Source organism: Gigantopelta aegis, chromosome 8, assembly GCF_016097555.1.
Source record: "Gigantopelta aegis isolate Gae_Host chromosome 8, Gae_host_genome, whole genome shotgun sequence".
NCBI classification, from domain to species: domain Eukaryota; kingdom Metazoa; phylum Mollusca; class Gastropoda; order Neomphalida; family Peltospiridae; genus Gigantopelta; species Gigantopelta aegis.
The window spans coordinates 54,210,009-54,345,432 of record NC_054706.1 but is presented as its reverse complement, the minus strand read 5'-3'; the positions used below and the strand labels follow the sequence as shown (position 1 = coordinate 54,345,432).

The 135,424-nt window shown below is 36.2% G+C and overlaps 4 protein-coding genes across 5 annotated transcripts; 2 read left to right on the top strand and 2 right to left on the bottom strand.

Moving 5' to 3' along the window:
- Positions 1–5,401: 5,401 nt before the first annotated feature.
- On the top strand, positions 5,402–53,485 carry LOC121378785 (protein transport protein Sec31A-like). Of its 2 annotated transcripts, XM_041507101.1 has the most exons (27): positions 5,402–5,558; positions 13,371–13,504; positions 14,511–14,600; positions 15,515–15,713; positions 16,390–16,623; positions 17,129–17,271; positions 18,202–18,313; positions 19,411–19,563; positions 20,218–20,352; positions 20,946–21,170; positions 23,575–23,649; positions 26,012–26,107; positions 26,424–26,486; positions 27,107–27,215; positions 27,945–28,123; positions 29,416–29,542; positions 30,798–30,946; positions 31,418–31,588; positions 33,209–33,542; positions 34,765–34,882; positions 36,354–36,430; positions 37,716–37,840; positions 38,407–38,535; positions 41,493–41,546; positions 43,022–43,147; positions 43,987–44,058; positions 50,635–53,485. In XM_041507101.1, exons 2-27 carry the CDS (start codon positions 13,392–13,394, stop codon positions 50,821–50,823), a joined length of 3,597 nt encoding a protein of 1,198 aa, XP_041363035.1. In that variant the 5' UTR covers positions 5,402–5,558; positions 13,371–13,391; the 3' UTR covers positions 50,824–53,485. The 2 variants fall into 2 exon arrangements, with proteins under 2 accessions (XP_041363035.1, XP_041363036.1); XM_041507102.1 differs by lacking the exon at positions 41,493–41,546.
- Positions 53,486–68,421: 14,936 nt separating this feature from the next.
- On the bottom strand, positions 68,422–82,147 carry LOC121380083 (caspase-3-like). Its single transcript, XM_041508834.1, has 6 exons — positions 82,031–82,147; positions 80,063–80,147; positions 76,495–76,763; positions 75,193–75,368; positions 72,685–72,826; positions 68,422–69,381 (listed from the first exon to the last, which is right to left on the bottom strand). Exons 1-6 carry the CDS (start codon positions 82,044–82,046, stop codon positions 69,146–69,148), a joined length of 924 nt encoding a protein of 307 aa, XP_041364768.1. The 5' UTR covers positions 82,047–82,147; the 3' UTR covers positions 68,422–69,145.
- A 5,077-nt stretch (positions 82,148–87,224) lies between these two features.
- On the top strand, positions 87,225–92,226 carry LOC121379721 (caspase-3-like). Its single transcript, XM_041508373.1, has 4 exons — positions 87,225–87,249; positions 89,386–89,437; positions 90,764–91,005; positions 91,994–92,226. Exons 1-4 carry the CDS (start codon positions 87,225–87,227, stop codon positions 92,224–92,226), a joined length of 552 nt encoding a protein of 183 aa, XP_041364307.1.
- Positions 92,227–105,968: 13,742 nt separating this feature from the next.
- On the bottom strand, positions 105,969–125,195 carry LOC121380117 (caspase-3-like). The gene is made up of 6 exons (XM_041508889.1): positions 125,107–125,195; positions 124,839–124,930; positions 110,394–110,625; positions 109,233–109,447; positions 107,469–107,616; positions 105,969–106,389 (listed from the first exon to the last, which is right to left on the bottom strand). Exons 3-6 carry the CDS (start codon positions 110,620–110,622, stop codon positions 106,127–106,129), a joined length of 855 nt encoding a protein of 284 aa, XP_041364823.1. The 5' UTR covers positions 110,623–110,625; positions 124,839–124,930; positions 125,107–125,195; the 3' UTR covers positions 105,969–106,126.
- Positions 125,196–135,424: the final 10,229 nt, after the last annotated feature.

Sequence of the window (135,424 nt, the reverse complement as noted above, 5' to 3'; positions counted from 1 at the left end):
TATTTTTACGGGTTGAAACTAAAGTCTAGGTGAAAAATATGCCTGAATGTTTAAAAACTAGGGTCTGTCCCTTTAAAATAGGCCGAGATTTATTTTAATCAAATAGAGTAGAAGTTGCCTATTCTGGTTTTATGACATTTTTATCCACACAAGTGGGGACTGGGAAACTGTCAGTTAAAAAAGATAATAACGCATAACTTCTTATTGATTATTTTTAAGCTTGTCAATTTTGCAATAAGTCGTTAATTTGAAATTTTGGTCAAAATAATACATGATGGTTTTGCTAGGTGCCGAAACTGCAAATCAAAATGGCCGACGCAACCAGTAGGCCTAGGCCTAATCATAAGACAAGTTTTATATGCCTAGTGCATTTGGCATAAAATATCCAATATACACAATGTATATAATTGTTTCTTCCCTTTCTATTTCAGCAACAAACACACATCTGGGCATTCATTTCAGCAATTAATACAACGGGATGTATATATATGATTTATTTAATTGATTTAATTATTTTAACACGTATCGAACGATCGCAAATGGGTTGGACCCGTTTATCAACAACGCGTTGTAAGGTAAAATGATATCACTGACACGAGTAACGTAATGGTTAAGCCACTAGCTTTAAGACTGGAAGGTACTGGGTTCTTATCCCAGCACAAGCTTCCATCCAAAGCGACTAGTAATCGCTTATTAGGAAGGTGTGAGTCCACTGCACTGACGTCTTTCTCATTGGCCATCAACTCCTGTCCTAAACAGAGAGCCCCATACAAAAATCGAGGTGGTTATCCACAACAAGCGTGCTTGAATGATGAACCGATGGGTTCGATATGGAAGTCTGCCAGATAATATATTACCAGTTCTCCACGTTGAGTATCAAAGAAAGAATATAAGCGTACGAGAGAGTTGCAGGGTAAACATGCCCCCCCCCCCCCCCATCCTCATCCCCCAGTGCTATAGCAAATCCTCAAATTCGGGCAAAATACGCTGGCCTGAAACCTTTTCACCATATATTTCCATAATTCTGCCAAATATATTAGTTGTAAACCATGTAAAAACGCATAGTGATTTGTTTGCTGTTTGGCAGTAATGCTTTTTCGTTTAATTCGGACAACATTCAGTCCCCCCCCCCCCTCCCCCTCCCCTACAAAAATTGGAGCCCGTACACCCATGAGAAATAGCCCAATGGACCCACTGACGGGGATCGATCCCAGTCAACTAATCGGTGTCTTGCATCTCATGCAGTCAGCACGTCTGTGGTTGATAGCGAGAACGATAATCTGAACATCTTGCGGGGGACGAGACGTAGAGCTCTCAGTGGTAAAGCGCTCGCCTGTTTCTTAAAGGTAGACTAAACTCCAACAAGAGCTTTATGTGTTAAGATGCACACCCGGACCACCAACACATACTGACACTTTAACAAATGAAAAACGCGTAATTTTAGAATTAATAAAAAACCGTGATTATTCCTGCTAACTGGGGGCAGCCATTTTGTTTCATTTTTGTGACGTCCGGTGGTAAAGCTTGGGGCGAAGTGACGTCAGCTCAGGTCCAACTTCTCTATTATGCACAGCGTAAACAAATGCTCTAATTTACAATAAGGCGCTTCGCTTTCATCAACCTGACTTGTAAAACAACATAAATGATTTGATAGTATAATAAACTATAAAACTAAATATATTTCAATTTGCATCAATATAACGAAATGGAGTTCTAGTATTTTTTTCTTTTAAAAAATCCAAAGAAAAAATGCATTATTATTAGGCCTATTGGTAGGATACGTTCGAGCAAAAACGACCACTCACGATACCCAAGTGATAATTTTCTTTTCTCTGAGTGAGTGAGTTCGGGACAGGAGGGGGGGGGGGGGGGGGTAAGTTTGAAGTGGGCGGAATTTGGAATAAATGTGTACAATTGCTACTAGATACTATTAAGCTCATTTTTATTCATTGGTAATAAAGTTAAGTATGTCAAGCATTAGGCTTTTTAAACCAATACCTACACTATAAGGGTTTCACCCTTTAAATTAGATAGCTAGATTAGTCTAACTCCCCCTCCGCCATTGTATTCAATGCTATACAAAGACGGAGGGGGATGGGTGGTCATGAATGACCGTTGAACACACTAGAATAGGGACTTAAGACAATAAGTACAACCTTAACACAAAATTAGAAACCACACACAGACTACACGCTCACCGCATCAGTACACAGGGTGCATTGACTGCACCCGCACCCATTTAATGGCCCAGCACGTGCTCTAATAAGGAACCGGACAAAAGAATACTGGTTCCGAGTACACAATTGCAAATGCACCCGGGGGAAGCTGAACAAAAGAATATCGGCCTCCCCTACCCAAACCCCAAATACTTGCTGCTGGTGTAACTTGTACTTGGTGACACTAAAAGGAGGACACGAAGGACCCCGTCAACAAACATCAAGCCGACCAACCCGGAACAGCTACCTTGCCTACCAGTGCCAAATACACAATTGCACGAGTCTCCCCTGAGTTGTCATGCCACGACCAGAAGCGGTCAGGTCCTTATAAGGGCCCTATGGGCAACCTAGGGAGACAACCAGCGACATAAAGGTCTATAATTAACGAGCTACTCTCTATTCACTAATATCAAAACCTATGCTAGCTCAGCCATTTACCTTTCGACTGACCGTTCAAAATTGCGCCAAACTTCCTCAATCAAAATTGCGCACCACTTTCTCTTTGGCATTAACGGCTCCATTCAAAATTCCATAGCACCACCACCACCCCCACCCGCCTGCTACCGATTCGGTCGGGCTGCTGGTGCTCCCTTGCACCTGCCAGTGCAGGCGGTCCCTCCTCTCCCCTCCCACAACCTTTCCTGTCATGGACGGAGGAGCCGGCCAAGGCCGGCTCTTGTGCCCACGACAGGCGTGCGCTACAACAGCTTGTTCTGAATGTGCACGTAAAACCCTATGACATGACATGACATTTAACCGTTTTAATAATTAACTATACGATGATACTTGTTGATATTAAGCAATAATGTGCATTATGTATTGTTGAATATGCACACCAGTCCAAAAGCCTTGCTTTAGCATTCCTTTAACTTGTCGATTCCCATCGATGGGCCCATTGGGCTATTTCTCGTTCCGGCCGGTGCTCCACAATTGGTGTAACAAAGGCCGTGGTATGTACTATCCTGTCTGTGGGATGGTGCATTTAAAAGATCCCTTGCTGCTAATCGAAAAAGAGTAGCCCATGAAGTGGCGACAGCGGGTTTCCTCTCAATATATGTGTGGTCCTTAACCATTGGTCCGACGCCAGATAACCGTAAATAAAATGTGTTGAGTGCGTCGTTAAGTCGAACATTTCCTTCTTGAACGTGTTGAATTCAGTTTTAATAGCTCAACGAGTTGTAATAGCTCAATGTGCAGTCATCAGTCATCAGAGGAAACCCACTATACCTTTTCCTAATGCAACAAGGGATCTTTTATAAGCACTTTTCCACAGACAGGAAAACACATACCACGGCCTTTGACCAGGCAGAAAAAATTCCAGAAAAAAATATAGAAACTTAAAGAAAATTATCTTCTTAACCGTTTAAGGAGTTTTAGACTATTAACTACTCAGTTGCCCCTTCCCCTCTCCCCCCCCCCCCCCCAAACAAAAAATCCTAACTACGGCCCTGAAGTATGAAAATAAACGTAGCCTCTGACATCGCCAGTGACCAATTTTGGGACGGGGTGGGCGACGGAATTTTGAAAAATTAGTTCCAAGTCAAGAATGACATGTTAAAGGCCAAACAAAACATTTGAGCGCTCAACCAAAGTTTGAAGGTCATTTGAGCAATTTAGCCGGACTGTTTTTGAATGAAGGCCAAAACGTTTTTAAGTCCAACAAAAAGTCCATACTCACGGAGGCAAAGGATGTTGGTAAGAGGGTTGGCAGGAGAGTTGGTAGTTACGGCGACTTGATGAGCTCTTAGAAGACGTAGTTAGGCAGATGTTCACACCAGTTCGCCCGATGCTTAACTACGTAGATGTAGGCTGGCCCAAAGGGAGTCTTCTGACCGGCCTCGATGGTGTCGTGGGTTAAACCATCGGACATAAGGCTTGTAGGTACAGGCTTTGCAGCCCGATACCGCCTCCCACCCAGAGCGAGTTTTAACGACTCAGTGGGTAGGTGTAAGACCACTACACCCTCTTCACTCTCACTAAGCACTAACAACTAACTCACTGTCCTGGACATACAGCCCAGATAGCCGAGGTGTGTGTCTCCAGGACAACGTGTTTGAACCTTAATTGGATATAAGCACGAAAATAAGTTGAATCTTCTGACTCTGTCGTGCAGTCCTGTCGGAAGATTCCCTCGTGGCGGTAGGTCAGCACTACTCCCGAATTCCAAGAGTTCGCGACGCTCGTTTCCTGTTGAGGAGAGGGAGGCCTTCCCCTGGCAGGTTGGTCACTCGGTGGAGTGACGGCCTTCCGTTTCATAGCGGGCTTTCAACGGGCCGATTCAGCTCAGGCAGCGACTTCCGCGATGGTGGCGGCGGCTTGTCTGGAGAGGAGCTTGATCAGCCCCAAGTTCAGCCAGCAAACGTTAAACTAACGTTTTGGCCATTTGGTTTAACGTGAACCAGTCTAGCCGACATTTTTCTGCTAGGTTTGGACTCGCTGCTGAGTCAGCCACAACGACGTGTGGAACGAACAACAGCTGACTTGGCAGGCTTGTCAGTTGTTGGTCTGGCAAGCTTGTTAGTTCTGGGTCTGGCAGGCTTGTTGGGATGGGTCGAGGGCAGCAACGCAGAAGAAGCCGCTGCATCCAGTTTAGTTGCCGATTTATCACCCCCCCCCCCCAACAGTACCTGGCGCGCGCGGCCTCTTCCTAGACGCCCTCTTCCTTTCTTTTATTACCCACCTCGTATTATACTAGGCCTGTATAGTTAGAATGAAGGCCTGGTGATAAAACGCTCGCCTGATACGCGGTCGGTATAGGATCGGTCCCCACCGGTGAGCCTATTGGGCTATTTGTCGTTCCTGCCAGTGTATCATGACTGGTATATCAAAGATTGTGGTATGTGCTCTCGTGTCAGTGGGATGGTGCATATAAAATAATCGACCAAATCAGATACGAACTGACTATGGTACGAAATGACCAAGGTACGAATTGACTAGCAATCAAGTAATCAAATCTCTTGCTATTAATAGAAAATGTAGCGTGGTTTCTCTCTAAGAGTATATGTCGGAATTACCAAATGTTTTTACATATAATAACCGATGATTAATTAATCAACGAGCTCTAGTTGTGTTGTTAAGCAAAACAAACCTTTACTAGAATGCCGCTAAGAACAACAGGCGGATTATACAAAAGAAGAAAAGAAGAAAATCAAGTGCGCAAACTCAAAAGGAAGTGAAAATACACATATTCGTGCCACGTTGATCGGTAGGATTTACGTGGATTTTAATATGTCATTTTTACTTATATAGTTGAATTCTGTGCATACTAACTTCATACACACTTACGACTTCTCAGTGTAACAAGAAGACTCTTTCTAAAATATATGCGTTTTAGAAGTAAACGTAAGTGCGATCAAGATTGCCAGTCGGCTTGATTTTTGCATTGTACCATAATGATAATGTATTATCGGTGTGATTAATTTTCGAATATTAACTTTTGCAAACTTTTTCTGGTAAAACGTCTGCCAGTTCCCCATCACCAACAATATATACTTCTTAATCCATCCATTGGTCTTGAGACATCCAAAGACAAAATTAAACTGTGTTTTATTCTGTCAGTGTCAAACAGTCCATAAGGGACCAAAACCGTACTGGCTCTGTACAGGACGTTCCTACACAGCACGGTTCTGCACAGGACGGTCTATTGTATACGCTGCAGTGAACGGTTACCAGTCGTTGTTCTACACGTGTACTGAGATATGAGGGGGTGAAGTCAGTAATAATAAAGAAAATATATGTATATTGTGGATAATAATCAATAAAATATATATAACGTGTGAGTATTAACAAAAATATATGTATATAGTGATGACGGCTCTATACAGGACGTTCCTACACAAGGCGGTCTATTATTTTATATACTTAGATATAGTGGAAAACACATTAACAGTAAAGGAAATAAATATATATTTTGTATATAAAGAAAATATATGTTCCTAATACGCGAAAAAAAAAAAATATACTGTATATATATATATATATATATAAACGTGTGTGTGTGTGTGTGAGTATTAAAAAAATATATAGTGATGACGGCTCTGTACAGGACGTTCCTACACAGCACGGTTCTGCACAGGACGGTCTATAGTATAGCTGCAGTGAATGGTTACCAGTTGTTGTTTGTCTACACGTGTACTGAGATATGAGGGGGGAAGTCAGTAATAATAAAGAAAATATATGTATATTGTTTTATATACTTAGATATGGTGAAAAACACATTAACAGTAAAGGAAATATTGATATATCTGTAGGTCTATACTGATATAAACTGACAGAACACAACCAGTAGCACACATAATGAACGTACTGGGTAGCGTCGTCCCGTGTAGCGCTGGCTGCAATGATCCGTACACGTCACATGACCGTCCTGGGCAGAACCGTCCTGGGCAGAGCTGGCTCTGCACAGGGCAGTAAGCTTTTAGATACGTATCAAACAGTCAAGTCATTTGAATATTTCTCATAAGTACGAAAAATTACTCTCCTACCTTTAATTGCCGTTAGATTTCCTCCAAAGTTTGTCCAGACAGAAATCTTGAAAAAACCAATTACAGTGACACAGATTCCACATACCAGATGATAACTATGTCACCTATATTGACTTCGCTGAGAGCGCATAGAGCAAAAAGCATGTAATATTGTGCCAGCTGCCATTTTGACTTTTTTTGGAATAGTCTTCAAGAGGGGTGAAAGGATAGGACTTAATCAAACAGTCATAACATGTTATGATATAAAAGCAAACGTGATGACGTCCTATTATTTATTATTATTTTTTATTATTATTATTGTTTTTTTAATGATACCACTAGAGATCATTGATTTCATATTAATTGTGTCACATACTTTCGAGGCTTTCACCCCTCTTGAAGAGTATTCCATAAACAAGTAACATGGCAGACGGAAGAAAACTGCATGTATTTTTTTCTATGCAATCACAGCAAAGACGATATCGGCGACATCATTGCAGTCTCGTGTGTGGAATCTGTGTAGTTGTAGTGGGTTTTTTTGGTGATTTGCGTCTGAACAAACTTTGGAGGAAATCTAATGGCAGTTAAAGGTAGGAGAGTAATTTTTTGTAGTTTTGGTTCGGACAATAAAGTCGCTTTCCAGACGGTTCATCCTCTGGACGTTTTGTCCACCGTACAATTCGTCCAGTCGAATCATAGTCACTTCATACCCAAGTCATTTCGTACCATGCTGCCTAGTCATTTCGCACCTTGGTCATATCGTACCATTGCAAAAAATCACTTCGTACCCCAGTCATTTCATACCAGTATATAGAAAACAAATTGACTACAGCATAAAAGAAGTGGGTTTTTTTTAAAACTTTATTTTGACAGTTTGATAATCAGAACATGTTATTGTGCAGAATATCGTTATTGATACCCATAATACAAATCAAAATCAAAATCATTTATTTATATACATGTCAACTGTTATTTCCATTTTACTACTAACTGCCAACTTCAATTTTGTGTGAAATGGCTCCAGATAATTAGTCAGAAACAACAAAACATAATGAACCAACAAAATATTATTTATTTATTAGGTCTTCTTTTCAAACTTCTTTGCATCTTATTTGTTTAAGAATAAACAATAACAACCATTAAAACATTAACTACCCTACTGATTGCCAAATTAGCCAATTGCTAATGTTTCTACAAAATGGCAATAATTTTTAGTCTCTTAGTGATAAAATATCCCTTAAATTAATCACAAATTTGTAATTTTATGTTATTTTGTAAAAGACACTACCGGGGTGATTGTTATAAATTGTTATGCCATGGTACGATATGACTTTCAGTTATGGTACGAAATGACCAAAGTATGAAATGACTTGGGTACGAAATGACTTTTTGCAATGGAACGAAATGACCAAATTAGGTACGAAATGACTATGGTACGAAATGACAATGGTATGAAGTGACTAGCAACCGTCCAGTCAATTACAACATTTAGACCAATAAATATAAAATGTTACTACTTAGCCATTGAAATGGTTAATTATTTTCGTTTTGTGGTTAACTACTAGTATATAAAACAAACTAAATTTTAGTGGCATTATCAACTTGTTATTGTCTTTGTACAGCCATGAATCCTTTCTTCAACTCTTAGCTATACTCTCCACAAACTATATATTATTATTATTATTATTAATTTTGACAGCTCGTTCAAAAATAGCGTCATAATAAATTTGTAAATACAGTAATCATAAATTTACTTTAATTGTCCCATTCCCTATTATGATTACAATATTATAACTGTACTAGACTATGTCTGTCAAATTGTCCACATCATACTTGGTAACCCCCTTATGTCGCGGGCAAAGCCACTGGCAATGTCAGAGATATAGACATGGCAAAGCTAGGTTAGGTTACAATCTGCACTTCTCTGACAATGCTCTGTGTCGATATTCCACTAAAATAAAAAGTGTCTTTACATTTATTTAGTCCGTGGATGAAATATATGGTAAATAACTAATAAAACAAAAAAAATTGTAGTGGACGAATTGTCCAAGAACAATTTTTGGTTGTGGACGAATTGTCTCGAGTTCTTTTTAAACTATTTAATCATTGGAGGACTAGTCATCTGCATCCCCTAAAGTCGACGACAGTCACTTTTCGCAACTTTGTTTTGGCTTCTTATACAATAAATATAATATATCCTATTGTAATTTCACTTGGAATCCATATTTCATAAATAGTGCATTTTTTTTATTAATAGATTTTCTTCAAACACATTCACATGCTTTAGTAATGTTCAAACAAAAAAAACTTCAATAGCAATTTTGCATTGGAATTTTTCCAGCATTCTTAAAATGGAAATATCACGTACTCAGTTTATTGTTATTGTAAGGAGATGCAAAGTGATGTCATTGGAATACAGATGTCATTCAAATTAAAAATTAGCTATATTATTAAAATTCTCTGCCACATTGTTTAAAGTAAAAACTGGTCTACTAATCTTGACCCATATCAAAATTCTGTAATGAGTAGACAACGCTGTTTACAGGTCGCAGGGATTGAATTAGCTTTTTACAGGTCGCAGGGATTGAATTAGCTGTTTACAGGTCGCGGGGATTGAATTAGCTGTTTACAGGTCGCGGGGATTGAATTAGCTGTTTACAGGTCGCGGGGATTGAATTAGCTGTTTACAGGTCGCGGGGATTGAATTAGCTGTTTACAGGTCGCGGGATTGAATTAGCTGTTTACAGGTCGCGGGGATTGAATTAGCTGTTTACAGGTCGCGGGGATTGAATTAGCTGTTTACAGGTCGCGGGGATTGAATTAGCTGTTTACAGGTCGCGGGGATTGAATTAGCTGTTTACAGGTCGCGGGGATTGAATTAGCTGTTTACAGGTCGCGGGGATTGAATTAGCTGTTTACAGGTCGCGGGGATTGAATTAGCTGTTTACAGGTCGCGGGGATTGAATTAGCTGTTTACAGGTCGCGGGGATTGAATTAGCTGTTTACAGGTCGCAGGGATTGAATTAGCTGTTTACAGGTCGCAGGGATTGAATTAGATGATGCAGAGCTAGCTCTGGCACTCGCCAAATTCGTCAGTTGCGAATTTCAAAAACAATTGGCAAATTTTATATTTTCAGCTGAAACAATCATGTAATAATTGATATTTCATTGGAAATTGGCTGTATTGAATTTTTTTAAGTTTACCAGTAATTGATAATTTGGCTAGCCCTGTGTGTTCTTAAAACTGCCAGGATGCCCTCTTGATCCCATGCAATCTCTAAGGCAATAATTGCAGTGCCGCTCTGACAACATAATTCAAACCATAAGGTCTGCAGGTTTTTATTATAATTTTGGACAAAATATTTTAAAAAGCTAGCTCTACACTCGCCAAATGTATAAATTTTTTTTAAAACAAATGAAGACGAGATTTCACATGATGCCACGTCCAAACAGTTTTTCCATGCAAATTTTATAACCTTCGCTCGCTGAAACAATTACATGTAATAATTGATATTTCATTGGAAATTGGCTGTATTTGTTTAATTTTTTTAAGTTTACCAGTAATTGATAATTTGGCTAGCCCTGTGTGTTCTTAAAACTGCCAGGATGCCCTCTTGATCCCATGCAATCTCTAAGGCAATAATTGCAGTGCCGCTCTGACAACATAATTCAAACCATAAGGTCTGTATGTTTTTATTTTTTATAATTTTGGACAAAATATTTTAAAAAGAATTAAGAATTAAAAAATACCTTTAGTCAATTATGTATAAATAATTTTTTTAAAACAAATGAAGACAGAGATCCTGTTGTACAGTTTACATGATGCCACGTCCATAACAGTTTTTCCATGTCCATGAATGGGGGTGGGATGTAGCCCAGTGGTAACCTGCTCGCTCGCAGCAAATCAATTACATGTAATAATTGATATTTCATTGGAAATTGGCTGTATTTGTTTAATTTTTTTAAGTTTACCAGTAATTGATAATTTGGCTAGCCCTGTGTGTTCTTAAAACTGCCAGGATGCCCTCTTGATCCCATGCAATCTCTAAGGCAATAATTGCAGTGCCGCTCTGACAACATAATTCAAACCATAAGGTCGGTATGTTTTTATTTTTTATAATTTTGGACAAAATATTTTAAAAAGAAGTAAGAATTAAAAAATACCTTTAGTCAATTATGTATAAATAATTTTTTTAAAACAAATGAAGACAGAGATCCTGTTGTACAGTTTACATGATGCCACGTCCATAACAGTTTTTCCATGTCCATGAATGGGGGTGGGATGTAGCCCAGTGGTAACCTGCTCGCTCGATGCACGGTCGGTTTGGGATCGATCCCCATCAGTGGGCCCATTGGACTATTTCTCGCTCCATCCAGTGCACCACGACTGGCACATCAAAGGCCGTGGTATGTGCTATCCTGTCTATGGGATGGTGCATATAAAAGATCCCTTGCTGCTAATTGAAAAGAGTAGCCCATGAAGTGGCAACATCGGGTTTTTTCTCTCAATATCTATGTGGTCCGTAACCATATGTTTGACGCCATATAACCGTAAATAAAATGTGTTGAGTGTGTCGTTAAATAAAACATTTCCTTATTTCCATGTCCATAACAGAGACACTATTGAAGATAGCACTAAGTATTTATTATATAAAACAAACTAAAATTGTAAAATTTTGTCATCATTAACAGAGCAGAGTTTTGCAGATATGTTACACTGGGGTCAAAATGTGTTCCAAAACATGCCACATCCGTAGCAGGTTTTCATTTAACTAAAGTAATTAGTACAGCATGATCTTCAATAATATTAATTATTATACAGACTTGTACATACGGTATCATATAGTCATAATCCATCATCAAAATAAACGACATTTTTTTAAAAATAGTACTGGAATAAATATACAGATGTTTTGTGCAAAAGGCCACGTCCATAATGCTGTAATTGCCCTTAAAGGTAGGGTCAACTCAAACAAGAGCCTTATGTGTTAGAAAGATGCATACCTGGACCACCAACACATACTGATACTTCAGCAGATGAAAAACGCGTAATTTTAGAGTTAATAAAAAAACATGATTATTCCTACTAACTGGGGACAGCCATTTTGTTTTGTTTTTGTGAAGTCCGGTGGGATAGCTTGGGGCAGAGTGATGTCAACTCCTGACCACCTCCTGTATGTACAGTGTAAACAAAAGCAGTAATTTTCGACAAGACGCTTCTCTTTGATCAACCTGACTTGTAAAATAGCATAAATGACGTAAATTATATAATAAACTATTTAACTAAATATATTTCAAGTTGCATTAACGGAACAAAATGGGGTTATAGTATTTTTCTCTGTTAAATAATCCAAAGGAAAAATGTACACTATTAGGCCTATTGATATGCTACGATGGGGCAAAAACGACAGCCCACGATACCCAAGTGATACTTTTCTTTGGGACTACGTAATTGGTCAGTTCTGTGGTTTTAGATGGAAAAGTCTACTTAATCAATAGTTTTACAGAACTATTTACAGTAATAAACCATGTCCATTACAATTTTAGGGGCGACAGGTAATATTCCACAATACTGGTATGTATTTTTGTGTCTAGACAGCGTCAGTTAATTGGCTCGTCTGACTACCAATCAAATACACACCTGCCAATCAGGAATCCCAGGAATCATAGACCAATTAACTAAGTAAACACTCCGTGTATCATTTCAGTACGTAGGTTAATGCATGGGCAAAACATTCTTAATTGTTTCGACTTGTTGTGTAGCCACTTTGACAATGGTATTGAAAAATAATATATATAGTGTTGGATATACTTATTGCTGGCTTACTGGGATGTGTATTATTACAGAACATTGCAATGTATGACTATTTATCATCCCGCAAAAACCAGGTATATTGTGTTTCTCTAGTTCTACGGCTCATTCCTGATGTTACGCGTTAAGTATTATGTAACCACCAGCTCGCCAGAGGGCGTACTAACTGAGATGGTATAAAATGGCTGCGCCCGTTATATATAATAGCCGTCACATTTAACCGTTTTATTAATTAACTATACGATTATACGTGTTGATATTAAGCAATAATGTGCATTATATATCGTTGAATATGCATACCAGGCCAAATGCCTTAATTGCCCTCTCCTTCAAGCAAAAGAATTGAATATTTTCATTAAAAGTGCTATTTTATTAAGGAACTGATAATGAATATATCCTAAAAAGGGGAAGGAGCAAAACTCTTTTCTGTCAAAACAGTCTCACGCCAGAGGTAAAAACAGACTGACAAGGTGTTAAGTAAGCAAGTTGATGTCTGACATCTGTTGTGTAACTTTGTTTTTCAAGTCAGCAATCGGCGTAGGTCCAAAATATTAGGAGAGCTTCAATAACTCGGCAACTTTCTGCAAAAAAAATGCTGTTTTGCCAACTAGATTAGAGCCTGCCATACAGCAATTGACTGAATTAAATTTGTTGCAATACTCCAATAACTGGAGGATTTTGGGCAGAAATCTTTTAATATGAGCTGGTTTTAATATTTTTTTTTTTTTTTGGTGGTAAAATCTATATCCCTTGTATTCATGCTGGATGGATGACATTGTCAGATTTAGCACTATATTAAATTAGTAAAGTTCAAAACCATGTCATCAATGTCATTTATTTAGAGTGATATGTTATATTTTTTTTATTCTTATTTTTCAGAGAGACTACACACCTAGCAAAATGAGAATCAAAGAAATTGATCGGACTGCAAATTTGGCATGGTCACCAGCAACGCAGTATCCAATTTATCTGGTGACAGGAACGGCAGCCCAACAGCTTGATGCAACATTCAGGTAACTAATTAGGAATTGGATATTTTGAAATTGTAAATCGGTTCGCACAAGCTGACACAATTGATTAATAATTGAATAAATTATGTGCTTTGTGGAAGTGGAATTTAAGATCTGTTTGGTACTCTGTAGGAGTGTCACAATAAATTGATGCATCGGTGTATCATGATACTATTTGCTATTGTTCACAATACAATACACGATACCTTTGCTTTTGTATCGATTCATATTTTAATTTCTTATTGGTTTACCAACACTAATTTGTACTTAGATGTACTTACTGACAAGTTATTTCTGTTGAGGAAAGACAGTGGAGTGGTCAGAATATGTGTCTATGATGTGGTATTTTTTCATTAAAGTTCCGGTTTATCAACGTTTCACTTTTATTATGTTTATTTATTATTAGTCCCCTGCCGGTCCAACCAAAGGGAACTATAGGTTTTATCTCTGTCCTTCAGTCTGTCTGCCTCACATATGTTTTCCAGACTTTTTTTCCTGAAGGCTTTGAGATATTAACCTGAAATTTGGTGTATAGCTTTATCATATACTGTTACAGATCATGTTTGACTTTTTATGGAGATTTACCCATTTTTGATGGAGTTATGGCCCTTGAACTTAGGCAATGTGAAAATTGGTTTTCCGGACTTCTTTTTTAGAAGGCCTTGAGATATTGAACTGTCCATGTTGTGCCCAAATTAGTGAGATCTAAAGCCCTGATGTATACAGTATATAACTCTAAAGTTATTCATTGCTTCATTAAGGTCAACAACAGTCATTCTTCGCACCCTTGTTTTGGCTTCGTACACCACTCAAGGCAAGTTGAATTTGTAAGGAAGTTGCCAGATTCACTTTAATATTTGTGAACCCAAAAGCAATTTCTTTTAGCACTTCCATCATATGCTAAGCAATCCATATGACCAGCTATATATATACAAGCATTATTGAAAATAAGATTTTGTGAATGGTCAGCTCTTTATTTACTTTCTATTTATAATTTTTTTTTTTATAGCACCTCCTCTGCACTAGAAGTATATGGATTGAATTTGGCTGAAGCGACACTAGATATGCCAATGTTGGCCTCTATGCCATCGGACTGCAGGTTTGAATTTAGTTAATGTTTAACACTCTATATGTCTGATATTAACTTAGACAAGATACCAGGTCACTGTTATACACTCTATATGTCTGATATTAACTTAGACAAGATACCAGGTCACTGTTATACACTCTATATGTCTGATATTAACTTACACAAGATACCAGGTCACTGTTATAGATTTTAACATTCTTCCATCTTTTCTTAGAACAGTATACAACAAACACTTAAAACACTGCTTTATTGTTCATGGTATTGGCTTGTGTGTGTCACTAGTTTTGAAATGGATGTAGTGGGATTTGGTTTAAACTCGTATTTCTTTGGTATTCATATTTTAACTTTTATCGATCATAGAATATTGTTAGCAGTTTGGCAGATGTTACTTCAAAATGTGGAGCTAAATTCTTTTTTTCATAACCACGTAAAATTATGGCTCATTAACAAGTTTTAATTCTCTTAGCTCTTTGGTGAATGAATTAAACATTATGAGTAATAACATTGTAATCACAGATTGAATTCTTCAAAATATCTTTAAGAAGTAATGGAAAATGCCTTTAGAAGATTCCCAGAAAGTGATAATTGGTTGATAACATTGTATATAAACCATGTCATTCTGACTTAGTAGTGTGTCCTTGTTCACTACACCCCATCAGTGGACCCATTGGGCTATTTCTCGTCCCAGCCAGTGCTCCACAACTGGTGTAACAAAGGCCGTGGTATGTACTATCCTGTCTGTGGGATGGTGCATATAAAAGATCCCTTGCTGCTAATCGGAGAGAGTAGCCCATGAAGTGGCGACAGCGGGTTTTCCCTCTCAATATCTGTGTGGTCCTTAACCATATGTCTGACGCCATATAACCGTAAATAAAATGTGTTGAGTTCATCGTTAAATAAAACATTTGTTTTGTTCACTACAGGTTTCATAAAGTTCTGTGGGGGTCCCATGGAATCGGTGGGAAGGAGACGCCATCTGGTTTGATAGTAGCTGGAACCGACAATGGGTCTATTCAGGTCTATGACGCAGCTTCCATGTTGTCTTCCAAGAAGGACTGTCTTGTTTTTGAGAAGTCGCAGCACACGGGAGCCGTTAAAGCCCTCGATTTCAATCCATTTCAGGTAGGTTGAACAATGATGTTGTTCACTTTTTTTTTTCTTTCATGAAAGTGTTCGCAACAAGTTATCTTTCATATATACTTGGAGTAGGGTGCTTGCCTAAGATGCGATTGGTCATAGAATTGACTGGCCTTTGTAGATCCATTGGGTTTATTCTTTGTCCCAACTAGGGATTATGTCATCTCCTGTGTTCACACAAATTATACTGCTGATTTTAGGCTTTGATGTAAATGTAACGAGTATTCATTTATATACTAAACTTGTGCAAGCCACCGGATTTCAGATTTTATTTAAAACACTTATCCAATTCCATGCCCTATGATCATCAGAACCTATGGCAAATTGTTTTTTTTTTAGTAATCATGGTAATGGTAGATTTTTACATGATAATGCGTGACTAGACTTTTGGTTCTGTGATTTTGCAAATATGCTTCTGCCACTCTAGCAGAAACAATCATTTCTGTTAAATCCTAAGCCATGATTTTGTACTTTAAAGGATGCAGTGTAACAACTGATATGTTAAAGGATCTGCCCTGTGTGGAAAAAAATACATCTTTTGCAAATTTCTATGTAATAGGTGTAGACTGTGAGTCAGCAGGAGATTTTTCTCTTTCATCAAATAGCCACAGTTTAAAATGTGCTGAGGTTATTAAAAAAAAAAAATCAATTTTCCCCACAGCCAAATCTTCTTGCTTCTGGTGGTTCTGAATCAGAGATTTTGATCTGGGACATGACGAAACCGGACACTCCTATGACACCTGGACAGAAGTCGCAGCCACCAGAAGAAGTAGCCTGTGTGTCTTGGAATCGACAAGTGCAGCATATTTTGGCGTCCACGTTCACCGCTCGCTGTGTGGTGTGGGATCTGAGGAAGAACGAACCGATCATCAAGATCAGTGACAGCATGTCCAGGGTAAACATTCAGATATTACAAAACACTAAGACAGTATTTAACACAAATATTTAGTTTACTGTTTTCAAGTCTTGGTTATTGGGTGTCTCTTCTTTTTTTTTTGTATACTGCAGAAAAAAAGTGAGTCTAAAGGGAAAGAGGTTAGTTATGACTTGGGCTATATGGAGTTAAAACAACAGTTAAAATGTGTTGAGTGCATCGTTAAATAAAACATTCCCATATTAGAACCATCTGATTTTGTTTCATGTAATTGACTTATTATCAACATGTTGAAAAAGAGTGTTTTTAGTATATTACTTCCTTGAATGTTTATAATGATCTGTAATTTTGGATATATTATTGCAATTTAAAGAGTTAGACTCTCCAAACAATAATTAGGTAGATTAGTTGTGTAAGTTTGTTCTTAAAAATGCTTATTTTGAGGACTAGAATAATTTTTAAAAAGTTCTATTAAAAAATATTGTTAGGTGTTTTATAAGATTTAAAAAATTTAATTTCTTCCCAGATCAAGGCTAAAACTGTGGCCTGGCATCCTGATGTAGCTACTCAGTTATGCATTTCATCGGAGGACGACCACACTCCAGTTATACAGCTCTGGGACCTCCGCTATGCCACATCGCCTCTCAAAGTGCTAGAAAGTCACCAGAAGTGAGTCTGTCATTTGAAAATACCGTACACAATTCACAGTCGTTATATTATAACAATAAGATTTTTGTATGCAATGCACAACGTTTACGCAAACCGTTATTCTCTTCATGCATCGGTTATGTAGCTTTAAATTCAGGCAAATTGCCAATTTGTGATGTGGTAAACTGTTAAACATTCTTAAATTTACTTTAGCAAATATGAAAGCAGCTTTTCTGTAATGATTCTGCAATAAGAATTTATTTTATATTTTATTTTGCTTATAGTATTAGCAGGAAATATTGTCATTGAAATGTAAATTAAAGCAAGTTTGGGATACTTCATTAAGTTACGCTAATATAATTCATGTAATTGAACTGCATGACTTCACCAATGCCTTCAGTCTTCATTTAGTGTTTGTTGTAAACAGAAGGCATGACCTTGGAATGGCTTTAGATGCAACAAATTTGAGACAATAAATGTGCCAAAAATACATGTGCCCAAATTAAGTACCATGCAAACATCTTGACCTCAAACCATTTCACTTCAAAACCACTAAAATATCAAGCTTTTTTTATATATTAAAATAACTCTTCAGCAGCTATTAATAACAACATTACTCAGTCTAATTAAAATTATCTCCACTATTACAAATTAGTAAGATTAAAGCTCTGCTTGTGTTCATAAAACTTTGTTAGCTGATCATTTCACAGTCTGTGATGTCTTGCAGTCTAACAAATCCGCTAGCACTTGGTCCCGTCTGGTGAATGTTTGGTCTGAGTGGAAATGATCAACTTACTACTACAATACTTATTACTACAATATATATAAGGCACTAACCAAAGCTTCTGTGAGGTCTATTGACTTTGTCAAAGATTTATCGAAATCTGATTTTTTTTGTTTGGAAACTTCATCAAATAAAATTAAATACATTTTTCTTTTTTAATTCCTCAGAGGTATTCTGTCCATGGCCTGGTGTCCTCAGGATGCTGACCTGTTGATGACCTGTGGAAAAGACAATAGAATCTTATGTTGGAATCCCAACTCAAATGTGCCGGGTGGAGAAGTAAGAATGTTTATTTAATGGTATGCTAGTACTGACAAAACTATTTAGAACATTTTCATTGTTGACAGGTGTCACATGGTTTTGGCTCTCATTCTCCAATTGGGAATTAAAATTTAATAAAGTTATATATCTGTATATTCAGCAGTCTTATTTGAGTGTTATGTGTTTAAGGAGTTTTTATTTGGCCAAGATGCATTTAACTTGGCTTTATATTTTCAAATGTCAACAAATTGCTTTCCGCATTTTTTTAAAATCGGGGGCGGGGTGTAGCCCAGTGATAAAGTGCTCACTCGATGTGCGGTTGGTCTGGGATCGATCCCTGTCGGTGGGCCCATTGGGCTATTTCTCGTTCCAGCCAGTGCACCACGACTGGTATATCAAAGGCTGTGGTATGTACTACCTTGTCTGTGGGATAGTGCATATAAAAGATCCCTTGCTGCTAATTGAAAAGAGTAGCCCATGAAGTGGCGACAGCGGGTTTCCTCTCTCAATATCTGTGTGGTCCTTATAACCATATATAACGTGTTGAGTGCGTCGTCAAATAAAACATTTCTTTCTTTCTTTTTTTAAAAAACATTTAATTCCTTGACTATTGGGACCTAATGTATGCTCTATTGTCTTACAAAATGTATGTTCACTAGTGTTAGATAACCAAAGAGCAGCATGTTAAAATTTGTCCAGTTTAATGTATATGCAATGAAAATGAAGTGGAAGATGGGTACTATTCTTATGATATATTAAATAACATGAAAGTGATAAGAGGAGGATATTATCTCCAAACTGAATAACATCCAATCCAAAATCTTTTTTTTAAAGTAACCTTAATAAACATTTATGGTTAACAAGTCGCTGTTTATTGTGGTAATTATTGTAGAAATCGAAACACTCAACTAGTCTGGAACACAGCCGGAGAAAACAGGTCTGATGAAGCAAGTAAATGCACAGAATGAAATGATTCATACTTTATTATTATTCAACGTTATTAAATGGATGCTTACTGTATGTCATCACATAAACGCCCAACATTCCATTTAGTATTGGAATCTACTACATTTTCTTGAATTAATTCTGATATGTGTTTGTTCTGATATTTACAGGTAGTCTATGAACTGCCGACCAGCAATCAGTGGTGTTTCGATGTGCAGTGGTGTCCACGGAATCCTTCCATTATCTCCAGCTCATCGTTTGACGGTCATATAACAGTGTACTCTCTCCTAGGAGGTGGCCATCCAATACAGCCCAGCAACAAGGTGAATTGCAATTCTGTTTTTTCTTATTATTCTTCTTTGAATGTAATAGATATTGTTAGTATATTACAAGTTCCCGAGAAGCTTTGAAATTAATGATGTGCGAATGGGAATAAGAAGTAATTTGACAAGAATTTAAACAAAATTAAGTTTTACTTCTTTTTAATTAAGGGGCGGGACGTAGCCCAGTGGTAACGTGTTCGCTTGATGTGTGGTCGGTCTGCGATCAATCCCCGTCGGTGGGCCCATTGGGCTATTTCTCGCTCCAACCAATGCACCACGACTGGTATACCAAAGGCCGTGGTATGTGCTATCCTGTGTGGGATGGTGCATATAAAAGATCCCTTGCTGCTAATCTTTGTGGTCCTTAACCATATGTCTGACGACATATAACCGTAAATAAAATGTGTTGAGTGCATCGTTAAATAAAAGATTTCCTTCCTTAATGATTTGTGAATGGGAATAAGAAGTAATTTGACAAGAATTAAAAAAAAAAAAAAATTTCGCATTTGTTTTACTTCTTTTTAATTATGATCATTGGTATAGTGTTGATTGTTGCCACAATTCTTTAATAATAAATTTCTTTAAATTTGGAAAAAAATAATTCATGTCTGTTTCATAATTTTATTAAATTATAAATTTTTTGTTTTGTTTCAGGTTGCAGATTCGTTTGGTACAGCCGACCCATTTTCACAACCACAGGTCCATGTTCCCTCTCTCGAGCAGGATAAAGTGATGCCATTACAAAAACCACCGAAATGGCTCAGAAAACCAGTGGGAGCTTCTTTTGCTGTAAGTTGTTTTGTGTTTTTATTATCTATATATATATATAACAAAAACTAAAGCCACATGTTGTCTCTTGTTTTTAGGTAAAAAAAAAAAAGTTTTTGTAAAATTCTTTTATGGTACCTTGTGCAAGTATGTGGTCATAATGGCAGTAGTAGACAGTGTTGTATTTGTTAATAATTTTATAATTTTTGTATTGATGTTAAGAGTCAAAAAACAAGATATCTAAGTATTATTTTGGTAATACGACAGTGTCAGCTTTTGAGTGCAGCTCCAACGTTATGTTTTTGCTTTTAGGTCCATTTTGTACAAACTGTACATCCTAACATTTCGAAATATTGTCATCTCATTAATATTTAATTATTCAGGGCTAGCTCTGGTATTCGCCAATTGCAAATTTTATTTTAATTTGGCGAAATAATTTCATGTCATAATTGATATTTTGTTACAAAATAACTGGGTTTCTGCAATTTTTGAAGTTTAAATACATAATTTTGTTTTGAATTTTAAATGGATAATTTTGTAAAATGTTCCATGGACTCTGAGCTAGCCCTGTTATTAATACACAAAATTTAAAAAACGTTTGTGGTTGTTTTCAGTTTGGCGGGAAACTGGTGAGCTTTATTCACGAGAAAGCTCAGAATCCGCAGCAGGTGGTTCCGAAACAGGTTCACATCAGCCAGGTTATCACCGAGGGTGAGCTGTTGAGTCGGTCCGAACAGTTGGAATCCGCACTGCAGAAAAACCAGGCTACTGAGTTCTGTGCCATGAAAGCTGCCAACAGTTCGGACAACATGCAAGAAAACATCTGGAATTTCCTACTTGTAAGTGCATTGCGTAATTGTTGTTTTCATTCGATAATCCAGACAAAACAAAATGCATTGTGTTCCGTAACTCTGGCTGGTAATTTTTTTATTATTTAAGATATCCCCTGTCTAAAATTGATTGTCAGTGGTAGTTTCAACCTGAGATACAGTTGTCTGCAAGACCGATATGCCTTACTATTTTGAACCATTGTTGGTAGGGGGTGTACTATGTATGACCAAAGGCTTTGGTATGTGCTATCTTGCTCATAAAAGCCATCTTTCTACTAATGCTGTCAAGAATATTAGCTGCACACCTGGGCCCGTGCTTATCAAACTTAAGAGTCCAGACACGTACAATTTGTATGGCGTTGTCATGACATTACTGTCTCAAACTCTTATTAGAGTCTCGACTCTAGACTCTAAAAGTTTTATTAGCATCAGGCCTGAACGCTGCATTGGGGTATGGAAATCAAGGTTCCGATGCTTGGACAAGAGTGGTAGCAGCCTAATGTTCAGGCCGGATCGATGTGTTAACGTCATCGTTGCAACTGCATGTTTACACATGATATGCATGAAACATGGCATGCCTTTGCTGCAAGAAAATGAGAATCTACCAATCGAAGGAAATGGTGAAAATAATAATATTGAACACATTGATGGAATTACTGCTAGGCGTCGCTTAATTGCAAATGTGTTTGCCTAGAAATTATTGGGTGCACCATAAAGGCTAAATGCATATATTTGGTTATTGTGTTGTTCTGTTTTCCATATATTTTAATGTGTGTGTGTGTGTGTGTGTGTGTGTGTGTAACTACATACATACGCACGTATGTACGTGGATTGATAGACGGATTGATGTTTGGATGGAATAATGGATGGATGGATGGGTAGACGAATGGGTATATTCCTTTAATTTCTGCATATTAAACATGAGAGTAAAAACATTTAATTTCTACATTTTAGTATCAAAACAGTTTTGTTACTACTTGTGTCATATAAAAACATAACAAAAAACAAACAAAACCAAAACAAATCCACCAAACCAAAACAAAATTATTCAATATGTTCATAACAGCACTTCACTCGTAGTCCGTGGTTTCCTTTTTTTCTTAGTTATTGATTAGATTTTTTCATCTCTAACTTTTGTTTTTCCACTTCCAGTCTCTCATTTTCAATTTTCAATCTTTCTTTTTCAACCTGCAATTAAGCATTTCTGTATTTCTAATATTTCTTGATCTACTTTTAGCCTTTGCCTTTCTATTTCAACAAGTGGATGTTCAACTTCAGTTTTCCGCTTAAAAATTTTCTCAGTTGAAGATGTCGATGGGCATGGTGTTTCTGTTGACTGTTCATTGGCTGAATAGGCGAAATTTGTAGGCGGGTCAGTGTTTTCAGGGCCGTCACTAGAACTGTTAGAAGAACGATTTTTATCTTCTTTTTTTGAGAGTGTTTGCTGATTTCCACCATCGCTCTCATCCAAAGTATTTGTAACTACAACTTCGGCTGTATTCACACTAGTTGTATCACAACCACCAGTTATTCCTTCAACTGCAACATTGCCATAAATTTGAATGATTTTTTCATCTGTGCTTGATCAATCGGGCGGCATTTCCTCTCCCCCTGTCTGCTTTAATAATTTACGACTTTGACATTAATTTTTCTTGGCAAGGCTGACCGAATCTTGCCATTTCTTTTTAACTTCTGTCACTGTCCTTTGTTATCCAGTATTAACAGCATTGACTTTTTCTGTAATAATGCTCCATTCTCTCTGTTTAGTAACATTTGTGATGGCACTGGTAATTTCACAAACAGTATGGACCGTCTTTGATCAGCTTCATTCAATAATGTTTCTTTTTCTTCTTTTGTCCAATTTTGTTTCTTCTTTCTAGCTTGTTCCCTACTCATGTTTGGTTTCTTTAGTTACAACTGACAGCATTGGTTCGGAAGAATAAATTTCATCAACATGGACTTTTGCCAGTGCATGCATGAGGGAAACGGACGATCTCATTTATAAGAATTTTCGTACGAATACATGTTTATGACAACACGTACAAAAATTTCAAGCAACACTCGTACGACAAATCGGATAACGTTCGTACGAGTTATTGCACGTGCTTTCATACGATAATGTTTGTGAAACAGGGCCCTGGTCCTCCAGTATGTATGGAATATAAAAAAAAAAAAATATGTATATATATATATATATATATATATATATATATGTAGAGCCGATGCTATTTCACACGTCTTTTCCTGCCACCTGGAAATGTTTCACACCAGTATAGGAATGCCAGTCAAATTGTTTCTAAGCCACCAAGATAAGTTGAGAAAATAATAGGATAATAAAATAGGAAAGAAACTGAACATTCTTGACGGTATGTTTATTTGTATGATTCATATGGTGAACATTATATATTTACAGGTGAATTTCGAGAGTGAACCAAGAACCAAATTCCTTCAGTTGCTAGGATATGACAAAAATGAACTGGCAAGAAAGGTTTGTTCAAGAGATTCTGTATATAGCCTTTTTTTTTTTTTTTTTTTCTTTTTTTTTTGGCAACATGAAGTCAAGTTATTAATTGGTGAAAATAATATTCCTTTCCTTGTTTTTAATTGATATTTAACCTTCCATGCTAATGATATTACTGTTTTTGATTTTAAATATTTAAAATTAAAATATGATTTTTGCATTTGCTAAACATCAGGCCTGGTGCTTATAAAACGTTTAGAGTTTAGACTCGAGACTATTAGAGTGTGAGACAGTAACGCCATGGCAACACTGTACAAATTGTATGCGTGTGAAGTCACTTGAGACCTGAATCTGCACTATAAAAGTTTTATAAGAATGGGCCCTGAAATATACTTTTAATTTTGTATTAAACCACATGGTGAGGGCTTTAGATTGCACCAAATTCTAGGCGATAAACGGACCCGAAATATACATGCTAAAAATAATCATCTCAAAACTACTGAAATGTTAACCTTTAGTTAACTATTTACATGTCCATTACAAGATTATAATAACTTGAAATGCATTTGTAAATGAAGACAACTCTTCAGAATCTGTTAATAATATTACTGTGTTAAAAGGACCTCGCTATGCTCAGATTAGACCAGAAAACCTGTAGCACCCAAATTAGTGAGATTTAAAGCCCTGATATTTTTATTTTTATACATAAATTCTTTTTATCCTGCAGCCACTGTTTCTGTTGACAGATTGACCAATTAAAGGTAGGGTCAACTCCAACAAGAGCCTTATGTGTTGGAAAGATGCATACCTGGACCACCAACACATACTGACACTTTAGCAAATAAAAAACGCGTAATTTTAGAGTTAATAAAAAACCATGATTATTCCTGCTAACTGGGGGCAGCCATTTTGTTTCGTTTTTGTGACGTCCGGTGGGATAGCATGGGGCGAAGTGACGTCAGCTCCTGACCATCTACTGTATGTACAGTGTAAACAAAAGCAGTAATTTTCGACAAGGCACTTCTCTTTGTTCAACCTGACTTGTAAAACAGCATAAATGACGTAATAATATAATAAACTATTTAACTAAATATATTTCAAGTTGCATTAACGGAACAAAATGGGGTTATAGTATTTTTCTCTGTTTAATAATCCAAAGAAAAAATGTACACTATTACGCCTATTGATATGCTACGTTGGAGCAAAAACGACAACCCACGATACACAAGTCGGCAAGTGATAATTTTCTTTTCTTTGGGACTACGTAATTGGTCAGTTCTATGGTTGTAGATGGAAAAGTCTACTTAATCAATAGTTTTACAGAACTATTTACAGTAATAAACCATGTCCATTACAATTTTAGGGGTGACAGGTAATATTCCACAATACCGGTATGTATTTTGTGTCTAGACAGCGTCAATTAATTGGCTCATCTGGCTACCAATCAAATACACACCTGCCAATCAGAAATCACAGGTAGAAGCAACTAACAGCATAGACCAATTAACTAAGAAAACACTCCGTGTATCATTTCAGTACGTAGGTTAATGCATGGAAAAAACATTGTTAATTGTTTCGTCTTGTTGTGTAGCCACTTTGACAATGGTATTTTATTTTGTATTGAAAAATAATATATATAGTGCTGGATATACTTACTGTTGGCTTACTGGGATGTTTTATATTACAGAACATTGCAATGTATGACTATTATCCCGCAAAAACCAGTTAGATTGTGTTTTTCTAGTTCTAAGGCTCATTCCTGACTTGACGCGTTAAGTATTACGTAACCACCAGCTCGCCAGAGGGCATACTCACTGAGATGGTACAAAATGGCTGCGCCCGTTATATATAATAGTCGTCACATTTAACCATTTTATTAATTAACTATACGATTATACGTGTTGATATTAAGCACTAATGTGCATTATATATTGTTAAATATGCATACCAGGCCAAATGCCTTAATTGTCCTCTCCTTTAAAGCAAAGTCATAAACGTACACTAGCAGATTATGACTTTTGACGTCACTCATATGACGTCATACGCATAACTACATTACAAAATTGCTGATTTGACCTCTAGGTCATTGTACAATGTGGCTAAAATAACAGAAATAATAGTTTTTCCCCTTAATTTTTATGGTCTGCAGGATAAAGATAATATCTAGTTACTAACGTCGGATATCTGCTTTATCCTGTTCAGGCTGAATGAGCCTCGCAGAATTTCCCATTCTTACCTTCACAGGATAAAGCAGATATCCGACGTCATTAACTAGTTATTCTCTATGTAATCGCTCAAGATTCAAAAGTTTTGTGGGCTTTGATATACTTTGTAAAGAGAAAATGCTAGATATAATCTTAGTGTTTGTAATATTTGTGTCTATTTTCAGGTTGAGGAACATATTGGAGCAGATGGAAGCTTGGCTCAGAGTCGAGGTATTGATGCCACGGAGCTCGCTGAAAAAATGTCCATGCTAAATGCATCAGTGAGTACAAAATGTTAAAATCAGTTAGCAATTCATTTTCGATTATTGAGGATTCAGTAAGTTATTTCCATTTCAGTATTGTAAAGCCAAATATATCCAGTACTTTTTCATCAATTTGAAAGTGTTTTGAACCACATGGAGTAGTGGTGAGTGGAATTTATAATCAAACTATTTTAACCGGTGAATTCTACACAAACTCTTGATGTTGTGATTAATGTTTTTTCGTCAGTTAAAAAATAATTTGTCATGTGTTATATTAAGTTAGACACTTATATTTTGCATAAAACCTTTATATCAAATGTGTTTATCATTACAGGATTCTTTGAAGGCAGGGGCTCTCAATGCTGGTGGGCAGGCATCTCCAAGTGTAGGATCAAAGGTACTATATTTGCTTTAGAAACGGTTTTGTCCCAATATAGCTCCCCTTTTTTCCATTCGGCATACCTATCAAAAACGTGCCAAATTTCCTTCATTCAAAATGCGCACCTTTTCCCATTGGCATTAATCCTACGAGACATTCCAAATTCCATAGCACCCAAACCAAACCTCTGCCTGCTACCGACCCCGGTCGGGCTGCTGGTGCTCTCTTACACCTGCCAGTGTAGGCGGTCCCTCCTCCCACCCACCCCAACCCTTTCCTGTCCTGGACGGAGGAGCCAGCCACGGTTTGCACCTGTGCCCATGACACGCATACGCTAAAACGGCAAGAATTTTGAAAGTTACTGTTAATTTGTTGTAGGCTAAACATTTTTTTAAATCCATATCTGTAACAGTATTGGATAAACATTTTCGTAGTTAATGTGTTGTAGACTAAACATATTTCTTTTAAGCCATATCTGTAACTGTATTGGACAAGCATTTTCGAAGTTACTGTTATTGTGTTGTAAGCTGTGTTTTTGACATTAATATTCTTGAATGAATATTGAAACTTAAATCTAATCTATAACTGTGTGACTACATGTTAAATTGTTTTCATTATGTGTGCGTTTTATCTTGTAGACTCCTGGCAGTCGTGACGAACTCTCAGATGGATCGGCAGCTTTCGACGAGATCGCTTCATCTCAAAACACCGGGATCCAGACTCCTCTAGCTATTCCATCCGATAATGGTAGGAATCTAAAATAAAACTATGTAGAACTTCATACTTTACTTCTGTTGTAAATTATTCAAAATCACCTAAAATTGTAGAATGTTAGACAATAGCTTTATAACTTATTAACAGTAATATTGTATTGCATTAATTTCTAAATTATTCACAATGACTAAACTGTTCATAGCACGAGTAATTATTTATTATTATTTTAAGTCCATAGTTTTTGGATGACACAAATTCATTTTAGTCAGAGAATGGTATGTAGTTTATTGCTTTCAAGAGCACATTTGGTCATAGGAAAGATTTTTTTTTTAGTCATCCAGACCCAAGGAAAGAAAAGAAATATTTGTTTGAGATCTCAGCATATTTTAAACTATAGCTATTTGGGTGTCAAACAGTTGATTATTTCAACATATTGTCTAGCAAAAAACCCTTTATATATACACACTTTCTCAAGATAGTACATGGTGATATATCGTATATCAGGCAAGTACTCGGTCAACTGAACTAAATCTTGCCCTCGTCTAGACATGGTATCACAATAACTATATGTTAGACTAGTCACTAGATTATCATGCTGGGATGTCGTTAAACAAATGTTTTTTTCTTCTTTGTCAGAATATGTCTTATTTTCTTATTTTCCATCATTGTTTGTTCTTGTGAGTTTCTACTTAATTATTATGAGTTATTTAATTATTATTGAGTGTTTTAACTGACCAGTGAGTGTTTACGACTGTTTTGTAGATGCGGATGGCTTGATGACCCAGGCTCTGCTGTCTGGTAACTTTGAGGCGGCCGTCGAGATGTGTCTGAGTGAGAACAAGATGGCGGAGGCCATTCTCCTCGCCATTGCCGGGGGACCCGAGCTGTTGACCAGGACGCAGAAGAAATACTTCCAGAAGAACAAGAGCAATCTCGGAAGAGTTAGTATCAGTTACAAACATTTGGCTGGTTTTAGAAATGAAAATGATTTCTAAAAATTTAATTGTGTAAAATTGCATCACCGTACAATATGGGAGTGGGTGCATAGTGCTGAGAAAGTAATAATTTTGTGGTTGTCTCTGCTAAAATACCTGATTGGATGAAAAAGCAGTTTTTCATGCATTTTAGCAGAACTTGGGGGGTTTTTTCTACAAAAATTCACAGTAAATACCTCTTCTTCTTTTTTCTTTTCTTAAACTTTTTTTTTACTGTCATTTTCATCCCTACTGTAAAAAAAATAGTATTTAGTTTCCAAAATATCTTGTGTAATTCTTTATTTTTACAAGTTATAATTCTTCTAAAATGGGGCGGGACGTAGCCAAGTGGTAAAGCATTCGCTTGATGCACGGTCGGTCTAGGATCGAACCCCGTTGGTGGACTCGTTGAGCTATTTCTCGTTCCAGCCAGTGCTCCACAACTGGTGTAACAAAGGCTGTGGTATGTACTGTCTGGGATAGTGCATATAAAAGACCCCTTGCTGCTAATCGAAAAGAGTAGCCCATGAAGTGGCGACAGTGGGTTTTCTCTCTCAACATCTGTGTGGTCCTTAACCATAAGTCCGACGTCATATAACCGTAAATAAAATGCGTTGAGTGCATTGTTAAATAAAACATTTCCTTCCTTCCTTCCTTCCTTCCTCTAAAGTTGTCGGGTTTTTTTTATTACTGATGCCTGGTCCACAACTTGTTTGTTATATATTCACATCAATGAGAATATACTAAAATAACTACTCAGAATCATACGAGTGGTCCATATCAATAGTAGGACCCCAGCATTACAAACTAGTTGAAAGGCACAGCATTAGAGTAATTACCATAAGGTGTATACGGAAAATATAAATTTATGTCTTTAATCTGATGGAAAAAAAAGAAGAAGACAGTTTGTTTTGTTTAACGAAACCACTAGAGCACATTAATTTATTAATCATTGGCTATTGGATGTCAAACATTTGGTAATTTGACATATAGTCTTAGAGAGGAAACCCGCTACAATTTTCCATTAGTAGCAAAGGATCTTTTATATGCACCATGGCACAGACAAGATAGCACATACCACAGCCTTTGATATACCAGTCATGGTGCACTGGCTGGAGCTAGAAATAACCCAATGGGCCCACCGACAGGAATCAATCCTACACCAACCGTGCATCAGGCAAGCGCTTTACCACTGGGCTACGTTCCGCCACCTTAATCTGATGGATGTGTATTTATGAATCTTTATTTTGTCATTTCAGCTGATTTCCTCCATCGTTACTCATGACTGGAGCCACATTATTCAGACCTGTGAGCTAGACAACTGGAAGGAGGCACTGGCCATCATTTTAACCTACTCTTCAGCTGACGAGTTTGCAAATCTATGTGGTGAGTTGTTCACAGAAAAACGTGTCAAAAGCCTTGTCATGTACGGTTCAGTGTGTGAGAAAGTACATATAGTATTTTCACTTGACAACAGTGGCGGAACATTGCAGTCCTTTTGAGAAATTAATAGCTGATGGTGGCAGGCAGATAATTTTATAATAAATTTTACCAACAATGAAAATCACAAAATATTGTAGCTGTGTTTTTTGTCCAAAATTAATCCACTAGCCTAAAGGTTAAAAACTGTACCAGAGGTTTATTTCAGGGTGTAGGCACAAAAAGAAAACCCTTTACATTTTTGATGACAAACTGCATCCAACCAACCTAGTCGATCACTAGAGTTTAGACCAATATTCAGGTTAACACATATCCCATTCTTTCCCTTTTTTTAAACTTCTGTATTCACCTCTGCTATAAATAATAAAATTGCCATAAAGCTTATTCCTGCTCTCATCTGGTTAAAATACCGGCCTCGGTGGCGGCGTGGCAGGCCATCGGTCTACAGGCTGGTAGGTACTGGGTTCGGATCCCAGTCGAGGCATGGGATTTTTAATCCAGATACCGACTCCAAACCCTGAGTGAGTGCTCAATGGGTAGGTGTAAACCACTTGCACCGACCAGTGATCCATAACTGGTTCAACAAAGGCCATGGTTTGTGCTATCCTGCCTGTGGGAAGCGCAAATAAAAGATCCCTTGCTGCCTGTCGTAAAAAGAGTAGCCTATGTGGCGACAGCGGGTTTCCTCTAAAAACAGTGTCAGAATGACCATATGTTTGACGTCCAATAGCCGATGATAAGATAAAAAATCAATGTGCTCTAGCGACTTCGTTAAATAAAACAAACTTTAATTTTTTACTGGTTAAAATAATGGGGTGGGACGTAGTCCAGTGGTAAAGCGCATGCTTGTCCAGGATCGATCCTTGTCGGTGGGCCCATTGAGTTATTTCTCGTTCCAGCCAGTGCACGACTGGCTTATCAAAGGCCACGGTTAAGTGCTATCCTGTCTGTGGGATGGTGCATATAAAAGATCTCTTGCTACTAATGGAAAAGTGTCGCAAGTTTCCTCTCGAGGACTATATATCAAAAATTTCCAAATGGTTGACATCCAATAGCCAATTATTAATAACCAGTGTGCTCTAGTGATGTCGTTAAAGTTTTTCCCCTTGTAGATCAAGTAGACAAATTGCCATATATCTGTATTCCTGCTCGTATCTCGTTAAAACAATTATATTATTATTAAGCCTTTCCATTGTTGTAGATTCTTTGGCGCATCGTCTCGAGAGTGAGAAGGACGGAGAACTCTCACTGTATGCCAGTCTGTGTTACATTTGCTCGGGTAATGTGGAAAAGCTGGTTGAGAACTGGGTTCGAAACACGGAAAACAGTAATGCTCCATTAGCACTGCAGGTAAAAAATAAACATGCCAGGATTTTAGCTTTCTGTAGAGTACGATTTTGAGCTGTCATCCATCAATTCGTAAAATATGAATGGATATTGAATTATAAATTTTTTTTAATAAATTAATCATAAAAGCTAAGATGATCATTAGAATGTATTATAACAAGCTGTTATAGTGTTAGCTGCCCTGAAGCTTTTATTTAATTTAATTTAATTTTATTTTATTTTTACCAAGTGCAAACTCATTTCATGTGCAGAAATATGTATTGATAAAAAAAAAAAAAGAAGAAGATTAATAGTGTTTTAATTTTAAGAAAAAAAATTCAGAAAATTCCACCTTTTTTGTGGAAAGACCCATATTTGTTTTTACGTATTATATGTCTTCAGAGAAATTAGGATGAGTTATTACTACAAAAGACCCTTTTTGCCAAATGATAATCCCGCAAGTGGTATTTACTATGTTGTTTCTGTTTTTGACAGGATCTTGTTGAAAAAGTGATGATACTGAGAAAAGCGGTAGAGATGTCACGGGGCCAGGCGCCCGATATCCCGAGTGGATACCTGTCTGATCGGCTGAGTCACTACGCTGGGCTTCTAGCTGCGCAGGGCAGTATATTTACAGCCATCGGATATCTACGCAATACAAATGAGGTTAGTGGGAAATATTAAGTTTGTGTAATCCTATTTAACTCTTTTTTTTTTTTCATTTTTTTTTTTTTTTTCTTTTCTTTTTCTTTTCCTTTTTAATCCACTGCTCTCCATTTTTGTTTGTTAAATTCAGTCTCATTTCTGGCAGCTTCTTGTTCCTTCCAATTTCTTTTGCTCGAGGTAGTACTAAACCAAATAACTTCCGGCTGGGTCAAAGTTCAAGATGCACCAAACTTTTTATAGAGCAGTTAATACCACACAAGTCCTGTGATTGGTGATAAATGTGAGTGAGTGTTGATTGTAAAAAAAATTATTTTCATCTAGGCAGAAAATGTATGGGGGTACATGTAAAAAAAAAAGTACTTAAATTTTATGCAAGCCGTAAATGTGGACAAAATAAGATGTGTGCCTGTGACTCTAAACACCTTTATTTATTTAAATTAATAAATATACAAGGCTGTTTACACACATTTAAAAAAAATTCAACCGTTAATGTCTCGCCTGTACACATCGTTTCTTGAATATTCCACCATTTGAAATATTTTTGGATACGGTAAATCAGGAAATGTTAGTGAACATAAAAATGTAGCAAACTTATCACGGGAGGATAACTTACATGATGCTAATATTTCATGATGCTGTATTTAAAACATGTACAGTGAAACCTCGCATGACCGGACCCTCTGTAAACCGAAATTCCCTCAAAACCGGACATTTTACAGAGTCCCTTTTTGAAAACCAGGACAGAATGTAACCTCTCTAAACCAGATCCCTCTTTAACCAGACATTGGTCTAGGACCCAATGGTGTCCGGTTTAGAGGGGTTTCACTGTACGTACAACAGATTGTTCCGACAGACATTTGTGCAATTGTTTTGTCAGTAATTAACTGAACTCAGCAAGGTTACATGTTATTAAACACAAAAGATAGCACTAGTTAGCATACTCAGTACTGCAATTTTCTATGAAATTTAAGCTGTCTGTAAGCTGCATAAAATATTTTCAAAAACATTATTTCAGCTGATCCTACTACTTGGGTTTTTTGGGGGTTTTTTTAGTTTCTGATATGACTAGGGCTTCTAGAATTTTTATAAAATCCACTAGCCATAGGATCAATGATTTAAAAAATTTACTTGCCACAATTAAAAATTCAGTAACCCAACTTTACTTTAAGTTTATACAGTTTTACTAAATAATAGTAAATGGTCGGATATGTCACCTAAAGAGTGAGATAGAGCTTAAAAACACTAACGTGGGGGTGGGGGCAGGATATTCATATTTACAGAATAGACTTAACTGCAACATCTTGACTTTTTTTCACTAGCCATTGGGGATGGTAATAGTTATTTACTAGCCCAACATTGAATATCATTAGCCAATGGAGAGGGGCTACCGTAATCAAGAAGCCCTGGATATGACGACCTCACTAACGTTTAGAGCGCTAATATTTTATGAGTTATAGTATATGCATTATTGCAGTGTTTTTTTATGACCATAGTTCAGTCTTAGCTAATATAAATTATCAATGTTCAGTTTGTTTTCAAACAACACGTATTTAACAAACATGCTAAACAAATATAAATATTAAGAAATTTGTTACTAAAACATTTCTCTGTTTACTACAGTCAAGCCTGATTGCCTTGCAAGACCGGCTGTTCAAAGCTTTTGGCCAGGCTGTTCCGGGAATCCAGACTCCTCAGTTTCCCTTTCCCCGTGTTGACGTGCAGCCGGAAGGAGCCAAGGCCCAGCCTCAGGTTCAGAGTCACGTGGCGCAGGGCCAGAAACCGGTGCAGCTACACCAGGCGCAAGCAAGAGGCAACGTGCAGACGACCACGACGCCAAGTGTTAACTACTACAATCCCAGCGCTTACCAGGGGAAGATCGCTCCTATGAATGGACCGACCACACCCACGTATACCCCAGGCCCAGTAGTCAGCTCAGCAGCTCCAAGTCATAAAGGTAAGCCGTGAACTTCGGTGGTGTTGTGGTTAAGCCATCGGACATAAGGCTGGGAAGCACTGGGATCGCAGCCTGGTACGGGCTCCCACCCAGAGCAAGTTTTAATGACTCAGTGGGTAGGTGTAAGACCGCTATACCCTCTTCTCTCACTAACCACTAACAATTAACAACTAACCCCACTGTTATAGACAGACGGCCCAGATACCTGAGATGTGTGCCCAGGACAATGTGCTTGAACCTTAATTGGATATAAGCGTGAAAATAATTTGAAATGAAAATAAAATGTTTAATGATATCTCAGCAGAAAGATAAATAGGCTGTTTGGGTGTCTTGATAAAGGTATATGAACAAATGAAGGTCGATACAAATAATTTGAGGACAAAATGGTGTATGGAACAGTGATGAATTGTATTCAGTTAAGAAGAATTTATTTTTGGTATAAGATGCAAAATACAATTAAAAGCAAGTTTTAATAAAATCATCTTTTTATCAGGATCAGTGGTTATCATCAACTGCTTTTATACAACATACAAATCTGTTGGACTTGTTGTTTTAATTCCATGTAATACAAAACAATGGTAAAGCATGGTACTTCTGAGTGTTAAAATTTAGACTAATACATTTTTGTATAACCTAATGGAGCAATTGTGTCTAAAGGATATCGTGAAAAGGGTATGTAACAGTTAGAAAATTAATGTGGATGATTTACTTTAAATACCCAGTAACTAACATGTTAAAGATTGCAGTTTCAAATCAAAGGTAATACAGGTAGATTTAACCATGTAGTAATCATTTCAATGCATAACATAGTACTCTTAAAACAGATAACTGCTCTTTACATGTTAATTTGTCCTATATTATATTTGGGAGAATAGAAAGGTGACCTCTTTATGTAGGTAGCTGCCAAATGTGGTCAATTGATAAATGTTTCGTTACAGAGTTCACCTCAACTGAGCTGGTTGTTCACTAAAGTAAAACATTTCAAGTTTTAATGCTTACATTTTAAATCAAAAGTTAATAAATAATTTTGGCAAGAAACCACCATGCTTGTGCAGCTTTCAGAGATAGCATTTTTAATACAGAATAAAAAAAACTTACAGACTTATCTGTTCGCCCAGCCTATACAACTTTGTTAATATTTATCACCCGGGTCCATATTAAACCTGTAGTACTGTGATTCAGTAACCCTTGCTCACGTTGGTCTTGTTTGTGTTTTTCACAGGTGGTCTACCTCACAAGTACCCATCCTATCCGCAGGTGTCGGCAGCATACGGACTTGAAACATACAACCAGCAGCCTCCGTACATGCAGCCAGAATATAACTCGATGAACCACATGGGGTTTGTGGTGTTTTTTGTTGTCTTCTTTACATATTTTCATTAACTATCTAGTTACACCTAGGTGGTAATATCATCACATGGGACACATAGTTTTTACTTAAGTTCAGGATGGACTGGATGAAGAGGGCATTGAATATGCACTTTCATTCTACTATGGTTCGAGGATTTGCCGGAACATAGCCCAGTGGTAAATTGCTCACCTGATGTGTGGTCAGTCTAGGATCAATCCCTGTCAGTGAGATGATTTGACTATTTCTTGTTCCAGCAATGCACCACGCCTGGTATATCAAAGGCCATGGTATGTGCTATCCTGTCTGTGAGATGGTGCATATAAAAGATCCCTTTTACTGATAGAAAAATGTGTGTCAAAATTCCCAAATGTTTAACATCCAATAGCCCATGATGACATGTTCAGGATAGACCTGATAGGGAGAGCACAGAATATGCACTTTCATTCTAGTATAGTTACGGATTTGGCCTTGTTTGTAGCACCAGATGCATCTATCGCCCATTCACTCGTTGCACCAAATGGCGAGGGAGTTCAAGTAGGCAAGAGATCATGGTCACTTGGTAGACCTGTTTTTGCACCCAACGTAATAAAAATGCGATGTGATAGAAGATGATGGCACCAGTCAGATTATTTACAAGCACTCTGCCTCCTAAACATGCCATAGTACTTTGTCCAGTTTAAGACATCTTATTTGATACTAACATTTTACAAGAGAATACTAACATTTTTACAAGAGAATACTAACATTTTACAAGATTATTCTCCCAGACTAATTACAATGGCAAAGCTTGCCTAAATCATTGTCATTGGTGAAGAGTGATCATGATCTACTTCTGTTTAATCCAGCCATTTTGTGACTATCATTATTGATATGTAATGTTATTCTGGATCATTTTCAGTATGTACACTACAGGGGACATTTTGTTCAGTATCGCGTTGGGATTCACTATGCAAGTTTCAGAGATCGCTACATAATTATAAAACATTAAACAGTAGTTGCTAATAAATTTTCAGTAGACTAAGAAATGTCACTAATCAAGAGTTTGAAAACAAAATGTTCACTGCAGTACATGGCAGATGGGTAGAGGGTGGGTGGAATAGCACAAATTATGCCACTATTCAAGGGAGTTAACTTGTGTTTCTTTTTTCTTTTCTTTTTCCTTTTAGCCAGAAAGCAAGATTAATGCAGGATTTTCAATAATTTAAAAAAAATTGAATTAGCCTTTACTGGTTGTGACACCCAATAGCCGATGTGTATTTTTGTACTGGGGTGTCGTTAAACATTTATTTATTCATTCATTTATTAGCCTTTACTGGAAATAGAATCATAGATGATGTCATCTCATAATATTTTACTACAACTTGGCAAAACCTTATTTTTTTTAGTCTGATTTTAACTTTACTTTATTGTAATGAGTTTCATTGCCCTGCAGTTAACTATATTGTTATTTGTGTTTCCAGTGAACCGTATGGTGCTCCAACATCCCAGATGGGTTCAGCTCCCCAGCAAGGCATTTACAACCCCACCTCAACACCAGGTAAAAACTAAGTCATTATAGGCTGTAATTTGTGGGGTTTTCCAATAGTCTAATAAAAAAAAATGTATTTCACATTTGACTTCTCACACACCGAGCCTAATTTTGAAGACATTTTGGTTAAAGAATTTGAAGTGCCCAGGTTATAGGGGATGATTTAGCAGTTCCAACACTTTGCTGCATATCAATTGTCAAAACTTACGTCACAAATAATAGCTCTTTTTCTTAATTTTTGGGTGGGACGTAGCCCAGTGGTAAATCGCTTACTTGATGCTTGGTGGACCCATTGGGCTGTTTCTTGTTCCAGCCAGTGCTCCATAACTGGGAAGTGCATATGAAAGATCTCTTGCTGCTAATTGCAAAGAGTAACCCATCGTGTGGATGCAACAGGTTTCCTCTCTCATTATCTGTGAGGTCATTAACCATATGGCCGTATAGCATATTTAAAATGTATTGAGTGCGTTGTTAAATAAAACATTAATTCCTTCATTGTTCTTCAGTTTTCAACTGCTACTTGTCTAAAGGCAACGCCATACGATAAGAGTACCTTGTACGAGAATAGTCACAAAAATAACTGATTGCATAGCAACTGATGAAATTGTAATGTTTGACTTGTCAGTCGGCTATTCTCGTATGAGGCAGTTGTGTCGTGTGTGTGTGTGAGGGGTTAGCTCAGCCGGTTGAGTGCTCACCTGAGGTGCTTGCGTCACAGGATCGAACCACTTCAGTGGATCTGTTCAACTGATTGGGGGTTTTCTTGTTCCAACCAGTGAACCACAATTGGCCAAAGACCGTGGTATGTTCTTTTCTGTCTGTGGGAAAGTGCATATAAAAGATCCATTGCTTCATTAGGAAAATGTAGCAGGTTTCCTCTTGACTACGAGTCAGAATTGCCAAATGTTTGACATCCAATAGCCAGTGATTAATTAGTCAGTGTGCTCTAGTGGTGTTGTTAAACAAAACAAACTTTTGTATTGTGTGTTGTCACCTTAAACATTGCTGAACCGGCCTCGATGGTGTCGTGGTTAAACCATCGGACTACAGGCTGGTAGGTACAGGGTTCGCAGCCTGGTATCGGCTCCAACCCAGAGCAAGTTCTTAAGGGCTCAATGCGTAGGTGTAAGGCCACTACACCCTCTTCTCTCTCACTAACCACTAACAAACTAACCCATTGTCCTGGACAGATAGCCTAAATAGCTAAGGTGTGTGCCCAGGACAGCGTGCTTGAACCTTAATTGGATATAAGCATGGAAATAAATTGAAATGAATTGCTGAATGTTACTTGTAGGTGGGCCCTACGTTCCTCAACAGTCGCCGGCGATGAATCCCTCTCATCCAGTCATGCCGTCTTACCAGGATGTCCGAGCTGAAACGGCGTGGAACGATCCTCCACTCATTTCGAAAAAGAATCCAGTGAGATTTTAATATTTACAAAATCATCCGACTAGTTTAATGTTGTTAAGAAATATGTTAAAAGTTAGGATTAAACTGAATGAAGTACTCGAAGACAGAACGTAAAATGGACAGATATGTTTTTTTAACATTTTCAGAAACTAATAATGGTTGCTTTTTTTATTCTTGAGCCAAACTTGCTAGAGATTTTCGATAAGAACACTCCCCTATGATCCCTTATTTTAAGAAACCAAGTGCCCATATTTTCGATGCCATCTTAGCGCTATGATATTGTAAAACCATCCTAGGCTATGACAACACCATGATACATGCCATAGTATAGGACTGTTTTACGATGTAGTGCTAAGATATGGGCCCTGGGTTTCTTGAAATAAGGGAAACGAGGCGGAGTATTTCTACAATATAGTAACATTTTACGGCCTAAAGTGATAGAGGTATCTTGGCACACACCTAACTGCTTAATATTTTTTTTAATGTACATGAATAATAAAAACGATTCTCCATTTTTTATTTTGTGTTCTTAGACAAACTTTCTTAACATTATACTTCTTTTTTTTCTTCTGCAGACTGTAACGTATGACCAGCAAGCTGCGATTACGTCCCCGATTTATGGAGCATCACAGCCGAATGAACAGGTGCCACCCGGTGCACCGATGAATCTATACAACCCACAAGAACACCAGCCGCCACCACAGGTCTGTCATACAGTTTTGTGTAAAACTTTATCCATTAGAATTTCCTCTACAAAATATTTGAGTTGCATTAACCCAAGCATTTGTTGTGAATTCTCATTACAAATGTCTTACAAGTCGAGGTTTTGTTTTGTGCTGTTACGTTTTTGCCAGCAGTATTTTTTAATTGGTTGAATGCAAGGTCGACCGTGCATGTGATTACATTTGCGTTGGTTATATCTACTGACAGAGGCCTAAGTGGCCAGTAAGTTTTGAATGGGAGCAAGATTTGCTTGAGCAGCCAGAATACTTGGAAGATGGTCTAGATTCAAATATTACCTAATATGGCAAATTATTTTTATTATTTTTTATTAAATGCAGGAGTCGAAATTGACTGACATTTCTGCCAGATATTTGGTCCGGCAACTTACAAATTCTGTTAATCTGAATCAAAACCTGCCGGACCAAACAGGATTGACTCAAACTAATGTGTGAATATAAATGTAAAATAATTGCCAGTCAAACAGGAAGTTGGGAGAAAAAATATCCTGGCCTGTGATGATGTTGACCAGCAAAAACTGTGCGGCACGACAGTATTTCGATCCGAAATAAATGTTTTATTTAAACTTCTTTATTAGATGGTAGTCTTATTTTGCAAGATATTGAAACTTGTAATTTTCTTTTACTAACAGTTAAAAGTTTATTTTATGTTTGTAACTGCATGGTTTTGTTCGACTTTCTTATGCTAATATGTAGCAAATAACATTTATTACATTATCAGATGTTTATGCATGAAACAATTAATTTTGATTATAATTTATATTAATTCAGTCTGTTATTTTTTAAGACCATTAGTGTGTGTGTGTGTGTGTGTGAGAGAGAGAGAGAGAGAGAGAGAGAGAGAGAGAGAGAGAGAGGGAGGGAGGGAGGGAGGGAGGGAGGGAGGGACGGACGGACGGACGGACGGACGGACGGACGGACGGGAGGGAGGGAGGGAGGGAGTGAGTGAGTGAGTGAGTGAGTGAGTGAGTGAGTGAGTGAGTGAGTGAGTGAGTGAGTGAGTATACATATGAGAGCGAGAGAGAGAAAAAAAGACTGTGTGTTTACATGAATTATTGTCTAATATCACTTGTCAAGTTCTTTAAGCTTTATCACATGATGGTGTAGCCTGGCCTAATGAGGCACGGCGATTATTTATAGCAATTAAAAAAAAAGAAATTAATTGCTGATGCATCAAATACACCTGATTTGACTGATTTGAATGTTGAAGCTTTGTCATGAAATGTGCATTAATTGCTTAAGTGGTACATAAGCTTCTGAATATTAGCACTTTGCAGTATTATATGAAAACACATGCAATAGACAACTAAACAATCAAATGTCTTTGATGCACAAATTCTAAAAGTAAACGATTTTCAGTCAGTGAATTGGGCACAGCCATCTTCATTGATATAAGACTTCATAATGCACATCATATATTCATATACAGTGAAACCCCTCCAGACTGGACTCTCTCAAAACAGGACATTTTCCATAGTCCCGTGATTTATGCATTTTTTAACACTAAAGTTTACCTCTCTAAACCGGAAACACCCCTTAAACTGAACACTGGACGAATAATTAAGTCCCAAACTCTTTATTAGTGCAAACTGTACCTCTAAAAACGAGACGTTCAGACTGTTATTAATCATTATGGCGCCACTAATTTTATGTTTATTGTCACTTATCCGTCTTTGACATAGCCATTGTAACATACACATGCTCAGGTTGGCCATTAGAGGTGTCATCACCATCACATATGTCTCTGTATGGTTGGCAAATAATGATTAAGCAATTACTTATCAAGTGGCAGCTTTGATATTCTTCAACACATCTTTATAGTTTGCTTCAAGGATCAACAAAACAAAAACGAATTTAAAGCACTCTTTCTTTTATTCTGTTCTAAATGTATATATTTAGCAAAATAAAGTGTAGGCAAAATTAACCAAATGTTGGCTTTGCGGTGTCAAACAGATGTGGGTGGCATTTCATTACCATATTGATTTTTAACATGGAACATCCAGCTGAATGTGGCCGTATTGAACTATCACTCGATGATAAACTTAGTCATTAAAAGTAGAAAAGCAAACATTAAAATATCTTAAGTCAAAAGTATCTTTATTGGAACATAATCTGTTGAATACATCTTCAATATGAATAGGACACAAGTGGAAACAAATGACAGAATACAACAAAAGCTTTTGTATTAATACAAACCCTAGAAAACTAGACACACCTGAATCACTGGACAACAAATGTGGTGTCGTGGATGTCCGGTATAGAGGGGTTTCACTGTAGTTTGTTATATTTAATCTTCACCTATATGTTACTGAAGACTACTGGATTAATTTTAACAAAAGTTGGATTAAGTGGGTACCGTTATGTCATTATCACTGGTATAATGCATAATTACTTTCTCATTGATGTTTTTATTTGGATCCTGTTGTTTAAGTGTAACATCTGCAAGTAGTCCTTTACAAAAAACGTACTTTTTTTTTTTTTTTGGTTCGATTGTTAATATAGTTAAACATTTTAATAATATCTGTCCATGAATTGGTAGCCTTTATATGCATGCAGATGACAGATACAAATTCAATGTCTTTATCAGACTGTTGTTAACCAAGATACCTCAGTTTCCTATAAACAGCTGGTGAATCTTACTGGCTGATAGCTTCTCCAGTAGTCTGAAGTTTGATATAAATGTTTATTCTGTTCAAAGAAAATTAATTCCGGCTCTGAATTTATGTGGTGATTTTTCTTGACATTTTCGTACAAATAATACGAAATACAGGTCGTAAACAATTTCATTCAAAATATTTTTTGATTTCTCATGAAAAGTCTACATGCATTACAAATAGCTGGAATTGATTTTCTGTATCTACTAACGTTTTCTCTGTTCCCTTTTGGTCATTACCTTGTTTGTGTCTGCTTGCCTCCCATAGAGACCCATCATTTCCCACATGACTTCAGCTCCCAGCGCACAGATTGGGCAGAAGGTGAGAACATGGTGGCAGCTGTGTGTGTGGCTCGGTTGTATTAAATATTGTTTACTCATCTTTCATACATAAGTGTGAAGAACGCATTGGAGTATAATTGTTGTAGCATTTGTTCCATGTGGTTTACTATCTGGATGTAATGCATGTTAAAAAAGTGGATTTAATATCTAGGAAAATGTACACATTGACTTGAGTGTTTGTTGAATGGATTAATATTTAATAAGCCTCCCAAAATCATTTATTTTGGACAGTAATGAATTGTTTAAAGCTAATATTTAATATTAGTTGTGAAAGGTAAAAGCTATGACTAACTTGCATGCAGCACTGTCAAAACTAACACATATGAGTTAAATACTTCTGTTGTGCTTCATGGAATATGAACTAGTGTGGTGGATTAAAAAGCACTAAAGTGACTTGTAGCAGTGTTAAGTACCGGTATATAATAAATTATACCATACTGTCATCTCTACTAATAACCAAAAAGTTTGTGCTTCATGGAATATTAACTATTGTGGTGGATTAAAAAACACTAAAGTGACTTGTAGCAGTGTTAATTACTGGTATATAATAAATTATACCATACTGTCATCTCTATTAATAACCATCCTGCCTGTGGGAAGCGCAAATAAAAGATCCCTTGCTGCTAATCGGAAAGAGTAGCCCATGTAGTGGCGACAGCGGGTTTCCTCTCAAAATCTGTGTGGTCTTAACCATATGTCTGACGCCATATAACCGTAAATAAAATGTGTTGAGTGCGTCGTTAAATAAAACATTTTTTTCTTTCTATTAATAACCGAAAAGTTTGTGCTTTATGGAATATTAATTATTGTGGTGGATCAAAAAGCACTAAAATTACTGTTGTAGCAGCGTCCACTATATAATAAATTACAATGTACTGGCATTTCTTTATTAATAAGCGAAAAGGTTGACTTTTCCTTTGTGACTAATTTATAAACACATTTATTGTTACTGATAATTCAGTTGTGTCAAGAGTTCTATTTTTAACAATACATTAAATGTATAAAAATTTATAAAACAGCAGGATCAGCTCTGGCATTCGCCAAATTCGCCAAATGCGAACTTCAAATAAAATTGTGGAATTTTATTTTAATTTGGTGCAATATTTTCATGGAATAAATGATATTTTGTTGGAAAATAACTGGCTTTCTACCATTTTGGAAGTTTAGTAGGTAATTTTGCGAAATGTTCTGCTAACCCAGAGCCAGCCCTGAAGAAGCATTATCGTGTAGGATGTATTTCTTATTACAAGTGTTAATTCCTTAATTGCATGTTTTATTCGTTGATTGAATAAGCTTCGTATTGTATATTCGTGACAACAGAACATTTAACTATGTCATCTGACAACCTAGCAGTTCTGAAATGACCATTTTGAAGGCTCCAACCTTCAGTTACAGGTTTGTAGACTTGTTTTGTGAGTATGAAAATTAATGTTTTGAATTCCTTATTTCTTTCAGCCGGCGGCCCCAGCCCCAGAACCCCCGAAACCAGTCGAAAAAGGCCCGGTACCCCCTGATCACCAGATCCTACAGGAGATTTTTAACGGTCTAGTCAAAAACTGTTCACAAGTGGCAACGAATGCAGTAAGTTTACATTATGTGTATTTGTTGGACAATTCATTTTAAAGAGGCAGATTTAACTTTGATGCACTGTATCAGTGATAGAAATAAACAGAATTTTTCACTAGTCCATCAGACAGATACATCTAGAAATTTACATATCCACCAATATTTTGACTTATCCAAATAAATGGTTTGTTTTATTCAAGTATGAAGACAATGTTTGTGATTGCTCAAAATATAACTGCATGGAATATTTTGACTTGTCCATTGGACAATCATTGAGTTATATTTTGTTTGTCTGAGCAGATTTTTTATTTGTCAGGAAAAGTGGACAAGTGCTTATTTTGAACACTGTGTGTTCTGTTATGAATCATTCTGCTTATGAATAAAGACAGTCATATTGTGGGCTTCTACAGGATCTAATCGTTAGTGCCATTTATGGTCTTGTAGAAAGAAAGTGCATACAACCATAATTCAGTTTAGATCTGTCAGCAACTGAAAAATATATTGGCTAAAGCTGAGTTCATTTAACAACATTCATCAACAGTATATATTAGTATAGGTACTGCATAGAATATGTTATCGTTATTTTATTAAGGTACAGAACTTTAGTGGGACCAAGATTTTACAGAGGGCATGTTAATGTAGATAATACAAAATGATATGTATTATACTGTTGCCTTCAACAAGTTCTATATCTGTGTGGTCTTTAACCATATGTCTTATGCCATATATATGCATTGTTAAATGAAACATGTCTTTCGGTTTTTTTTCAACAAGTTCTGTTTAAATTGTATGCATGTTTTTTGGGTCATTTTTTAATGTAAATAATTATTTATTTATTTTTTGCATTTCTTCAGCAAATGAAGAGAAAGCTGGAAGATGTTTCAAGGAAATTAGAACTTTTATATGATCGACTGCGAGAAAGTTCAGTAAGTGCATGTTTTCTTCCTTCCTTCATAACATTTTGTGATGTTGTCCATAAACACTTTATAGCAGATTACACAGTTAATGAAACAGTGTTTTCTTCCTTCCTTCATAACATTTTGTGATGTTGTCCATAAACACTTTATAGCAGATTACACAGTTAATGAAACAGTGTTTTCTTCCTTCCTTCATAACATTTTGTGATGTTGTCCATAAACACTTTATAGCAGATTACACAGTTAATGAAACAGTGTTTTCTTCCTTCCTTCATAACATTTTGTGATGTTGTCCATAAACACTTTATAGCAGATTACACAGTTAATGAAACAGTGTTTTCTTCCTTCCTTCATAACATTTTGTGATGTTGTCCATAAACACTTTATAGCAGATTACACAGTTAATGAAACAGTGTTTTCTTCCTTCCTTCATAACATTTTGTGATGTTGTCCATAAACACTTTATAGCAGATTACACAGTTAATGAAACAGTGTTTTCTTCCTTCCTTCATAACATTTTGTGATGTTGTCCATAAACACTTTATAGCAGATTACACAGTTAATGAAACAGTGTTTTCTTCCTTCCTTCATAACATTTTGTGATGTTGTCCATAAACACTTTATAGCAGATTACACAGTTAATGAAACAGTGTTTTCTTCCTTCCTTCATAACATTTTGTGATGTTGTCCATAAACACTTTATAGCAGATTACACAGTTAATGAAACAGTGTTTTCTTCCTTCCTTCATAACATTTTGTGATGTTGTCCATAAACACTTTATAGCAGATTACACAGTTAATGAAACAGTGTTTTCTTCCTTCCTTCATAACATTTTGTGATGTTGTCCATAAACACTTTATAGCAGATTACACAGTTAATGAAACAGTGTTTTCTTCCTTCCTTCATAACATTTTGTGATGTTGTCCATAAACACTTTATAGCAGATTACACAGTTAATGAAACAGTGTTTTCTTCCTTCCTTCATAACATTTTGTGATGTTGTCCATAAACACTTTATAGCAGATTACACAGTTAATGAAACAGTGTTTTCTTCCTTCCTTCATAACATTTTGTGATGTTGTCCATAAACACTTTATAGCAGATTACACAGTTAATGAAACAGTGTTTTCTTCCTTCCTTCATAACATTTTGTGATGTTGTCCATAAACACTTTATAGCAGATTACACAGTTAATGAAACAGTGTTTTCTTCCTTCCTTCATAACATTTTGTGATGTTGTCCATAAACACTTTATAGCAGATTACACAGTTAATGAAACAGTGTTTTCTTCCTTCCTTCATAACATTTTGTGATGTTGTCCATAAACACTTTATAGCAGATTACACAGTTAATGAAACAGTGTTTTCTTCCTTCCTTCATAACATTTTGTGATGTTGTCCATAAACACTTTATAGCAGATTACACAGTTAATGAAACAGTGTTTTCTTCCTTCCTTCATAACATTTTGTGATGTTGTCCATAAACACTTTATAGCAGATTACACAGTTAATGAAACAGTGTTTTCTTCCTTCCTTCATAACATTTTGTGATGTTGTCCATAAACACTTTATAGCAGATTACACAGTTAATGAAACAGTGTTTTCTTCCTTCCTTCATAACATTTTGTGATGTTGTCCATAAACACTTTATAGCAGATTACACAGTTAATGAAACAGTGTTTTCTTCCTTCCTTCATAACATTTTGTGATGTTGTCCATAAACACTTTATAGCAGATTACACAGTTAATGAAACAGTGTTTTCTTCCTTCCTTCATAACATTTTGTGATGTTGTCCATAAACACTTTATAGCAGATTACACAGTTAATGAAACAGTGTTTTCTTCCTTCCTTCATAACATTTTGTGATGTTGTCCATAAACACTTTATAGCAGATTACACAGTTAATGAAACAGTGTTTTCTTCCTTCCTTCATAACATTTTGTGATGTTGTCCATAAACACTTTATAGCAGATTACACAGTTAATGAAACAGTGTTTTCTTCCTTCCTTCATAACATTTTGTGATGTTGTCCATAAACACTTTATAGCAGATTACACAGTTAATGAAACAGTGTTTTCTTCCTTCCTTCATAACATTTTGTGATGTTGTCCATAAACACTTTATAGCAGATTACACAGTTAATGAAACAGTGTTTTCTTCCTTCCTTCATAACATTTTGTGATGTTGTCCATAAACACTTTATAGCAGATTACACAGTTAATGAAACAGTGTTTTCTTCCTTCCTTCATAACATTTTGTGATGTTGTCCATAAACACTTTATAGCAGATTACACAGTTAATGAAACAGTGTTTTCTTCCTTCCTTCATAACATTTTGTGATGTTGTCCATAAACACTTTATAGCAGATTACACAGTTAATGAAACAGTGTTTTCTTCCTTCCTTCATAACATTTTGTGATGTTGTCCATAAACACTTTATAGCAGATTACACAGTTAATGAAACAGTGTTTTCTTCCTTCCTTCATAACATTTTGTGATGTTGTCCATAAACACTTTATAGCAGATTACACAGTTAATGAAACAGTGTTTTCTTCCTTCCTTCATAACATTTTGTGATGTTGTCCATAAACACTTTATAGCAGATTACACAGTTAATGAAACAGTGTTTTCTTCCTTCCTTCATAACATTTTGTGATGTTGTCCATAAACACTTTATAGCAGATTACACAGTTAATGAAACAGTGTTTTCTTCCTTCCTTCATAACATTTTGTGATGTTGTCCATAAACACTTTATAGCAGATTACACAGTTAATGAAACAGTGTTTTCTTCCTTCCTTCATAACATTTTGTGATGTTGTCCATAAACACTTTATAGCAGATTACACAGTTAATGAAACAGTGTTTTCTTCCTTCCTTCATAACATTTTGTGATGTTGTCCATAAACACTTTATAGCAGATTACACAGTTAATGAAACAGTGTTTTCTTCCTTCCTTCATAACATTTTGTGATGTTGTCCATAAACACTTTATAGCAGATTACACAGTTAATGAAACAGTGTTTTCTTCCTTCCTTCATAACATTTTGTGATGTTGTCCATAAACACTTTATAGCAGATTACACAGTTAATGAAACAGTGTTTTCTTCCTTCCTTCATAACATTTTGTGATGTTGTCCATAAACACTTTATAGCAGATTACACAGTTAATGAAACAGTGTTTTCTTCCTTCCTTCATAACATTTTGTGATGTTGTCCATAAACACTTTATAGCAGATTACACAGTTAATGAAACAGTGTTTTCTTCCTTCCTTCATAACATTTTGTGATGTTGTCCATAAACACTTTATAGCAGATTACACAGTTAATGAAACAGTGTTTTCTTCCTTCCTTCATAACATTTTGTGATGTTGTCCATAAACACTTTATAGCAGATTACACAGTTAATGAAACAGTGTTTTCTTCCTTCCTTCATAACATTTTGTGATGTTGTCCATAAACACTTTATAGCAGATTACACAGTTAATGAAACAGTGTTTTCTTCCTTCCTTCATAACATTTTGTGATGTTGTCCATAAACACTTTATAGCAGATTACACAGTTAATGAAACAGTGTTTTCTTCCTTCCTTCATAACATTTTGTGATGTTGTCCATAAACACTTTATAGCAGATTACACAGTTAATGAAACAGTGTTTTCTTCCTTCCTTCATAACATTTTGTGATGTTGTCCATAAACACTTTATAGCAGATTACACAGTTAATGAAACAGTGTTTTCTTCCTTCCTTCATAACATTTTGTGATGTTGTCCATAAACACTTTATAGCAGATTACACAGTTAATGAAACAGTGTTTTCTTCCTTCCTTCATAACATTTTGTGATGTTGTCCATAAACACTTTATAGCAGATTACACAGTTAATGAAACAGTGTTTTCTTCCTTCCTTCATAACATTTTGTGATGTTGTCCATAAACACTTTATAGCAGATTACACAGTTAATGAAACAGTGTTTTCTTCCTTCCTTCATAACATTTTGTGATGTTGTCCATAAACACTTTATAGCAGATTACACAGTTAATGAAACAGTGTTTTCTTCCTTCCTTCATAACATTTTGTGATGTTGTCCATAAACACTTTATAGCAGATTACACAGTTAATGAAACAGTGTTTTCTTCCTTCCTTCATAACATTTTGTGATGTTGTCCATAAACACTTTATAGCAGATTACACAGTTAATGAAACAGTGTTTTCTTCCTTCCTTCATAACATTTTGTGATGTTGTCCATAAACACTTTATAGCAGATTACACAGTTAATGAAACAGTGTTTTCTTCCTTCCTTCATAACATTTTGTGATGTTGTCCATAAACACTTTATAGCAGATTACACAGTTAATGAAACAGTGTTTTCTTCCTTCCTTCATAACATTTTGTGATGTTGTCCATAAACACTTTATAGCAGATTACACAGTTAATGAAACAGTGTTTTCTTCCTTCCTTCATAACATTTTGTGATGTTGTCCATAAACACTTTATAGCAGATTACACAGTTAATGAAACAGTGTTTTCTTCCTTCCTTCATAACATTTTGTGATGTTGTCCATAAACACTTTATAGCAGATTACACAGTTAATGAAACAGTGTTTTCTTCCTTCCTTCATAACATTTTGTGATGTTGTCCATAAACACTTTATAGCAGATTACACAGTTAATGAAACAGTGTTTTCTTCCTTCCTTCATAACATTTTGTGATGTTGTCCATAAACACTTTATAGCAGATTACACAGTTAATGAAACAGTGTTTTCTTCCTTCCTTCATAACATTTTGTGATGTTGTCCATAAACACTTTATAGCAGATTACACAGTTAATGAAACAGTGTTTTCTTCCTTCCTTCATAACATTTTGTGATGTTGTCCATAAACACTTTATAGCAGATTACACAGTTAATGAAACAGTGTTTTCTTCCTTCCTTCATAACATTTTGTGATGTTGTCCATAAACACTTTATAGCAGATTACACAGTTAATGAAACACAGTGTTTTCTTCCTTCCTTCCTAACATTTTGTGATGTTGTCCATAAACACTTTATAGCAGATTACACAGTTAATGAAACAGTGTTTTCTTCCTTCCTTCATAACATTTTGGGGGGCGGGGCGTAGCCCAGTGATAAAGTGCTCACTCGATGTGCGGTTGGTCTGGGATCGGTGGGCCCATTGTGCTATTTCTCGTTCCAGCCAGTTCACCACGACTAGCATATCAAAGGCTGTGGTATGTATTAACCTGTCTGTGGTATGGTGCATATAAAAGATCCCTTGCTGCTAATCAAAAAGAGTAGCCCATGAAGTGGTGACGGCGGGTTTCTTCTCTCAATATCTGTGTGGTTCTTAACCATATGTCTGATGCCATATAACCATAAATAAAATGTGTTCAGTGCATCTTTAAATAAAACATTTCTTTTTTCTTTCTTTAAAACAATATTTATGTATTTATATTTGTTGAAGTTGGGGAAGGCATTCATAATTAAATTCATGGAAAACAAGGATATTCTGAATTATACTTCATGAATCTACTCTTCCTGATACATTCTCCCATACTACTAAACGTTTTCAAAATTACGACTTTCAATATTATAAATTATGTTTAAAATGGGGATCATTTTGTTTTCGTAATTTTGATTAGTAACATTTCTAGTCAATAAAAAATTGATTAGCAACTACTGATTAATGTTTTAAAATTGAGTGGCAATATCTGAAACTTGCATATATAGTTTGTTCACTGGACATCCATTGATTTACATTTTGCTTGTACAGGCAGATTTTTACTTGTCAGAACAGACAGACAAGTGCTTATTTCAAACGCTAAGTGTGTGTGTTTTATTATTAATTGGTCTGCTTATGAATCGTGATGCTATAGTGAACAAAATGTTCCCGGTAAAACATAGACTTTTTTGTTCTTCTTCACCAAATAAAATGATTAGCTATAGTGAACAAAATGTTCTCTGTAAAACATAAGATTTTTTTGTTCTTCTTTCAGCTCTCTCCTAACGTGTTGGGAGGTCTTCACCAAATAAAACGATTAGCTATAGTGAACAAAATGTTCTCTATAAACCATAATATATTTGTGTTCTTCTGTCAGCTCTCTCCCAATGTGTTGGTTGGTATTCACCAAATAACCGACGCCATATAACCGTAAATAAAATGTGTTGAGTGCGTTGTTAAATAAAGCATTTCCTTCCTTCACCAAATAAAGTAATTAGCTATAGTGAACAAAATGTCCCCTGTAAAACATTTTCCCCAATGGGTAGTAGTCTGGTTCGAACATCCCAACAGCCAATGGGATGGCCTAAAATTCTTCTTCTGTTAGGCTTCCACTTGTTCCGGTCACGTGACTGTAAATTCCTTCTTTTCCCTGAGCAAGATTTTTTTTTTCTTCTTTCAGCTCTCTCCCAATGTGTTAGTTGGTCTTCACCAAACAAAGTGATTAGATATAGTGAACAAAATGTCCCCTGTAAAACAATATATTTGTGTTCTTCTTTCAGCTCCCTCCCAACATATTAGTTGATCTTCACCAAATAAAGTGATTAGCTATAGTGTAAAACATAATATATTTATGTTCTTCTTTCAGCTCTCTTCCAGCGTGTTGGTTGGTCTTCACCAAATAATCCAGGCCATTCAGCAGTACGACTACACCTCGAGCCTGTCGGTGTACACCCAGCTGGTGAGCCAAGGAAACTTCTCCGAGATCAGCAGTTTCATGCCCGGCATCAAAGTTCTACTGCAGTCGGCTGCCCAGATGCAGGTCTACGTCAAGTGATCTGTGATGGAGACTATAGCACGACGGTCTATTTATTGTGTGTGGAGAGAAATTCTTTACTGTCACAGTTAATTTACATCAGTCAAATATTAAACAGATGCAATGGTTCATGTATAATGGAGTGGGGGATGGTTCTGGGTTTTTTTTATTGTTTTAAAGTTTGTTAAGGTGTTAAAGACAAACCAGGAATTAGAAAATTGAAACATGGTTTGAAGCCTACACCACCAAATACCTCTATTATCAGATATGTTAAAAATACTTTCAGAAAATATTGTGGGATTTTACTTGTAGGTCCAAATCGGCGAACAACCATCTCTAGTTTTTGTGTCTCATGTTTACGGAGTCAGCTTTTGCTTTAAAGTCCTCTTATGTTAATGTTTAATGTTAAAGTTTTGCGTTTAGCTCAGTTTCTCACAAACTATAAGTCCTAAAGCAATGAAACTTGGTTTATGGTTGCACCGATGGATGTTTATCACAGTGCACTAAAAAAACCATGTTGTGATATGCGAGACATTTTATTCTACAGAATTCTTGTTTTATACTGCATTATAATGCCATACAATACTATAAAAATAACAACACATACACAGACAAACTGACTGACTGACTGACTGACAGACAAATAGTTTACTGGATATCTGTTGATTATGTATACATAATGTATAAATAGAGAAAACCACAAAGATATGTTGTAGATAATAAGTTTAGCTGAATGTTTTAACTGTTCAGTTTGAGTGAAGTAGCCAAGTTTCTGTTACATTATGTCCATATATGTTTAATACTCTCTCAAGAACGACTAATATTAATGAATATTGGTAGGAACAAGAAGTGTTGTTTATTGGTTTGATTCAAAATACAAGATGTCCACCATGACAGTTGGCTTGCTGCAATATTTTCAACAACCTGTGAAGAACTGGGTGAATTTGTGATGAGACTTTGTAAACATATTTAGCAAGTACCTAAGGGAATGTTACCTTTTTCTTTTTGTTTGTTTTGTTGTTACTGTTGTTGTTTTTCATTGTCAGCTTTCTCAAAGATTTAACATTGTTGCCATATCTTTGATATTTCGTTTTTCACCAGGCTATTTTTAGCAATAGATTTTGGCCAAAATGTGGTGCATTTATTCCATCTCCGAGTTTTCTAATAATGTCATCTTTGGACTAATTTGGGGATTTGTCCAGGCATTATGTGGGTCCGAACATAGGCCCCTTTCCAAATGAAAATGTCACTGAAAAGTACCAATTTTTATGCTAAAAAATCCCAATATATGTATATATATTTCATTACATTTGTGCTAATAAATTAATTTAACAGTAGTCTACTGCATTATTCATTGGCCTGAAAAACATATCCCAAGTATAATTTACTCATGCTAATTGTCCCATTCCCATCAGACATGGGACCATGGCGAAAAATCCTGGATAAATCCCTGTAATTGTAAACATTCACAGTGTATTTGAAACTCTTCTGTTTCGATGAGGCGAAATCCCAGAGTACCTCTCATAGTGGTGTGGCCAGAATGGGTTCTCAGCCATTCACGAACAGTTTCAAATACACCGTAATAGTCCACGTCACGGCTCTTTGTTATTTATTATTTTTATTTTGGTTTTATTTGAATAGGTTAGTAACTTGGCTGCTATAGAGAGCATAGCGTAGGATAAATCAGATGTGTTTATTTGAATGCAGTGATGAATGAATGATTACTACTAGAGTTGTATATGTCAAAAGGACCAAATGTTTGACATCCAGTTACCGATGATTAATAAAGCAATGTGCTTTAGTGGTGGTGTTAAGCAAAACAAACTTTTTGTTAGAGTTGTATAAATCATACCATATTGACAACAGATTCTCAAGTTTGCCATTAGTAGGTCTACTAGGAAGAATCTGACGGTCTGCTTGGATGTCTGGTAATTAGGAGCACTTCTGGTTAATTTTCTCAAGTTATATATTTATTGTTAGTAAACAAATATATATAGCTAATAATCTGATAAGACGAACCTTGTTGGTTAAGGGGGAGCTAACATTATCACTCCCTCATCCACTTTAATATTAAAGGCTTCTTTTTTCAATTTTTTTTGAGAAAGCATTATTTTGTTGTTTTTTAATGCTATGTTAGTGTCTGTATGTTGCTAAAGTGTTTTAAGTAAATCGTTTATTTGTCCTTTATTTTTCACCTGCCACTTTATTACTGTACAGATCACAATTTTTTAAAAGTAGTAATCTTGCTTAATCAATTTTGTAAAAATTATTTCTTGTTGCAGGAGTACCTTAGTTTTAACACATTATTATGTAAATCCTGCATGTGTAATTGCTTAATTAAACTACAACTTGTGCAACATTATTGTATTATTCCAAATATAACATGATTTAGGTTGAAACCAGCAATTAACACCACAAAAACGTCATTGCAAGTAGTGTATTCATAGTAAACTATAGATCCTAATAGTAATCACATTGATTTTTGTAAATAAAAAAATCTAGTTTTCTGGCATAGCATGGTCTGTAGAAAGAAAGCCTAATTTCAGTGCATCAGAATTGGAAGGAAAGAAAATGGTTTATTTAACGACGCACTCAACACATTTTATGTACGGTTATATGGCGTCAGACATATGGTTAAGGACCACACAGATATTGAGAGAGAAACCCGCTGTCGCCACTTCCTGGGCTACTCTTTTTGATTAGCAGCAAGGGATCTTTTATATGCACCATCCCATAGACAGGATAGCACATACCACGGCCTTTGATGTACCAGTTGTGATGCACTGGCTGGAGCGAGAAATAGCCCAGTGGGCCCACTGACAAGGATCGATCCCAAACCGACCGCACATCAAGCAAGCGCTTTACCACTGGGCTATGTCTCGCCCTTGCATCAGAATTGTTTTCTCCGTATATTAGATCTCAACCTAATTTACTGTATTCAATCAAAAGTATTTATATGTAGCTTTAACAGTTATCTCGTTCATATGTTTTTGTCTATTGGTGTTTTTGTTTGTATGTGTATTAAAATGTCAAAACCATTACCTATAGGTACCGGTATATTATGTAGATAACTTCATTTGGGGGGTGGGGGGAAAGATCAGTTTTAGCAAAAGTGCAAATGTTGTGACAAACAAAAATGGTTTCAGGCGTTTGTAATATGCTAATATAAAAGATCACAGAACAAGGGTAAATACAGGATGCTTTAATAGGGTGGGAAAAGAGAGGGGTGCATAAATGATAAACCTCCCAAACTCCTGTATCACTTTAGTAACATTCAGTGTTTGCATTCGGCAGTTTGAAAGCAGTGAGAAAATAAGCTGAAGAATGTCATAATATCGGCTTGTGAACATAGTTTCATTTCAAGTTTAAAAAACAAAATTAAAAGGAGTGTGTGTGCACCCTCTCTGAATCTGCCTCTGAAGGGCTGCAGTTCAGAAGCATGGACTCAGGAAAACAATATGATAATCATATTTATTGAGGATATTGTCTACATCGGTTTACATTGGTGGAGGTGATGGTCTGTGTGTTTACTGTAAACCAGTTTTTGCATGCATGTTTGTCAATGTCATGTAAAATTGTATATTTTTGCAATACGAGAAAAATATCCTTTGAAAAAATTCATTTCATTGTTGAAAATAATCTTAAAAATATACTTTCTTTCCATACTTTAACTTGATATCTGATTGGCTTTGGGGATTTTTGTACCATTTCTTAATGTGGTGGGAAGACAATGCATTGAAGTGGGCGGTCTGATTAAATGTTAACTTTATCATAAAATTATGAACAGAGCTTTATGGTTTAATCTGTTTTACTGTATACTTTGTCTTCTCCATAATGTGTGAAAATTGTTATTTCTATCTTGATATATTTAAAGTGACAAAGCATCTTTTAAAAATGCCTAATATGTTAAATGTTTTAAACTTCAGTTTAAAAAACGAGCATGACATTGTTATTCAACTGAAGATGGAACAAACAGCGCAAATAACATCACTTTTTAATGGAGTTAACTCATGGTTTTTACAATTGGTCAAAAGGCAGTTTTAATGCAGGATTTTCAATAATGCCATCTTCCGATATTTGACTATAACTTGGCAAAATATTTTTGTCTGGTATTAACTTAACTTTATTATTTTTTAATAAAGTTAACCTTTAAGTATTACTGGAAAAAAACCTCGCACATTTATGAAGAATGATCATCACATGTTTATTTTGGATTTGTTTAAATATGAACAAAAATAAGATGGGTATGGTTAAGCATATTATTTATCATAAATTATTAAATATACATAAATTTATCATAAATTTAGCCCTAAAATATTTCTGATACTATAAACTTATAGATATATTTATTTTCTAAAGCACTTGATTAGGTATGTCACATTAAGGCTATGAATGGAATTTCTTAATGTCCTGTGTGTCTTTCAAGCTTTATAGTATTTATTATCTGTTGTATCTTACTCTTGTTTGTGATTTAGTATTATGTTGTTTTCCTCAAATGTATCATCTTTTCTTCTCCCTCTTTTCGCCCTTGCATTATGATAGTTTATGAAGTATGCATTTATAGGCAAATATATTTTGCTGTGTTTGCTATGTAGATGCATGTACATGTGATTGAACCATTTGTATATAACAATGACGTCCAATCTTATGAGTTATGTGAGCATAATGTTGTTTTGTTAACACTTTAAAGTCACGGACCCTAGTTCTCAAGGTACATTGTTAGTTGTTTTTTCTGTTTGCCATAAAATATATTTTTAGCTGCTGCAAACTGCAGGATGACAAGAAATATGCTGGATTTGCCCAGAATTTATCATTTAAGGAAGACATTTTAACTACTATATAATTTAATAGTAAGAAAAAACATTTAGATAGATGAAAAGAATTTATCATTTAAAGAAGAAGTTTTCACTACTATATAATTTAATAGTAAAAAAACACTTTTAAATAGATGAAAATTATTTTACACTGCCTAATTACTAGAGTCTGTGCCTTTAACATTTTGGTGCTAAGTAAATTCCACCTGTATAAGAAAGGACCACCAGAACTACTGAAAGTTGTGTGTTCTGTGTTTGGAAGTCTAGCAGGTCAGCTCGGGTACGTTTTGCACATGCTCATATGCCACTAGAGCTTTGAGCATGTCTGTCCCGAGGCCGATCTCTGGATAGCCAGAAGTCTGTCTCGGGACAGAAGTCTAGCTGTATTGTTGAATATTTTAGACCTATCCAAGATTATTTTTATTCAACAATATAATGTTACCTTTCTTGTAAAAGATTCCTTGATACAATATTACCTTTTTTTTTTTAAATGTTTTACTTATATTTAACAATACTATAACTTTCTTGTAAAAGATTGCTTGTATGTATATACAATGTTAACTTTTTTGTTAAAGATTGTCTGTATTCAGCAATAAAAGGTTAACTTGCAAATGTAGACTAGACCGAATGAACTATATTTTAATACCATGGGCATTTTAAACATCACATATTTGAATTATATCGGACATGATAATTGCTTGTACATGTGTAATATGCCATAAAGTTAGTAGCTTTATGTTTTTTTCAAGTTTTTTGGGCACCAAAATTAGTACATTGTACACATAAGTTAAGTATGGCTGGTAAAAAGGTTTTAAAATGTCTGCTTTTTTTTCCCCTTCTGTTTTTTGATAATTAAATATATACATTTAATTAATAGATTTTAGGTCTGTAAATAATTTATATCTTTTGTCCTGCAATTTGTTTGTTTCATCTAGATAGTGATTGATATATTAGGAGCAGTATGAAAGAAAAAATAGATGGAGATTTATCAAATATATTTTGTATATAAATCAGCTATAACAATGTAACTGACAAATCAATGTAAATATCCATGCTTTTGTTTCATGTACATTAAATCATTGTTGACAAAATTTCAGTTTCTTGAATTTTTATTTTTTACTGTGTGTGTGTATTTGCCGGAAATGGTGTATGTGTGTGTGTGTCTGTCTGTGTGGAGGGGGGACGTGAGAGAAAACCTCACACTGACAGACAGACACACTGACATACAGCTCAACACAACCAGCATTTATTTATGAAGTATTTACTTGGCATCGAGTATTATAGAAAACCCCCAGCATTATCCACTAGATAGATTATCGATTCTCAGAGAATATATTTAAGGGATGTAGCTCTGGGCCTCGTTTTACAAAGTGATCTTACCACTAATATCACCTGAAGTGCATAACTTTCTTAGATCTAAGATTGCTTCGTAAAACGAGGCCCGTGTAGATTGATCGCCCCAGGGGCTGTGGGTTGCTGGATCAACTGCTCTCTATGGACTAAGTGTTTGCCCCATGACCGACACATTCACCGTAATGGTATTTACTGCCCCATCTGTGGAAAAGTATATATAAAAGATCCTTTCCAGCTTTATTGATAGGAGTAGCCTAAGTGGTGGCAGTGGATTGCCCCCCCCCCCCCCTCAAAACAGGCCCCCCCCTCCCCCGACGCCATATAACCATAAATAAAATGTGTTTTGAGTGTAATTAACATTTCCTTCCTCTCGCAACCAAGTGTCAAAATAACCATATGTTAAGTCACTAAATAGCTGTACAGAAGTTTAAAATGTGCTGAGGTGTCGTTAAACAAATATTCCTTTCCATTTTTTTTTCTGTCTGATTACAGTTTGGGGGGGGGGGGTTATGACAAAAAATAACAAGTTATGAATTAATTAATTTTTACAAACGCCCTAGCACAAAAATACACATTCATTATTGGGTGTCAAAGGTAAAAATATGAATAAGATAACAGTGGGTTTATATTCCCCAAAATACCTTCATTCGTTTCAACTTACTTTCGTGCTTATATCCAATTAAGGTTCAAGCACACTGTCCTGGGTACACACCTCGGCTGTCGGGGCTGTCTGTCCAGGATGGTGGGTTAGTTGTTAGCTGGTTAGTGAGAGAGAAGAGGGTGTATTGGTCTTACACCTACCCATTGAGCCCTTAAGAACTCTCTGGGTTGCGAACCCTGTACCTACCAGCCTATAATCACTGGGTTGCGAACCCTGTACCTACCAGCCTTGCCATTGGCTTAACCACTGCGCCATCAAGGCCAGTACCCAAAATACAGTAATACTTGATATGCTGGACATGGGATATAAAGTGTTTAATCTTCTTAGGTTTGTAAGTGAACAGTGTAATCACTTGCACACCTGCAGAACAATAAGTTGAGGAATTTTTATTGTTGTTGGTAATACTGCAGAAAACTTGTAAGACCAAGCCTTTTGAAACTCACTCGAGTGGAACATGGAATTACACTAAGTGTTACCGTATGCCTGTCTTGGGGGGGGGGAAAGACAAATATTGATCATTCATTCATTTGCAGCTGTGGAAGGTTAGTTATAAGCTGCAAGACTTAATTTCCGTTCACCTGTTGAGGTGTTCAGGTGAAACAAAATAAGCTGGCGATGATAAACTTTGGTGTTATGAATACAATAATATTACAGTTAACTGTACTTTGAGATTAACCACTGCCCTCAGTACTTAAACTATTTAGGCTATAATAATTATGTACTTTGTATTACACTGGAGGCAGGATTCACTGTTGTACATGTATGGCACTTGACAAAGGTGTGATAGGTTATGGGAGCGATTGTGGTCTGTAAACCAGTCTTCTTTTCTCTCTCTCTCTCTTCCCCCACCCCCTTCTAGTCCCAACCAGTGTCCTGTTACTGGTATAGGTGTACAGGCTCCTATTTCAAGGCTAGCCCTAGGTTGGTGGTAATCTCATTCTTTTTTCTTTCTTTTTAAAGCGCCACAAACATTTAACACGGAGACAAAGACATTTAAAAAAAAAACGCCCGCAGTATTTCCATTTCGGTATGGGACTACTTGACAGATCCGTGCTCCACGCTTGCTGTCAGTTGAGCTATCTTGGTATCACCCGAGCTCAGGGTACACGGAACCTGCAGTGCATGCCGGGTAATCATTCCCCTTGTGGGGTCATACACTCGGGAGACACACCCATAATCGCACCCGTGAAGTGGGTGAAACTCGTGTATGTGGCCTTACACCTACTCATTAAGCCTAGCGGTGCACTCTATGTTGGAGCCGGTACTGGCATGAAAAATCCCTCATTGCCTCAAGTGGGATACGAACCGAGTACCTACCAGCCAAAGTCCGATGGCATAACCACTACACCACCGATGCCGGTTGGTAATCTCATTCTGTATGATAATATTGTACATGCTGAAATGTACTTGTGCTAAAATGTACTTTTTATTCAGCATTTAGCATTTCTGCCAAATGGCTATATAAGAGTTACAAATAAATCACTAGGCATTTTTACATGAATTGCAACTAATACTGTGGGCAAAATGATGGCTCATTTTGTTCAAACATCTGGTCTTTTTTGCCAGAATTTGAAAATTGGTTCCATCTTGTATGCTTATGATGACTTGTACATCAAAGGTTGTGTTATTTTACTTGTGAAAGCTCGTACAACAAAAGATCTGTTGTTGCTACTCTGTAATGATTGAATGATCCTATTCTGGTCCGTCAACTTTCTTCAAAATCTGATGACATATAAATCACTACCCGGTACTCATACTAAAGCAGTGATGTTAATTACTATTTTTAGTAATAGTGACCTTGACCTTTGACAAGACTGGCAAAACACAAAATTCTTCAAGGTATCAGGATCCTATTCCTATAATGTATATACGAAGTTTCATGAAAATCGGACGAGAAGTCGCTAAAGCAGTGACATCATGATGTCATGTACGGTACATATGTGTACGTACATATGTAGGTATATATGTAGAAAACTAAATCCCCATAACACCACATTTGGATAATAACTTCAATAGTCAGGGTACTGGCAATTAACATACACGTGCTACAACGGTCAACATAATTATAATCATGAAAGAAAAATATGTAAACACATTTCTGCATATATATATTTATTTAATTAACATCTTACACAAGTTGTTTGTGATAACTATTTATGACATTTCCAGAAATTCTTACCAGTAATACACTGCATCCGTATTTAAAGACAATAATAATAATGTACACATACATGATTAAAACTGCATAATTGTGTAACATGATGTAAAAAGAAAACACTTGAAACTGCATTTGGACATATAGAAAATATTTATTATTAAATATGCAGACGTATTACAATTTATTGTACTCTATTGCATGTCATTTATTATACATTTAATAAGAAAAACATAAGTTTACATCACTAGTTTTTTGTGATTTTATTTTCACCGAAAAATTATTTTTTCAGTCTTCTCCATCAACAAACCAACTGTGTTTTTCTCCACACATCCCATCTACTGCCACATGACTGGTATATCAAAGACTGTCTTAAAAAAATTGCTATAACACATATCATGCTAATTCAAAAATGTAGCATGTTTCCACTGAAAAATATGTTTTTGAATCATCAAATGTTTGACATCTAATAGCCAGTAATTAATTAATTTGCTCTATTGATTGTTAAACATTTTTTATTTCCATCTGTCGTGTATTTAAGACTACAAAAACTTGCTCAAACATCAAACATCTACTCCCGTCTTGGATGAAGAAACTGACCCATGTCAGAACCTACACACAAAACAGGTGTTTGCTACAACAGCTTACTCTACATGTGCACATTAAACTAGCTCCTGTCAAGGAAAGAGGGAAATGTTTTATTTAAGATCCCTTGCTGCTAATCGAAAAAGAGTAGCTCACGAAGTGGCAACAACAGGTTTCCTCTCTCAATATCTGTGTGGTCCTTAACCACATGTCCGACGCTATATAACTACTTAAAATGTATTGAGTGCGTCGTTAAATAAAACATTTCCTGACTTCTTTCTTGAAGAAACAATGTTATAGTTGTCACTATCTTGTTCTATGTGAACAAAAGGAAAAAAAAGAATGCTGGACGACACCTCAGTACATTTTTAACATGTCTAACATGGTTACTCTTCAAAGGGAAAGAAAACGTGCTGCTGCTACTTGGTTTGACATCCAATAGCCGATGATCAATAAATCAATGTGCTCTAGTGGTGTCGTTAAACAAAACAATGTATTTTTTAACTGACATGATGCCACATCCTAGTACCACAGCATTAGACATACCAGGCCTGTCGGTTCATTGAAGACAATTAATCCACCTGCTCAATGCACAGAAGCCAAATGCTCTATTATTGAGCTAAATCTTGACATATGAACTAAGGTACACATCAATAATCAATTTGTAACACAAAACCATCTGAATGAACCGAACACCAATATTAATGCAATAATGTGTAAGTAACTTATCAAAAACAATATGCTTATGAGATTATTTAATGGAGTCAACACAAAAATAAGGCAATAATATGAATTAAGGACAATAAAAAAAGAGAAGTACATATATTTGATTTTTTTTTTTTTTTTACATATTGTTATAATTGTAAACTGCCATATAATCCATTTATTTTACCTATAAAAGATCCATTAAAATATTATGCTAATAACCGGGACATATAAATCACAAGAGTATCATAGAAATGGACAATTCAATTCTTACAAGTAGGATCAAATGACCGTTGATGTGCTAAATGACCCAACAAAATATTAACTTAAATATATACATTTTATTTGTCAGAAGGAAGTATTTTATTCAACCACTTACACTATCATCATATTGCACTTATACTCAACAGAATTATTAATGGCCAGTAGATATTTTTAGTATTTTCTCTTAGATATGATTAAAAAAACCCCACAGATTTTGCCATTGTAGCAGTGTGTAAACATAATTATTTGAACAACAATTCTGAGTGAAAAAAAAAGACAATTATCATTATGAACCAGTGTGTATGGAATCCTAGCCCAATTAATGTGTTTTTTCGTAGTTTTCATAATGCGTTTAAAACCCACCAAAGGCAAAATGTTTGCATGTATTCATGGGTCAAATGTTCCTGAAATAATGTTTAAAGAAAGAAATGTTTTATTTAACAACACACTCAACACATTTTATTTACGGTTATATGGCGTCAGACATATGGTTAAGGACCACACAAATTTTGAGAGGAAACCCGCTGTCGCCACTACATGGGCTACTCTTTCCGATTAGCAGCAAGGGATCTTTTATTTGCACTTCCCACAGGCAGGATAGCAAAAACCATGGCCTTTGTTGAACCAGTTATGGATCACTGGTCGGTGCAAGTGGTTTACACCTACCCATTGAGCCTTGCGGAGCACTCACTCGGGGTTTGGAGTCAGTATCTGGATTAAAAATCCCATGCCTCGACTGGGATCCAAACCCAGTACCTACCAGCCTGTAGACCGATGGCTTAACCACAACGCCGGTAAATAATGTTTAAAGTTATCTGTGATCAAAACTTGCTAAAATAATTTGACACGGACAAAGATTTACCAAAATCTCTACTGGCCCTTGATTAATTTTGTCAAGTACGTTACCTTATCAATATTTTGATACATAGTTGAATTATGGTATAAAGCCAGGGACACACCTAGACTAAAATAATGAGGGTGGGGAGGTGGAGACAGAAAAAAAAAAGAATCTGACAAAATAATCTAAGACCTTCTCCAGCTAGACAGAAATTGAAAATGTTTAAAGATTTTTCTGGGGATAACTCATCCCCCGTCTCCCTCCACCCTCTAGATATAGCCTCCATATTATATGAATTGTGGTATTTTAAATTACGAATTAAAATAATATAGCAAGACACCAGAGAAATGTCTTCCTGGAACACAATGTGAAACAAAATCAATCAACTGCTTAATAAAGCCGTTATCAAATGGATAAAAGTCAAATTTAAAAAAAATACTTTCTCAGAATTGTTCATTCTCCACTTACTGGCTTTTTAGGACAATAATGGCATTTATATATTGACAAAAGGCACATTTAAATGAGCATGTTATTTTATATCCATTTCACCATTTGACATAAACTATCAGTTAAGTATGCATTACAGATCTATTTGTGGCCTGGTTTAGTATTCCTCATCCCCTGTACATTACACACCACATGGATTATCTTACAATTCACATGTCATAGATAAATAATATTATTACATCAGTGGAGGTCATTCAACAATTACATAATGCTCAAAGAGGGAGGAGACAAGGATGTTTGAAAAGAGTTAAAAAATGTAAATGAAAAAAAAATATAAGTCTTTATTCCTAACAGATGTACCATAATCAAGTCATGGCCATTTTGTCTTACTACAGATATTTTTTAAAATGTTTAATAACACATCATCACTGTTCCAAATATTCATATATAATGTTTGCAGTATAAAATAACAGTCACAATATTACGTAATAGTCACTGTGAATGGGCAGTAATAAATGTGGGAAATAATTCTAGAGGGGAGATTAACTTTAGGTTACAAAACATGAGAGAAAGGGAGGTACACATTACCTGAATTAATGTTATGTAACTGTTCTATGACCCCTTTATGAGAACTGTAGTAATAAACCACCTAAATGTTTTGATATTGTGCTATTCCACATCAAATACTGGTATTGTCCTGTTTCTAGATTAAACAAGGTATGACTGTATGTACGTAACTTTATTCCACAGGCGTCATGGTTATGTAAGGGCTTTTCCAAACTCATCATGGGGGAGACGGGAAGCACCAGGTGAGTGTGCTGCAATATTTTCTCTAAGCTTATTTAACTTCAATAAAATTTTATTTTGGGGGTGGATATACAAAACCACAGCACCCACCCACCCACCCATGTGGTTAATTCTGGAACAGCCCTGAGCAAAATGAACAAAAAGCATCACTGACATAAAAAAAAATACATGTATTAACAGTAGTGCATTTTATAAATGTTTATCTGTACAAAGCCTTTACAAATACAAACACCAATCTACATGAGGATAGAACAGAAAATATAGTGAGCAACAACAGAAATGTGAGTAAATACAAATACTGGGGCCTATTTCACAAAACATCGTATGGTTACGTCTGCGACTAGCAGTTATACCGGTCATACATTTAAATGAGTTTGGCATCATTACAGAAGATAAGAGTATTTTAAGAACAAAAGAAAATGACATATGTGTACTTTTAACTATATTTGTTGTACTATAATAGTAATAAAAATTGTGGTTTAGTCTAGTCGTAGATTTACGTTTACGTGTAAACTAGGCTTACAGTGTTTTGTGAAATAGGGCCCTGTACTTTATTCCCATAGTGTAAATAATCGTATATCGTATTAATTAATTTTCCTTTTGCTTGAAATCCTAAAATCACAATGTCAATGTTCTTCTTCACATCTCTCTCTTTAAAACATTGTGAGCCTAATGTACAAAGCACGTTTATTCTTACATGCACGTAAATATATACATTTCCAATGCTTAAACACCTGCATTTAAAAAACACCCCAGGATTTGTAAATTCGGCCCTTTAATTATTATTTTGCAAATTGCATTTTGTTTGTCGCTTAGTATACATTACTTAATAACCTAATAATGCCATGGTAATATTGGTATTCAGTGTATAAGCTATTATTTAACAATTTTCAAGTACATAATGTTAGTTATCGTGATGTAATCAATAATTACACGTCACATTTTTTCTAAAGCTTGTGCGACTGCACGAACCAATGAGTCATATTATCAGCAGATAAATAATTACACTTCCTGGTCTGTTAACAGGACTATGTCTAAAATGAACAACATTTCAATAAGTATTTACATGGTTTCTTTGTTCATCAATAAAAAAATTAGTTTTCTCTAATACCAATAAGTATGGATTGCATGACAATTTGTTACTTAGTATGTCAAAAGTGAGATCTATTTAAAAAATTGTTTTGGCAAATGAATTTGGCAGTACATATTAATAATAATTAGTGTGTTATATATAGCACTGAACCAATAAGATACTGGAAGTAAATAATATTTATTTAATTACTTTGTTGGTTACTCATGTTTACTTTACTGTTTGCCCTTATGTGCATGACCATTGATTACTCAAAGTTATATCTGGATTATTATTATATTTTTTTTATTACACATACATTAAATATATATATATATATTATAAAGACACCATATCTGTAACTACATGTATATATATATATATATATATATATATATATATATATATATATATATATATATATATATATATATATAAAAAACCTGCACCAGTATTAGTAACTATATATATTTTTTTATTTTTTACTTTTTTTAGACAATGTGTTGCAAATTATTTGGACAGCACAGTAAGAGGTCAAAAGGTGTGTTATCTTATTTAATCACTAATTAATGATACACTAACATTGACAATGTTGAAGTTCAGTGAATAAATAGAAAATGCTACCTGAGCATCAGTGTGGTATGAATTTTATATACTTCAAATAAGTTTCATATTACTTAATTTTATTGCCTTGAATCCGACATTGGCATCAGTAGATGACAGAAACTGGTAATGGAATGGTGTGTGTGTGTGTGTGTGTGTGTGTGTGTGTGTGTGTTTAATTCACTTTCAAACTGGGGGGGGGGGGTGCATTATCTTCAGAGATGTCCCTTTCCCATTCCAGTGAGTTAATTTATTTATAATTTTAAACTAATTTACCTAATCACTTAAATAATGGTTTTCCCAAAGACTTAAAGCCTTTGGAGATAGAAATTAAAAGTGTTTTTTTTTAATGAAATCAATGTATGAATTTAACATGAGCAAAGCCCACCACCTCATATATGCCCAAATCTGCCAGTCATTATACTCAATCAAACTTCATTAAAACTATTAATCAATGTGCTGTAGTGGCGTCATTAAACAAAAAAAACTTTCATTAAAACTACATCATTCTCATCCCAACAAGTGCCCCACGACTGGTAAATCATAGGTCATGGTATGTGCTATCCTGCTGTGGTAAAGTGCAGGTAAAAGATCCCATGCTGCTAATAATAAAATGTAGCAGTTTCCTCTCAGATTATACCAGAATTCCGCATACTTCATAAACACTACTGTAACATCATATCTGTGCTTTAGTGTTTAAAAGTTTAATATCATAGAATAAAATTGATTATCCTTCAATGTGGCAATGTGATTATTATGGTATCATGTATTTTAACCACATGAATGCAAATGTGTGCAAGTGTGTATGATAATGGTTAATATATACTGTACTCCATTAAAAACACACCACCCAATTTTGAGTTGTTTTTGCTATTGCATTTGAGGTTACTACATACCCAATAACCTTAACCCATGAGTTTTTAGATAGTGCGGGTATAATGTTTTTCTTCCAATATCCTTTTTACAAGCCTAATTCACAAAGATCTTAGGCCCTGCTAGACATGTCTTTTAGCATTGCACTGCGAGATTGCAAAGTTGCTAGAGTTTAGTGAATTAGGCCCCTGATCCACGATTGAACTAAGATTGATTCCCATCGGTGGGCCCATTGGGCTATTTCTCATTTCAGCCAGTGCTCCACAAGGTGTAACAAATTAAGTAATCATCGGCTATTGAATGTCAAACATTTGGCAATTGTGACTCGTAGTCATCAGAGGAAACCCGTTACAAAGGCCGTGATATGTACTATCCTGTCTGTGGGATGGTGCATATAAAAGATCCCTTGCTGTTAATTGAAAAGACTAGCCCATGAAGTGGCGACAGCGGGTCTCCTCTCTCAATATCTGTGCGGTCCTCAACAATAAGTCAGACGCCATATAACCGTAAATAAAAAGTGTTGAATGCATCGTTAAATAAAACATTTCCTTCCTTCCTTTTTACAGCCACAAATCTGACTGGTGCGTTTTTAGTTGAGTTCAGAGTATATAAACAGAAGACAAATACAAAAGGCTACATAGTATCCAAGACATTGATCTACTTTACCGTAAGTGTCAGGCGCAGATCCTGGGTTTTTTAATAGACGGCCCAAAATCCATTGTTTTTGAAAATAGAATTTAAACGGTCCTTGATAGGTGGATGGGATAAGTTTGTACTTCTTGTGTATGCTGTAATACATATTGTTCGACCAAAAATTACACTAAGGGGCCCGAACCTGAATGTTTTAGTAATTGGTACAGTAAAATAGATAGGGACTTTTTAAACTTTAAATACCATAAAGTATGTGTATATATATATATATATATATATAATATATATCTTCTTTTTCTTTTTTTTACCCTGTAGCTGTTTTTCAAGATGCTTTTCCTACACTGCAATACCCAAAGTTAACATATTAATTCCTTATACATGAACAGGTATGCTCAGGAATAAGAATACCCATCAGGACCAACTTAAAAACAAATACAGTGAAATGTGCCTAAACCAGATTCTTAACAGTTTCTTGTGTTACAAAGTGATATATATTGATTTGTTAACTTATTAGGCCATAACCTAATATTCCCTATACGACAATCAACATAGCCTACAGTTAACTTGTTGTCCTTTTGTATATTAAACATGTGCTTTTAGTATGTGATAGTATGATCATTGTTTGTTTCAACTAATGTGATTACGAGTGATTATCATAAGTAATAAATTTATTAATGTATTACAGGTTCTCGTTTCAGGATTCCAATTTCTGCCTTTTCCCCAACAAGAATGAATATATAAAATGGTGACCAAACTGAAAATCCTAGACATTCGGGATCCCTCTCTAAACCGGAGAAATGCCGAGGTCCCTAAGTGACCCGGTTTAGGCAGGTTCTACTGTAGTTTACATAGCACAACTCTAAAACATAGCCCAAACTCATAACCCCATATACATATACATAATATAATTTTTCTCTCTAATAATAACATCTCTATACAAATACCACCAAAAAAAACAAAAAAACAAAAACAACAACGAAAAGAGAAACAAAATACAAATCAATCTAGCCTTCGCTTTGAGCAAAATTAAGGCGAGCTGAAGATCACTCTCCTTAAATGATGCAAGGCAAGCAATCACATGAACTTTCAAATAAAATTCATAAAAAATATTATTTCAAGGCGATCAGCTTGCACTCTACTAAAACTGTGGCGTGTGGAGGGGAGCCTCTCCTGGCAAACAACGACCTAACTCTGAAGTCATGGATTGCTGCTCACTAGTTTGTTGAAAGATGGCCTTCTAAATGTTTAAAACACCTAAAGGATGTCTGCAATCCAAGCTGCAATCTCTAAGAATTTAGAATATATCATTCTGTTCAATTTTCATCCTGTGATGCATCATTCTTCGATTAAATCTAGCTTTAACCTCAGTAACATACAATCAGTGTCTACTACAACAAGAATGCCTCTGACCTGTTTAGCTGTATCCAGGCAAATGACAATAGAGCAGAAACATGCATTTATTAAAACTACAGTAGAGTCAAGATTAGCTGTGTCACCCACGAAATTGACCAATTGTGAATTTTAAATACAATTGTTAAATTTTAGTTTAATTTGATGAAATAATTACATATTCTGACTGATATAGTTTTTAAATACATGCACATTTCTTCTCTCTTTTTTTTAAGTTGAGTATTGGCAAACATCATTACAAGATGAGGAAGCAAAACGACAATTTTAACATAAATAGGGCAATTAATCATAAACATAGGACAGGGCCATTAAGTTGGTAAACTTGTGCTCAATCCTTTGTTTGTTTATGCAATAAAATATTTTTTCAATTAATGTTGAAATCCATTTCAGCTTGATATTAATCTCCCATTTTAATGTAGAACATAACAGTGTACCAATATCAATAGTACTGAAAAAATAAACATTATATACTAAAAGTAAAAACATTACACACAGAATCACATACACTGCACATTCAAAATTACTCTAAGATCTTACACTTGGAATGGTGAGTTGTTGGGTGATGTTTTTTTTCTTCTTATTTTTAAATATATACAATTATAGCACTATTATTATTTCAAAACTATAAATTTCACTCCCATGCTTACCGCCTAAAATCATCTATAAAAATTACGAAAAGGTATTAACCCACAGGCAAAAAATGATCTTATTAACAAGTGACCTTCTTACACAGGTCACAATATACAATAATTAATACAGCATTGAGACCGATGTACACCTGGTGTCATAGAGAGGTGACCAGGGTGGGGCTGGATGGGGTAGGGCTATGAGTGGGTGGATGGGTTAATGGTGGATGGGTTACCTGCAGGTGTTAGTGTGATGGATATTTACATCAAGTAAAAGCAGTAGTATATAAATATTCTGAGATCTTGTAGAGTCCATTACCAGCCACGAGGACCGACTTCCTTGAATGCAGGTGATGCTACATGAAGACACATAATTACTACATGTATGGATGAACTGGACATACCCCACCGCCTACACCCCACCCCCAAAAATAAATGACATGAAAAATCATGAAAAACTTCAATCAAGTTGAGGGCTTCAGTCAATGAGGCTTCGGCCGGAAGTACACATCTTTCGTCAACATGGACGTAATGCAAGGGATCTGCTTTTGGTTCATGAATTCTTTTGCAGCGTTTGATTCAAATTCATAGGCGACTTTTTTGTTCACCCGTGTCATCATTGTCATGAGGTCGAGCGTGTCGGCATGTTCTTTGAGGACCTCGCTCAGCGCCCGAATAAACCAGGAACCATGAGTTGAGTTCCTCCAAGAAAAGTAACCTGGAAATTAAAAATTAAACAAAACAAAATTAATGTATTGTTTCCATGAAGTAGTATTAAAATCTCAGTCTAGAATCACAAAATGTTCTTCACATTTTATTAACATGCTACTGACATGATCAGGAAGTCTTCTTATTAATGATTAAAAGAAAAGAAATGAATATTTGTTTAATGACACCTCGGTACATTTTAAACTTCGACTATTTAGTGTCCTAACATATGGAAACCTGCTGCAACCACATGAACTAATTTTGTTGGTAAAGCAGCTAGGGATCTTTTATATGCATTTTGTGAATAAACAAGAACAGTATATACCAGTCGTGGAGCACTGGGCCAGAATCCAGGGAGGGCGAATACTCTATCACTGAGCTCAGGGTTCATACACTTAAAACATTTTCATTTTCCAGGACTTTTTTACATTTTTCCAGGAGTCTGAATACATTACCTAGAAAGGATTTTTTTTTTTAATGACACCCCCAGTAAACTGTTTATTCAGTGGTTTTTATGTCTCAAACATAAGCTACACCTAATCTAGACATATCACATGGATGCTAAAGTTGTAAAAAATACATAAATAAAAAAAATATTGTAGTGTGCAGATTTTTTTTTACTGTGTGTGGATCTTACAGCAAAACACTCCATAGCCATATTACATACCTAACCACTTTGTGGAAATGTTTTTAGGCATTCAATTATTTTTGGTCAAGATCCATTTATTTTTGGTCAAGATTCAGAATTATATAACTTTATATAGATGGGGCTTTTTGATTGCACCAAAGTCGAGGCAATAAACATTGTGCCCAAAATATATATGCCCAAAACAAGCCAGCCCAAACTGAGTACCGTATAAACAATGTTATATGCTAACCTCAAAAATATATATGCCCAAAACAAGCCAGCCCAAACTGAGTATAAACAATAAATATTTTTAGCTCAATACCACTAAAATATTAAGCTTAATTTGACTGATATAACTTGAAATGCATTTCATCAACATCATTACCAGCTGTTATTAACATTACTATATTAACAAGATCTAAGAGTGCTCAGAACAGACAAAAAACCAGTTGTGCCCTAATTAATGAGATCTAAAACCCTGATAGAATAATCCATCAAAGTATTTTATTTATTTTTAAAAGACTTGTAATTCACTTACAAATAAACAATAAATAAATAAACAATATACTGGGGTGTCGTTATATAAAAATACATAAATAAATAAAATTTTATGTTTAATTTATATTATCCAGATTTTTAACAATTAAAAAAAACTCACTCTTCTACCCAAAACTATGAAGGAAAAAAAGAGAGTAATCTTTAATTACTGGTATTATCCAGATCTATTATTTCAACAACAAAAAAAGAAAAAAGGAAAAAAAAAAAAAAAAAAGATTTGTTAAAAATTTAAGTCATAATATGTCTAAACATTAATTAATACATTTACGGTATTACGTGTATAGGTCAGTGCTTATAGAGTACATGTATGTACTTTAAATCATTATTTATGTCGTTTTTAAAAAGTACCTAATGACAAAATTACACGAATCATATAAACATGTTTTATTTCCATTAATAATTATTTCAAACTCATTAGTGACATCATGTTTGAAATCCGAAATTTACCGGAATTATACCTGTTTCCGTGAGTAACTAAATGTCAAACACATTATTCATTGTAAGGACAAAAATAATCTCTTGAAGTGGACTCTTTGTTACCACCAATTTATATCACAAACAATCAAACCAAACCCATAAAATGATTGTTTTTTTTAGTTAATTGGTCGCTTCAGTGACATGCCTTGACATGTTGATACCCTATCACTGTGTATTGAGTCATCTTAGACTTCAATGGAGATCAAAAGAATATGTGTCAACTGAAGCATAGCAGACTTAAGCCGTAGTATATGTGTCAACAGAAGCATAGCAGACATAAGCCGTAGGAGTATTTGTTTTGTTGGAAGGCGCTGGTTACAGCTATCTACTAAATTATTTATCTTTGACAGTAGTTTTGAACTCACAAACGTCAGAAACAAAGACTACTGACAGTTACATAATTTATTCAACCAATCACAAGTTGTGTTCATTTCTGTCCACGCTTTCTTACTGTGTATGTATTTTAACAGTTGACCAATGGCAGTTGACCTCTTATAATTACTGTTGTGTGAAGGATATAGTTTGGAACCAGACGTGAAATGTGATTATTTATAAATATATTTTCCACATAATTATTAAATGAAAAAAATAAATAAAAAATGTATATAATAATAAAATTCCAGGACTTTCCAGGGCGTAAATTTATCTTTCAAGGGGTTTTAAGCACTTTCCAGGATGAAAATAAAATTTGGGGCACTTTCCAGGGTTTCTCAGGATGCGTGCGAACCCTGTGAGCTACATCACTCACCTCTTCTGATGATGTCAATAAGCATGCAATCGAGATGTCAATAAGCATGCAATCGAGATGACAATAAGCATGACATCGAGATGTCAATAAGCATGCAATCGAGATGTCAATAAGCATGCAATCGAGATGTCAATAAGCATGACATCGAGATGGCAATAAGCACGACATCGAGATGTCAATACGCACGACATCGAGATTTGTAAATAAGCACGACATCGAGATGTCATTAAGCATGACATCGAGATGTCAATAAGCAGGACATCGAGATGGCAATAAGCACGACATCGAGATGTCAATAAGCACGACATCGAGATGTCAATAAGCACGACATCGAGATGTCAATAAGCACGACATCGAGATTTGTAAATAAGCACGACATCGAGATGTCATTAAGCATGACATCGAGATTTGTCAATAAGCACGACATCGAGATGGCAATAAGCACGACATCGCGATGTCAATAAGCATGACATTGAGAACATTTTGTAGCTCTAGTTTATAGAGACTTTAGTTTCATCAGAATACAGAATTACATTTCTTTGCTTTTTCTAAATTTTCTCTTGAGGGAGGGAGGGAGGGCAGAGAGGAAAAGATATATTTTAAATTTATAAATGATGGCAATGTGAAACAAATTTACTCCACAGTTTTTATGAGAAGGTTTAGAATGCCGTTAAGTAATCAGGACTTAAGTTCCCTGGGACTTACACTTTTGAAATTCAGTTGCCTTAAAATACCATTGATTAATACATTATATGACTGGTTAAATGCATACATCTGCTCTCAAATGAAGCATATAGTAAGTGTGTGTATGTGTATGGGGTGCAGGTGGGGGTGGGGCTGGTAGTGCAATGAATTGTGGGTTAGGTTACAGCAAAACAAAGGGTATTTAAAGTTGGCCATACCTGGTACCACTGAGTAAGCCATGAGAAAATCTGCCTCTGTCGGAATTCGATATGTTACTGGCTCCATGGGTAGGGAGCCACCTTTCCCTCCCAATGCATCACAGACTGTTACTCCCTTGTCAAAAGATTGGCCTCGGCAGGCCTGAATAGATTTTTAAAAAGAATAATATTATGTATGTGCATTTCATAATATATATAATAATGATAAGACTAAGGGATAAATACCTTTCGTAAATTTTGCCCTTTGTGCTCAGGGGTTTTACAAATATTTATTTTCTGTGCTGTTATGGTCATGTTTCTAAAATCTCAGAATATTCCTTTGATCCTGCTTAATCACTGATTGCAGCTTCAGTGTTCATTATTATCACTTAATGCAACATGCTCTTATATTATGATATAATTACAAAATTTACGCGTTTAAACAATTTCCTTAATTCTGATTGGAGGACATCGAAGAAAATGTTATCCTTCGATAAACCGCAAAAAATGACGTAATTATGCCAGCTAGGACGTCATTACGTAAAACAGGTCATGGAAAGGACACTAGAAGCTGATTTAAGTGTATTTTAACTAAATATGGTGTGTCCAGGTGCTTGTGCATACATTTTAGAAGTGGGTGGGGGCTAAACTGTGGCTAGCAAAATTTATGTGGGGTTAATACATGCTTCCCCAGAAAAGTATTGCAAAAAAGAGAATATTTGCTTGATCAAGGGGGATGGTTCGACTGCCATAACCCACCCTCTGCACAAGCTCCTATCTTTGTAATTATATAAAATCTGTTTGTCATTTATTTTAATGAATTTACAACTGTCACAAGCTGCATAAAATTGCGTTGCGAAGTAAAGGATTTTAAACTCGAAAATAACGTCATTACGTAAAGTAGATCATGGGAAGAACGTTAGAAACTGATTTATGAATTATGTGTAGTTTTTAACTAAATAAGTTGTGCTGTTTGTAATTATAAGAATTGCTTGTAATTTTCTGCAAATTTATCGATGTATAACAGTCAAAAAAATTGTATAAAATCACTTCACTACGCTACGCGATTTTACAGGGCGACCAACCTAATGGAAATATTTTACCGGAATTTTCTGGTATTTTAATTTTTAAGCATGCGAACGCCATTTTCAAAAATATAAAAATAATTTAAACAGCGCCATATTTGACATATTTTTAAAATAACAACCAAAGAGATACATAACAATATTTTTTTTAAATTATTTATTGGAATGTTAATATTTATGTATTCAATAATAAAAGTATAAATCAATCCACATAAGTGGCAGAATTATTCTACTTCCTTTTTAAGCATAGCCCTACTTTATGGCTTGTCTAGGAAAACATGCTAAATATATTCACCAGTGTAAATAAAGTTACTACACCTAGTACAGCAATTAACAACATTATCACACACACACACACAGACCAAACACCAAAAATCATCACCCCCCCCCCCCCCCAAAGCCCCACTTTATTAGCAAATTGTGTAGTACAATTTCACTCCCACCTACAGATTAGTAATAAAGTGACAAACTTGGGACCAATGTTATTTTTATGTAGGTACATTGCAACATTTGCACTATTTCATCAGTGGGGTCGAACCAATTTGTGGTTAACTGAATCGGGGACGAAACGTCTGGTACCCACATTAAGACTGGCTATCGTTCTGCATTACGCTTACTTTACTATTAGTGCAGCACTTTTCACGGAAAAATCTAACAATGGTTTGTAAAAATTTAATTTTTTTATAGTTTAACGTACTTGAATAAAACAAAATTGGTAGGTATATTAATTAATTAATATTAATGTCATGAATGTGTCACAGATTACTGGTAGACAAATAATATTTAGTGAAATGTTGCACATGAAAGCATACGAAAATAAGAAGAGAATTGTGGATCCGTTTCTTTTGTTTTCGTACGATCGCAAGTGTTCTGTTATATGTTCAGGTTTTTACACACAGTGGCGAAGTTGCATGCATCGCCATAGAACCGATGTCTGTCCCGTAGTAATTACTATATGATATTTGAAATATCTTTAAAATGAATACATAAACTACATAACAAGAAAGACAAATTTCATACATGGCTTCAGTTTACTTGATTGTCAAAAACAGTTTCATTGGTCGGCTGTTGACAAATACAGCCAATAGACAAACGTCTTAGTAATAGCATTAACCAGTCGATAATACCAAGTTCAGGTTGCAATGGAGAAGGCAGAATGATAAGCTCTGTTTAATAAACTCGAGATTTAAAAATATAGAAAATTTTAAATATATTCAGAAATGGTTGCTTCCAAAAAAAATAATGATAACGAATTTGAAAAAATTCCGGATATTTGGCATTAATTCCGGAATTCCGGATATGAATGAAAAATTCCGGAAAGTTGGTCGCCCTGATTATCTATAATTTGTGACTGTTTTACCTTGATAAACTCACAAAACACGACAAACAATTCTTATATAAAAAGAAAGAAAATACTTTGTACTCTTGTAAAACAGCTTCTCACCTGAATGAAAAATAACTTAGGTTTTCCGGCTAAAGATGGACAGTTATGTCCCTTGAAAGGCTCCACCAAGTCTTTAATTTCCACGGGACCGTCGGTTCCATACACTGTGCCTTCCTCACCATGAGAGAGAATCACACAGGCAAAACAGTCATTTCGTGTGTGATCTAGTTTGCCAGCTAAAAAATACAAGCATTCAATATTAGTGACTGAAAAGATTTTAATAGAAAACAATAGTAAGACAAAATTAGTACCATAACACCGGCCTCGGTGGCGTCGTAGTTAAGCCATTGGACATAAGGCTGGTAGGTACAGGCCGAATGAGAAATTCCACTCGGCAGAGCCTCGTGAAATTTTCCATTCTTACCTTCACAGGATAAAGCAGATATCCGACGTAATGAACTAGTTATTCTCTATTAACACGCACATGACGTCACATGCATAGATTCATTACAAAATCATTCATTTGACTTCTAGATCATCGTACAATGTTATCTAAAATAACAGAAATAATAGCTTTTCAGCTTAATTTTTATGGATCACATATTAAAAATAATAACTAGTTAATGACGCAGGATATCAGCTTTAAACTCTTCAAGCCAATTGAAGAGTGCGCTTAGCAAGAATCTCAGAATTTTCCATTCCTACCTTTACAGGATAAAGCTCATATCCTACATCATTAACTAGTTATTCTCTATATATAACAACTTGTCCAACAAGACAAATAAACTAAAAATATGAAAATAAGCCCCCAAAAATCCCATCAATTTCAAATGTTTATTAATCAATTTGCCACTGTTACAGTAACATATGACATTGATAATGACAGCTTTGTTTTTTCAATCAACCAGATGATTTGCTTCCTGTCGAGAGCACTGTGCATGTCTGAGAGTTGACCAACACAAGAGTGTATCTGAAACTCTGTTCTGGTGCAGGGAATGTGTTCATTGATGGGGGGTTATCAGTGTTAACTGAATAGGACTATTGATGGAAATGCACAAAATCTGCACTGCACACATCAATGGTTTAAGATGCTTAAAATATATGTTCCCTTGATGATGTGAATGCATTGTTTAGTAGCATGACAGCATCTGAATAAACAGCAAGACAGTATTTGAATAAACAGCAAGACAGCATTTGAATACACAGCAAAACAGTATCTGAGTAAACAGCATTACCATCCATGCCAAAGCTTAGATTGTGTACAGTACCAATGACAACTAAATGGGTAGAGACAGAAATGTACTTCCTAAGAAAACAAAAACCTACAAAAGAAATTTCTGCTTTTCAAATAAATGTACCCACCCTTCTTCATTAGCATCTTCATATCGTTAATAGACATATTGTCATAGATTTCCGTCGTGAAATCCAACACGCGCAGACGATTGTTAATATTAATTTTATCTTGATCTGTCCCTGTGCGAGTTCCCATATTCGTGTGTGATGCGAAGTCTCGATTGTTGATTATCACTGCCAGTCCTCTGTTCGGATAGTTCATCTTGTATTCGTCTGACAACAGAGACGACTCCTTCTCTACTGGTAACTCACCCGTTGCAAACCCATACTCTGTCTGACTGAAATGAAAGAAGGTCTCGAATTAGCCACAGCTCATCCTGTCTATTTTAAATTAACCACTTTTGAATAATTTTCAAGGAAATACTGTATATTATAAAATATTAGCTATTTTAAAATATCTTAACATGTGCTTACAGTCTTGAATGTTCAGTAAAAATCATAAACTACTTTTATTTTTTACAATGAAAGTTTTGCTCCTAAAATAAGTATTTTGCTTAGAGCTAGGTGGTATAACGTATATACCATTCGGTATCGGTATCATGTCAATACCGATTTACCGTACTGAAATTTCATCATTGAAAAATGTTTCCTCCGCCATTTAGTAAAGCACTAACAATATATCTGACGAACGCAAAATGGGTTGGGCATAAATCAGATGAGAGCCTTGTCTATAGAAGTTAATTTTATTTAGATGAAATTAGCAGGTGAGACTTAACTCAAGAATGCATTTAAAGCCAAGTATACCGAAAATACGGCTCAATATTGGTATCTATATAATATTGGTATTGTGTCAATACTGAATACCCTACCGATATTGAGGTAAATCACACAAAAAATTAATGATCTTGATACCGAACCTCAAATTTCAACACCGCTCAGCTCTAGTTTTGCTCTTATGTTTCTTAGTTACGGTGCACAGTACTCCTAGGCAAAAATGTTAACTTTGATCCCTGAAAAGGAATATTTGCTTAAGAGTCTTATATCAGGTATGTAATAATATATTTCTGTATGTAGGCCTATATATATATATATATATATATATTTTTTTTCCCAGCTTGCTTTGCCATAATTCTCATCAAAGGCCAAGATAAGCATGTTCTTACATGTAATATATTACCCAAATTATTCATGATGCAAGATGGAATATCCTGGACCATTATGTCTGCAGGTTGACTTAACAAAAGCAAAACTTCTGGACTATGAAGAAATTCAGCCTATTTCAGAGCTATCAAATGGAATTGTTCTCGAATTAAAATATTTCTTTGAACAATCAAATAAAGGTCTTCTTGACCATGTCCATTTATTACCAAAGTTAGATCCGCAGTTTACTGGCTCCAATGTAAAATCAGTTTGTTCAAAACTTATTCGTCTTTGTGATGTTAAGAAAAAACTAAGCGTAAAGAAAAAGGTACCAGGTTACAAGACTGTTGCAGACCTGCTGATAAGACCATTTAAACCTCCTGTGACCATGACCAGACCACTTGCACTGCCTGTCACTTTGAATGTTGGTGTTTCCACACACAATTCTTCGACTACGAATAAAGATATTGTGCTTAATGAACGCAAAATTGTAGATCCTGTGGAAATATCTACATGTGTTGTGCCTGGTTTTCAAACTGTTACTGTTGATGTACAAACTGATTTTGATGATGGTACCGATGTGAAATTATATAATTTGCTTCAGTATAATCATAATAAACTGTTAAAAACAAATAAACTGGTAGATCATGAAATAACAGAGAAACGGAAAAAGGTTGTGACACTTGTGATTCAGAAAGGATTCATCCCAGATTGTGTTGGCTCTGGACGTCAGTAGTTTATTCCAAACCATCAAGAAATACAAAAACTATTCGTCCGGTTCAGTCAGCTATATTTTAAATAATTATCTGAAATATCTTAGTCAAGTAACTGGTCATATCGAAGAATGACATGGATTTTCAAAACACACTGGTCACTAGTTCTTGAAAGATGATTTTTCCACTGAATAAATGTACATAACAGAACTGAAAATTGCTTTACTAAATACAATGTATTGTATATATCACATATAATTGTCATATTTAGGAAAGAACATTACTTTCTTGGTGTAACAAATGAATGGATATAAAAGGAGAGAAACAGTAACCGAGTATTTTTCATCAAATGTGTATTCATATAATTTTGACAAATTATATTTTGCCTTTTTTCACATATACCTATTCAAGTTATTTAATTTTAATGTCTAGAAATGGATTCAGCAGGAAAAAGGACACTAAACTGCTAAATTTTATTATGATTTGTCAGTTATTAAGCAAATTAAAGGGAAAAGTCTTAATAATTTTAGGCACCGGTGCCGTCTTTGGCCTTTAGTTTACTTAATATAATGTACATCACGATTTCTAAAAATGGTTAGATTTCCGACACCTACTTTCTATGTAACTTTGGTTCCAATAGAGCTACCAAGATAATTTAAACTGTTTAGGAAAGATCTCTTTAAGATCTACCATTTGCATCTAGTTTTATTGCTCTAAGTTTAGATTTTTCATCTGGGGTTGCTATTAAGACCACTTCGGCACATTTTAAATTACAGCTATTTGGCAGGGATGTCATTAATAGCCGGCACCCGGCAATTTTTCGCCTGCTATCGAATCAATTGTCGCTGGGTATCGAACTTCCAATAAACAATGCTTGTCGACTTTTTATTGATTAATGGCTGCCTATTATTTGATTTTCACCTGCTATTTTTATTTTTAATGACATCACTGTTTGGTGTCTTCACATGTCGATATTTTGACATTTGGTTGTTGAGAGAAAGTGAGGAAACCTGGGGCCTAATTCACAAAGGTCTCTTAGGCTCTACTAGACAACAAAGCATCCTCTTTGCAAGTCTTTTAGCATTGCACTGCGAAATCGCAAAGTTGCGAGAGTTTAGTGAATTAGGCCCCTGCTGCTTCCTTATAGTAAGTCTTACAGCAGCAAGGGATATTTTACATGCATCTTCCCGTAGACATATACACATTTACCTGTATTTTAACTTACGTAATTAATTCATTTCATGGTTCAAGTTCACTGTCCTGGGGGAAAAACCCTGAGTTATCTGTCCTGTTTGTCCAGGACAATAAGTTAGTAGTTAGTTGTTAGTAAGAAAGAACTTGATAAATAGGGTTTTTTTCCTGTTTTAAAACACTATCTAACCATCACATGTTTTAAATATATTGCATTATAAGAATAAATACATTTGGAACTCTGAATAACTTTTTGATGATTTACATGTTATTTCAAATTTCGTTTGGCCATTAGAAGACATAACAAATATATATATATGAAATTATTTTGGACAAAAATCAATATTGATACATACTACAAAACATTACAATGACCAGAAATGTACGGTACAGAGATATTCATATATTCTAAGGAAGAAAATGTAAGTAAATTGTTATTTTAATATAAATAATAATGTAAAAAAAAAAGAAATTCCGAAAACCTTTATAAATGGTTACCAACTAAGGATAGATAATTCCTTTATCTGCCTTTAAATGAATGGGATTAGGACAGTTGAGGTTTTTTTTTACAGTTTATGCTAATTATTACTTACCCAATATCTCCTGCACCACTTCGTGTTCCTCTAGCATCTGTTTCATCAACCTGACCTTTTCCACCCGCTGCAGCATCAACTTGATCTAAAACATTAAACATCAAACATTCTAATAGCAAACTTGACAAGAGTACAGGGTTTCAGACTAATAAAATCTTTGAATGACTAAAATTACACATCAAATATACTTTTTTTTATAATATCAGTGACTGTATATTCAATGTGTTTCTGGTCATCTTAAAGTCGCTCGCCCTAGTTTTAGCCCGCGAAAATTAATTCTAATGTTGGTTAATCTACAAAACTGTAACACGCTTAGATCACGTTTTTATAAAATAGAGTGAAAACGCAGGTTTTATATCGATAAATACCATGGGAATCCCCGTGACCCAATTACTTGAAATAATTTTGAAAGTTAGTATTCTGATGTCACCGGTAGATGTCGCTCGAAGCACAGAAATGCCTATGTCACGACAAATTTCCCAGAGTGCACACAGACTTGGGGTGCGTTCCTTTCACCTCTCCTGGGCATGTTCCAACTGTTCTGTCCTCTCTAGATATCGTAAGACTTATTGGTTTTAAGGGTTTGTAACGTTTTGTATGGAGATACTTACTTGTCTGAACTTTATTGTTAATGAAAATGTTCACGAACTGCGAAGAAAAACCTCACAAATGAACGACAAGCAAACAACAACAAATCGGATGTTGATTGCGCGAACCTAGCCCGAGTACTCTGACTGTAAGAGAGCTAGACGGACATTTGGACATAAACACGCTCTCATTACAGTCAGAGACCAACCTATGTCTTTTTTTGGCAATTCCTGACTACCAAACGGTAGGCAACGAGTCCCGCTCTAATACCACAACAATCCTATGTTTGACGTCAAATACCTTTACATCAATCATTTTCGAGTTAAGTGATACAAAAAAATCCACATATTAATCACTAATACACTTACTACAGAAAGAAACCCGACAGCACCCACATTCAGCTACGCTTCGTGACACTCCGTCGCAACAATTGCAAAGCTCGGCGATCTATTTCGAGACTGGGTGATGCCGCCTTGTGCAGCAGTTACAGGGGCCGTCTCATATCAAGCGAAGTTACAACATGGAAGAGTTGGCTAATGCCGTTTTGGATGAATTTGGATTTCATTACGTCATTAAACCAAAACAATTACACATTATTGATTCCATTTTGAATTTGAAGGATACATTTGGGGTGTTATCAACAGGATACGGCAAAAGTATGTTCTACGTACTGCCTCCTCTTATGAGATGACCCCTGTAACTGCTGCACAAGGCGGAATCGCCCAGTCTCGAAATAGATCGCCGAGCTTTGCAATTGTTGCGACGGAGTGTCACGAAGCGTAGCTGAATGTGGGTGCTGTCGGGTTTTTTTCTGTAGTAAGTGTATTAGTGATTAATATGTGGATTTTTTTTGTATCACTTAACTCGAAAATGATTGATGTAAAGGTATTTGACGTCAAACATAGGATTGTTGTGGTATTAGAGCGGGACTCGTTGCCTACCGTTTGGTAGTCAGGAATTGCCAAAAAAAGACATAGGTTGGTCTCTGACTGTAATGAGAGCGTGTTTATGTCCAAACATCCGTCTAGCTCTCTTACAGTCAGAGTACTCGGGCTAGCGCGAACCGTGCACGAGAAAACAGCTTTTGGCTGATTTCAACTTTGCTGTTTAATTTTACATTTCAGTCTTTATCTATCCAACAGTGACAGGTGCCTATCTGTTGATAAAACATAAAACGGCATTGTTCATCACACTCGGTGAATCGTTTTTATTGTGTTACGGGTAGCCTATGCTACTTTGAGATCAGCAAATCACTCAGTCACGTCAGTGAATTTGAGTGACTCTCGAGTCGAGATTGTGGCATGGTCAATCGTTCAATGTCATAATCAAAGTAACAATGTTTTGGCCTAAGTCATGGAACAAAAAAGACACACAACCTACCTGAATTATCTGCCATACTGAAATCAATAAATCAGGAGCTGAAGTTATTATAAGATATTACCGACACTTCTTGTTCTTTTGAACTGCTTGTCACACTATATAGATTTTAGACTGATATGATGTCATCAAATCCCCAAAATACCAGTCTATAATGGGAGCGATTGCTAATAAACATGTTACTACCGTTCGTATTTTGTTAAACAGATCAAAACGAATGACCAAGTGGGAGGGCTTAGAGTTTGTTGTATTATTTTAATTTAGAACGCCCATTTAAAATGGTGACAAATTTATTAGTCTAGGAATTTTTTTGATATAATAATAGTTTTTAAATAAATTTTTGGACTACACCTTCAAATTTTTTTAAATATTTTTTTTTTATTATTATTTTTTTAATATAGTTAAATTTGTCCCCCTATATATATTTTTAATTTTTGAGTAAAATTCAAAATTATCCCGTTAAATTTTCTGTCCCGGAGTAGACCTCTGGCTATCCAGAACTCGACCCCGGGACAGACATGCTTGAAACCTTCGTGGTATGGAAGCATGTGAATAAATAAATGAATGAATGAATGACCAAGTGGGACTTACCCACCATTTAATACCGGAATACAAAACCTAACCAATATCATTTCAGGATATTTCAATTATTTTGGCGGTTGGGGATGGAGGTGGTGAATGATCAGCAAATATATTTATTTGGCCTGAAATTGCCTTTTAGAGACACAATAAAACAATAAAATACACATATTAATGGCATACATATAAAATTGTATATATTATATATTAATATATTATTTAGTTTTCAACCAATACCAACTCAAATAAGATTTTTTTTGGAAAAAAAATCAGTGTAAATAAAAAAGTTTCTTTACAAATTATCATTAAATTGCATAGGTTAAATCTTACGTTACCTATATGAAGACAACTGATGGAACAGCCAACGCAATGCACGCAGTATTCTACCTTTAGTCGCTGTGTATTGCACTATCGATTACTTCTAACATTTTGTCTTCACCCCAGTATTAAAAATGATATTAATCTATATAATTTGATGGTAATTTGTTCTTAAAAATACTCTCTTTTTTTGGTATACAAATTTTTAGTAGAAAATTGGTTTTTTGAGTTCATATGGGTTTAATATAAGTTTTTACATTATTCATTATAGAGTTAGGCTATGCTCCAATTCATTGGTTGCCTATTCACGCAAACGGACTATAGATTTTGACGTCAGACGATGACAGGCTCGTAGAAACAATATGTGAATAAAATGTGTGTGTATGTGTGCGTGTATGTGTGCGTGTGCGTGTGTGTATGTGTGCGTGTATGTGTGTGTATGTGTGTGTATGTGTGTCTGTGTGCGTGTATGTGTGTGTGTGCGTGTATGTGCGTGTGTGAGAGACGATGACAGGCCCGTAGAAACAATATATGAATAAAATGATGTGTGTGTGTGTATGTGTGCGTGTATGTGCGTGTGCGTGTGTGTGTGTGTGAGGCCATGACAGGCCCGTATAAACAATATATGAATAAAATGGTGTGTTAATGTCTATGTGCGTGTGTATGTGCGTGCGTGTGTGTATGTGTGTTTGTGTGTGTGTTCGCGCACGCTGGAGTCAAGGATGCACAAGCACAGTGTTTGGTTTATATATAAACTTTGTCACTTTGATTTAACAATTCATTGTTCATATCTTGATGAACGTAAACTATTACATCGTCAGGGAATGTTATTTATTACCCATATGGGCAGAGAGAAGTGGGGAAAGAAACATATTATCTTTCCCTAGGGAAAGAAAAACAACAACATTTTGTCCCCTAGATACGTTTTGACGTCGTAAACAGTGTTTCACTATAGACGGTGTGTAAGCATAGTTTCCATGGTGGAAGTCATGTCATCAGCGATACGTACGTCACAGCTATGACACAGCGCTGTCTCGTGTTCTCAAGATGCAAAGTTATTTCAACAAAAGTATCGTTCGAAAATCTTCCATAAAATTATAAATATTGAAAATGGGTAATAAATAGTATACCCAACTCGCTGCTCGGCAATACCGTTTATCTTGCACGAGTGGATTGATATTGTCCCATGGGCGTACATAGGATTTTAAGTCAACTAGGGTTCCAGAAGCAAAGACATGCAGGAAAACCGATACCCAACTATCCAGATAGCCTGAAGACAAACCAAGTAAGCCTACTAAAATCCTATATTTAGGGGGCGGGAATCAAAATTCTTCAAACTAAGTACCTAGATCGGTGCATATATGTATACAATTGCTACTTGCCACCGTTAGTTTCGTTTTATTGCATTGGTAATAAAGTTAAGTATGCCAAGCACTAGGCTTTTAAACCAATACCTACACTATAAGGGTTTAACCCTTCAAATTAGATAGCTAGGCTAGTTTAACTCCCCCTCCGTCATTGTATTCAATGCTATACAAGGACGGAGGGGGATGGGTGGTCATGAATGACCGTTGAGCTCACTAGAATAGGGACTTAAGACAATAGGTACAACCGTAACACAAAACTAGGATTCACACACATACTACACGCTCACTGCATCAGTACACAGGGTGCATTGACTAATGATAACAATGCACCCGCCCCCATTTAAGGGTCCAGCACGTACTCTAATAAGGAACCGGACAAAAGAATACCGTTCCGAGTACACAATTGCAATGCACCCGGGGGAAGCTGAACAAAAGAATATCGGCCTCCCCCACCCAAACCCCCAATACTTGCTGCTGATAATAACTTGGTACTTGGTGATGCCTTGACCAGAAGCTGTCAGGCCCTTTATAAGGGCCCTATGGGCAACCTAGGGAGACACCACAGCATCGTAAAGGTCTAAAATTAACGAGCTACTCTCGATTCACTAATATCAAAACCTATATTAGCTCGGCCATTTACCTTTCGACCGACCGTTCAAAATTGCGCCAAATTCCCTCAATCAAAATTGCGCACCCTTTTCTCTTTGGCATTTAACTGCTCCATTCAAATTCCATAGCACCACCACCACCCCCACCCACCCGATTTGATCGGGCTGCTGGTGCTCCCTTGCACCTGCCAGTGCAGGCGGTCCCTCCTCTCCCCTCCCCCACCTTTCCTGTCATGGACGGAGGAGCTGGCCAAGGCCGGCTCTTGTGCCCACGACAGGTGTGCGCTACAACAGCTTGTTCTGAATGTGCACGTAAAACCCTATGACATGACATGACATAGGATTTTGAAAAGGGGGGTTCCAAAATAGATTGCAGAGATATTGGGCATATATTTCTATGTTGAGTAAATATAATAATGTCAGATATCAATGTCAGATATATTAAATTATCGTGCAAGATAAACGGTATTGCCGAGCAGCGAGCTGAGTATTCTCTAAATCTGACGACGTCAATTTTATATTGATAGCTTGTCTTATTGAGCGTTATTCTTTAGAAATATAAAAACTAATCCAAAATAAAATACGAATTTTTAACGTTTTGATTAGTATGTATCTCTGTTATTGCTTTTACGTTCATCTGGGTATGAACAAAAGCAATCATCAGCAAACTTATGTGAGAACGGCTTGGCTGATTCACTCAGTTTACAGATGAACGTAAACGAAATAACAAATAATCCTTAAATATTGATTTTAAAATTGTTTAACACATTGGCTGGTTAATAACAAACACTATTAATAAAGTCACTTTCTGGGAAACCAAACCTTATAAAAGTTAGTTTAGTCAATAACTAAAATTGCAGCACGATCTACTTGTATAATATTATGTACATATAATAATTGTAATCAACTTGTTCTGTACAGCACCGTCAAATACTCAAAGCTAAGTTTGCTGATAATTACACTGTCAAATGACATTGTACGGAAATAGACGATGAGTAATTTACAAGGCTCGACTTTTCCCGGAATGCCGGAACTAGCTCATTTGTATTCGGTGTACGGGGACTTATGTACTGTTGTTTACTGAAAGAATGAATAGTAAGCGGGACTTTTTGAATGGAAGGGCGCCCACGTGATCTGTCATATAGTCTGTTTGTTCTAACCACTAGACTTTTATTTTTCAATTTCATTCACCTAAATTAAAAAAAAAGAAGTAAGATAGTGTTACATCAACCATCTGGTCCATCACCATGTCACAGTGTTTATTCAATGGTAATACACACTTATATAGGCTAGTTCATGAAAGATAAACGTATTCCCGACTTGGCTTGCACTCGAGGTTAATCTTAATGAACTATATATAGGTCTAGGTTACATATCTCTAGCTATTTTTCTATTAATATCGCTCTCTCTCTCTCTCTCTCTCTCTCTCTCTCTCTCTCTCTCTCTCTCTCTCTCTCTCTCTCTCTCTCTCTCTCTCTCTCTCTCTGTCTCTGTCTCTGTCTCTCTCGCTCTCTAGCTATTTTTCTATTAATATCTCTCTCGCTCTCTCTCTTTCTCACTCTCTCTGTCTCTCTTTCTCCCCCTCTCTCTCTCTCTCTCTCTCTCTCTCTCTCTCTCTCTCTCTCTCTCTCTCTCTCTCTCTCTTTGTCTCGCAGGTTGTGACATGTGACAATGTGATCTCACTAATCATCATGTGACAAGCTAGAATATTTAAGTACATGTGATTATTTATATTTATAGCCCTCTAAAAAAATCCCACAAAATATTACCATAGTATAAAGAATTTTGTTTTCTAGATTTTGTGTATGGTAAAGTTCTATTTGTACAATAATTCATAAAAAATTTAAACAAATTAATCCCATTTGTAAATAAATTTCTCAATTATTAATTACAAATATTTTTGTTATAGTTTGTTTTGTTTTTTAATTACTGTACTTTATTAAAAAGATTTTTTATTTTTATTGTTGTACATTGCCAAATTAGCCAATTGCTAATTTTTATACAGTGGCTATAAGATTTAGTTTTCGGCTAATAAAATGATCCTTAAATTAACCATACCGGTATTTTAATAATTTTCAAGGAAACCAAATTTGATATAGTGTGAGCCCAGTGTAACAAACATAAAAATCTTAAGATATTCAGGTTATTTATAAGGTTTTTGTTGTTGTTGTTATTATTATAATGTTAATCTTAATATAAATACATGCATGTTTATTTTTGATTCAGGTGCCCATGGTAAATATTATATAATCAACCTTTAAAGAGGTGAGGATCATATATGAGTGTCAGTTTGGAAATACAGCTGGTGAGCTGCATTGCTTAAAAATGGAGGACTCATTAAATGGAGATGGTAAATTTAAAATAACCTACATTATACTTAATTCACACATTTAATAATAATAAAGTTTGGAAAATTACATTCCAGTTTTCAGAAAGTCATAAAACCTTGAACAATTGATGCAAAATTACTAATATGTTACAAATGATATTTCTGTCAATGTTCAGTACCCAGTAGCCAATGTCTTGTTCGTGCTGGGGTGTCATTACATGTAAATATTCATTCAGTTACTTGTAGTCAAACCTGTGGTGATCAGCCACCAAAGGGAGTGTCAAAAGGTGTCCTTTCAAGACAGGTGGCTGCTTACTACAGGTGGCCTCTAGAGCAACGTTGACTGTATTTTAATTCATTTCAACTTATTTTCATGCTTATATCCAATTAAGGTTCAACAGGGCTTCTAGAATTTTTAGAAAATCCACTAGCCATGGGATCAGTAATTTGTAAAATTTACTAGCCACAATTAAAAATTCACTAGCCCTACTTTACTTTAAGTTAATACAATTTTACTAAATAATAAGTTATGTCACCTAAAGAGGGAGATAGAGTTTAAAAACACTAGCATTGAGGGGTTGGAGTGCTTGCAGGATATTCATATTTATAAAACAGACTTAACAGTTAACTGCAACATTTGACTCCATTTTTTCCACTAGCCATCAGGCATGGCAATAGTAGTTATTTACTAGCCCAACATTGAATATCACTAGCCATGGGAGTGGGGCTACCATAGTCTAGAAGCCTTGGTTCAAGCATGCTGTCCTGGGCACACATACCTCAGCTACAGTGTATCTAGGCTGTCTGTCCAGGCAGTAGGTTAGTTGTTAGTGGTTAGTGAGAGAGAAGAGGGCGTAGTGGTCTTACACCTACCCACTGAGTCACTAAAATGTTCTCTGTGTGGGAGCCGGTACTGGGCTGCGAACCCAGTACCTACCAGCCTTATGTCCAATGGCTTAACCAAGACACTGCCGAGGCCGGTGTTGACAATATTAATATTTGCCTTGGTTCAGTTTCCATTACCAGGTCCAATCCAGTCAGTTTTAAGTGAGTAGGGAGGTATACAGTCATTATACAAATTTCTTTCTCACTAACTACTAATGCCATAATGGCTAACCATTAATTCCTGTCCTGGACAGACAACCCAGATAGGTAAGGTGTGTGTTCAGAAAACTGTGCTTAAATCTTAATTGGATGTGAGCATAAAACTCACACCTTTTTTAAAGTTGCAGTTTCAACTCACAATTTTAAAACATTTTCTAATGCAAAATACAAACACAATTACAGTTTTTATAAACTTATGATCTTACCTCATCATGTCTTTCACTTTATTTTTAATAATTTGAGTTGAATAGTTTAAGTGTAAAAATGGAGATTGATGTTTTGATTTATGTGATCTAAATTATCGAGTATATAGCCAAATGATATTGAAAAAAAAATAGCATTTGACTATAATAGAATTGATGTGTGTGGTCTATTCCATATGGTTCAATAGTAAACACGTACTCGAGATCGCAGCTTTAAAATGACAGTAAAGTGGATTTAAAATGTTATAACATGCATCTAAGAACATCCCAAATTAAAGGTACATACCCTAGTTTTAAACACTAAGGGATATTTTTTACTATTAGAGCCATTTTTGATAACTGAAATCATACTTTACTTAGATTTTATTGTTTAGATTATCCATTTCCGTACATTCGAAGTGTTTTTGGTCATCCTGGGTTTTTTAATATCACAAAATGCATTTCTTATATTTTTAAAAATGCACATGTGTCTGAGAGGTAACAGTTATGGAGTTCGAGTTTTTAGAGGGTATTTTTCCATTTCAAAGTCACAGACTCATTTTTCACTCAGTTGTAACTTTATCCAAATGTGTTACAGGTTTGTAGATTAAATAAACTTAGTGTTAATTTTCATGGGCTGAAACTAGGGTATATCCTTTTAATAATCTTTCATGAAGGCACCTGCTCCCCCTCCCCCCCAAAAAAAAATCCAATTAAAACTTCTTAGATCAGCCTATCATATTCTTCAGTATTAGAATATTTTTTCATGCTCATAAAAATTTGTTTTTATTTTGTAAAATATCTTTTAATAAATTAAAATCATTTACAAGTGATGATATACAAATAATTCTGACATTTTCGTTCTTTTCAGAGAAAGATTTCATTGGCCCCAAACTAAAAGCTGTATGGAATCAAGTATCAAGGTAATAAGTTGAAACATTACATTTCATTTCAACTTGATTTCCATGCCTATATCTAATTAAGGGGGGGGGGGGGGGGGTAAGACATAGCCCAGTGGTTAAGCACTCATTTGATGTGTTGGCAGGCCCATTGGGCTATTTTTTTTTCAAGCCAGTGCACCACTACTGGTATATCAAATGCTGTGGTATGTGCTATCCTGTCTGTGGGTTGGTGCATATAAAATATCCTTTGCTACTAGCGGTAGTAGGTTTCCTCTCAGACTGTCAAAATTACCAAATGTTTGACATCCAATAGCAGATGATTAATAAATCAATGTGCTCTAGCAGTGTTGGTAAACAAAACAAACTTTAAATTTATTAAATTAAGGTTCAAGCACACTGTTCTGGGCACACTCTTCAGCTTTATGTTCAGGACAGTGGGTTAATTGTTAGTGAGAGATGTATGTGCAGAAGTCTTTCACGTCACCATGGGGCCCTGAAGCACACTGTGGGTGGGAGCTGGTGCTGGGATGTGAACCCAGTAACTACTGGGGGAGTGTGGATTTAGCTCAATTGGGACTGCTCACCGGAGGTGCTTCCATGGTATGTGCTGTTTTGTCGGAAAGTGCATATAAAACATCCCTTGCTACTAATGGAAAAATGTAGCTGGTTTTCTCTCAAGAGTCAGAATTATACCATTGAACTTGAACTTAATGATGGCATCGACAGCAGTTGCAGTCGCTGAGATATAAATTGCCGTATGTAGAAATCCTGAACAATGACAAAATGTACCTAGTGTACATTATCTGCCAATATTTAACATTTGTACATTTGAAATATGTCTACATGCAGCAGAATAACCGTTCAGTCAAAAAAATAATAGCCTTAAGCAGGCAAAATATTTCTGTTGGTAGGCTGTTTCACCCATGGCAGTTCTTTAGAAAATTGCAGCAGGAGACAGAGAGAGAAAGAGAAAGAGAGAGAGAGAGGGAGAGAGAGGGAGGGACGGACGGACGGACGGACGGACAGAAAGAAAGAGAATGACAGGTAAGAGATCGACAGAGAGGGTGAGAGAGAGAGAGAGAGAGATGGACTGAGCGAGACTGACAAAGAGAGAGAGAAAGACCGAGAAAGATGGACAGAGCTCTTATAGGCTACTGCTACCGACAAAGCAACAATAGATTTTCTATATCCATTTTTCCACAGACAAGACAGTACTAAAATTTTAAAAACTAAGTGTTAACTGAACAATAGTTTATTTTCTGTTGCAAGTTGCATCCATTGAACCATCAAAGTTGGTGATATGTGATGTCTTGGTGATAGAAACATTTGGATTTATTTGTTTTGTAGACCATTCACAAGCTGTCCTGACCCCGTAGTTTATGACGATCTTGATGAATATGACTTCAGCTACCCTTCACGTGGCGTTGCAGTGATTATCAACAACGTGACGTTTGAGAACAAGTCGCCCCGGGAAGGTGCCGATGTTGATGGAAGTAATCTGACGCAGGTCTTCAGTCAGTTTGGATTTACTGACATAAGATATCATCAAGACTTAACTGCAGCCAGAATTACAGATGTTTTCTACAAGAGTAAGTCGCTTTCTTTGTAAGGCTTTCCTCTGTCCATTTAACAATTGGTCCATTCATCCATCCATCTATCCATATATCTATCCTCTATCTATCCAAGTCACTTTGTAATCCATCCCTCTATCCATCCATCATCCATATATTCACCCATCCACTTACCCAAAAAACATTGACCCATTCATTCATCCATCCATCCATCCTTTATTTATCCATCCATCTATGCACATGTCTGTCTATTCATCTACCAACCCACCCACCAATATCTATCCATCTATACTCTCTCTGTATGGCAATCCATTCATCATCCATCTATTCTTTCAGTTATCAGTTTATGCACCAACACATCCATTCGTTCACCCATCCATCCATTAATCATGTCTACTCATCCATCTATCCATCCAGTCAACCATCAATCCATTCAACCATCCGTCCGTTCATCCCTCAATCAATCCATCAATCCATTCAACCATCCGTCTATCCATCCATTAATTCAACCATCCATTTGTCCATTAATTCAACCATCCATTTGTTAATCCACTCGGCCACTTCATCCATACAATCCATCTGTCTGTCCATCCATCCATCAACCCCTACTTCCTTATTTTCATCCATCCATCTAAATAGCTGTGTGTATTGAAATACTAATATTTTCAAATGCTGCTTGTTTCTTCTTTACTGTAAGGGGTAGGACATAGCCCAATGGTAGAGCGCTCACCTGATGCACTGTCAATCCCTGTCAGTGGGCCCATTGGGCTATTTCTCATTCCAGCCAGTGCATTACGACTGGTTTATCAAAAGTCGTGGTATGGTCTATCCTGTCCGTGGAATGGTACATATAAAAGATCCCTTGCTGCTAATAGAAAAATGTTGTGGGTTTCCTCTCTAAAATATTACCAAAAGTTTAACATCCAATAGCTGATGATTCATAAATCAATGTCCTCTAGTGGTGTCGTTAAGCAAAACAAACTTTATCTTTTTATCTTTATTGCAGTCTCCAAGGAGAATTACAAGAAAGCCGATTGTTTTGTCTGTGCAGTCTCGTCACATGGAGATGAATATTTCTTCGATCCAGATGAAAACAATCGTAAGAGAAGGGAAGAATTCATACTGGGGACAGACTACAGGCCCGTGCTGACTCGCAACATACTTGAGATGTTTAATGACAAGAACTGCCCCACGCTAAAAGGAAAACCGCGGATATTTTTTATACAGGTATGCTTCTGATTAACAATTTGAGTCATTCTGTGTTCCTAGACATTAATCAAACATTTGTATACAACTACTAAAAAAAACATTTCTTCTTTTTCATTTTAAAACTGATTTCCATTTTTATAAAATTTCACCTTTTTATCACACACAGAAGACACAGTATCGTGTGGGGTGGGATGTAGCCCAGTGGTAAAGCGCAAAACTCAATGCGTGGTCGGTTTGGGATCGATCCCCGTCGGTGGACCCATTGGGCTATTTCTTGTTCCAGCCAGTGCACTACAACTGGTACATCAAAGGTCGTGGGATGGTGCATATAAAAGATCCCTTGCTTCTAATCGAAAAGAGTAGTCCATGAAGTGGCGACAGCAGGTTTCCTCTCTCAATATCTGTGTGGTCCTTAACCATATGTCAATATAACCGTAAATAAAATGTGTTGAGTCTGTCATTAAATGAAACATTTCTACAGTATCGTGTGTTAAATTACTCTTTTATTGGCTTATACTTGTATATTACATATTGCTTATTCCATTGACTGGACATACATGCAAAAATATATGGTAATTAATTGCAGACATTCCTTGCTAAAGATATTTATATTGAAATAGATAAATCAGCCTTCACTGAAGGGATTCGAACCACGGACTCTCAGTACGAGAATCCAGCACTCTACCAACTGAGCTAATAGCAAAATTCCCACTAGCTACTTTTTGTCATGGGCTTTGTCTTTGTCTGTGGCAGGACGTAGCCCAGTGGTAAAGCATCAATCCTATTTCTCTCCGTTTCTCGTTCCAACCAGTGCACCATGACTGGTATATCAAAGGCTGTGGTATATGCTATCCTGTCTGTGGGGTGGTGCATATAAAAGATCCCTTGCTATTAATGGAAAATGTAGCTGGTTTCCGCTCTATGACTGTGTCAATATTATTACCAAATGTTTAACATCCAGTAGCCGATGATTAATAAATCAATGTGCTTCAGTGGTGTTGTTAAACAAAACAAACTTCCTTTTTTTTTTATCTTTGTCTTTTCAACTAGCTACTGCTAGTACTCAGACTCGGAAACATTTTTTACATTCCTATATCCAATAATGGTTCAGGCATGTCTCCCTCGAGTCCGGTCCGTAGCATGGCCATTGGCAGTGGCAGATCCAGAAAATCCATTTTTTGCCGGGAGTGGGGCTGTAACATGAGGTGGAATGCCAAGTGAACTTTGGGGAAGGTTTGGAGAGGGATTGTAAAAAAATTAAAATTAATATATAATAAAATTAAAACAATCCCAAAATTTAGGGGGGGAGGGGGGGGGCATTAAATCCACCTCTGATTGGCTTGATCCAGGGGAGGTGCTAGTACTGTAGTAGGAGCACTTTATATCAACACTACAGCAGGGATCTGAAAATTACGAGAACAGTTTCGTTTGTGCGTTGCTCGCGCAAATCTAATTTTGCATAACCTATTTTTTGTTAGCTCAAAATTTCAAGCACCATTTATATGAATATTACGGGCGATGCAAAAAGGAAATGGGTTACGCAGATTTTCAGTTCTCAGAGGCCGACTAATTCTGTTTTATCATTTATGTAAGAGAAGGGGCGGGGCATAGTCCAGTGGTAAAGCGTTCGCTTGATGCGCAGTTGGTTTGGGATCAATCCCCGTCGGTGGGCCCATTGGGCTATTTCTCGCTCCAGCCAGTGCACCACAATTGGTACATCAAAGGCCATGGTATGTGCTACCCTGCACATAGGATGGTGCCTATAAAAGATCCCTTGCTGCTAATCGAAAAGAGTAGCCCATGAAGTGACGACAGCGGGTTTCCTCCCTCAATATGTGTGTGGTCCTTAACCATATAACTGTAAATAAAATGTGTTGAATGTGTCATTAAATAAAACATTTCCTTCATTATGTAAGAGAACTATTTTTGGGGAAAATTTTTTGGGAAGGGTTTCGGGGGGCCCCCGGGTTGGGGGCCCCGGGGGCCCCGGCCCCTTTAAACCGGGGGCCCCCGGGGCCGGTTTTAAAAACCCCCCCCCCCTGGAAACCCCAAAAACCCATTTAAAAATTTTTTTTTATAATTTTTGGAAACCATTTAAATACCGGAAAAAAGGTTTTTATTTTTTTTAACCAATTTGGCCCGGTTTTTTGGGTTTAAAAATTTTTTTTTAATTTCAAAGGGAAAGGGGGAAAAAAAATTTTTTTTTTTTTGGGTTTTCCCCTTTGGGTTTTTTTTTGGGGGCCCCACCACCGGGAAAATTTTTTTTTTATTTGTTTGGGTTTTAAAAAAAAAAAAAAAATTTGGGGGTTTTTTAAAAATTTTTCCAAAAAAAGGGGGAATTAAAAAAAAAATTTTTTTTGGGGTTTTTAAAAAATTTTTTTTTGGGTTTTCTTTTTGGGCCCCCTTTTTAAAAGGGTGGTTTTAAATTTCGGGGGGGAAAAAAAAAATTTTTTTTTTTTTTTCCCCCTTTTTTAAAACCCAAACCCCAAAAAACAAAACCCAAATTTTTCTTTTTTAAAGGTTTTAAATTTTAAAAAAAGGGGATTTAAAAATTTTCTTTTGGGTTTTTTAAAAAAATTTCCACCCCCAAAACCCCCCTTTTTTTTTCCCAAAACCCAAAAAAGAAAAATTTTGAAAATTATTTTTTTTAAAAAAAATTTTAAAAAACCCTTTTAATTCAAATTTTTTTTTTTTTTTTTTTTTTTTTTTTTTTTTTTTCCCCTTTTTTTAAAATTTTTAAATTTTATTTATTTCTTTTTAATTTTCATTTTTTTTTGGGGGCCCGGTTTGGGAAAACCACCCCTTTAAAATTTGTTTCCAAAAATTTATTTTTAAAATTTTTAAAAAAAAGGGGGGGTGGGGTTTTTTAAAAAAAAAAGGGTTTTGGGGGCCGGGGCTAATTTTTAAAAAAATTTTTTTTTAACCATTGAAAATTTTTTAAAAAATTTTTAAAAAAAAAAACCCAAAATTTTAAAATTTAATTTTTTTTTGGAAAAAATGGTTTTGAAAAATTTTTTTGGGGGGGGGGGCCCCCCCCGGTTTTGGGGAAAATTTTTGGGAAGGGCCCGGGGGCCAATTTTGGGGGGGAAACCCCTTTTTTTTCCCCCTTTTTTTTTTGTTCATTAATTTTTTTGGGGTTTTTGGAAAATTTTTTTAAATTTTAAAAGGGTTTTAATTTTTTTTTTTTAAATTTTTTTTTTTTAAAAAAAAAAAAATTTGTTTTTTTTAAAAAACAATTTTCCCTTTTTTTTAAACATTTTAATTTTTTTTTAAAATTTTAAAAAAAAAAAATTTTTTTTTTTTAAAATTTTTTTGGGGCCTTTTTTATTTTTTTGGGGGTTTCCCCTTTGGAAATCCAAAAAGGGGTTTTTTTTTTAATGAATTAAAAATTTGTTATTAAAAGAAAAAAACCCCTTTAAAAATTTTAAAATTTAAAATTTTAAAAAAAAAAAAAAATTTTTTAAATTTTTTTTTTCCCAATTTTTTTTTTTTGGGTTTTAAATTTAAAGGCCCTTTTTTAACGGTTTTTAAAGGGGGCCAAAGGTTGGGAAAAACCCTTTTTAAATTTGTTCCCCCCTTTTTTTCCCGGTTTTTAAATTAAAACCCCCAAATTTTTAAAAAAACCCATTTTTCCAAAATTCCCGGGAAATTTAATTTTTTAAAAAGGTTTTTAAAATTTTTTTTGTAATGTTTTTAAAATTTTAAACCAAAAACCCAGGGAATGGGGTTTGGTTTTTTTAAAAAAAAACCCAAATTAAATTTTTTTTAAAAAATTTTAAAAAACCCGGGCCAAAAATTTTTTTGGTTGGGTTTTTTTTTTTTTAATTTTTTTGTTTTTTTTTTTTTAATTTTAATTTTTTAAATTTTTTAAAATTTTTAATTTAATTTTGGGTTTTTGGTTAAATTTTCCAAAAATTTAAAAACCCCGGGGTTTTTGGGGAAAAAAATTTTTTAATAAATTTTTTTTAATTTTTTTTTTAAAAATTAAAAGGGGTTTTTAAAGGTTTTTAAATTTAGAAATTTTTTTTTGATTAAAAACCCTTGGGAATAATAAAATTTTTTTAAAAAAAAAAAAAAAAAAATTTTCCAAAATTTTTTTCCATGGGAAAAAATGGGTTTTAAAAAAATTTTTTGGTTTTTTTTTTAATTTAAAAAATTCCATTTTGGGGTAAAATTTTTTTGGGGGAAAACCCTTTTTTCTTTTTTTTTAACCTTTTTCCCTTTTTTTTTTTGGGTTTTGGGGTTTTTTTTTTTAAATTTAAATTTTTTTTTTTTTTAAAAAGGGAAATAAGGTTTTTAAATTTTGGGAAAAATTTTTTTAAAAATTTTTTTTTTTAAAAAAAAAATAAAAATTAAATTTTTAAATTGGGAAAACATTTTTTAAAATTAATTTTAACATTTTAAAAAAAAATTTGGGTTTTAAAAGGTTGGGGTTTTTTTAAAAAACCGGGGGACTTTTTTGTAAATTTAAAAAAAAAAATTTTTGTTAGGAATTGGACGAAATTTTTTTAAAAAATTTTTAAAAAAAAAAGGGGGAAAAATTTTTTAAAAATTAACCAAAAAAAATTTTTTTTTTTTTTAATTTTTTTTATGGGTTTTTTTTTAAAGGGAAAATTTGGAAAGTTAACTTGTTTTTTAATTGGACCAAAAAATTTTTTAAAAATTTTTTAAATTAAAAATTTGGGGAAAAACGGTTTTTAGGTTTTAAAAAAGGGGAACCTTTTTGGTTTTTTTAAAAAAAATTTGGGAATTAAAATTTTTTTTGGGGGGTTTTTTTATGGGAATTTTTGGTTTTTTTAAAAAAATTTGGGAATTAAAATTTTTTTTGGGGGCCCCTTATGGGAATTTTTGGTTTTTTTAAAAAATTTGGGAATTAAAATTTTTTTTGGGGGGTTTTTTTATGGGAATTTTTGGTTTTTTTAAAATATCCCACCACACAGAAATGCTTTATGTCAAATACATGTATTTATATAAAAATGTGTTGCCAGGAAAATGGTGTTAGTGTGTTTTAATACTTTTATTGCATGGAGTACAAACATCTAGACTGGTATCAACTCCAGAGAGCCAATTCTTTTTCAGGCAACAAAAAATATTTGTGTCATTTGTCAGTATTTTAGTGAAATAATCATCGTATTCATATTGTCGTCTATTATTATTATTATTATTATTTACTTGTTATTAATTAATGTTTTGTTATCTTCTTGGTGCAGTGCTCAATGTAATTGGATATTTTTAATTCATAATTTTCTTTATCTACACTTTTACTTGTGTTCAAGTTCATTCATTTTAGTTTATTTTATATAACAGTTTTAAAAATTGGTTTATTTTGTTTTTTAATTTGGAGCTTATTGTTTCAGTATTCTCTATTAAATATTTATGAATGACTAACAAAATGCAGGCTATATAGAAACTGCATTATAATTCACATGTGATAAATAGAGAATAATACATTTATGTCCGTTAGATACAGGTTGTTTTAAAAGGTATCTAACAAACGAAAGCGAGTTTGATACATTTTTATACGAGTTGTAAGATAAATGGTATCTAACGGACATAAATGTATTATTATATTTCTTACATATCCTCAAAAACCACGTTTAAAGTATGTTTTAACATCTTTTTTGAGTAAAAGTTATTTACAGCCGGTGCACTTGTAACTAACTTACACATCACAGACACATGATTGTCGGGCTAACTATATGTCACAAGGTTGTCGATTTTCATTGTGTTGTTTTTCATTGGATATATGGCATTGGTGACCTGGTCATCACCTAGCAGCAGCCAATCGTATGTCTTGAAATTGTTAATACACGTACATGTGTAAACAAGTACAGTGTATGTGTTATCATAAATAACGAATGATGTTCTCACCAACGAGTGTGTAAGAAAGAATATTACTGCACAGCATTCATTTTAATACATTCTCATTGCACTATTTCCATTGTGTTACATCAGCCTACAGTATATGGAAATTTTAAGTTTTATTTTTTGTAATTAGGAATCCTGGAGCAGATAAAAGAATGCAGATGTTTTCCGTTTTCTAAACAAATGTTCTCCGATTGTGAAAATACATGTATGCTAAAACTAGATTTGTAAACTAAAAGTACTTAAATATCTTCTTCTGCATTAAATATATTTTGACCTCTGTTGCACAAAGACTTGGTTCTTCGTACATATGTAAATATGTAAAACCGAATTTGTACGTGCTGTTCCATCTACAGTTTTATAGTGAATTATGGTCTTTTCATTTGAGATAATAAGGATAATCGCACGTCTTGATAATAATTTTTACATATTAAAAATCTGACTTTACAAACATTTGTTTCCATAAAAGCAGGAGGCCTTGGACACTCATAACTAGTATTGTCAGTAAGAATAAAAATAGCAGGTGAAAATTAAATTATAGGCGGCCATTGATCACGATGCGGAAAATGACCCGATGGTGAATAATTAAAAGTTTACGTCATTTTTATGTGGATTGAGTGACAAGGGAGCTGGTTAGTGTCCTCCCCAGAACATTTCAGCACCACAGGGCTGCTAGATTATGGTAGCCCCACTTCCATGACTAGTGATTTTCAATGTCTGGCTAGTAAATAACTACTATTGCCATGCCCGATGGCTAGTTAGAAAAAAATTTTTGTCAGATGTTGCAGTTAAGTATATTTTATAAATATGAATATCCTAACTCACCAACCCACCAAATGTTAGTATTTTTAAGCAATATATCTCTCTTTGATATATATATATATGATTTTTACTTAATAAAATTGTATTAACTTAAAGTAAAGTAGGGGCTAGTGAATATTTTCAAGTCGTGGCTAGTAAATTTTTTTTTTTTAAGTAAACAATAATTATATTGTAGATAAATGAAATCAAAATCAAGCTGATCCCCCCATGGAACGCGAGTGGATTTTCATAAATATTTGACTAGCATCCCCTGGTGGCACCATGTTATGTGCTCAGAGATGATTTTTCAATTATAGTCTTAATAATTACATGTTGATTTATTATTTTTGATTAGTCATTATAACTATGTTGAGATCTTTACTTGCACAACAAGACATATGGATGTACATGTACTATGATATTGTCATAACTGTGATTACTTTTGATTTTACAAATTCAGAATGTTTTTACTTTATTGTACTTAAAAAATACAGTCCAAACAGTTAGTTATGTTTTGATAGTTTTTTTTTAAACAAGTTCATTGAATTATGAATTTTATATACATGTAATATATTTTATATTAATGATATTATTTTATTTTATTTTTAAAACTTACTAAGTAATTATTTGATTCTACTGTACATATTCAAAATGCAAAGTACATGAATATGAATATTGTATTGATGGGAAATTTTTATATCCAGATGCTCATGTACATGATTAATTTGACTTTGTAATCATATTACAAATTCCATTGTTTTTGTGCATATTTGTTGTACTTAATGCTGCTCATTTCTCATTTGTAATGTTATATTGTTTTTATCTTTTTCCACATTTGTTTACTTATACATATAAATACAAAGGTAAGGTTTTTTTCTTTCTTGCTCCTGTGTTTGTTACGAGTTTGCTTAAAATGTCTTAAGCTAATAAAAATATACTTGATTAGTTTTCTTTCTTTTTTATTTTTTTAGTAATGTATCACAATCTTTTGTACATGACAGCAAATGCTATATTTTATTTTATTTTGAATTAATTTACTCATGTGAGTTTTAAAGCTAAATGTTTAGCATCAGTAGTATTCTTAGTTGCAAAGCAGCAGAAGACAGGTATTTTCCAACTTCTGTAGTTTGTAAATATTGAACCAAAAGGCTGGTCATAGTGCATGTCCCCAAAGTTACATGTAAAAAATATTGATGAAATGGGATGGGAAGGTTCAGGCAGGTCCACCCTTGGCTGCTGTCCCCGGGGCCTAGTTCACAAAGGTCTCTTAGGCTCTGCTAGACAACAAAGCATCCTCTTTGCAAGTCTTTTAGCAGATAGACATTAAAAATTATGGGCTAATTATGAGTTAGTTATAATTAGAGGGGCAGGGGGTAATATCTGAAGCATCAGCCATATATATAATAATATAAATTTGAAAACATGTATGATAAATTACACATTTTAACCTAGTGGACCACAGAGAAATTTATGCTGCAGACTGTATAAAGCAAATTCATACAAGTTCTCAGAATAACTGTGGCTGACCTCTAAAACATGTTGTATGTTCTGTTGTCTTCTTGCCTTGCTGTTTATATTGCTCACGTTAGTGTACATAAAATTTCACTTCACTTATGAAATAATTATTAATTGTGCCTAATTTATAGTTCATTATTTGGAAACACTGGCCTACGCTTATAAAACTTATTTAAGAATTCGCCATGAGCAAAATCAGTGCAAGCTAAAGGTAACTCCTGTGTATTGGTGCTAGGCGAGTAATCACATTATTAACATATCAACAGTCTTGAGCAGTGGTGTCGTGGTTAGGTCATCTGACATGAGGCTGGTATGTACAGGGTTCGCAGCCCGGTAGCGGCTTCCACCCAGAGCGAGTTTCAATGACTCGATGGGTGGGTGTAAGACCACCACACCCTCTTCTCGCTCACTAACAAGTAACTCACTGTCGTGGACAGAGCCCAAATAGCTGAGGTGTGTGCCCAGGACAGCGTGCTTAATTAGATATAAGCACGGAAATAAGTGGAAATGAAATGAAATTAACATTTTTATTGCAAGAGAATTAATTTGCTATTCTTCTAAAACTTTCCATACGAGTGTTGGGGGTGGGGGGGGGGGGGGGGTGAGCGATCACTTGCCTTCCTGGCAAACTGAAAAATAATGAGTAAGATGATGGTTAAAAACAGCTGTAAGTATATAATAGGTATACATCTAAAAAGTTAAAGTTAGCGAGTTTTACCAAATTCGGGTGCTTGCTTTCTGGCGAGGTTAGAAAGTAGGGGGTGTCCACGAGTACTCGGGCACGGGTCGAGTCTAGCAAGACTCGAGTCCGTTCACAGGACTCCAGTACCCGTACAAGGTGGAATACAATGATCAACTATAATACAATGGACAATGGAGAACTAATTTTAGCAGTAAATAATTAACGATATAAATGACACAATAATCATGCGCTAGATTCTCTTTTTAAACTGGCCGTCTGGCCTTCACAACACTGAACATATCAACCGGTTTCTAAATGCAATACAATGGCATTAATTTGTGTCCATGTTCAGCGCTGGAACTTAAGATGCATAATGCTATTTACTTTATTTTCTTAATCTCATCATCATCTAGTGTACGTGTCCCTATTAGAAAGGCATTGAAAAGAAAAACAAATATCACCAGGTGAGTGTTGGGGTATGTAAGCAGCAACATGTTAAGAACAAGAGACTAATCGAAACGAAACCTGTCTGTTTTACGACGCCTCAGCAATTTAAAGAACACCATCTGCACGATTGCACACCACACACGTGTCCATATATATATTTATTTTCTTAGATCGTTGTTTACGCTGTGGAAGGCAGATTTCGTTTCCTAGCATAAAAACAATTGTGTGACGTCATTTGTCATTGTAACATAATGGTGACATAACTGAGGCACCTGAGGCGCGATGCACTGTAAGGTATGAGCTCAAGGGTTTTTCTCTCCCTTTACTTCCCAATACAACCATATTTCTTTTCTTAGATCATTGTTTACGCCGTGGAAGCCAAGCTTCTTGCCCAAGCATCAAACAATTTAGTGACGTCATTTCATCTGTCATTGTTACATAATAGCACTATTCAACTTGTGGGTAGAGCGCTCACCCGAGATGCGATGTGTTGCTTTACCGACTCACTTTCATGTCTCCAAGCTTTACGCAATATGAAGCAGGACCATCCCTTAATTGGAATGGTGATACGAAAATGTTTGTTGGCTGATTCAGCTGCAAAGTCTACTTTGAATTTGCCTCATGCTAGGGTTGGTGTGTCTTATACTGATTTTAAAAATAGTATTCACCAATTTATCTTTTCGACGTGGCAACATGATTGGGACGGTGCGGTTGCGAACCAGCTTCATGCTATCAAGACTTGGGAGAGTAGCAGTCCTCCTATAGACAGTGCAGGAAGGATGAAATAGTCTTCTGTCTTCTGACGGTGCAACACATTTTGGTGGAGTGTAAGCATTTGTCAGCAACTCGAAAAGATTTATTTGGACAAAGAAATGTGATGGAATCATTTCGATTCCATCCAGAAATTATCTATTTGTGATATTTGTATTTTTGCACAGTTCTTTACACTGTGTTTTATTTGACTATTGCATTTTTATATTGATATTGATCATCACATTGTTTTTCCATTACCACAGTTTGACACCCAATAGCCGATGTATTTTTCGTGCTGGGGTGTCGTTAAACATTCATTTATTCATTCATTCATTCATTCATTCGATGTGTTGCAGCTTAGGAATAGAACTCGAGGTCACGTGTTTTTTTCCCCCATCCCAATTATTTTTAATTTTTTTACATCGTTGTTTTAGCCATGAAAGCCAAATTTGTGAGCGAAACAAATTACACGAACATGGTTTTATACATAACTGCAATATTTGATTTTCAACCTCTACTGTTTGGTATGATTAGTAATTTGTTAATATTAAAGCAATGTTTCGTATAGCCAAAAGTATTTTTCGCTGTAATGAAAAAACTCATACGACACATACCCTAAAACATACTTATAAACGTATGCTGGAGCAAATCAGAAAAAGAAATGTTTTATTTAACGACGCACTTAACACATTTTATTTACGGTTATATGGCGTCAGACATATGGTTAAGGACCACACAAATATTGAGAGGAAACCCGCTGTCGCCACTTCATGGGCTACTCTTTTCGATTAGCAGCAAGGGATCTTTTATATGCACCATCCCACAGACAGGACAGTACATACCACGGCCTTTGTTGAGGAGCACTGGCTGGAACGAGAAATAGCCCAATGGGTCCGTCTATAATTGCTAAGTTAAAACAATTTAATTACCATGGTTCAATCTTGGTGCCAAGATATGAAGTAATATTATAGAACTCTACGACAGTACCAATACCCAGTATTGGTCCTACATAGTGACAGAGCGCTCACCTGAGGCGCGATATGTTGTAGGAACTCAGGTGGGTTGTTGTTTTGTTTTTGTTTTTTTGCTGATATAGTTGTGTATGCCGTGGAAGCCAAACTTCGTGTCCACGCATCAAACAATACCGTGACGCTATTTGACATAATAATTGATTCGATTACCCCAAAACATGTTCCGATGTATTGAAAAACAAATACATACATATACACTAACAAACACACGCACTCACATACTTAAACAAATTAAAACACTTTTCTCTTTTGCATGTTGGATCGTTGTTGACTTTGTGGAAGCCAATCGGCGTCATCATGACGTACATGTATTGTGGTGTAAGGCAAACATAACCAGTAGTGTAAATACATGTTTCTAAGTTAGAAACATGTATTTCTAACAAGGAGACACCCACCATCTCTATCTCTCTCTCTCTCTCTCTCTCTCTCTCTCTCTCTCTCTCTCTCTCTCTCTCTCTCTCTCTCTCTCTCTACACCAGTGGCGTAGGAAGGTGCCAAAAAGTGGGGGACACACTCGCACGCACACACACAGACACATAATATATATAAACCATCGCTGCTGCTACTGAATCGTAAAATGAGGGGCACATGCACCCCCTTGCCCTTCCTCCCGCTTCATACGCCAGTGCACACACGCACACACACGGTATAGTTATCTCTGACTGAGAGTGATTGTAAAGCCGTGGTCACATAGCCGTTAGTGGACGTAGTTGAACGTAGTGGAGGCTAACGTAGTTGAAAGTAGTTGAACTTAGTTGAATGTAGTTGAACGTACCGGTATCCGTACCGTACCGTATTTGTCCTTGATGCTAACTTGGTATTAATTTGGGTGAGCCGTGATTTCCGATTTAATTTTTGGACATGTTCAAAAGAGCGGTACGTTAGAGGCTGAATTTGCATCCGTGAGGCTAACGTACTGTGGCGAAGTATAACGTAGTATAACGTACCTCTTAACGTACTCAACCGTACTCTGATCCGCACCAAACCAATATCATGTTTCAGCCACAAATGTAGACAAATTTAACAGAAAAATATGAGATATCCTGCTCTGTTTGAAAAACAAGCGCACAATGGCCGTTCCACGACGCGTGCAGGATTTTAGACTCAGTGGGTAGTTACTAAATATAACGTAGTTGGACCTTCTTTAGTGTAGTCTAGCGTATTCTAGCGTAGTATAGCGTACATGCTACCGTAGTTTACCGTACTCGAGCGTTGTCTTACGTACCACTCCATACTTGTCCGTGGGCGAGCCGGACTCTTAACTAGTCAAACTTCGTTTCCAAGCGTCAAACAATTACGTGACGTCATTTGTCACTGTGACATAAGGGCGAAGCTGAGCACATTGATTTATTATCATCGGCTATTAGATGTCAAACATTTGGAATTTTTGACATATAGTCATAGAGAGGAAACCCGCCACATATTTTATTAATAGCAAGGGATCTTTTATATGCACCATCCCACAGATAGGATATCACATACCACATCCTTAGATATACCAGTCGTGGTGCACTGGTTGGAATGAGAAATAGCCCAACGGGCCCACCAACGGGGATCGATCCTAGGGCGACCGCGCATCGAGGCGTACGCTTTACCACTGAGCTACGTCCCGCCCCTGGGTGTAAATAATAAATGAGTTTCCGTTAAAAACCATTTATCTTACAACGAGCTGTTTAAAAATGTATCTAACGAGCAAAAGCGAGTTGGATATAAATAATAATACACGAGTGACCGTTAGATATTATTTATCTTACAACGAGTTGTTTTGAAATGCGTTACAGACAAATGACGGTCAGGTTAACTATACGTCACAGTGTAATCGATTTCGATCGTGCTGTTTTATCATTGGATGTATGACATAGGTGACTTGGTCATCACCTAGGAGCAGCCAGTCGTATGTCTTGAAACTGTAACACACGTACATGTGTAAACAAATATGTTATTAAAAATAACGAATGATATTCTCACCAACGTGTGTGTAAGAAACGTTTTTAAACGAGTTGTAAGATAAATGGTATCTAACGGACACGTATTCTATTTCTTATACAGGGATCTAGCTTCCATATATTATACGCAGGTACGCTTCTGCGTACCACCTGAGATTACAAATATTTTCTTTTTATTAAAATATATGATGTAAATGTGTGTATGCTCTATGTACTTCCATCGCCGAAAAAGTCTGCATACCACCTGAAAATCCTAAAGCTAGGTTACTGTCTTATACATCCTGAAAAATCAGGTTTTAAGCCAATTTTAACATCTTTTAGGGCTAAACGTTATTTACAGCCCTGACGCGTCTGGCACTTGATACGTTGAACAGATTGCGACATGTATACTATTAACGTTCTCGGTTCCTTTTACGTATCTATTTCATAATCTGAAAGTAGAGTAATTCGATAATCATTTTGTTCTGATGACGTCATTTATAGCTGCTTTTGAAGACTGATACTTATGTTTGTTTTTAATGGATGGGAGGAGGTATCAAGATAAAACATTTAACCAAATAGGGTAGCGAAATTAGAGCAGTGTTAACTAAATGCAATATGGTATAAGATGACCATATTGGCAAAATTAAAAAAAAAATTGACATGGCTATGTAAAAGTAGGTCGAACTGTGGACTTCTTAAATATCTTGAAGACGTGATTAAATAATGTTTCATTTTAAAACATTTATTTACATTGCGTAATGTAATTTCATGTATATATTATTATACAATCATAAGAAGAAGAAAGAAGAAGAAAGAAAAAAAGAAAAAAATAACAAAAGTAAAAATAAAAATAAAAAAAAGTTTTTTTCTTTAGCCCAGAATGGAAGAATATAACGAAATTGCAAAATCTATGCACACTGCGTCGTCACATTAGACTTGTTTCTAAAATACACGTCTTTGGTCAGCATGGAATATACGCATGGCATCTGTTTCTTCATGTGTCGACTGGGATCCCTCGAGCTTTTCGACTCGAACCCTACCGCCACCTGCTGGCGCACTCTCGTCAGCAGTTTCTGGAGTTCCAGTTGAGTGACGTCATAGTTAAGTATGACGTCAGATAGGTTCCTTATGAATACAGATCCACCTCGTGGTTGTCGGACGGATGCATAGCCTGTAAGAAATATTAAAAATAAGAGTTGATTACTCTTGTCTGATGACATGGTTATTATATGTCTGAATGATAAAACAGTTATCTGTATAAGCAGGGGCGTAGGCTGGGGGGTTCGGGTGTTCGGACGACCCCCCCCCCCCCCCCCCCCCCCCCCGCTGAAGCAAATGGTCCGCTTTCAGAACAAAAACACAGGTTTATACATATGTGGTGCAAAACAAAATAGAAAAAAGGTCAACGTGTTCATATCCCCCCCCCCCTCCGGTCCAGATCACGCTACGCCCCTGATAAGGCAAAGACAAAAGTGGATATTTATGTTCAGAGAGTTGTGGTTCAATCATTGTATGCACTCATGAATCACTGTCAAACCAGTGATGATATTAGGTATTCGAGCATGGTGTTAACTTCGTAGTTTTCACCTAAACGATGAAAAACGTACAAAGTTCACCAAATGTTTTTATTTTTTAAAGTATTTGTACGTTCAAATAAGGTTATAGCATCAGACATCAACAGTCAATAATGCGTTGTATTAAAAAAATATTTAGCCTCTGTCAATGTCCTTTGTATCGTAGTCACTTTTTGAGACTAGAATTATACCCATGTGTTTCACCATCCTTTCCGAAAAGCGCATTTATAATTATTGACTATTGCAATTCATTTATTTTCTATCATTTAATTTTTCTTCTTCTTCTTTTTGGGGGTTGTAGGGGAAGCAGGCATCTTCGCAAGCTAAGTGTCCTATACCGTACCGATACTTCATACAAACATAGACTTGCGAGGAGGATGGTATTGTGTGCTTTTACTCATTGGGGGGGGGGGGGGGGGGGGTACGTAGGTCGCTTGATGCGAGATCGATCTAGGATCGATCCCCGTCGCCCCGGTGGGCCCATTAGGCTATTTCTTGTTCCGGCAAGTGCATCACGACTGGTATCAAAGGCCGTGGTATGTGATATCATGTCTTTGGGATGGTACACATAAAAAATATCCCTTGCTACAAATGACAAAAATGTAGGGTTTGTTTCGTAATCAGGGTTGTGGCGGTGGGTGCGGGTGTCTCATTACGTAGGTCTGACTGTACGCACCTGGTGCAGAAGCGCACACGACAATAGAATCTTTGAAGCACGGGACTGGCGTTGTGGTGTACGCCGGTTCCACCATCATGCCGTCTACCTCATCTACCTCGTCTACCGCCACCTCGACGGCGTCATCTAGCTGTTCCCCTCGGCATGCCTGCAAATAGTGGTAGAAACCAAGGTTGTTAGATTCATGCTGTACTGTAAGAAAAAAATACTAAAACATTATACATTGTACCATATTAATAAATAAGATGCCCCCCCCCCCACACACACACACACACAAACACACACACACACTTGTGAGCCTTTTTTTTTTTTTTTACACATTAATGTTTGCTATTGTAACCAAATCTGATAGTTTGAACACGAACCGCCAGTGCGCCCCCACCCACCCCCCACCCCCACCCCCACCCACAAAGTCGTTCCTACGGGCCTGTATAAATTCTATTCTATTCCATGTATCTGTATCTTGCGAACATTATAACACAAGCAATCCGAGTGCTGTACAATATACGGAATTGAAAGGAATAGAATTTATTGGCACACGAATTGTCGTATATTTAACTGTCCTGTATTGTATTTATTTAACAACTGGCTATAATATCCCAGCTTCTGAGACGTCTCTGACTGTAAATCAATACAAAATTCTGAAATATGGGGGGGGGGGGGGGGGGGGGGGGGGGGGTATGTTTTGGGCGGGGTTTTTTTTAAACCTTTTTATTTTATATAATAATAATTCTCTTTTTTTTTCTTCTTTTTTTTGCAAGATTAACTTGCGTGTGATGAAAATGTTTTAATCTGTGCGACTGTTTCTTGACTACATTGAAGTATCAAATGACCACAGAGCGTGACCTATATTCAGTTTGGAACGCTTGCTATCGGCCACAAACAAGCATAATATATACATGTATTGAAAAACGTTTAATTTTTGGTCAGTTTTTTATTACTTTGGTCAAACAGTTTCAATAACAATCTCCAGGTCTTTGTTTTCATGCATGTTGAGCACATGCCGTTAATTAATAACTGTGTTGAATAAAATAAATATATAGCATTGGATGGCATTGTTCTCTTGTCGTAGCGATATCACTAGCTGAACATTTGGAGATATTATATTAGTGCAAGGCGCACATTAAGTCACTTTCTACGTCCGTTCGGACTAGATATATATATGTTACAGTAACTGTGACTGTCCAACTCTCCATTTGTTTCCACCGGTAAAAGGCTTATTTATTTCATATATTAATCAAAACGTGCAATCGAGCCCGATCTATATATAGAGCAAAGGTAAGTTTCTTTAATACATGGTTTTGTTTTTTTTGTTTTTTGGGGTTTTGTGGGGTTTTTGGTGCACAATCGCACTAAGTGATTCCCATGATTCCTGTAATCAGTTAGCAGACAGATGGTCGTTACACACCCTAACAAGATAGCGAAGCGCATTGATAGAAATAGGTTTATTTTTCGACTGAATGTGAAATTAATATTTTACAGACAAGTAATACCGTTTTATTGTGAATTTCATTTTTAATAGTTCACTTGTCCACGGGCAAGTGAGATCTTGTCTATCATTAGCCCGACCGTCATATTTCACTTGTCCGGGGCGTCAGGCAATGGTATTTTATAACCCCTGATAATTATAGTTTGAAACAAAATATTTAATTTTTTTAATTTTTTTAAAAAGAAGGAAAGGAAAAAGATGTGGGAATGTTTAGCAATGCATTATTCAGAACACTACAGCTGTTCTCGATTTCAACATTTCAACGTTGAATTTACCTGCATGATAAAGAAGCGAGGTTTGCCTGCCAGGGTGGGGCAGTTAGCGTCATTGAAGATCTGGATGAGGTGGTTGGTAGTGATGTCGTCGTCTGTTCCAGAGATGACGTCATGTCGTTGTGACACGCGGTCTGTGAGTCTCGTAAAAGTCTCGTTCCCGTGTGAAAGAAGTGCGCATGCCAGACAGTCGTGATACGTGTGGTCCTCTTCCGCCACTGGCGATAGGGAAAGAAAAAATAATGTTTGTTTAATGTAATCTCGGTACATTTCGAACTATGACTATTTATGGTTATTTCGATACCAGAGAGAGAGAGAGAGAGAGAGAGAGAGAGAGAGAGAGAGAGAGAGAGAGAGAGAGAGAGAGAGAGAGAGAGAGAGAGAGAGAGAGAGAGAGAGAGAGAGAGAGAGAGAGGAGGGTGGGGAGAATGGCGGGAGTGACACACAGGGGGGGGGAGAGAAAGTAACCGAGAGAGGGGGGGAGGAAAGAACGGGAGAGTGACCAAGACAGGAAGAGTCACACACACACACACACACACACACACACACACAGAGGGAAGGTGAAGGTGACACACACAGGGGGGAGAGAGAGTAACCGAGAGAGTGGGGAGGAAAGAACGGGAGAGTGACCAAGACAGGAAGAGTCACACACACATACACACACACACACACAGACAGAGAGAGAGAGAGAGAGAGAGAGAGAGAGAGAGAGAGAGAGAGAGAGAGAGAGAGAGATACAGACAAATGGGAAACCCCTCTGCCACCATGAGGGCTACACCGGAAAAAGAGACAAGGGATATTTTCTGTGCACTTCTTCATACACAGAACAATAAATAACACGGCATTTGATGTAGGCCTACCAACCGTGAAATACTGATTGAGACAATGGGGTGGTGGTGGGGGGTGGGGGTGGGGGTGGGGGGGGGTCCCTCAGACGAGCGCTCTACCACTGAGCTACACCACTTCTTCTGGCCAGAGGGTACAAGGGATGAACAACACATTTGGCATGACAACAACAAGCACACATGGGACTGGACTGACTATACATGATGTATCTTTACACATTGCAAGATCACAAACATATATCTGTGGTAGTCTGAGAATAAAAAAAATATTATAATTGCTATACAGATTAATTACAAAGTGTACTGTGGTTCGGGCTACCTGATTCAAGCCAGTCCGTCATCTCTCTAGCAGTGAGGTCGATCTTAATTCGGATGTCTTCAAATCCTAGTTTTTGAAATATGAGTTTGAGGTTCTCGGTGTCATGTCGGGAGCCCGCTCGTGTCGGTAGCTGTGGGTCATGTTCCTCGAATCGCTGGTTGTTTACTATCAGGGCCACTCCTCTTGTTTGGAAGGAAAAATCGTATTCGTCTACTAACCGCTCGGCCATTCACTGTAAAATAGAACATTAATTATATTTGCTTCAAAAAAAAAAAGAGAGAAAAAAAAGTGTTTTCCCCGAGAGTCTAAAAGAAAGGGCCGACCCACTATTTGTTTTTAATGTTTTTCTTTTCTCCCTTCCCCCTCCCCCCTCCCCTTCTTTTCTTTCGATTTAGAAAAAAATAATAATGTGTAAGTCAAAAGAGTAACATTTTATTTGGACCCGTAGAGGGGTGAATGCATTAAAAAAAAGTTAATAATAATAACATTTTAAAATAATAAAAGATAAATAATCCTACATTGTTTTATTTTTTATTATTATTATTATTATTATTATTATTATTATTATTGCTTTTTTCTTCTTCTTTTTTTTCTATGTATGTTCCATGAAGTACTCGGATTTTAGGCCTAAATACAAGCATTTTTATTGTCAATGTTAGCCTAGGTGTTGTTAATTAATTCATTCATTCATTCATTCATCCATTCATTCATCGTTCATTCATTGCTTCTTTAATTCATTGATTATTTAGTACATTGATTGACTGATTGATTGATTAATTCATGTATTCATTAATCGGACTTTTGATTGATTGATTGATTGATTGATTGATTGATTGATTGATTCATTCATTCATTTATTTCACCAGTTTTCGTCAAGTTCTTGTAAAATAATTAGTTAATTTGATAATTATATCAAACTATGTACACTACAAACAAATATAAAACAAAAATAACACACAATACTTACGATTTTTATGTTTAGATATTCAATTTTGTAACGAAATAAACAAAAACTTTAAAAAAAAACAAAAAAAAACATTGTTTCTGTTTATAGCAATCGATAATTTGTTGTTTTTTTTAAATGTGATTTTAACTGAATATTAACTTGATGAATAACTCTACAAAGTCCTGCGAAATGTCTAAAACCCAGTATTTATATAGTGATGTTTTGTAGGATTTTTGTTTTCGCTATAAATACAAATATTGACTGCAACCTTCTGCTATGTCACATGGTTAGCATACTAACATGTACAGTCAGTCATATCAGTTAATTCCTGAAAACTCTTTGCAACAAGTAGCGTGGGTGTCGCGTGATTCTTGTGTACAGTCTATAGAGTTCGGGTGGGTTTTCTGCAGGAAAGGAAATAGTTATTTGTGTAATGACACCTCAGAGCATTTTAAACTACTGCTATTTTGTATCTACTTCTTTGAAGGAAAACGATAAGCTTCCTAAAGCCTACCGCACACGAGAACTATCAGCTGAGCAAAACAGTTATTTACTCGGGCCTTTTTGCTCAGCTGATAACTCTAGTATGCGGTAGGCTTTATAATTACTAATCACGTATACGTTCGTATGAAGCGCAATGTACTGCCTTCTTTTCCTTTGTTCTACCTTTCTTTCTTTCTTTCTTTCTTCTTGTTTTTTTGTTATAATATTATGATAGTTTATGGAGAGGTATCACTCTAGCTCCCTATCACACCCCTGAGACAAGTTTAAAGAGTAATTTTTAGCTGCCCTTAGCATGAAAATGTATTTGGTATAAATATGTTAACATCTTAAATGATTACCTTTAATCTGAGTTGTTTTCACGGCGAAGTCTGACAATATATGTTATGCGTGATTATATTAAAACTATTTTGGAACTGTTTTTGGTTTTATTTTAATAAGTTTATGATAACAGAATAAGCTATTATAGTGTAACACACATCTAGGCAACTCGCGCTACATTACACTGAGAATACAATTTCGAAAAAACATAAGATGCATAGACATGAATGAATGAATGAATGACTTATGGATGAATGAATGCATGAATGAATGAATGAATAAATGACTCGTTTGTGATTTTCTATTTATTCAGGCGCGTGTGCAGGAAATTATGTAAGGAAGGGGGACTAGACTGGCGAGTTAAATTTCTAGGGGTGTATTTTTTGTTTTCTTTTGTTTAACCACACCACTTGAGCACACTGATTAATCAGTCATCGGCTATTGGATGTCAAACATTTGGCAATTCTGACACGTAGTCATCAGAGGAAACCCGCTACATTTTTCCTAATGCAGCAATGGGGTCTTTTATATGCACCTTCCTACAGCTAGGAAAGCAGATATCACGGCCTTTGATCAGTTGTGAACTGGTTGGAACGAGAAATACTCAATCAGCTGAATGAATTCTATGGGTGTGTGTCATAATTTCCACGAAAATATTTTTATTAAAGAGGCAATTCGCTTTGAACAAGAGGGGGGGGGGGGTATTTATTTATGTATTTATTTATTTGTAATACCTGCCCCTTCCCCTCGATATTCGTCAATAATAATAAATGTGATGACGCCTATAGTCATATCAATGACCATCCACGTATCCGGGTTGGACTCCGGGTGTATATGCATCATGGTTTCATTTTCATACTTCAGAAATAGTTTCAGAACCCAGATTTCACACACACGTGATGCCTGCCCACGTAAATAACATATTTATTTTTGAAAACCGACACTTAAGCCTGTGTTATTCAGATTGTTAAATTACACACAAAGGTTGCGAATGGAGAATAAAGTTATAAAAAAAACCCAGAATAACTTCCTGATATTAAATACATGTACTTTAACGTAAGTCTTTCACTCCTATAGGTTACTTCACTATAATATATACTGTCTATTATACAGATCCTGTCTGCAGAGGCGACTGCAGGATTTTGTGTGAGGGTGGGTGGTGGGTGGGGGAAGAGGCACTTCCCATTGGACTATTTCTTTTTCCAGCCAGTGCACCACGACTGGTTTATCAAAGGCCGTGGTACGTGCTATCCTGTCTATGGGCTGATTCATGTAAAAGATCCCTTGTTACTAATGAAAACATGTAGCGGATTTCCTCTATAAGAGTATGTTAAAATTAACAAATGTTTGACACCCAACAGCCGATGATTGATAAACCAATATGCTCTAGTGGTGTCGTTAAACAAAACTTGTCCTCCACCAAAGCGACAAAGATATTATATGTTCCCTACTTAAGAGAAATAAATCCATTATATTCATTCCTGTCCTGGACAGGCGTGCGTACAACAGCTTGTTCTGGATGTGCACGTAAAACCCTATGACCTGACCTGACCTGACCTGATCTGATTATATTCATACGTTAATCACTGGATTTTTAAAAGATATTTTTAATTCAGGGGTGGATGTGTGCATCACCAGCACCCCACCCCTGGATCCACCTCAGGATCCACGCCTAGTCTGGTTGACAGTGGGTCGTAATGTTGAAAGGGTTAAATTACTTTTTTTCTCTCTGCTTTCTTTCATATACAAAATAATGTTGTCCGACCCATCCTTGTTAGATATCATATGTCATGGTAGGTTTTTCCCCAACGTGGGCGCGGGTTGGCGAGTTTATTGATCTTTAAGAATAAACGTGGACAGTGTTCATTCACCCCGGTCATACCTAAAAACATTTACTGACTTTCTTGGAAACCTGAGTCGCCAGGAAATTTTCATTTAGATTGGCTACAGGGACTATAACATGACATTGCACAAATAGATGTGTGGGTGCAGCCTATTGTGTTAAACGAACTCGGAAGCTAAATTAAAGCCGGTTATGTACACACATGAATATGGTCTGTGTTTCCCTTTGCATGTGACTTGAAGTGTAACACTATACAAGTTGTGCACTTTTAAGGTGTGACTAGACTGTTTTCAGAAATGACACAACTAAAAGGTCTGAACAAAGTTTAATAACCAAATAGCTATATCCGGTTCATACCTATACTCCGTCCCATCCAACTATAAAAATGTGGGTGTTTTTGTTTGTTTGTTTGTTTGGTTTTTTGGGTTTTTTTTAAATAATTTCAGTTTGGTTTCACGTAAGAAAAAAAGTAAAAGTGTTTTGGAAATTATAAAAAAATTACTATTTTAATATGCAATTTCGAAAACAATCTGCTAAGCAATAAATAACTAGTAGTGAATTTCACAGTATGAAAACAAGTGTTCCTTGTGGAACGGACTATAGTTGGGGCAAGGGGGCAGCAGGGACGGTCCAATATTTTGTAAAGGGGGTCACACAATTCTAAAAAGGGCAGGATTGAATCTGCTGAAGGCAAATAAGCCTAACTTTCAACGGCAACGCGATCTGTACGGAGGGGGGGGGGGGAGGGTGTTCAAGGGTATGTTCCTCCGGAAAATTTTAAAATAAAGATGCTGAGACGCGTTTTCGGGGCAATTCATTGTTGTATTTGCTACAGTTCTGTTTGGAACATTCTGTGATTAAAAACTGGATTATAGGTTGTCGGACAAGCGGTTGAGAATCGGTCCTTACCATATTTTGTGAATGACGATGATGTCGAGGACGCCTCGTATCGCACTTAAAGGGACATCCCTGAGTTTGCTGCATTGTAAGATGTTTTCGACTATTCAAATATTTCTACGATTAAACTTACATATTAAATATATTTTCTTGTTTAGAATATCAGTGTCTTTATATTCAATGTGTTTCTGGTCGTCTTAACATTTGTAAGAAGCCCAAACCGGATTTTGTCTTCAAATAATTTTCGTATGTACGAAAAAATAATATTTTAAGAAATAAAATGAAATTTAACCTAGTACAAATACTAGAACGATCCAAAACACGTTTAATATACGGGAAAGCCACTAATATTTTATGCAGAAAAATATATTTCATATGTAATTACAATCGTTAAAAAGTCTCTGTTAGTCGATAACATCTTAAAAATTGCAGCAAACTCGGGAATGTCCCTTTAAGTTTAAAACTACAATCCGTGTATGTGTAGGCTACGTGCTGCTATACATACCAGTGGACGTACGCCAGATACACGTTGGGGATCACAACATCCCCAGGAATTTGTAAAGGGGGACATATAATTCTAAAAAGGGCAAGTTTGAGTTTGCTGAAAGCAAAAAACAACAACCAAACAAACAAAAAACAGTGACCCCCTCTGGATCCACCAACGATCCCCAATGTTGTAAAACGACAGCATCCCTTTAAAAATAACTTTCTGCTGTCTTATACGACAATACATGTGGCGAGTTCAGAAGGCCGAGTGCTTGTGAACAATTTGGGTGGTATCATCATCTATTCTTCTATAATACCCCTCCCACACACACACACACAACACAACACAACACGACACGACACAACACAACCTTTTTGAACATGTTTGCCCCTCGTTTACGTTCAGCCAGCCGTCATTCTCTATAACGGTTCAAACTATTTTGACTGGTTCTGGGAGTGGTAATTCCCTTTAATAATGTGTAGCGTAAAAAACCAGTATAGCAAGCGTTAGCGACAAACAGCTGGTTGAACTTGACCCTTGATACTCCTTTAGGATGACCAGCTGTGTCATAATGCATTAACTATTTCATTTCAACTTATTTTCGTGCTTATATCCAATTAAGGTTCAAGCACGCTGTCAAGGGCACACACCTCAGCTATCTGGGCTGTCTGTCTAGGACAGTGGGTTAGTTGTTAGTTGGTTAGTGGTTACTGAGAGAGTAGAGGGTGTAGTGGTCTTACACATACCCACCGAATCTGTTAACTCGTTCTGGGTGGGAGCCGGTATCGGGCTGCGAACCCTGTACCTACCAGCCTTATGTCCGATGGCTTAACCACGACACCACCGAGACCAGTACACATTAACTATTTTGATTTATGCAAAATCACGCGTAATATGTAATCTTCAAGGAAAGGACTTGAACAAATATACTCTTAATGGATTAAACCGATCGAGAGTTCGTGTATACACAGTGCGTGCAAGCATGGTTCAAAATGGTGTTTAGGAAGAAGAAAGAAATATTTGCTTAAAGGGACTATCCCGAGTTTGCAACATATTTCCAAATAATAAATTATTTTTAACAACTAAAGTTACATCTTGAATACAGTCTATCATTTAGCATAACAGTTTCTGTATATTGAATGTGTTTCTGGCCTGGTGCTTATAAAACGTTTTGAATCTAGACTCGAGACTCTCTGAGACACTAATGTCACGACAACGCCATACAAATTGTATGCGTGTGACGTCATTTGAGATTGAGTCTGCACTCTAAAAGTTTTAGAAGCACGGTCCCTGGCCTGGTGCTTATAAACCTTTTAGAGTCTAAACTCGTGACTCTAATAGAGTCCGAGACACTAATGTCACGACAACGCCATACAAATTATGTGTGTGACGTCATTAGAGATTGAGTCTGGACTCTCATAAACATTTTATAAGCACGATCCCTGGCCTGGTGCTTATAAAACTTTTAGAGTCTAGACTCGTGACTCTAATAGAGTCCGAGATACTAATGCCACGACAACGCCATACAAATTGCGTGTGTGACGTCATTAAAGATTGAGTCTGGACTAAAAGTTTTATAAGCACGGGGCCTGGGTCTTAAGGTCTAGACTTTAATAAAGTCCAGATTTAACGTCATGGCAACGCCATTCAAATAGCATTACGTTAAAGTCTGGACTTTATTAAAGTCTAGACTCTAAGTTTTATAAACACGGGCCCAGGTCGTCCTAATGTTTGTAGTAACTCGAACTTCATTTTACTTCCTAATATAACTTTATTCGTACGTACAATATTATTTGTATGTAAAATACAGTGTGGACTACAACTCGAGCTACAGATATTCGGATAACAAGAAACACATTGTATATACAGACACTGACATTTTAAACAAGAAAATGTATTTAAAATTTCATTTTAGTTGTTAAAAATGCTTCGTTAGAATAGCACGGAAACTGTTTAATATGACCAAATGAAAAAGTACACGTGTGGTTTAAATGTTACTTTACTGCTTTTTGCTAGGACCAATTTGAAAGATTTTAGGAATCATAGCCGTCCGTCCCATTCTCCTACAAATTTTTTGTTTCTTTAATAAATAATTGCAGTTTGGTTTGACATAAAACAAAAACAAAAAGAATTAAAAATGTTTTGAAAATAACAATATTTTTTTAAACAATTTTTGTGTGTAATTTAGAAAACGATTGGCTCAACAATAAACAACTTGTAAATCCCATAGTTAAAAAAAGCGTTCCTTATGGGAAGGACTGTAAGTTACAGTCTACCCTACCGAATTTGATTTCACATAAAACCAGAACCACACATATATTTTTATTTGGCCTAAGCAACTATTAGGTGTCTAATGTAAGGTACTTACGACACATGACCCGAAGAAACCGACAAGAATCCAGCCGCGGTACGAGTACTGGGTGTTTAGGGGGAGTTATATTATTTTACGGGGCGAGACGTAGCCCAGTGGTACAGCGTTCGCTCGATGCGCGGTCGGTGTGGAATCGATCCCCGTCGGTGGGCCCATTGGGCTATTTATCGTCCCAGCCAGTGCACCACGACTGGTATATCAAAGGCCGTGGTATGTACTACCCTGTCTGTGGGATGGTGCATATAAAAGATCCCTTGCTGCTAACTGGAAAGAGTAGCCCATGAAGTGGCGACAGCGGGTTTTCTCTCTCAATATCTGTGTGGTCCTTAACCATATGTCTGACGACATATAACCGTAAATAAAATGTGTTGAGTGAGTCGTTAAATAAAACATGTCTTTCTTTATATTATTTTACAGGGTGCCCATCAACAAACCTGTGATGGAATGCAGCTCAGTGTTAGAGCGCTCGCCTGAGACGCGATGCGTTGTAGGTTCGATCACCTTCGATGGGCTTGGGTCCCCCCCTCCCCCCCTGTCTATATAAAAAAAAGTCCATATAAAAGATCCATGTATGCGGACGTACGAATGTACATATGTATGGGTTTCGTTTTTAGCGTTCAAATTGCTTTTCAGGGTAGGATAGTAGTTATAAAATGGGCTGTCATTGTCATACCAAAGTAAACGTTTAATTTATTAACCATCGTCTACTGGGTATCAAACATTTGATAATTTTGACATATAGTCTTAGAGACTGGGAGGAAACTAGTTACAGTATTGTAACGGAAACTTTCGCCTACGTCTCAGTTACAGACCGCGTCGATGTCAGCGCTACGTTATCATATCTAGGAGGAAACCTGCTACTTTTTTTTTTAGTAGTAGCAAGGGATATTTTATATGCCTCATCCCACAGACAGGATAGCCTAAACACATACCATGGTCTTTGATATACCAGTCGTGGAGCATTGGCTGAAACGAAAAATAGCCTAATGGATCCACCGACGGGGATCGATTCGAGACCGACCGGCATCAGACAAGTGCTGGGATTGCGTAGAGGACCTGTTGTCTGGCCTCAGATTACAGTTATCTTCCCATTTGGTTGTCGAAAATCCGGAAATTTGACCACGCAAGTAGTCTGCTGTTTGACTGTGACTATTTGATTGCAGAAAGCTATGAAGTGGCAACTGTTTGACTGAAGTGACAGGGGATAGCATGTAGTTTGTAAACATGTGTAACCTGTTGACATTGAAGACGTGTTTGTGGTAATTCCGGCCCATGTAAAAGTAGTGCTTTTTGTGTAAAATGGGTGTACCCCGGCCTGGTTTAGAGGGTGTGTCTGTTTAAACCAATATGCTGGGAGAAAGAGCTGGACAATAGGGGTTGTCCTTTCAGGGTATGTGTCCCCCATGCAGGCAAAGGTACATACAAATCTTCACGGGCCTGCTGATATTAATAAAAATGTTATAGCCACTAAGGCTATATAGAAATACATAGCGAAATTAATTGTGGTCTGAAGCCGTCTACTGTGTATGTGCTCGTGTCAGCTGGATGAGCGTTAATGTCATCGTGTCAAATTCATTGGCGAAGTATTGTAGTCGCCTTCTCTCTGTTCAAGGCAAATCTGAGAGAATCCTGTGCTTGTAACAGTCTTGTAGGTTGCATAGTACCAAAGAAGAGAGTTCCGTGTTCCGTGTCAAAGTTCGATATATTTACGGAGTAAAAGCAGCTGTGGGTGTGATTGGTAGTAATATGTGACATTGATTATTTGTGCAAATACTATTATCCATTGACAATAAATAAATACACTTTTATTTGTTATGCAGTTGTTATGCAGTATATACCAGAGGTTGAAACTAATGCGGGTAACCCCAAAAATGGAACTGCAATTTTCTATTGCTGTACTTCCTGGGTGTGTTGAAACGCTGCTTATATCAGTTTTATTAGTAAACGTTAACATTATCGGCAATAGGAATTGATTTGGTCTATTAGAACCTGTACGGAAGCCCGTTGGTGCCAGGGGTGAATATATTTTGTTGTACAGCTACCACTTAATTATCTGGCGGCCGCCACTTAAATATATTCACCCCTGGCACCAACGGGCTTCCGTAGTCTTGGAATCGGTGCCAATCACTATTTAGAGCTTGAGTTGAGCTTTATAGCACTTTTTGGCGAAACCCGAGTAGGTCCTGTGGTTGACATTTAATTCTCCCGTCCTTGGCTACTTACTCTCGCTCTCGCTCTCTCTCTCTCTCGCTCTCTCTCTCTCTCTCTCTCTCTCTCTCTCTCTCTCTCTCTCTCTCTCTCTCTCTCTCTCTCTCTCTCTCTCTCTCTCTCTCTCTCTCTCTCTCTCTCTCTCTCTCTCTCTCTCTCTCTCTCTCTCTCTTTTTGTGCAGGAGAGACTGTAGACACACAAGGCTTCAAGAGTTAATTTGGAGTCGGAGGTGTATTACACGGACAAGCATCTGTCGCGGTGGAAGACAAGGACTGGGATGTGGAAGTGGACAACGAAAGAAGTTGAAGGATATAGGAGGAGCTGCCAGGTCAAGAAGAAATAAGATGAAATTACAATGAAAGAAAAGAAAGGGGGGAAGTCGGGGGAAACCAACAACCAAGGAGTCGGCCATGATCACAATATCATAAATATGTCTTAGACAACGGCCGGGCTATTTCTCGTTCTAGCCAGTGCACCACGACTGGAATATCAAATACCGTGATATGTGCTATCTTGTCTGTAGGATGGTGCATATTAAAGACCCATTGCTACTAAAGAAAAATGTAGCGGATTTCCTCTCTAAAACTATGTCAAAATTGCAAAATGTTCCACATCCAACAGCCGATGATGAATAAATCAATGTGCTCTAGCGGTGTCGTTAACAAAAACAAACTTTATATCCTAGAATTTTGTCTATCTCCCTAAGCTAGTCGATCTTTCCCGATTAAATTTTATTATTTATATATATATATATATATATATATAAATATATATATATATATATAATATATATATATATATATATATATATATATATATATATGACGAAATAAACAAAATAAGTTCTATTTATCTACTCACCTCCCTTAGAAAAAAAAAGTTGTTCCTTAATAACCAATAAACTCTATATGTCAATTATAAAACTATGTATCTGTACAGTAATGATCATATGATCGACAGTTCGTTGTACAAGTATCAGCTATGAGAATAACACAGCATGGCGTTAGGTATGACCTATAAGCCCTAGATTAAGAGGACCAATGGACCTAAATTAGGCTAAATTACGTAGGCAAATACAAAGAAATATAACTGAAGGAAGGAAATGGTTTATTTAACGATGCACTCAACACATTTTATTTACGGTTATATGGCGTCGGACATGGTTAAGGACGACACAGATATTGAGAGAGGAAACCCGCCGTCGCCACTTCATGGGCTACTCTTTTTCGATTAGCAGCAAGGGATCTTTTATATGCACCATCCCTCAGACAGGATAGTACATACCACGGCCTTTGTTACACCAGTTGTGGAGCACTGACTGGAACGAGAAATAGCTCAATGGGTCCACCAATAGGGATCGATCCTATACCGACTGCGCATCAAGTGAGCGCTTTACCACTGGTCTACGTCCTGCCCCTTGGACATTGGACAAATATTGCGATGAATTACAGCGAACGGATTCAGAAAATAATTTGCGGTGAGGGGGTGTCTAATAGGAAGACTGGGGGGGGGGGATTAATGGAGGAAAAAAGGGGTACTTGAATATTTTTTAGAGGCGACGGTCCTCTGTCCTCATCGTGGATCGGTCTTTGAATTATATTATAGCGGCGATCGATTCAGTGGAGTCTGCACGTGTTAGATATCAATCTACTATCGACAGTTTGGACTAAAATCCTAATCAAAATTATACAATTTTTTTTACTTTTTTTTTTGCGTACTGATACAATGTATTATACATTATATATGAGTCATGAACGTTATTTCAAAGACAACGTTTTAATGTTTATTAACAAGTCTCTTGGATATATAAGAGTAATAAGTCATAGTAATGTCAACAACAACAACACGACTTTATTTGAACTCAGATCACCTAAAAATGATACATGAGCAAATAGCTAGTACTGCATGTACAATACAAATTATTACAGCCCTACCTAATAAATAAATAAATAAATAAATAAATAAATTAGCTTGGGGATTTAAATGTTTTTAAAACACGATCAATAAATTTACAGATATTATTTAATAACTTAATATTCGTACTACAAAACAGTTCACGTATTTAACCATATTTGGTCTAGTAAAGAAATATTTTGGTATATAGATGCATTTTGCTTTATTGAAAGAAAAAAAAATGCATTTAAATAAATAGTAATATTCATCACCAACGACATCTTCATCACATAAAAAACATTTACGTTCATCTCTAGGAATATTTTCCCACCTTCCAACTTCGATTGGTAGCTTGTCGTTGGTAGTAGGCTAAGATACTTAACAAAAGTAGATCTATTGTTTTTATTTAGTAGTAATAAAAATGGTTCCAGGTTAATGCTGTCTTTAAAAATACCTTTGCTTGAATGATAAACAGTATCTTCCCATGTCTGCAAATACTGGTCCTTCAGTCTCTTTAAAATAAACCGGCCTCGGTGGCGTCGTGGTTAGGCCATCGGTCTACAGGCTGGTAGGTACTGGGTTCGGATCCCAGTCGAGGCATGGGATTTTTAATCCAGATACCCACTCCAAACCCTGAGTGAGTGCTCCGCAAGGCTCAATGGGTAGGTGTAAACCACTTGCACCGACCAGTGATCCATAACTGGTTCAACAAAGGCCATGGTTTGTGCTATCCTGCCTGTGGAAAGCGCAAATAAAAGATCCCTTGCTGCTAATAGGAAAGAGTAGCCCATGTAGTGGCGACAGCGGGTTTCCTCTCAAAATATGTGTGGTCCTTAACCATATGTCTGACGCCATATAACTGTAAATAAAATGTGTTGAGTGCGTCGTTAAATAAAACATTTCTTTCTTTCTCTAAAATAACGTTACTCGAATTACCGTAGTTAACATAATAACCATACAAACTAAATCCTGTTTCATTAAAAATAGTTTCAATAAATTTAAACCATTTAATGTATACATGTAGGTTCCATTAGCATAATCTGAAAGTAATGCCTTATATATTCTATGAGATAGCTTATTTACATTATTACCATATACCATATTACTAATAACTAATCAGTCTAGCTTTCACATAGATTATAAGTGGGAATATTCCACGTTCACCATATACTCGCTCAGAAAGGGATAATATTACGTATACCTCTGTTGACCACTCTAGTGTCGATTTAATGTTATGTACCAAAGTATAGCTTTGTACGTGTTAGTAATTTAAAAAACAAACAAAAAACAAAAAACAAAAACCATGACACCGCGAAAATTAAAAACCACGAACTGCCTGCATTTTTGATATCGCGAAATTTACTGCCGCAAATAATACTCGTTTTACAGTATCATATACAAAGGTGTACTACGTTTTACGCCAAGAATACTTCTCAGGAACCTAGTATGAACACGTTCGATAATAGAACAATTTTCAAAAGCCCATATTTCACAACCGTATAATAAAATAGGTAAAATGGTTTGGTCAAACAGTTTAAGTTGGCAATCAATAGGCAAACTGAGGTTACATATTCGAGATTTAAGCAAAAACATAAAACATGGCTTTTGTGGCTTGTTCCACGATACGTTTCTTTACTAGACAATATATGTGGTTCTTTGAAAAGTACAATCCAAGGTATTTATAACAATCAGTTATTTCTACAATGCTATTATCTATAGTAAACATAGGAGGTCTACGACCTTTTGACCAACAACAACAACTTTTGTCTTTGCTGTATTAACAGTCAGTTTCCGTCTAATACAATAATTATGGAATACATTTATCGAATTTTGCATATCAAAAATATTTTCAGCAACAATAACAGTGTCATCAGCATAAAGTAGAATAAGTATTTTAAGAAAGTCTATTAAAGCATTAGTATCTATTTTCACACCATTACAATGTTCATTGTTTGAATAGCTTTCAAGATCATTAAGATAAATGGCAAACAATAAGGGAGACAGATTTTCTCCTTGTCTTACTCCAGATCGACACAAGAAGGACTCATACATTTTGCCATCAAACTTTACACAGGATTTGATGTGTTGATACATACTGAAAATAACATTAAAACATTTACCAGATATACCAATATTTAAAACCTTAAACCAAAGTCCAGATCTCCAAACTTGGTCAAACGCGTTACAAAAATCAATAAATGTACAGAATAATTTCTTATTGCGACATCTCATATACTCAATAACAGAATGTAACGTGAATAAATGATCAGTCACAGAATAGCCTCTTCTAAAAGCAGCTTGCACTTCAGAGAGCAATCTATTATTTTCAATAAACTTCGTTAAACGGTTATTTAAAACGGAGGTAAATAATTTACCCAGACAGCTGAGTATAGTGATAGGTCGATAGTTCACAGGTAATGATACATCATCTTTGTTTTTGTATATAGGTAAAATGATACCATTTAACCAGGTGTCAGGAATTATACCCGTGTCAAATATCCTGTCAATATAGTTTTCAGAAGCTTCGACCAAGTATGACGATGGCGGTTGGCAGTGCAGACCAACAGAGGAGAAGCGATCAGAAGCACCGGGAGCTGTTAAAATGGGCTTGCGTATTATATGATATATTACGATGGCTTATTACTCTTATATATACAACAGACGTTGTTAATAAACATTAAAAAGTTGCATTTTATAGATAAAACATTTTTATTTTCTTAAGAAACTACCATGGTAAACAAAAAATATGAAACAGACCACACATTTTAAAATGAGAATCTAACAAATATATTCACAATGATGACCTATTACTCTATATAATATGTACAACAGACATTTTTTACTAAACATTAAAAAGTTTCCTTTCATACATAAGACATTTTCGTTTCTTTTTTTAAACTATCATGATAAACAAAGAATATTTGAAATAGAATACACGAATAACCTTTTTAAATAAAGCTATTAGCTAAATACTCACATATACATGAATATGTATACACGGACCTGTTCGTGCCAGTCACACGAATACTTCAGAAGACATCCATGTATGAACGGTATACCAAAAATGTCCTGAAAATATATGTCCAGTTATTAGACGACATTTAGAAAACTAAAACACATAACATAGACTGGCTGATCTGTCGTCTATATTTGCGCTTGAGTACCATTAGTTCTGTCGTAATAGATTACATACGGTTCGTGTCATAGGCGGGTATTAGTCGGCCGAAAACGCTCTCTAATGCTACCTGGAATGTTTGCTGAGATCGCCAAACAATCGTGTCTTTGTTGACACAGTAATCAAGCGTATATTCACATCCAACGCACTCACTTTCTGACCCAGCGAGTTGTTTTAGTCCACCTAAATGTTATTTCACGGGCATAGATTTGTTTATAATCTTGAAGACAAATACGTAAACGTGGTCGAGTGTAAATAATATAGGTGACGTTAATAAAGTACACATTCAGAGGTTGTTAAATGAAGGGACGTAATTTGATAAGATCGGCTATCATCCATAAAGAAATGTTAAATTGTATGAAATAATCAAATACATTTCCATTGCCGACCTCTGCCTCCAAGTAAGGGCTTAGTCGGACTTTAATTATTTCGGCTCCTGTTCAAAAACTTATGTTTATTTTTATTTTTGTGTGTGTGTGTGGGGGGGGGGGGGGGGAGGGGGTAAATAGTCCGACGCACCTTAATTTTTGGCGTCCGTCAACATTACTAAAATTACTTGGAACTTTTTCGGCCGAGCACTTAAATTTTATTTTTGGACTTAAGTTTCTTTCTCTAGTAATATGAATCATAATTTCTAATTAATTTTATTAAATCAAAACAAAATGAATCTTGCTATGTTGATCTTATATCATTTAAAATTGGCAGCCAAAATAACATATATATAATTTTACATTTATTTACACACAAGAATTGAAAACAGCATACAGCATACAGATTCAAACTGACTATTCTCCAAACTAAAACTAAGCTGTATAGACCAAGAGTCCAGGCCCTTGAACTTAAACGAACAAGGGTACATGTACCAATATCTGAATATATGGGTATTCAGGTAGTGACATAAAATGCACAGTGATTTCTGCTGGTGCCCACACCCTGCATACATGGGGACCCACACTATGGCCTCCAGAATGGGTCATACTTAAACAATCAAAACCAATTCCAAACATTACACATTACAAACCTGAACATCGGCCCACATGTAAAAGACACGTCAGAGTGCACAAGAACCCATATGCCCAAAATGTGCCCACAAATTGGGTTTTACTTGGAGGTTTGACATAAAACCAACATTCAATGAAAAAGGAATATCAAAGTTGATGTCCATGGTGTGTGCATTCCTGTCTTTAATAAAGAGTATACACATAATACCATATTTCCATTCAGTAAGAGTAGCATTGGTGATTATATACATCCTCTCTCAATATCTCGACCAAGTTTCCAAATAACTGTGTTAGATATCAAGAAGACATTGTTCAAAAACATGTGCTGTGGTGTCATTAAACAGATATTCCTTTCTTTCCATTCTTTAGTCTGTTTTATCATCTTAGTTCAGTTAGAACCCTTTCAAACAGAGAAGACAATAAAAAAGGGAAGAAACAGGTTTTAACTTCAAATATAATGCAAATGGAATACATAGTAATTTAGTGAATACAGGCATGCAAGCAGGATTATACCATCATTATGTGCACAGTAGAGCTTTAACAAAAGGAATACATAGACAGTCTGGACCATCATAAATATCGTCCAAAATAATGGGGTTCCCATTATTTGATTTTGGTACCCCACCCCCCTACCCTAGTTTCATTCAGGGGATGTGTACAAATGATAAAACAATGAGAAAGTTTCTGCAGCTCGCCATGTCAGGTCCAACTAGAAATAGCGCCACTATAGAATCGAAGCTTAGACTATACCTTAATTTTTACACACTACAGCGTATTTTTTATAATTAGAGCCGGTTTTTGATAATTGAAAACAAACATTACTTACATTTTATTGTTTAGATTTGCCATTTCCGTACATGCAAAGTGTTTTTGGTCATCCTCATATTTCTACTACCACGAAATATATTTTTTCATATTTGTAATAACGCACGTACCTGTGAGAAGTAACGGTTATGGAGACGAGCTCATCCCCAAGTTCGGCCAGCAAAAGTTTCACTGACGTTCGCGAACTATTTAATTGGTTCCCGAAGTGGTAAATCTGTTTACTGTGCAGCATAAAAATCAGTCTAGCGAACGTTAGTGACTACTGGTTGATTGAACTTACGCCTGGTCGAACTTTTAAGAGCATTTCCCCCGTTTCAACACACAATACGAGTACCTCGTACGATAATAACTCGTCAAAGCCCGTCTTGAAATCGTATTGTTTCTTTTGTCACAATGGGCTGCTTTAGTACGAGCCACTCGTTTTGTGTGGCGTCGCCTTTATCCTCCGATTTGACACAACCTACAACGGTAATCTCCAGTCTTATTTCGGGCGGGACGTAGACCAGTGGTAAAGCGTTTGCTTGATGCGCGATCGGTCTAGGATCGATCCCCGTCGGTGGACCCATTGGGCTATTTCTCTTTCCAGCCAGTGCTCCACAACTGGTGTAACAAAGACCGTTTTTGTACTATCCTGTCTGTGGGATGGTGCATATAAAAGATCCCTTGCTGCTAATCGAAAAGAGTAGCTCATGAAGTGGCGGCAGCAGGTTGCCTCTCTCAATATATGTGTGGTCCTTAACCATATGTCTGACGCCATATAACCGTAAGTAAAATGTGTTGAGTGCTTCGTTAATTAAAACATTTCCTTCCTTACTTCCAATCTTATTTCTGATACTGTGCCAGGTGAAATAGAAAAAACTACACTGAGTAACCCGTAGATACCATCACATTGTATCATGTCTGTAAACACAAGAGAGAGAGAGAGAGAGAGAGAGAGAGAGAGAGAGAGAGAGAGAGAGAGAGAGAGAGAGAGAGAGAGAGGGGTGGGGGGTGGGGGGTGGGTGGGGGTTTACAATAAACCCAAACATTGCGGAAGTGAACTATACTAATTAAAAAAATGTATTAAGTGAACTAAAACCTTCTCTTTTTTTATTAACTGAAGTTAAACTTTCTTTAAATTTATTTTATTGATAAACATTCACATGCATTAGCGTCATTTATCGTTGTTAAGTTGGTGCCACCTACAAACGATATTGCTATATAATGTATCCGTGTTATTCTATAATTGTTCTGTAACAAGTTTGTACAGTGATGGTCAATGTCCTATGCTTTACCATCGGCTGACGACAAAGCTGTGTGCTTTCCCTTGTGTATTTTGTCCCAAGTGAAGCTTGCCTTACATGTCCAATTTGTAAATGGTAGAAACATATTTTATAATGGCTCAGATGATACGTTAGAGCAGCTATTTTTTTAATCTTCCCAGGAAGCAGATTCCCGGCTGCTAATCGAAAAGAGTAGCCCATGAAGTGGCGACAGCTGGTTTCCTCTCTCATTATCTGTGTGGTACTTAACCATATGTTTGACGCCATATAATCGTAAATAAAATGTGTTGAGTGTGTCGTTAAATAAAACATTTCTTTCTTTCTTTATCCAAGTTTAGAATAACCGTTGGACATTCATTAGGCTGTCCTTTCAGTGGAATTTGCCCTAGTTGTAAAATAAAACCATATATTAATGATTTTGTGTCATGTATTTTTGCGATAGACTGATGGTATATAAATAATTATATATCGGACATCGGGGCAACGCATTAATCCTGAACACAGTTTTATTTACAGACAGGATGGATGTAAAAGTTTAAACTATTAAATCCTTCCTACATAGGGGCGGGACGTAGCTCAGTGGTACAGCTCTTGCCTGATGCGCGATCGATATAGGATTGATTCCCGTCGGTGGGCCCACTGAGCTATTTCTCATTCCAACCAGTGCTCCGCAACTCGTGTAACAAAGGCCGTGGTATGTGTTATCCTGTCTATGGGATGGTGCATATAAAAGATCCCTTGCTGCTAATCGAAAAGAGTAGCCCATGAAGTGTCCGACGCCATATAACCGTAAATAAAATGTGTTGAGTTCGTCGTTAAATAAAACATTTCCTTAACTTTAAAAGTAAATTAAGCTTTAAATATCGGATTCATGGGCACACTCTTAGACATGTTAGAGCACAAGTCCCATGCATGCCATCGTTAGTCAGATGATCACAGTTCAAAGTTCAAAATCATTTGTTTCATGTATGAATCACACACGTGTTACATAGGGCCCAGTTTAAAAAAACAATATCGTAAGCCTAGTTTTGCACGTATACGTAAATCTACGACTAAACCACAATTCTTCTTATTATTATTATAGTACAACAAATATACAGTAGTTTGAAGTACACATATTTCATTTTTTTTTGTCCGTAATGGTGTAATTTGCTGCGTGAAATAGATGTCAAACACGTGTAAATGAATGACCGATATAACAGCTAGTTGCAGACGTAAACTCACAAAATATCGTAAGCCTAGTTTTGCAAGTAAACGTAAATCTACGACCAAACCACAATTCTTCTTTTTATTATTATTATTATTATTATTATTATTATTATTATTATTATTATAGTACAACAAATATACAGTAGTTTGAAACATTCCCAGTCTGGAGTTCGACGCGGTAAGACGTGTTTGTTTCGCTTGTGCACACTGCACGTGCTTTCGCAGCTCGACTTGGGGATCCTTCACTTTGTTGTTTTTGTCAACGAAGTAAAATTTTCTACTGGGATGTATGCGGCCATTGGAACTGATCGAACGCTGGAACGCTTCTCGTTTCGACAGTCTGCACCACCAGGTTGGATTCTTTTTTAGCAAGGTTCCTTGCCTCCACGTCATTTCTCCGTCTGACTATGTTGACTTGTTTTTTTCGTGATTCGTATGACGGCCATTCTGCAGAACGCCACGATTGTTCGCGTTTAGTCTCTACATGTCCGAGCCTGTCCTAGCAGCACTGGAAGATTGACAGCCCCACTCTAAGAAGAAAAACGGAAGTGGGGTCGGCCCCTACTACTCTTTTCTAGACTTTACTTTGTTTTATTGTGATACCTGGTATCATACCATCTTGTATCCTCCGGAGTCGGGCCCGTCCGCACCACTATACCAACCCATGACGACTGGACTATACGCTAGTCTGATTCTCTCTCTCGTTCAGACGGATCCGGCTTCTCAAGATCTGTATTTCAGCACAGCACTACACCTTCAACGTCTATTGACTGTCAAATTAGGGGTTTTCTTGACGGGATGCAACCCATCTCGTCCCTACAAGCTGTGCACCCTAACGGCCTTAACGAGGACACTCACGTGGATATATAGATCGGACTTTAAACTTTTAGACCTTAGTTCAAAGGTTTATGTCGAAATTACTCTTTTTTTAATATTATTAAATAGTCCGATCCTCTCTTCTTTCTCTTCTTTATTTTTGGACTGTCCTTCTAAAATGCTCCAAATTATATAAATATTCGACCGAGCAGTCAGTTCTTTTTATTTTTGGCTTGTAATTTTTTTTTTTTTTTTTTTTTTTCAGGCCCCGGGACGGACATGCTCGAAACTCTAGTGGTATATGAGCATGTAAAAATTATTCGCACTCGCACTCGTAGTTTGAAGTACGCATATTTCATTTTCTTTTGTCCTTAGAATGCTCCATCTTCCGTAATGATGTAATTTGCTGCATGAAATAGATGTCAAACACGTGTAAATTAATGAGCGGTATAACTGCTAGTTGCAGACGTAAACTTACGTTGCTTTGTGAAATAGGCCCCTGATGTATAATATGATATGTAACAGATGAAACGAACAACACCGGCGTATTTTAAACTAGGATTAGTTTTATGTTTTCACATGTAGTTATTTCAACATTTGTCAACAGAGTTAAAATTTGTGTTGTTTTACGACACCACTGGAGCACATTGATTTATTAATCATGGGCTATTGGGTGTCAAACATGCCGTAATTGCGACATATAGTCTTAGAGAGAAAACCCGCTACATTTTTTCCATTAATAGCAAGGGATCCTTTATATGCACCACCCCACGGACAGGATAACAGTCGTAGTGCACTGTCTGGAACGAGAAATAGCCCACTGGGCCCACCGAAGGGGATAGATCCCAAAACGACCGCGTAAAAAGCGAGCGCTTTACAACTGGGCTACGTCCCGCCCTCTTGGTTGATAGAGTTAAAACGTTTGTTCTGTTTAACGACACCACTAGAGTGGTTGACAGAGAGACAGAGAGAAAACAGCTGTCGACACATAGGTTACTTCTAATGACATGCACTTTCCCACAGACAGGACAGTACATACCACGGCCTTCGGTGTACCCGTCATCGGGCACTGATTCACTCGTTTATCACATGGGCAAAATGTTTGTTTTATGCTATTCTCAGACTGTCAACTTCCAGTAGAAAGATAGCCAACTCGACGGTTGCGTTGCAATTTCCTCAACTCCCGACGTATGACGGGTGCGCTCAGATTAATGGGTTATACGACGAGAATAGGAAGGAAGTGGTTTATTTAACAGAACAGACCAGAACTTTATTACATTCAGGCCGTTCCACAGCAGCGTTAGAGGAACATACATAATAAATATACAGAACTTTATGACACTCGGGCCGTTCCACAGCAGCGTTAGAGGAACATACATAATAAATATACAGAACTTTATCACACTCGGGCCGTTCCACAGCAGCGTTAGAGGAACATACATAATAAATATACAGAACTTTATCACACTCGGGCCGTTCCACAGCAGCGTTAGAGGAACATACATAATAAATATACAGAACTTTATCACACTCGGGCCGTTCCACAGCAGCGTTAGAGGAACATACATAATAAATATACAGAACTTTATTACACTCGGGCCGTTCCACAGCAGCGTTAGAGGAACATACATAATAAATATACAGAACTTTATTACACTCAGGCCGTTCCACAGCAGCGTTAGAGGAACATACAGTCTGCACCACCAGGTTGGATTCTTTTTTAGCAAGGTTCCTTGCCTCCACGTCATTTCTCCGTCTGACTATGTTGACTTGTTTTTTTCGTGATTCGTATGACGGCCATTCTGCAGAACGCCACGATTGTTCGCGTTTAGTCTCTACATGTCCGAGCCTGTCCTAGCAGCACTGGAAGATTGACAGCCCCACTCTAAGAAGAAAAAAGGAAGTGGGGTCGGCCCCTACTACTCTTTTCTAGACTTTACTTTGTTTTATTGTGATACCTGGTATCATACCATCTTGTATCCTCCGGAGTCGGGCCCGTCCGCACCACTATACCAACCCATGACGACTGGACTATACGCTAGTCTGATTCTCTCTCTCGTTCAGACGGATCCGGCTTCTCAAGATCTGTATTTCAGCACAGCACTACACCTTCAACGTCTATTGACTGTCAAATTAGGGGTTTTCTTGACGGGATGCAACCCATCTCGTCCCTACAAGCTGTGCACCCTAACGGCCTTAACGAGGACACTCACGTGGATATATAGATCGGACTTTAAACTTTTAGACCTTAGTTCAAAGGTTTATGTCGAAATTACTCTTTTTTTAATATTATTAAATAGTCCGATCCTCTCTTCTTTCTCTTCTTTATTTTTGGACTGTCCTTCTAAAATGCTCCAAATTATATAAATATTCGACCGAGCAGTCAGTTCTTTTTATTTTTGGCTTGTAATTTTTTTTTTTTTTTTTTTTTTTTTCAGGCCCCGGGACGGACATGCTCGAAACTCTAGTGGTATATGAGCATGTAAAAATTATTCGCACTCGCACTCGTAGTTTGAAGTACGCATATTTCATTTTCTTTTGTCCTTAGAATGCTCCATCTTCCGTAATGATGTAATTTGCTGCATGAAATAGATGTCAAACACGTGTAAATTAATGAGCGGTATAACTGCTAGTTGCAGACGTAAACTTACGTTGCTTTGTGAAATAGGCCCCTGATGTATAATATGATATGTAACAGATGAAACGAACAACACCGGCGTATTTTAAACTAGGATTAGTTTTATGTTTTCACATGTAGTTATTTCAACATTTGTCAACAGAGTTAAAATTTGTGTTGTTTTACGACACCACTGGAGCACATTGATTTATTAATCATGGGCTATTGGGTGTCAAACATGCCGTAATTGCGACATATAGTCTTAGAGAGAAAACCCGCTACATTTTTTCCATTAATAGCAAGGGATCCTTTATATGCACCACCCCACGGACAGGATAACAGTCGTAGTGCACTGTCTGGAACGAGAAATAGCCCACTGGGCCCACCGAAGGGGATAGATCCCAAAACGACCGCGTAAAAAGCGAGCGCTTTACAACTGGGCTACGTCCCGCCCTCTTGGTTGATAGAGTTAAAACGTTTGTTCTGTTTAACGACACCACTAGAGTGGTTGACAGAGAGACAGAGAGAAAACAGCTGTCGACACATAGGTTACTTCTAATGACATGCACTTTCCCACAGACAGGACAGTACATACCACGACCTTCGGTGTACCCGTCATCGGGCACTGATTCACTCGTTTATCACATGGGCAAAATTTTTGTTTTATGCTATTCTCAGACTGTCACGTACCTTCGGTGTACCCGACGAGAATAGGAAGGAAGTGGTTTATTTAACAGAACAGACCAGAACTTTATTACATGGGCCGTTCCAAGCATTTTGAGGAACATACATGCAGAACTCAGACTGTCAACGTTCCACAGAGAGAATACAGCCAAATCGACAGGTTTATCGTTGCAAGAGGAACATACCTCAACTTTATCACACTCGGGCCGTTCCACAGCAGCGTTAGAGGAACATACATAATAAATATACAGAACTATCACACTCGAGAATTCCACAGCAGCGTTAGAGGAACATACATAATAAATATACAGAACTTTATCACACTCGGGCCGTTCCACAGCAGCGTTAGAGGAACATACATAATAAATATACAGAACTTTATCACACTCGGGCCGTTCCACAGCAGCGTTAGAGGAACATACATAATAAATATACAGAACTTTATCACACTCGGGCCGTTCCACAGCAGCGTTAGAGGAACATACATAATAAATATACAGAACTTTATTACACTCGGGCCGTTCCACAGCAGCGTTAGAGGAACATACATAATAAATATACAGAACTTTATCACACTCGGGCCGTTCCACAGCAGCGTTAGAGGAACATACATAATAAATATACAGAACTTTATGACACTCGGGCCGTTCCACAGCAGCGTTAGAGGAACATACATAATAAATATACAGAACTTTATGACACTCGGGCCGTTCCACAGCAGCGTTAGAGGAACATACATAATAAATATACAGAACTTTATGACACTCGGGCCGTTCCACAGCAGCGTTAGAGGAACATACATAATAAATATACAGAACTTTATGACACTCGGGCCGTTCCACAGCAGCGTTAGAGGAACATACATAATAAATATACAGAACTTTATGACACTCGGGCCGTTCCACAGCAGCGTTAGAGGAACATACATAATAAATATACAGAACTTTATGACACTCGGGCCGTTCCACAGCAGCGTTAGAGGAACATACATAATAAATATACAGAACTTTATGACACTCGGGCCGTTCCACAGCAGCGTTAGAGGAACATACATAATAAATATACAGAACTTTATGACACTCGGGCCGTTCCACAGCAGCGTTAGAGGAACATACATAATAAATATACAGAACTTTATGACACTCGGGCCGTTCCACAGCAGCGTTAGAGGAACATACATAATAAATATACAGAACTTTATGACACTCGGGCCGTTCCACAGCAGCGTTAGAGGAACATACATAATAAATATACAGAACTTTATGACACTCGGGCCGTTCCACAGCAGCGTTAGAGGAACATACATAATAAATATACAGAACTTTATGACACTCGGGCCGTTCCACAGCAGCGTTAGAGGAACATACATAATAAATATACAGAACTTTATGACACTCGGGCCGTTCCACAGCAGCGTTAGAGGAACATACATAATAAATATACAGAACTTTATTACACTCGGGCCGTTCCACAGCAGCGTTAGAGGAACATACATAATAAATATACAGAACTTTATGACACTCGGGCCGTTCCACAGCAGCGTTAGAGGAACATACATAATAAATATACAGAACTTTATGACACTCGGGCCGTTCCACAGCAGCGTTAGAGGAACATACATAATAAATATACAGAACTTTATGACACTCGGGCCGTTCCACAGCAGCGTTAGAGGAACATACATAATAAATATACAGAACTTTATTACACTCGGGCCGTTCCACAGCAGCGTTAGAGGAACATACATAATAAATATACAGAACTTTATTACACTCGGGCCGTTCCACAGCAGCGTTAGAGGAACATACATAATAAATATACAGAACTTTATTACACTCGGGCCGTTCCACAGCAGCGTTAGAGGAACATACATAATAAATATACAGAACTTTATTACACTCGGGCCGTTCCACAGCAGCGTTAGAGGAACATACATAATAAATATACAGAACTTTATTACACTCGGGCCGTTCC

Coding starts and splice junctions, on each gene's coding strand:
- LOC121379721 (XM_041508373.1), top strand. CDS start 87,225: ATGGAGGACTCATTAAATGGAGATG. Junction 89,438..90,763: donor GTATGGAATCAAGTATCAAG/GTAATAAGTTGA, acceptor TTTGTTTTGTAG/ACCATTCACAAGCTGTCCTG. Junction 91,006..91,993: donor TACAGATGTTTTCTACAAGA/GTAAGTCGCTTT, acceptor TCTTTATTGCAG/TCTCCAAGGAGAATTACAAG.
- LOC121378785 (XM_041507101.1), top strand. CDS start 13,392: ATGAGAATCAAAGAAATTGATCGGACTGCAAATTTGGCATGGTCACCA. Junction 18,314..19,410: donor CAAATGTGCCGGGTGGAGAA/GTAAGAATGTTT, acceptor TGATATTTACAG/GTAGTCTATGAACTGCCGAC. Junction 30,947..31,417: donor ATGCTCCATTAGCACTGCAG/GTAAAAAATAAA, acceptor TGTTTTTGACAG/GATCTTGTTGAAAAAGTGAT.
- LOC121380083 (XM_041508834.1), bottom strand. Junction 72,827..75,192: donor CTAAGTTATTTTTCATTCAG/GTGAGAAGCTGT, acceptor AAATCTATTCAG/GCCTGCCGAGGCCAATCTTT. Junction 69,382..72,684: donor GGCTTACTCAGTGGTACCAG/GTATGGCCAACT, acceptor TTTAATTTCCAG/GTTACTTTTCTTGGAGGAAC.
- LOC121380117 (XM_041508889.1), bottom strand. CDS start 110,622: ATGGCCGAGCGGTTAGTAGACGAATACGATTTTTCCTTCCAAACAAGA. Junction 109,448..110,393: donor GACGGACTGGCTTGAATCAG/GTAGCCCGAACC, acceptor CCCTATCGCCAG/TGGCGGAAGAGGACCACACG. Junction 107,617..109,232: donor CTCGCTTCTTTATCATGCAG/GTAAATTCAACG, acceptor CACTATTTGCAG/GCATGCCGAGGGGAACAGCT.